The following is a 121,929-nucleotide window of genomic DNA, read 5'->3' on the forward strand; positions in this document are numbered from 1 at the left end:
CACACACATATATAAAATGTTATATATATATTATGAAAACACAAGGTGCCAGATGTGATGGAAAAAGTGTGTTGCATTTATATTAAAATGTATTATTCAGCTGCGGAGTGGTGTGGATGCAGCCCGTGTGGAGCAGCAGCATCACCAGGATACAGGAGCCTCCTCCTCCTCCTCCTCCTCCTCCTCCTCTTCCTCCCTCCTCCTCCCTGGAAACTGGAGGAGCATCTTCTGCCTCTGACGTCATGACAGCAGCATCAGCTGTTAGCTCTGCTTTAAGCCCTTTCGCTGCCGACCGCTGCCTGCACAAAGGAAATATATGAGATCCCCTCTAATCCCTGAAATGGCGACACAGGAGGTACAGCTGAATGAGACCCTGGCCCATCTCAAAACGGAATCGGAGACGCTGAAGTCGAAGCTGGAGGAGGAAAGAGCGAAGCTGCACGATGTCGAGCGTGAGTGCCGCTGAAAATGGAGAGGCCTTGATTCACCCCTGCGTTTACACTGTGACGGGACAAATAACAGCAAATGTATCATTAGAAGAAAAAAAAAGCCGTCTGTATTTCTGTGAGGGGAAAAATATGGCATGTTTCGCAGGGAGATGTGATTTTTGCGGAAAGTGATTGTTGATCGGATCTGGCCTGACGTTACCCCACATTTGACAGGATGTTTGTTTGCCTCCCGATTTTACAGTCCACTGCCTCCATCCGAATTTCCTCTATGTGGTGGTTTTGTCCAATCATGTCTCGGCAATAGGCAAATAGCAGAGATTATAGATAAAATGGTGAAAGATAAGGACAGAATATATGTTGGCTAGTGTATGTATTTAATTTAAGACAGATAATAATACTTTTTCAGTAAAGGCCTATACTGTACTTTAATCCTCATTGCTGAGAGCAATAATCATCCAGGGAGTATACAGTAGAAGGTTTAATGTAATGTACATTATTTGTGTTTGTGTGTGTGTGAATGTGTGTTTGTGTGTGTGCGCAGTACATCAGGTGGCAGAGAAGGTGGAGGGACTGGGTCAGTTTGTCATGAAAACCCGAAGAACTCTGAAGGGACATGGCAACAAAGTTCTGTGTATGGACTGGTGTAAGGACAAGAGGAGGATCGTCAGCTCCTCACAGGTATCACACACACACACACACACACACACACACACACACACACACACACACACACACACACACACACACACACACACACACACGAGCTTTATGCTTTTACAGCTGATTTACTATACCTCACAGTTCACTATAGAGTCGGTTTGTAACTATAATCTACATGTATGGTGTTTTGCTGAATTTACATTGCTGTTATTCTAATCTTTTCGCAGGATGGAAAAGTGATTGTATGGGATGCTTTCACCACCAACAAGGTACATGCTTATATCAATATGCCATATTTTATTATTACGAAATCACATTTTCACATTTGATCCTTTCTCTTATGAGCTTTTTTACAAGCCAGTGTTTTATCCTCTCTTACACCGAACCAACCATCATCTCTTGAGAAGTTACCTACTTTGTTGACAGCTCAAGCTCAAGCTGTCAACAACTAGTATGTCTATATTCCTTATAGTGTGAACACAAGTTGTAAGCAGGTCAACTAGGGTCTTTTTTTCCTTCTCAGATTGTCCTGTTGTCCTGACTTGATTTGAAATTATAGTTATTAGTGTTTAGCATATCCCCCCAAAAATGTGAAAAGGAGCAGAGCTGGAGAAATAAACCACCACTTTTTTAGAAAACTGAAATGAAATTTAATACACAACATTTACTGTAGGACTCTTTGGTTTGGAAACCACACTAAATCCAATCCAACGATTACTCCATAGTATTTACAGTCAAATGTAATGTTAATGTTAGCCATCTTAAACATGAAGAGATGCACCAGAAATAAGACACAGTGAAAGCAAAAACGTCTTAAACAAGGTTAAAATAAATTCTCCTAACAAGCCTATGATTGAGAATATCACTTTCCATAATCATGCAGAAAATCTAATGCATTATTTATCATAGTGAAAAGTGTCACCTTTTTATGATTAAGAACGAAAATACTGATATAGACCAGGACCACCAACCTGTCTAAAAATGTCTAAAAAAAAGGCCCCCATTCATTTTGAACCGATCATTCCACCTCTGATGTGCAACAGCCTGAAGCGTTGCTGCTCTCATTATGCCTGCGTTTGATTCATCCCCCTCCCTCGTCCTGGTGCGGCTCATGCAGCTTTGTTTTTTGATGTTTTTTAGGAGCATGCTGTGACAATGCCTTGCACCTGGGTGATGGCCTGCGCCTATGCCCCATCTGGGTGCGCCGTAGCCTGTGGGTGAGTGTCTTAACCACCATCAATGGTCTAGATGTGGTGTATCATTCATTTGTTTTTCTGTTTTGTGGTGAACTGGGGTTGTTTTCTGTCACAGGGGCCTGGACAACAAATGCTCTGTGTATCCTCTGTCCCTGGACAAGAATGAGAACTTGGCTGCCAAGAAGAAGTCAGTGGCCATGCACACAAACTATCTGTCTGCCTGTAGTTTCACCAACTCTGACATGCAGGTGAGACTTGCCCAATACACACCACACGAACAAATATTTTTTCACAAAAACACAAAAGCAACACAGTAAAATATTCCAAAAATCATAATTGCACATTTCATGTTACACCCACGTTTTACCATCAGTTTAAACATGGCTCCTTCTCTCATTATTAATCAGAAATCACTGTCTCCCATATGAGAGAGAATGGATCCTTCCTGCTGCGTTAATAATTCACAGCAGAAGCAGTGTCCTGGTCACATGACGATTCAGACAGTCCATTTATAGCTGCGTCTTAGCTCACATCAACTTTTCCAAAACTTCAGAACAGCCCTTATTCTTTCACCCCTCATTGTCCCCATGTGCTATAGATCCTGACGTCCAGCGGGGATGGTACTTGTGCATTATGGGATGTTGAAAGTGGGCAGCTGTTGCAGAGTTTCCATGGACACGCAGCAGATGTGCTCTGCTTGGACCTGGCCCCCTCCGAGACCGGAAACACGTTTGTTTCAGGGGTGAGGACGCCTGTTCCTCCGTCTTCATTGCTCCATGTTACTATTGTTTTTTAAACTTAACTGAATTATTGAAAGTATTTTATCATACTCTACATTATTTCATGTGATTTCAGGGGTGTGATAAGAAGGCCAATGTGTGGGACATGCGTTCAGGACAGTGTATTCAATCCTTTGAAACACATGAATCAGACATAAACAGTGTGCGGTAAGTGATTGCCTCTAAATGGTTCTGTCAATTAGCATGGAAAGATGCAGGGATTTTAGAGTCCTGTAACATTTTTACATGTTTATAACCTATTTGAAATTATTCTCATGGCATTTGTTCTTGTTTATAGTCCTACAAGTGAAAGCTTTTTCTTTGCATGTTTTGCTTTTTCACACTACCAACAGTCTGTATGCAGATCCAACATGTAGGGGACAGTTTGTTTCTAACTGTGGTTGTTTTAATTTTTTTCTTTCCATAGATACTATCCCAGTGGAGATGCATTTGCATCTGGCTCAGACGATGCTACAGTATGTATTCAGAAATGATTTACTTGAATTATATGACATTTTGTGGGATCATTATGAAGCCTCTGTTTGCAGCTCACTGGTTTATTTAGGCTAACATGGCTCTGTCTAAATGTCAGAAAATCCACCTACCAGCACCGAGTAATACTGCTAATGGCATTTTCTAAATTATCAAAGTATCCCTTTAATCTGGCACTGGAGAGGTTCCTGTTACTTACTTAACATGCTATTGGTGATATGCTTTAATTTATTTGAAGATCAAACTCTGACTTTTGTTACAGTGCCGCCTGTACGACTTAAGGGCGGACAGAGAAGTGGCTATTTATTCCAAAGAGAGCATCATATTTGGGGTCTCCAGTGTTGATTTCTCTCTTAGTGGTAAGATATTTACACATTTTCACATTTTACACAATTAGATTAAATCCAACACAAGTCCCTAACAATCCAGTTCTAATGTTTAAGTTATTGATTTTACATGATGTGTGTGTGTGTGTGTTATTTTCGCAGGCCGGCTATTGTTTGGCGGCTACAACGACTACACCATAAACGTTTGGGATGTTCTCAAAGGAACGCGGGTTTCTATTCTGTTTGGACATGAGAACCGTGTCAGTACACTGCGAGTCTCTCCTGATGGGACTGCGTTTTGCACAGGCTCCTGGGACCACACTCTTCGGGTATGACATGTCTGTTGCTTCACAACTTTTCTGTCTGAAATGAACTTTGTTGTGATGTGTTTTACCAACGGCTGATGTTTCTTTATTTCCAGATCTGGGCTTAAGAGATGAAGATACAGAGGATTAAATGGTAGACAGACTTGCTGAAGACACACCGATGTTTCTGTTTGCTAGAGTACAATCACAGAGATAGAGACTCAGTCTTGGTTGTACATAAATCATATTAATAGCATTGTATGTACTACAGTCTCATTGCCAGGGTAGATTTACATATTTCAGACAGTAATTAAACCAAATGGCACGCTTGTATTACAATATGGTTGAAAGAAAATTGCACAGAAGTACTCATGGTTAAAATTTAAAAATGTAAAATATATATTGCAGAAAATATAATTGGTAGTGACTAGCATCAGTCTAGGATAGAAGTGACACAATAAAGTGATGTATTGTATGTGCCCACATAAAGGACATTACATTTTTTTTTTTTTTTTGCACAACTAGTCAGTTGAAGAAAGAAAATGGGACACATGGAGAAAAAATGCATCTGCAGGAGAAGCAGTGGGGTTTATGTGAAGGCCTCAGCTTCACTCATTTAGATTTAGTCATGCTGCAGACAGAGAGAGGAACAGAGGGAGGATGGGGATATGTGGCTTCTCTCTAAATTAATAATGGGAAATGATGGATAGAAGTGGGGATTGGGGACTGGGGATTGGGATGGATTGGTTTGAAATGAATCAGTATTAGTCTCCAGTAATTGAAAAATAATAAAACATATGAATGAGCACTGACATAAAATATCATGACCAAAAATACAGTTTTGTAGTTCATAAAAGACAGGAATAGACAGTGAATTCATATGTTTTTAAGTCTATGGCTTCTCAATTCTTGGCAGCAAATCACCTGTCAAGATTATTCTATTGTAAGAAAGCACAGTTACAGAAGGCAAACCTATATATATATATATGATCTTTATTTTCCATCTATTCCTATGATCTTAAGGTTTACCTCTCATCTCTGTTTGTTTCCAGCTGTGGCAGCCACTTACTGTTTGATGTGCACATTCAGACACTGCGATACCCTCAACCTGTGGTCCCCTCACTAGATATCCAAGCACTATATATACATATATATGTTTATATACATATATATATTTCAAGTCCTATGATGTACTCCTTGTCATGCAATTCTCCAATGGCTGTAATTTCACATTTACTGTAATTATTTTATTGTAGTTTAGTGTACAGTTATACAAGGGCCTGTTTATCAAAATATTACCAACATATTAAAATGAGTTTTGAATATTATTACCGTGTGTGTCATTATTGTGGTTATTACTCTTTATTATGTCTTAGCGTTTTATTCTTGTTTATGGATATTTTTCTTGCCAGACTAATATTAGGCTGTCACTCTGCAGCAGACATTGTCTTTGTTTACGGTTGCTAATAAAGTTTCCAAATTGAAACGGAAGTGACGTCGTCAACCAGCTAGTCTGCTGAATCAAAACAATGGCCGACTGGCAGGCTGACACTTTACCTCTCGTGAACCTTTTAAGTATTTAGCCGGCAGCGTTTGTCGTCCGTGTGTTGGAGGGAGTCTCTGGGATGGGTAGGTGATTGAACAAGTGTGGTTTTGAAGAAAGACGCCGGCTGCCAAACCCGCTCTTCGCTGTCAAAATGAGCGACGTGGTGGAGAAGACCCTGACAGCTCTGCCCAGCCTGCTGTCTCTGGACTCTCAGCCTGGAGCTGCCAAACTCTCCTCCACCTCCAAACTGGGAAACCTCATCAGAGGAATCACCGAGCTGACGTCCAAACATGTGAGTGTGTCCTCTGAAGCTGCAGCTCGGGTCAAACAACACGAGCCCCCAGTCAGTGTTTTTTTAATGCTAACAGTTACAACGTTAGCTTGCTAAGATGACTGTGCTAACTCATCAAAAGGTGTGGCTGCGTCTTTAAACTACAGTTTTTACCACATGCTGAGTATCCTCACATTAAAGTGATAGGGTTTTAGATTTACTGCTGTTCCTGCTGTGTTGATACCATGTGGTAATTCAGGTGAAATACACACAGACAGCAGCAGCATGTCCTTGGTGGTGCGTTCAAGTGCTTGTGAGAAGCTCAGAAACTCAAGCCGTTGAGGCAAGCTGTTAACATACTTAACTTCAACTTAATCAACACTGGGAGCTTTAAAAAACCTGCTGCTGTTCATCAACCAACCTTCAATCAATCCCACAAAAGCAAGAACGCAGCAGTCAAACTCTGTTTACAGCTACAACAACAATGTCAAAACTGAGGCATTAAATTTAGCTCATGCTCACTGAAATGAATTGAAGCCAGTCTGTGCCACAAACATACTGTGGTTACCTTACTGAAGACAATGCTTAGAGGTAATGTACAGTGGTTTGATTATCTTCACTGTCCACCAACCTTTGTCAAGGTGCAGACAGTCAGACATTCAATTTGTGATAAAGAAACAGACGACAGGCAATAATAATGATTATAATTATAGTAATAAGAAAATATTCTATATTTCCTTTCAAAAATGAACAATGTTAGATATCCCAGACACCCATAAAAATGACCTGTAATAAATGTCAGTGGTTGTATGAAATCAGTAGTTAAAATGTGAAACATAAAGCAGTGCATTAAAGTACCTGTGGTGCAATGCTTAACCCTTATCCATGAAACAATTTTATAAATCTGTTCCCCAAGCATTTGATCCATCAAGATATACGTTGTTTTATGTACACTGACTCTTTTACTTCAAACCTTTCTTACCTTTAACGCCTGGAATATCCTGATATGTCGATAGGCGGACATAGTATGATGATCAATGAGGACAATCAGAGTATTACCTTATGCCTCTGTTCTTATGGTCTTCACTTGTACGCCTCTCCTGTTCAGGAAGAAGAGAAACTCATTCAGCGTGAACTTGCATCTATCAAAGAGCAGGTGTCCTCCCCCAACACCTCCATGGTACGGTTGCCTCTGATTTTCCTGTTTCATTTTTTTGTTTCATTTCATGCACCAGGAACCAGATTATAAAAATAACTCCAGTGATGCCTGAAACCAATTATGTGTTTGCTTCCTCCTTGTTGCATGATCTGATTCAGAGGCAGATGAAGGAGCTCATGGTGAGAGCGATTTACTGTGAAAGCTTGGGTTATGAAGCTTCCTTCAGCTACATTCATGCCATCAAACTTGCTCAGCAAGGCACAGTTCTGGAGAAGAGAGTCGGTATGTTGTTGTGTAATAATTTGAAAAGCTTTGCATAATCCTCCTTACCCACTGAATCTGCACTGATTTACAGCTGTTTGCTGTCTTGAGTATTTAAACTCAACTGAAACGGCTCCACTGCATTTTCCTACATGACTACAGGCAAAAACAGTTTTCTATAGTTATCCATGTGATTTGCAGGTTACCTTGCTGTGTCCTTGTTTCTGAACGAAAGTCACGAGCTGCTGCTTCTTCTTGTGAACACTGTTTTAAAGGTGAGTGTTGTGTTTTTACAGCATTGGTCATCTTGAGTCATCTTCTATGGGAATAAAGTTGATGTTGATGTATTTTGTGTTTTTAGGATCTTCAGAGCACAAATCTCATTGAAGTCTGCATGGCTCTGACTGTTGTCAGCCAAATGTTCCCCAAAGACATGATACCTGCAATCCTTCCACTGGTGGAGGAGAAGCTCAATCACCCAAAGTAAGAAATGTCTTTCCACTTCAGTTAGTTACCTGTTTATTCATATGGTAAACGAAGAATGATACATTTAGATTGGCTTGAATATTGTGAGTTGTTATGAATGTTTTTCTTTTGGTACATTTGTAGGGAAATCATTCGACGAAAAGCAGTCCTGGCACTGTACAAGTTCTACCTAATAGCACCGAATCAAGTTCAACACATCCACAACAAGTTTCGCAAAGCTCTGTGTGACAAGGATCCTGGTGTGATGACAGCTTCACTACACATTTACTTACAGATGATCCAGGTAATCCAGGTGTTTGTTTTTATTTATTGTTTTATCTTGACTTCACTTTCCTGCATCAACTTAACAAAAAACCATCTTGATTTGATCAACTATGGTACACTCTAGGCAAGGCAACGCATCTTTATTTATATGGGCATTTCATACCAAGGCAACTCAATGTGCTTTACATAAAGACAAAACATTTAAAAAGAACAGCATCAGAATAAAAACAAACAATTTTTTAAAAAAGTTAAACATTAAACATAGAGTTAAAAGCAAAAAGGTAGAGAGAGAAAAGAAAATAGATAAAGTTTAAAGTTCTTAAAAAGAGCTCAGCCATAAGCAAATGAAAAGAGAAATGTTTTTATCCTGGATTTAAAGGTGCTTACAGTTGTTGCTGCTGGTAGTCACCACTGTGACATTTGTTTCTGTTGCAGGAGAATCCAGAAGGTTACAAGGATTTAACAGCGAGTTTCGTCGCCATCCTGAAGCAGGTGGTTGGAGGAAAGTTACCCATGGATTTCAACTATCACAGTGTCCCTGCTCCATGGCTTCAGATCCAGCTTCTTAGAATATTGTCCCTACTTGGAAAAAATGACCAGAGGTAAAAAAAAAAAAAAAAAAAAAGATTGCTTATCTTGTCTCCGGATGAACTGGATGTTTTCTGCCTTTGTGTGTTTGTGCCCTGTTAATGAACTCACAAATAGATTTAATTTGTCTGTTCTGTGGCGACAGTACGAGTGTGATCATGTATGAAGTCCTGGACGAGTCTTTACGAAGAGCAGAGATGAATCACAACATCACCTATGGTATCTCAGAATTCATGTCTCTAATTCTTTTTTTTTTTTTTTATCTTCTAACTAGACCCATTAGACACTTAACATACATCTCTCTTTGTTTCCAGCAATATTATATGAATGTGTAAAATGTATTTACACAATTCATCCCAAATCTGATCTTTTGGAGAAAGCTGCAAAGTGCATCGGCAACTTTGTTCTGTCACCGAAGATAAATCTCAAATATCTAGGTGAGATCCAGAAAAACATGACTGAATGTAAATCGCCTTCAAGATTTTGCATGATTTCATCTAATCTCTCTATATTCGATGTAATTTTAGGCTTGAAAGCCCTCACCTATGTGGTTCAGCAGGATCCTAAACTGGCCCTGCAACATCAGATGACCATCATAGAGTGTCTCGACCACCCAGACCTCATCATCAAGCGCGAGGTGAGGCAGATTGTGACGTAGTTTTGGATTTTGTTCTCACAGACTTTGCAGGTTGACAGGATTTGGTGCATTCCTCGTTCCTCCTTTCAGACGCTGGAGTTGCTCTTTCGGATCACCAACGCCCAGAACGTTGTGGTCATTGTGAAGAAGATGCTGGAATTCCTGCACGTCAGCACGGACGAATACACTACCATTGACCTGGTGGGGAAGGTGGCAGAACTCGCAGAAAAATATCCTTCGATGTGTGACAATGTGCACTCATTTACCTGTGGCGGTCCGTTGCACCTGGAAAACTGGAAACCCTGTCATACACCTGTGCTGATCTGAATAACGGCATAACAGCCATTCACAAACTGCACTGCTTAATAGAGGTTTTTACTGATCCAAGAAGCAAATCATACTTTAATCCCCATCCACTGTATCTCATATGTTTTTCAACTTAAATACTTTTCAACCCTTTCTGATAACAAATTATTATGCTTCTTATAACTGTGCCTCTCTGTTGCACCTTTTCGATGGACTAAAACACAGTTCAAAGGGGCAGTTGTTGGGGTCTTGAAAGACAAAGATAAACGCATAGATTATTGGGTCTGGAATCAAAAATGACACACACAAAACAAGACTGGTAAAATGGGTTTCAGTCCCCTGAAAACTCTCCGGTTGTTCAAGAGCTAAATGATTATCAGTGGTAGACTGTGATTTAGTCCACTGACCAGCTGGATTTCTCAGTTTCCCAATTCAAAAACTTCTGGTAAAGTTAGAGCCTTTGAATTAGTCTTTGGATGAAGAGTCCTCTGATAATATGCTGTTGTATTTCCTCTTTTTTGCGCTGCATTTTCCTATAAACTTTATACGTATGCACCGGACAACGAATGGTTCATTGAGACCATGAACACGGTGTTTTCGGTGGGTGGAGACGTGATGCAGCCTGACATCCCAAACAGTTTCCTTAAGCTGCTGTCTGAGGGTGAGATGACCACAGCTTATTCTAGGGTTGTGGTATTTCAGTTTAGTATTTTGATACTAATATTGATTTGATTCCTGAGGATTAATTTGTGTTTGATGGCCCAGGATTCGACAGTGTGGAAGAGGACAGGAAGTTGAGGCTGTTTGCGGTGGATTCATATGTTTCCCTGCTGCAAGGAGAGCCTGGCAAGCTGCCGCAACGCTTCCTCCAAGTCATCAGCTGGGTGAGTGACATTTACATAATAAGCACCTTGAGCCAGAAGAACGGGAGGAATAATGCGGTATTTGGCTTGAACCATATCCTATTAAGTACCTTAAAATGACTGGCATAAAAGAAAGTACATACATTTAATGTGTGTCAGGAAGCATAACTGCTGGTAATAAAAGGAAGCCCATTGAGAAACAATATCACTAAAGATACGTTGGCAGATTAGTTCAAAGTTTAGAGATGCAGAAGATCAAAGTCATGCTAGAGTCTGGATGTTGAAACAATCTCAGTCTCACAGGGACTGAGGAGGTCTGCAGTTCAGTTAGATGAGTTTGTATAACCTGCAAAAACATAAAGTCAGTGTGATATCCTTGTGGGTCAAAGGTAACACAGTAGACCTGAGGGTCTGGAAGAACAGGATCCACACAAAAACAAATTCCTGCTTCACAAAATTATTATTATTATTTGTTTTAATGGTGATTTAAAAAGGTTTGACTTTTTCCACCACCAGTAGATATACAGGTGGATAAGTATTTGATTCCCCTACTGATTTTTGTAAGTTTGCTCCCCCACAAAGAAATGGATGGTCTCTAGTTTTTATGGTAAGTTTATTTTAACAGAAAGAGACAGAATATCAACAAAACATCCAGAAATAATATCATCATATAAATGTTATAAATTAATTTACATTTGATCAAATGAAATAAAAGCAAAAATCAGCAGGAGATCAAATACTTATTTTCCCCACCGTATGTAGCTGATACCAATGGTCACAGGTATACACTACTTTTTCTAAGGGTTCACAAACAGCAAAGGTTTGACACGTGGCCATGTAGAGGACAGAGTAATGCAGTTATGAGGTCATCATCTTTAAAATCTGTTGCTGATTCAAACTGACATTGCGTCTTTTATCTGTCTCCTCTCTGTCTTGCTCAGGTCCTCGGTGAATACTCTCATTTGAAGGAGGACCTCGAACCGTCTGTCATCCTGAGGCTGCTGGCAAAACTGTTGGACATGAGACAAACCAGCAGTGAAACCAAGAGCTGGGTCCTCATGGCGATGACCAAACTGTGTGAGGGCGGCGCAGGTGCCTCTGTCACTCAGGACGTTTCTGAGACGTACAGCAGCTCGATGGACACGGTGCTGAGGCAGAGGGCTCAGGAGCTGCAGTACCTCAGCCAGGACTCTGAACTACGGTGCAGGGTGCTGCTCCGAGACACCGGCCTGGAGCATCTGGAGGTAACGTACATGGGGGGCTAAGGCTTCAGCTTCCCATACATTATGTATGTGTTGTGCAGCGGAAACGTGCCCTTGCACTCTATGCTTGAGTATGCTGTTCTTGTGCGCTGCGCTCAAGTTGAGCCAGGCTCATATTGGACACTTCGGCGCGTCCAATATGGCGGACTCTCTCAGCTTCCTGGTAGAATCTACAACCAGCGGTCATCATGAAACTGGAAACTGGGACGAGTTGAAACTCTCCCAATTGAGTCCTGAGGATCTCCTGAACCCGCTCCCTTCCTCTCTTTGTGTTTGCTGCTACTCGTCTCCTTCTCAGAAGAAATAATGACGGGATTTTCTTCTGCTTATTTAGCAGATACATACATAGGACATCCATATCCACCACACAAGCATAGGGGAAAAGAAACACTTCCTGATGCCGTTGCTGTCACCCGCCCGTGATTTGCACGCTGTGTCCTACAGTATGTGAAAAGGGCTTAAGTGTGCGACGATAACATGAATCTATTCATTTGAATATTAACTCATGTAGAAACATGTCAATCGGAAACAATTAACTCTCATTTGTCTCATTTAAGCCACAGTAGATTATGTCACTGTTGTTGGTGCTGCTCTCTGACGGCTGGGAAAAGGACGCCTGCACACACTTGCCCTCCATGACACACAGTCAATTAGATGACAGTGTTTACCAAAATAATAGAGATAATGCTTTCATCCGTTATCATCGTAGCTGTTTTAGCTTGTCTGAGGGGTTGGGTTTACCTCAGAGCTACGCTATGCAGCGTCGGTCTCTGTGTGCCGTTTTCCCGCTAATTGTAGGAGACGCGTAAACCTGTAATTATTGTGTTGTTGGTTCCCAGGTGGATTCCTCTCTCTCTTTCCTGGATGGATTTGTGTCGGAGGCGTTGGCCGCTGGCGCTGCTCCATACAAGCCTCCTCATCAACGGCAGGAGGAACTCGCTCAGGCTAAAGGTAAAAAAACAATGTAAAACATTTAGACTCTGACACATTTGGCAGCATTTGCACTGACTTGTTATGATGATGAATGATCCTGACTCTGTGGTCTGCCTCAGCCCTGAGCCTGGAGCCGTACGGCCTGTCCCTGCCCATCAGCATGTCCTCCTGCAGCATCACAGACAGACAGTCTCCCACGCTGTTGTCAATGAGCTCTGGTCTCTCAGGGGACAGCGCCGACCTCTCACACAAAGGAGGGTACGTGGACACGATAGATAAAAATTATATTCTTGTGGATATTTCTTGTTTGTAAATCTTATGTTTTGATCGTGTTTTGTGTGGACCCCAGGAAGAATAGCTGATACTATTACTATACTATGTGTACTGCATCAGCTAAAAGGGATCCTAATAAATCAAATCAAATCAAATCAAATCGTCTTGGTTCTCCATTTTCGTTTCAGTTCTACAACTCTGAAGCTGGACGGTGTGAAGAGGGTGTGGGGGAAGGAGGGCTACCTGGTGCAGAGGGAAGCCGTGGAGGAAGCCGCTCTGGTGGAGGTACCCAGTCCGCTGCGCTCACCCGGCCAGCAGGCGGACGCCGACAGCTCACACAGCCAAACTCCGTCAACGACGACACCAACCCCTGAGCCCGAACAAGAAAAACAGCAGTTGGCTTCTTCTCTGTTTTTCGGCCTCAGCTCCCAAAGCTCTGTGTGTCTGGTGAGCTCACAAACTGTTCTGTATGAGTTTCCTCTTGTCTGTTCAAGGTGGAGCTGCACAGAGTGGAGAGAAAAAAATGCCATATCTAATAGGTTTCCTTAACAATATGAGTTGGAGAGAAAAGCAATGACTCTGCACACTGTACATCACATGAATTCATTGTGTTAACACAACCCAGCTGTCAAAAATTCATAAAATAAGATGAAAATCTGCTATATGACTGGACTGTGTAGATTAATGTGCAAAACTGAGGAGTGGACGTAGTTGAAAACTGATGCTGTAAACAGATAGTTGCAGCTGGTGTTGGACCTTTATCTGTTTTGCCTTCTCTCTGTGCTCACAGACAATATTTCAATACAGCTGAATTTATAATTAAACTTTTCTCATTTACATATTTTTCTGTTTCTGTTGTAAGACAAAATAATAAGTTTGTAGTGAATTAGTGACCGAGGCGCTGCAGTAAATGTATTGTCTCAACTTTAACTGTTTTCTAACAGATGGGAAAGCCAGAGCCGACGCCCCAGAGATTCAGAAGAAAAGCCAAAGGTCAGAGGTCGTCCCCGGGCGCCACTGAACAAATATCCGACTCTCTCGCCACTGCTCAGAGCAACGTGGACAACCTGCTGTGCAACAACCTACTGGACTCCAACATCACCACAGAGGAGGTCGTCTCCCCACCTGAACAGACTTCTGAACTGACTCAGGGCCTCGCCGCTGCAAACGGCCGCTGTGATACAGAAACTGAGCTGACTGACAGTGATATGAAGGGAAATGAGCCCTCTCTCATTGGGGATAATGATTTGGTAGCTGCTGATCCTGCTGCGCATGAAGACCCGGACGGACCTAAAGACTTGTGTCTCATGTCTCATCTGCCCGCGGAGCTGTCTGAACTCTGGCACTCAGACATCGCTCCCCTGTGCACCATCCGAAGCCTGGATCTGTCTGCCTGTCACGTGCAGAAAGACGATTCCTTACTGCTGGTCCTTTTCATCTCCAATTCCTCTGACTCTGCCATCGAACACGTTCTTTTAGATCTTGACTCAGAACAGATAGAGGTAACGCACTGAGCTGAAAGTAACAGATGAAGGCTTATAGTTCCCATCAGACTTTTAAATCACAGTACATTGTTATTTTCAGGTTTCCTGTGTGTCTGACAGTCCAGTGGAGGATTTGACAGGCCACGGTGTAGCAGTGTACCAGTATGCCCTGACTGTGAAGAGGCCTTCAGTTCACGTTGAAGTCCTTGGTACAGTATCGTACCATTTGGCTGTTGAAGGGCCTCAGGAAGGGCAGTTCTCATACAAACTCCCCCTAACCAGCTTCATCAGGTGACTCATTTCTCTGCTTTAATGTGGCTGCGCAGAGAGAAACCATTCATACTTACCGGTTATTTAATGTCACATTTCCCTGCAGGCCGTTGACGGTGTCCACAGAGGAGTACGGCACCATGTGGCTGGCCTTCTCTCATGATACGAAGCAGAATCTGACACTGATCAGTGACGCCCAGGAACCTCTGAGCGCCACGCTGGATGTACTGAAGCAGAAACTGCAGCTTCATGTTGTGGAAATCATAGGTGAGAAGACGTTTGCTCGGTTGTCTTATTGATCTCAGCCTTGTCAACTGGAACGCCACAGTTGATCTGGTATAATAAGAATATCAGGTGGGAGATGATGCTTGATGCTCAAGATGTTTGATCATTTGTGATTGTATTGACATATTACACATTAGATAAGCCTGATTTATTTATCAAGGAGATGTGTTCACCATCCTTGTCCCCAGAAGTTTAACTGGTTAATCTTAACACAAGGTTGACTTACTAACATTTCCACAGCTTCTCTTCTTTTTCAACTTACGTGCTACATCACTAGTTTCTGGCACTCAAATTCTATTCTCATGTACTTTTCTAATGACTTTTATGATGTTAATCAATCAGTTATTTTGGTTTCATGGACCATTAAAAAACATTTGAAGCAAAACAAACGTGGTGGTAGAGAATAAATACCAGCTGAAGGGATCTGTCACCACGCTGCAACTCAAAAGCTTAATGCAATTCAAACTAATTCAATACAAGTTTATTTTAAGGATAGCTGTATGCAAGCAGCCAACCAGCAGAGAAGACAGAAAATACAGTTCATGACAAAACAGAAAAAAATTCTGGCAAGACTAAATGTGGAATTCCTATTAAATACATTAATAAATATTAAAACAATACGAATAAATACTTGTCTTTAAGTGTTAGTGAACAATCTATTAAACATTGATAGACATATTAATGTATTTTACGCTGTTGGTGAGTAACTTGTACCACTTTCCCCACAGGGATGGAGGGTATTTTAGCTTGTCGGCTGCTCCAGGATCAGCCGTGTCTGATGCACTGCCGTGTGCACGCGGGCGTGTTGGCTGCGTGGCTGCGCTCTCCAGTCCCCGACCTGCCCGACTGCCTCATCTACCACTGTCAGAGAGCTTTACAGGAGCACTGAGCCCCGACTGCAACTGCAACACCTCCACTGATACCACTGAAGCAACAGGACGACCCGCCCCTCACTCAGCCACTGGAGAGGGAGGTACACAGAGCTGTAGTGCAGAACACAAGGAGACACATGATGATGTTGTGCATTGTCATCTTTATATTATAGATTTCACATCCTATAATTTATCTCTTCCCCTATTGGTTTACTCAGTAAGATCTGGTTTTAATGTTCACACATTAATAAAATCAATATTTTTTTTAAACAGTGAAATTATCAGAATATAATATAACAGGATTATTAACTCTTGGCTGAAAATAACCTCAGGGCCAATAGACTGTCTGTTTAACTCTGTGTGGGTGTTCAGTGTTTCACAATAACACTAATGTCTTAAACTGATAACAGGGCTCTGAAATGACTTGAAAACTTAGAGAGTTAAAACATTGTTTGTGAATTGATGTGAAACTATGTTGTCATTCAACTATGTTGGTGCGACTGAAACATGATAAAGTTTTTTTTGTCAGCCCCGGATCTGGGTGCTGCATGGTGAGGTGACAGTGAAGCCCATTTAGATTAAAGTAAGACGAAAACATAAAGACTGGGTTTAATTTTACACCTAGATTAGTGTCGTTATTAACTAAACTTTTGGTTCTTTTCATGCTCATTAATTCTGACTGAAGTAATAGTGAGTAAAATGGACAGAATGACACCAATCCCAGGAGTGGGTTAAATGATGGTTTTTCTTGTTTGGGGAAAAACACAGGGAAGATATTAATTATCTTGTACAATTACCCAATTCATTGTTTCCAGTATTGTGTGAGAAATTAAAAAAAACCTCTGTCAGTAAGTTACTCACATTAACAGAGAGCTTCTGTTCAAGGAGGACACCTGTTCCTCTGAAGTTTCCTCGCAGCAAATCATGGTCTCGTCCTTGTTTGTCTAAAAGCCGACACTACGCTGACATTAACCTCCAACTGCAGCAGTTTCACGTCATTCTTACATCTGTGATGCATATTTTGTCTTAAATATAGAGGCGAGGGTCTCAATCTGCGATGTCTGTGTGGTCCCTTCATCATCGTGCCGATGTTTTGCAGATGCTGCCTTCTGTCTGTGTCATTCACTTGTCTATGCACTCATGTTTCTGGTTTGTCCGTTTCAGTGAGAGGTGGATTTTAGTGGTTTTTGATTATTATATTTTTCTATCAATGCAGTATTGAAAACGTATTTATTGGATTTATATTCTTACAGAAAGTATTTTATATTAATTTCATTCAAAGAAAAAAAGAAAACCATTGTGCTTCATGTACTGTTTTGATTGCACTGCACCAGATTTGGTTTTTAGTTTGTGTGGCATGTCTCAACCTGTTTTATTTAATTTGAAGGGAAAGTTTACTTTACTTTGTTTTTTTGCTTGTGTCCTATTCTCAACAACAGAGTGACGCTAACAAAGTAGCGTGACGCTAACAAAGTGTTTCTCTCAACTCGACTTTAACCCAACGCCTTATGTTCTAATGCCAAGCGGGCGTGTTTGATTTGTGCCTGTGGTACAGAGGAAGATCTTTGTTTCTTAGAGTGCCTGTCACTACATTCTGCTAACTTCTGAATAAATTGTACACATGTAAATGAACGTCACTTTGACTCCATGATTGTTCATTCAATATAGGTTATAATGTGCCGACTGTGTGAGAGGCAAAGACAAATATTCAGAAAGTTCCAGGTTCCTGTTGATTTGGTTTTACCTTTAATACAATCAAACTTTGCATGCACAAGAGGAAATAATTAAAGAAGAAGGAAAAAAAATACATCTAGATCTAACACTACTACAGAGAAATGAGAAATACAGTAAATAAGTGATAATAAAAGGCTGGTTTATTAATGCACATGTACCTAATGATTTATTACAAGTGTGTGCTTCAGTTTTAACATGATGTGTATTGGCTCTACTCACTATTATATTGTTACCTTAATTATATTTGTTACAAATAACTCTCTACTGTTTATGGCGCAAACACATATTTGTATGTAAACTATCAGTGTGACATGATTCATCGTTAAAACTTTGTTATTATTAACATATTACAAAATGAAAAATATTCCTTAGAAATTCCTCATGCTAAAGTTGCTTCTGGCATGAAATTATTTTGTGACTTGACAAAACAAACAACCCCAGAAACCAAGTTGACGGTGGTTTCTCATAAGTTGTTGCACGTCTGCTCCGAGGGCTTAAACCTCAGACTTGCTTCAACGTTGACATCTGCTGCTGTGACACACACTCACCCTAACCCCGACCCTCGGCATCACTACTGTTTGTTTCAGAGGTGACTGTGTTGTGTGGCTCGGGGGATGAAGCGCATGGCCAGGCTGCGCTCGTCCTCCACCGGCTGCTGCGACAGGTTGTTGGTCTGCCTGATGCTGCTGATGGTGCAGCCTTGCTGAGGACACACTGTGTACCGGGACAACAGAGTGACTAAGATGGCCTTCATCATCACCATCGCGATGTGTTTGCCCACGCAGGAGCGAGGCCCGCAGCCAAAGGGCTGGAAGAAACGACTGGGCACCTGCCAAACAAACAGAGGAGGTAAAGACTGAACCCAGGTGTTTGCAGAGCCGCAGACAGAGTGCTGCACAGTTTAATCAGCTGACTTACTGTTTTGTCAAAATTCATCAGGCTGAACTCATTTGGTTTGGGGAAAAATTCAGACTTATGCATGAGACCGATGTTGAGAATGATGTTGGTTCCTTTCTTGATCTTAGTGCCTTCGATGCTGTCGTCCTCCAGAGCTTTCCTCATGGTGAAATCGACCACCGGATGAAACCGCAGAGACTCGTTGATGAAACTCTCCAACATGTTCAAGCTTTGATAACAAATGTTTCCCTTTTCAGCTGCAAGTGAAAACACAGCATTCGTGGACTGAGGGAGTAGTTTTACATAATTCAGGTGTTGTCGAGTGAAACTGAGATTAATGCAGCACTCACCCCGGACAGTGTTCATCTCCTCCACTATCTTCAGCTCAACGTCCGGGTTTTGCTTCAGCAGCATCAGCATGAAGAAGAGGCTGATGGACAGCGTGTCCGGTGCTGCGATCACCATTTCCAGAACGCACTGCCGGACGTCGTCAGCTGAGAGCTCGCCGTGGTTCTTACAGACAGAGACATGGAGGTAAATACATCAACAGCCATATCGTAACGCTGTGACACGGTTTGTGTCTACTGACCTGTGCAAAGATGAGCTCTGTGGCGAAGTCAAGGTCATCATCCAACTTCTCTGTTTCATTAATGATTTGTCTTTTAACCTGGAGAAGGCTCTCCATCTCATCCTGCAGCTCCAGGCTGTCGGCACAATAAACAACACGAAAGTGAGGTTGACGAAATGACAAACCGCATGTTGTTTTACAAGTGTGTGTGTGTGTGTGTGTGTATCTTACGCTGCTTTCTTATGCTTGTTGTACAGCCATCCGATCTTGAAGAATATATCAGGCTTTATTAGAACTGTTTGCCAGGTCTCAAAGTATTTGTGGATTTTCAGCAGCAAGTCCTTCTCTGAGTTGGTTAAAAAAAACAGAAAATAGTCAAGAGCTGCAGGCTGGAACGCAAGAATGGGAAGTATTAGTTTAAATATGAAATGCACAGACACAGACATGCGCAGACAGTGAATGTGCAGCTGACCATTGAGCGGCACCCTGAGGAAAAGCCTGTTGGAGATGTCCACCACGATGGCTCTCAGCAGATTGAGAGCGTCCACATGTCCGGAGGAGTCGGTCATCTCCTGCAGGCCGTCCAGGTGTTTGGCAGTGGAGCTCACACAGATGGTCTCCGTCCTCTGGAGCCCGGGGCCCGTCAGAGCTGTGACGGCCAAAAACACAAAGCAACAAGAGAATCAGATTTCATGAAGCACGTTTCCACCATCATCCAGTTTCACTTTTTTTATTTCATTTATTTTTGTCAACTTGTGAAACTCACCTTTAGAGAAGTATGTCCTCACTTTTTTCCAGAGTGGGACATTGCTGTTGAAAATGATACCCCTCCCCTCCATCCCAATACACTGCAGCCCTTTGGTGCTCCCAAATCTGGCCGTGTAGTGGGAACTCCTCAAAACATGATACACCACTGAGGATCTGAAAGTGAAGCAAGGCATTGGCGACACATTTTTTGTATTAACTGTGAGTGAAAAGTGTTTTATTTAAAACAAAAAAACAAACAAACAAACAACTTGCCTGCTCAGAATAAGGGTTTCCTCTCCATTGATCCACACCCGCACAATGCTGCCGTATTTGTTGTTGTAATAGTTGCACGCTGTTCCAATCCCAGTCCAGATGAACCTGCTGTAGGAGAGAATAGGACCGAGTCCTGCCAAGAAAGAAGGACCTGGCAGAAACAAACAGGTGATGACACATGATGATTTCCTGTTGTTAGCAAGCGTCCAGTCTGTTGATGGGATGTCTGAGATGCTGTATTTCTCAGCTGCCAAAAATGAGGATGCCTTTTGTGTGTGCAGAATATCAGGCTTCAGGTTTCCCCAACAGACAGTTATTTGGGCTGAAAATAGTTTGTCCCTGGTACTGTTACTGAATTTATTTTACATTTTAATTCTATTTAAAGAATCTACAAAGAAACAGTTTTTTAATGAATAAGAAACAGATATTTTTCCTGTTTCCTGTGTTATTTTTTATCTGTCTTCACCTGCACCGTGTCAGTAAAGCTCTGTTACCTGGTATGTGTGCCCGGTTGGTTCGGCTCCAGGTGGTGAAGAGCAGCAGCAGCAGGAGAAGGAGCAGCAGAAGCGCTGTGACTTCAGACACAGTGTCAACCACCATGGGTCCGATGGCGAGTGTGTCCAGCGGCAGCATCCCCACGCAGCTGACCAGTCTCACCGTGTCTTCTGTGGGACTGCAGATAAAGTTTGACCAATCCGTTCCCACAGCACCTCTCTGCTTTTTAACCAGCAGACAAACCAAGCTCGCAGCAAAACAACCTCACAGTGTGTACCAGCTTCTCATCTCTTCTAATGCTCCTGTCCTTCAGTGCTCGTATGCAACAAAGCCTTAGCACGCGCTACAGCCAAAATACACCCACACAAAGCTTTAAGATGAGCTGTTTGTGTCCAACATCAGTTTAATGATGTGGCGTAATTACAATCTTATATCCTTTATACTAGTTTGATAGTTTGAACACTGAATTTCTGATTTAATTCCACATTAACATGCCACAGTCTACTATAGTTTACCAAATTCTGATCCCAATTCAACTAAATTCACTTAAATCTTCACCAAGACATGATCTAAATATCAGTAATCCTCTCCTCTGTCCTTTGTCTTCTTCTACCACCGTGCAGTTTCAGTGCAAAAAGAAAGAGAAAAACAACTCACAGGGCTTCATCTGCTGGTTTTAAAGATGATCACAATTCCCCAACCAGATAAATCACAGTGATTCAAGCGTTTATAAATCCTCAGTTAAGCCTTCACTTGACTGGTTGCTTGGAGACATGACCACTTTTGGGTTACAAGTACCAGAACGGTGAACAGGCCAGATAACAGTGCACGTCTAAACCTCAAAGCAGCTTCAAAAGAAACAAAAAAAAAAAAGTAGTTTTTTTTATCCATAAGAAATAAATTAAAAAAAACCTTTTCATGTGTGGGACTCTTCATTGTCTTTTTTTAGATAGGCTTACTTCACATTTTGCTCTTTACAAAAAAAGAAAAAGAAAAAAGAAACCCCACTGTCCAATTCAAGCGAGGAGTCTTTTCAGGGGGGAAATTAATTAGCTGGGTCAGACTGACCTGTGACAAATGGAGCAGGGATTTACTCAGCAGTTCAAATGAGGGGACAGGAGAATGAGAAACTGATGTCTTTATCATGTTAAAGGCTAAAGTCTTGAGAATTTCATGTCAAAAATCTCTTCACGTTACATATTTCTGCAATGTATGAAATCATAGATGCAAAACCTGAGAGGGGAACCAGTGTTCATGCAGAGGCTGTGCTCTTACAATGAGCTGTCCTTCAAGCTCAGTACCACTGAATAGCTGGTATGTTGTTGATCAAGATATTGGCCTCACATTTGGTGGTGGGGGCTTTTATCTCAAATTGGCTGAAAAACATAGTCGAGACTAAACAAGACTGACGAGAACTTTCTTTTTCCTCTCAAATTGTAGAAATTGTGCTTATACACCGAAACAAGTTGAAACATAAGTATGCAATATTGATGATGTATTTTTGAAATGTATATTTAGATAGATAGAAACAGAAATAATCAAAGCCCCGTTCATAAACAGGATTTCTCAATACACACATTCACGCAGACACATGCACACACACTTGCAGCCTTTTACTGAAAGTCTTCTGAAAGCTCTTTTGTAGGTCCAAAGAATGCCCCTTCTGTCCGCAACTTATTTGTTCCACTTCCATGTAATTTGTGTAGGATGGGTTGGTAACAATATTGAGAGGAAGAAGTGCTAGACAGACAAGACGCAGCACACTGCCTGAATTGTATTTCATTCTGGAAATATGGCCGTTAGCTGTTTCTAAATCAAGCAGCCCTTCAGATTTTACTGTAACTGTTTCCCAGATGTTTGTTGTTGCGCAATCCATCACGCGGTTCCCACTGTAGTTACAGACAGATTTTGACATGTTTATTCTTCTCCCACTGCCCCAGCGTAGTTGCCCTGTGACGTCTCATCTGTTGGCAGGTGTTCAGAAATGTGCTGTATGTGCTTGTGAATTTCAGAGCTCGGATCGCAGAGCAGCGGGAAGCAAGGCACGAGCATGAAGGAGGGAAGTGGAGTTTCTTACGCGTGGAGGGCGCTGCTGGTGGGGATGTGCGTGCTGCTGCTGCTGCTGAGCTCTGCAGGTTTGGTGTTTGTGCTGGTCCGGCAGAGAGAGCTGACGCAGGAGCTGTTCAGGCTAGACGCCCAGATGCAGGAGCTGTCACAGAGCTGCAGGCTGCAGGCGGCCGTCCCGTCCACGGACCGTCGTGGAGAGGCTGCAGAGGTGAAGACGCTCCACCGCAGCAGAAGGAACCAGGAGGAAGAGCCAACAACTGGTGAAGAGAAGAAGGATATGCTGATGCTGATGTCATACTCCATGGTCCCTGTAAGACACCAACATCAATGAATATGGGCTCTTTTCTGTCAGATTGTGAATACTACTGCATGCTCATACACACCCACACACACTCATTTGAAAACGTGAGTAGCCTACTGTGATGAGAGAGAACAAGGGAGGAATCACAAGTTTCTTTCTGTCTTTAATACATAGAAACATTGGCTCACTTTTCCCTTTAGAGAAAAGAAACATGTCCATGTAATGCAAAGAATTCAGGAGTCTGTTGCAGTGATCAGGAATGGCTCTGTTTTTCCACTGAGTGTTTCCTGGATAAATTCTTCGAGTAATGGAGCTTGACTGTTGCCTGCTCCTCCCTCCACTCTGCTCACGTCCTTTGGGAGCTGGCATTTCTTCACAGGGTGCTACTGTATATTATTAACGCCACATTTTACCTGAAAAAAAAAAACAGCAGTGCTATTATTAACCTGATCAGTGTGGACTCCACTCACTCAGTAACTTTATACTTAATAATAATAATAATAATAATAATAATAATAATAATAATAATAATAATAATAATAATAATAATAATAATAATAATAATAATAATAATGGGTAGGACTGCAACCTTCTCTTTTCAATCATTTTCTGATTTCTTTGCTTTTTGGATTTTCAGAGCTGAAGCAAAAAGATAAAACTGTTTGCTTTGTCAACTATTGATTACTTTTTGTCATTTTTGTTTCAACAAAATCATATAAACAATTCAAGTCATTTAAATTGTTAATATTCCTGCAGTCACCCAATTGTATCAGCTCTAACAAAAAGAATAATGTGAAGATAACAGCTGTAATCTTTATATGTAAATAAAAGGTGATGTTTGTTTCCATGTGACGAGACGAATGACCAGACTGTGTAACACTGAAAAGTGTCCTGAGTTTTACAGGACAGATTTGCAGCTTTCTTACACTCAACACTTATAGTTTACAGTGTCTCTCTGTGTTTTCTATAATTTCAGGTCAAATCTGTCATGGAACTGTGTAAAAACTCCAAAGGACTTTGTCCAACAGGTGCAGCTCACAGATATTATTCACTCCAGCACTGTGCTGTTTATTGTAACTCGTGCCTTACTGTTCTCACTTTGTGTGATATAATATCTGTTTTCTTTTTCAGGTCCAGCCGGACCTCCAGGTAAAATCAGTCATTTTAATTTGCTGCATTAGTTATTCAAACTTTGCGGAATATGTTGCCACATAACAAAGAACTGTTTCCCATTAGGTTTGCCAGGTAGAGTTGGTTCACCAGGACCACGGGGTGTGCCAGGGCCGGAGGGCAAACGAGGCAGAAAAGGTGGGAGAACTGTTCATTGTTTTTCATACACTAATAATAACACACTATATAGATTAACCATGTGTGCAAATGTGTCTCAGACAACAAAGAGGACTCCACTCTGAGACAGCGGCCAGTGATTTGTTTGCAACAGTCCTCCAATGTGAAACTATGGTCACGTAACAGAAGCGCCCCACTGGCTGTTTACAAGACATTTTGTTTATAGCTGCCAATGAGCTGTTTGCTGGAATGATTACACCATAATTACACCAGATTTTGTGGCAGTTTAAACTGTTTTCAACTTTGTCCAAAGTGTTTTGCCGTTCCTCAGTAACTGGACATTTCTGTCCTCTCCAAAGTCATCACAGATCAGCACAGGTTGTATTTTTCATTTAGAAAAGGTTTTTCATGTGTGATCGCCTGCAGACAGTTTCACAGTCCTATAATTAGCGCATGATTGTTCTGTTGTTAGGTTTTTATTTTTTTAACTAAACCAATCACTATATACTGCAGGGCCACCTGGAGAACCAGGACCTAAAGGAGACCCGGGGTCTGTGCGAGTGACAGGTGAAACCGGCAACGACATTCTCAGTGAAGGTGAGAGACGACCTCACTCTTGAACCTGATATGACCAAAGTGTTGGAAGAGGAGGAGACGTCACATCTCAGACTACAACCACTGTTCTCAATCTGAAAAGATTTCACCCAATTTAACAAAATACTTGTTAGGACAGACCTGACCTGTTGTGGCCCGTTGACAGGCAAATGGTTTCATTTAACATTTTTAATCCACTTGTGGGAAGAAATAAATAAACCACAGCATCTGCGGTTCACTAATGCTCTGTTATTATCATCTATGCCAGCTTTACTCTGACCTGTAGCTATACTATGTCTGTATTCAAAGGCCCTCCTGGTCCTCGGGGTCCACCAGGCCCACCAGGCACACCTGGCCCACCTGGTCCAGCCTGTCCTGCCTGTTATCCAAATAAAGCGAGAAACAAGACCAGGGGACGTGTTAAGGAAACCAACGTGCTGATGGGTAAGAAATCACTACGCTACACTAAAAACCTCTCCAGAGGGGAGAGAATAAAAACGCAGGCTCGTTGGAGCCACCATGTGGTTTTCAAGTTGGTGTCATAAAGAGATCAGAAAGATCCCCAGAAGCTTCTCTGATGAGTCCTGACCACGACACACTCTCCACTGTCTTTTCTTGAACAGCATGGAGTCTTTAATCAATTTTATCAAAATATGATATTAAATAATAGTTTCACCTCAGTCCTATTGCCCTGGGTTACTGCAGCCATAGACTGTGTCATGGTTAGTATTTTAAACAAACTGATATTCTAAGGCCCTTCACACCAAAAAATTAATCAAATCTCTCTTAATCAAGTGTGTTAATAGTCTGATTATCGTATTATTTTGTCTCTTTGTTTATTTAGTTAATTCAGTTGGTCGCAGTTTCTGGAAATTGTATTTCCCAGCATGAAGGTCACACAGCACCCTGCTCTTAAAGATCTTAACCAACAAAGTCCTAGCACCTTCTCAAAGTACTGGCTGAATACATTCAACAGTTAATCACTATTTTTTTTACAGCTGCGGGAGTGTTTGACTTTTGGTCATTTTTAAGCATTAACAAAACACAACGGTTAACTTTCCATTTCATTATCTAGATTCATCTGCCCTTCTCCTGGCCAGGGAGTCCTTCAATGAAACTCACACAGGAAACAACAACAGGACAACTATGAACAAGACTGGTAGGAAATAATCCAGATTTACATAATGCACAACAATGATGTGACATTATGACTTAAGCCTTTAGTTCCTCTTTGTGTTGTTGTGACATCTGTAACACTTATTCAAGATTCATGTTGTATTTCTTTCTGCAGAATCACCAACACCACGTCCAGCTGATGAGGCCAGAAATGTCCTGGACGTTACTGACTCCGAGAAACTTCTAGGCCCCACGATAAGACCTGGTAAAAAACAACAACAAAAAACATTTGAGCATTAGAGACTGAAGACAAACATAAGTCTGACTATATGAGAAAAACACAATAGCCCAACACTGTTTTATTCTCTAGAGTCAGGATCATTTCATCCAGACGACACCTTGAATGACACCAGCACAGGAAAAACCACAGAGGCAGCAAAACTGTCAACAGGTGAGAAATACTGTGTTTTGAATTGTAATTGTAAAATGTTTCATGTTCGTCTCTTGTGTCCCAGTTAGAGGTTCTACATAACAACACCATTAGTGTTAGTAATGTCATGTCTCATTTCTCCCTACAGACCTAATTCACGTAGACTTGAGTGACAACAGTGATGGAAATATCATTGATGCTACAACAACAAGTGGTGAGAAACTGTCATGCTGATCTTTTACACACAAATAAAGTATCTGCGTTATTAAATGGACGGAGGATGTTACTGACAGACGGCTTCACTGATGCGAATTGATTTAATTTCACATTTGTTTTATTACATCCTCAATCTACCTTAGTACCAGAGAGGAATCAGACTGTTGTGTGTGAGCGTACACTACCCAATGTGATTGACCTAATTCGGTTTTATTTTCTTCAGAGTTTGTATCATCTGGTCCAGACAACAGTCATGACACCTGGACTGAAACCAGCACAGAGGCTCCACTCAGATCAATACCAGGTAGGAGATACTGGAACTCATTCATGAAATGTTTGTACACATAGATTTGATCCTAACATAATATGATGCTCCTCTTTCTTTTTGTCTTTCTTGCCAATTTTACCAGTACCAACACATTCAGCTCATGAAGACAGGGATGTAGATATGGACATAAATAAAGAAGCTGGTAACCAAACACTTTTTTTGTCACTCAAGTGGAATTTCACTGGCTTTACACAGGAGATTTAATCTCATATTATACTGAATTCATAGGAAGAGAGATTAAAAATGTAAAAAGTAGCAAATGTTTACATCTACAAACATATTAACCCAAAACTGTTTTATTCTCTAGATTCAGGATCATTTCATCCAGACGACACCTTGAATGACACCAGCACAGGAAAAACCACAGAGGCAGCAAAAGTGTCAACAGGTGAGAAATACTGTGTTTTGAATTGTAATTGTAAAATGTTTCATGTTTTATAGTATCTATACGTCATCCATAGACTGAATTCCAGAAACTGTCATGCTGGATGTCGACTGTGTGTTTAGTGTCACAGATGGACACAAATAAAGATGATGTGATTGACCTAATTCAGTTTTATTTTCTTCAGAGTTTGTATCAGCTGGTCCATACGACAGATATGACACCTGGACTGAAACCAGCACAGAGGATCCAGTCAGCCCCAACTGGAGATTCTGGGAATCATTCATAAACTGTTTGTACACAGATTTAATCTTAATGACATATCAAGATCCTCTTTCTTTTTTCACCAACACCAACACATTCAGCTCATCAACAGAGGGATGTAGATATGAACATAGATAAAGAAGCTGGTAACCAATTACCTGAGCTTTTGTTTTATTTTCACTCAAGTTGATTTTTTCTACATTTACAGAGGAAATTTTATCTCCTATCTTCGCTCGATATTAGAAAAGAATAAAAGAACATAACCAGCATCAAAGCATAAAATAAAATAAAAGTATTCATATCTTATGCTTGAGTAAAAGTACCAATCCTTCACTGAAAGTACAAAAGTATTATCCCATCCAAAGTACAAAATATTGTTTTTGATTACATTCGACGTCTTTTATTTTCTAGACTTTGACTCTTCTACTGAAGACAACGGGCACAGCACCTTGAATGACTCCAACACAGAGAATATTGATGATATCGTTCAAAGTGGTAAGTCAGGTTTCAAATAAAACAGTTTCATTTTCTCTTCTATCACAATACTGTGAATTTATTACCAGTTATAGTATCTTTACGTCATCCATAAACACCCAACAACATGATCGTAACATCACATCATACTCTTCTTTCTGTCTTTCTTTCCAGTTTTACCAACACCAACACATTCAGCTCATGAAGACCAGGATACAGACATTTACATGAATAAAGAAGCAGGTTAGTAATTATTTGTTTATTTTTTCCTTTATCAAGTGGATATTCAGTGCCTTTACAGAGGAGATTTCACCTCATATTTCCTCTTAATATATAGAAAATGTAAAATACAGCCAGTATCATGATGTGATTGACCCAATTATTTTCTTCAGAGTTTGTATCAGCTGGTCCATACGACAGACATGACACCTGGACTGAAACCAGCACAGAGGATCCAGTCAGCCCCAACTGGAGATTCTGGGAATCATTCATAAACTGTTTGTACACAGATTTAATCTTAATGACATATCAAGATCCTCTTTCTTTTTTCTTCTTGCCATTGTTATCAACACCAACACATTCAGCTCATCAACAGAGGTATGTAGATATGAACAGAGATAAAGAAGCTGGTAACAAATTACCTGAGCTTTTGTTTTATTTTCACTCAAGTTGAATTTTTCTACATTTACAGAGGAAATTGAATCTCCTATCTTCTCTCGATATTAGAAAAGAACAAAAGAACATAACCAGCATCAAAGCATAAAATAAAATAATGCATTCAAAATCATCCTTCACTGAAAGTACAAAAGTATTATCCCATCCAAAGTACAAAATATTGTTTTTGATTACATTCGACGTCTTTTATTTTCTAGACTTTGACTCTTCTACTGAAGACAACAGGCACAACACCTTGAATGACTCCAACACAGAGAATATTACAGGGACACAAATATTAACAGGTGAGAAATACGTTTTGAGAGTGAATGTGTGTGTAAGAAATCCCCCCTCTTCATTTCACCCATCGGTGAACAGTTATACATAATATTTAATTTTATGCAACAGAAACGCTTTCCATGGACCAAAGCAGCGATCCTCTCAATGACAGCGAGGCCATTAATGATATAATCATTCAAAGTGGTAAGCCAGGTTTCAAATAAAACAGTTTCATTTTCTCTTCTATCAAACAATACTGTATTGTTTATTACCAGTTATAGTATCTATACGTCATCCATAAACACTCAACAACATGATCGTAACATCACATCATACTCTTCTTTCTGTCTTTCTTTCCAGTTTTACCAACACCAACACATTCAGCTCATGAAGACCAGGATACAGACATTTACATGAATAAAGAAGCAGGTTAGTAATTATTTGTTTTATTTTTTCCTTTATCAAGTGGATATTCAGTGCCTTTACAGAGGAGATTTCACCTCATATTCCCTCTTAATATATAGAAAATGTAAAATACAGCCAGTATCATGATGTGATTGACCCAATTATTTTTTTCAGAGTTTGTATCATCTGGTCCAGACAACAGTCATGACACCTGGACTGAAACCAGCACAGAGGATCCAGTCAGATCAATACCAGGTAGGAGATACTGGAACTCATTCATGAAATGTTTGTACACATAGATTTGATCCTAAAGTCACATGATGCTCTTTCTTTCTTTCTTTCTTTCTTTCTTTCTTTCTTTCTTTCTTTCTTTCTTTCTTTCTTTCTTTCTTTCTTTCTTTCTTTCTTTCTTTCTTTCTTTCCAGTATTATCAACACCAAAACATACAGCTCATGAAGACAGGGATGTAGCTGTGGACATAGTTAAGGAAGCTGGTAAGCACTTATCAAGATTGTCATCTCAGTTCAGTTGTGCAAAGAAGAGATTCTTATTTAAACTGAGAAAAAATCTGGCTTTATATATATATATATATATAATATATAAAAAGAGAGGCTAAACTGTTTTATTCTCTAGAGTCAGGATCATTTCATCCAGACGACACCTTGAATGACACCAGCACAGGAAAAACCACAGAGGCAGCAAAAGTGTCAACAGGTGAGAAATACTGTGTTTTGAATTGTAATTGTAAAATGTTTCATGTTCGTCTCTTGTGTCCCAGTTAGAGGTTCTACATAATTATTATTAATACGTTTATTTGAAAACAGGGACAGTGCACATTAATAACATTACTGTAAATGCGCCAGAATTAGCCAAGAGGCTATTTTTCATCTGTAGTCCCCATTAGTGTTAGTAATGTCATGTCTGATTAAACCCTACAGACCTAATTCACATAGACTTGAGTGACAACAGTGATGGAAATATCATTGATGCTACAACAACAAGTGGTGAGAAACTGTCATGCTGGATGTCGACTGTGTGTTTAGTGTCACAGATGGACACAAATAAAGATGATGTGATTGACCTAATTCAGTTTTATTTTCTTCAGAGTTTGTATCAGCTGGTCCATACGACAGACATGACACCTGGACTGAAACCAGCACAGAGGATCCAGTCAACACCAACTGGAGATTCTGGGAATCATTCATAAAAAGTTTGTACACAGATTTAATCTTAATGTCAAATGAAGCTCCTCTTTGTTTCTTTCTTGCCAGTGTTATCAACACCAACACATTCAGCTCATGAAGACAGGGATGTAGATATGAACATAGATAAAGAAGCTGGTAACCAATCATTGGAGCTTTTATTTAATTTAATTTTTCTACATTAACAGAGGAAATTGAATCCCATACCTTCTCTTAATATTAGTAAAGAACACAAGAATGTGACCAGTATTAAAGCACAAAGTAAAATAAAAGTCTTCAGATCTTATGTTTGAGTAAAAGTAAAAAAAAAAAAAATATTATCCCATCCAAAGTACAAAATATTGTTTTGGATTACACTCACTATCTTTTATTTTCTAGACTTTGACTCTTCTACTGAAGACAACAGGCACAACACCTTGAATGACTCCAACACAGAGAATATTACAGGGACACAAATATTAACAGGTGGGAAATAAGTTTGAGAGTGATTGTTTACATATGCAATCACCCATCCATGAATAGTTATATAAAATATTTCACTGTATGCAACAGATCTACTTTCTACGGACCAAAGCAGCGATCCTCTCAATGGCAGTAGAGCCACGCAAGGTGGTAAGTCAAGTTTCAAAGTATACATTTTTAGTTCCACCTGTTTAAAAAAAAAATACTGTGTATTTCTTTCCAGTTATCGTAGCATCCACATGCCACACATCTAACAAGATGCTATGCTGTGGTTAGTGCATTGTCAAACAGGTATTAGGCAGCAGCTGTGGTTTTAAAGACAACATTAAAGGTGGACACACCACTGACTCTTCAACAAAACTGGCACCTTAAAAGATACCAAAGGAGAGAATAGTACAAAGGATAAAAGATAATTATTAATAGGAATGAAATTGTGTATTTTGGTAATATATATCATATACATGTATCATATAGCATATAGGCTACATGCTGCACTAAAACTCCATCAGAATAAGTCAGCTTTAATGTCTCATTTCACCCACAGGTCCACTTTCTGAAGATCAAATCAGTGATGCCTTCAATGGCACCAGAACCATGATTAAAACACCTGTGACAAATGGTGAGAAACTGTCATGTGATGTAAAATGTATGCATGAAGTCAGTACCAGCTATTTCATATTCATGTTCAAAATTCATTATTCTCTTCCACGTGTGAATTTGAAAGTTCTTTTCATTCCATGGTGAAGTACATCACCACTGTTGTGATGTATAATCACGTTACGCACAAATAGACTGTGGCTGGGGCGGTGCGTGGCGCAGTGGTTAAGGCGGCTGCCCCATGTAGAGGCTACAGTCCTCAAAGCAGGCGTCCCTGGTTTGAATCCCGCGCCGGGCAGACCTTTCCTGCATGTCATTCCCCCTCTCTCTGCTTCCCCCTTTCCTGTCTATCTCTACTATGGCTATCAAATAAAGGCAAAAAAGCCAATATATAATTTATATATATATAAAAAACAAATAGACGGTGGCTCAGTACCCATAGTTTCAGTATTATATGAAAAAATGTGAATTAATGTATTTTCCATTGTTTCTTTAGAATTTCAGGACAATGAGGAAACTTCATCCAGCAACGAGAGAAGGACAGATACTGGTGAGTGAACACTGCAAATTACAGTAGGCTGCCGAGTGTTGTTGACATTGATATTTAATATCTGTACCTTTCTCTCTGCAGAATCACTAACACTACATCCAGATGACAACAGTGGTCTCTTGAATGCCTCTGACTCTAAGAAATTTGCAGACACAAAAACAGAAGCTGGTAAACAACAATTATGAAGAGGCACATCTAACTTTGATTAGAGAAAAAAAACATATTAATCCTATCACTTTTTTTATCGTCTAGAGTCAGTATCATTTCTTCAAGATGTCAGTGATGGCAGTAGCACCTTATTCAATACCACCACAGGAGCACCAAATGAATCATTAACTGGTAGGAAAGACTCTTGAATTATACTTAGAAGTAACAATGACATAAAACCTTGTCTTTTGTATCTGATGCTGCACTATGTGACAAGACACTGTCATGGGTACCACATTACATTTTGTTATTGATTTACACACATTTATATAAGACTCACAATATGTCCATATGATATATGATTACCTTGCACAAAAGATACAGAATAAACACAGAATTTAACACCCACCATGTTTTTAAACCCTTTAGAAAATTATTATTGCTCTTTTTTCCTTCTTGTGTTTATTGTAGAGTCTTCAGATCCGCACCAGACAGATGTGACAGCCAATGAAAAAATGAAGAAATCTGGTTAGGAAAAGTCTAGCTATCTGTATCTATCTGTGTATCTATGTTTTTATCTATGTATCTATCGATCTATCAATCTGTCCATCTGTCATCTAATGAATCGACTTTTACAATAATACATTTATTCATTTAGAGTGCAGTATTAAATCTATTAAATGTTCGGAGAGAGCCACCAACATGATCACTACTTTTGGAGCCTGGATGTCAGACGCGTCGTGGCTGGATGACAGGCGATACTGGATAGCTGACCATTTTTCAGGTGATTCATGCAGCAACTATAACACAGAGTTTTGTGAATGATTGTTTATTTAACATCTTAACTTCTTTCCCAGGTCGAATTTTGTATGAGTACGGGAACATGTCTGCTGTTCAAAGCAGAAACTACAAAGCTGTAGATACTGGGAAGTTCTACCAGGGGTGCGGCCATGTTGTTTACAAGGGGTCGTTTTTCTTCCACCATGCAGGAACGAACCGGCTTGTGAAGTAAGTGTTTGTGTTAAACATATATAACAATTCTTTTGCATAACTCAGCTGTACTGAAGTTTTATGTTGCTATTATGTAACGTGTCCTATTATTTATTTTATTTTCTTCTCACTTATCTGTCATCAATTTTTAATTTTACAGACTAAACCTGAGTTCTCGGAGAATGGACACTCTGACCATGGGCCACAGCAGATATAACCGATTAAATTATCTTTTCAGCAACTCAAAGACGTACTTCAAATTTGCTGTGGATGAAAATGGACTTTGGGTCATTTTTGCATCAAATCCAACTGATATTTTAATGGTTGCAAAGCTCAATGTGGACACATTTTCTGTGGAGTCTGTCATTAACACTGCCTACCCCACAGCAGGCGTAGGAAATGCTTTCATTGTATGCGGGATATTATATTTAACAGATGACGAGGACAGAAAGGTGGTATATTCCTTTGATTTGAAGAAGGAGAGTCGATCTGATGTGAGCTTTGATTTAAGGCCAGCTAATGGCATCTTGGCTATGCTGTCATACTATCCCAACAGAAGGGTTTTGTATATGTGGGACAACAGCAGTGTAAAAACCTGCAAAGTGAAACTGAAACTGACCTAAAGATAACCACACACCTTGTAAAATAAGCATTTTTTTTTCTTGACACATCAGGTTGTTTGCATTATTTTCACAACACAGTGATCCAGGAGGAAGTTGCTGGTGAAGAAATACAATGTTGCACTGCATACCTATTGTTTACATTTAATGTTTGATGGAATAGTAGAATCAAGATTACTGAATGCTGACCATGTGTGTGGATACCAAAACATCACAATGCTGGATTTGACCAACACGACATGTAATGTGAGTTTTGGACATATTTTCACAGTGGAAAACCATTCCCTTGAGTTTGACAGAGCTGCAACAGTTTTCTATTGATTTTTGCAAAGTAATGTGTGACTGTTGACTGTTCATATTAAAGTTTCATGACAAAGTGCTTCACCGAAATTCGTCTCAATATTTATTGTTTAAACAGAACATTCATGGTGAAAGTGGTAGCCTACATGATGCCCTCCCAAATGTGTGGGTAGATGTACAGACAATGGCTCCACCTTGAGGCTTCACATGAAGAGTTCATCACTCTAATGCTTGCTCATCTTATGAAGAGATAGAGGAGCAAACTTTTGTCTGAATATGAACTAGAAAATAGCGTGCCAAGGAGGGATTATGTAGGCTACTGAGCAAAACAGGCCCAGACCCACAGTAGGCCCAAGTGTAACTGTTTGAGTATTGATTTAGGTAATTTGTTGGAGAATGGGCTATGATCTATTATGTCTCTGTTTTATGGAAACATGACACTCAGATGGCAGCAGGAGGGGGTGGTGGTGTACTAATTTGGTATTCAAAAAAACTGATTTAAATAAGTTTAAAATACGTTTGAGCACAGAAATCTAAATAGTTTAAATTTCACTAGATTCAAGTTGCTTAAATTGTGATACTGTAATTTTTTATCACTTAACAAATAAGAGTCACATGACTCGGCTCAATATTCAGAGAGGTTTACCTGCATAGTGTTGCTACTCTTATACTCTCATACATAAGAAAGCGTAATGTTTCTTTTAAAATTGAATCTGATTGTTTTTTTGTTTCTGAATCAGATTCAATTGGTGTTTAAGTGGTATACGGTTGTTACTGTTATTGTTTTTATTGTCACAACAACAACAACAACAACCACTACTACTACTACTATTAGAAATGTACGACGAGTACACGAACGCAGCACACGTTTAGCATAATCGTTGTGAACGGTGGGCAGTACGAGGGTCCGTGAACGCACCATGTCATCCCCGTGTTAGCTCTCCGTGTGGATTAGCAGATCTCAACCTATCTGGGTGGGTGTGCGCTGCCACGGCCGCAGACGGAGCCTCCATACTACTTTAACCCGCTCACACTGGTTTGATCGGGCAGCCGAGCAGCGGCTAACAGGCTAGCGGTCCACCGACCTCGTTCATAACAGCGAGCCTCGGCGTTACATCACTTTGGGTCGGGTCCCACCTGGGAAACAGCGGCCTAAAGAAGCCAGCGCGACCCAATTAATGCAACAGCTACTGTAACATTAGTATGACACACTGACCTGTCCAACTACAACAACAACACCACAGCGAAAAGACGCAGTGACTTTGTGTTTTTTGTTTTGTTTTGTTTTCCGAAGGGGGCAGCGTCAAGACGTGACTGGTTTTTTATATCGTGCCCTGTGAGTAAAAAACTAGCAAAGCTAATCACACGTTACCTCGCTGTAATGTTAGAATAAATTCATATATATGTGGCCTACGGGCTGGGTAAAGCTGTCCGTGTTCAACCTCAGTGTGACACCGACTCCAGTGCGGTGTGTCCGGTCCACGGGCAGCGGGCAGAGCCGCCGCTGGCCCGGGCCTAGCTCCAGGAGCTAACCGTCACCTGTTTACCTAACCTAGCAGCTAGCATGCTGTGTTGATGTTATTTGACGTTTATTGCTGTCGTTAGATGGCAGGCGATGCTTTATCCGTGATGGGGCCTAATCCCCCAGTGTGTTTCAGGTGTATTAAACACATTTCAGCGGTGATATGCGGCAGCACCGGCGAGCACCTTCAATTAACTGACCTGCTTTCGCTGCTAATGCTAACAGTGACGTAGAAGTTATGAAATGTTTTAACCCTCACCGGCCTCTGCTGTCTGTCTGTTAGCCTGCAGCTAATTTAGCCTCCTCCTCCTCCTCCTCCTGCTACTGCCTCTGCCTCTCTCTCTCTCTGTACACCGTGTTAATAACTTTTTGTTCATTTTCAAGGTTTTGAGCCGAAAGAAGAGCCATGTCCTGCCCGTGCACCTCGGCTGCCAGGCTGATCCTGAACACAGCCCACAGAGGTAAGACGGGACACGGCGTGCTGCTGCTCTCCGCCACCTGCCAGCTGGGTAAAGCTGCATGATGACATTGTGTGTTGGTTAAAGTAGGTCTCCAGCAGCTAACCCAGAGCTCGGCTTGTTTTGACAGCCCTGCAGTGTTCACACAGCAGGTGGAAAAGTTACTTAGAGAGCTTTGTTGGTAATGTTGCATCACGCAGCCTTGCATTGCGTTGCATCACACTTGTGCCTTGTTTTTTTGAGGAGTTAACACCTGAGTTGAAAATAGTTCGGTACATGAAATAGCGTTTTGTAGCCACAGCTAGGCTAATTAGTGACATTAACCACCTGTAGAAGCAGTAGCGAGGTTTGACAGCCTCACCTACCTCCAAGGTGCATGGAGATGGGCTGAAGTCTGAAGAGGTAGAAAAACCTGCAGCACTTGTTGAATGAGTATTACGTTTGTAGTAAATGTAAATAAGTAGACTAGAAAGTCACTCTTTGAGCTACTGTACTGAAGTTTGTATTTCAGCCTGCCAGAGACCATTTGTCTTGTTACTTAATCTTTAAAGTGGACTAATAACAGTTAATAGGAAATACAAAATGTGTAATACCAACTATATTTGTAGTATAATACTGTAAATAATGTTACTATAATGATTAACCTTTGCTGTTGGTGCATCTTAGTTTACTCAGCTGATACTGATTAGGAGCAGTTGTCTTGGGTTTATGACTCATCTGTTGTGTTGTGAACTAAATAACAGTCTCTTCCCCAATGACACACACAAGACTGAAAGCAACAGTTATTTTATTGATGAATTAAGTGAATTTCATGATTCTGAGGGGAATACTACTGGCAAATTGAGCATTGTATTGTAGTTTCTCACATCCCAGTGAGTTTGCTTTGCAATGTTCCTAAAAACAAGCATGAAATGATTGACTGCTAAGAAATGTCTTTTTTTTTTAATTTTTATAGTATTTGGTTAGTCACCTGCTCACTTCATCTGTAGTTACATGACAAATGGAAACACTTTTGAATGTTTTGTGTTACGTTGTTGTTACAGGATTTTCCTGCTCCAGGATCCAGTTCTTTTCTCTGAGCCGTCAGGGGTCTCGGGAAACTCACTTACCCACCCGGGTACGGGTGAGGTCATTTTCAGAGACTGCTGTCTGTTACGGCTCTAAAGATGGAACCACCAAGGACAGCGGGAGTGACGGTGGAAAGGTAATATTCTTGGAAAGTAAATCTTATTTGTCGCCTTCTTCCACTGTAGAACACACACCACTTTGTACGCGGAAGAGATGGTAATAACGTAATTTAATATGTGCTGACGCAGTCGTGTTTACACAGAAAAGCATCAGTGAGGGGAAGAGACTTTCTGGCTCTGGAGGATCAGGCAAGGGGGGAAACCAACTCCGCTGCCCAAAGTGTGGAGATCCCTGCACACATGTAGAGACCTTTGTATGTGAGTACACTTCTAAGTATTGGGTAACCGTGTGTCAGAAAAAGGGTTAGATGTACATTTTAGGTGCATTTATGCATGTAGAACCTTTAGAAACAATGAGGTGGTACCGAGGTGGTAGAAATGAATATATTAGTTCCTCAATGTAGATGACGGAGAATGAGCGCAGTTCTTGTGCAAAATATGAAGACCCTGTGTCATTGACAAATCAGTATTATAACTGTGAAAAGAAATATGGTTAACAGTGTTGGATGACATGGATGAAGAGGAGAAAAAACTCAATTGATGGTTTGTTCTTTGACTGAATAAACAAAATGAAAAGAGTGGCATAATATACAGTAGCACATTTTCTGAGCAAATAATCATTTTCATTCACGATTCTGTGCTAAAACATTTGTTGTTGTTTTTATCGTTATATTTTTGCCTTTAAAGCATCACATACGTAAACATTCCTCTCTAGTACAAACCCTAAGGGGTGGACAGAAAGAATTATAAACACAGTAGTGTAAATACACAGTACCATAATAGTGCACTTCATCTACCTAAGTTGTCAAAATAAACATGTTCAAGTGATGTTGGTTTTTGTTGTTTGCTCATTGGCATTTTCAGATTTGTGTTATTACATCAGTTGTGTAAGTTTTTAAGCAGCTGTTTGCCTCAAATCAGAAGTGTTGTTTGGGTTGTCAGATGGCGTAAGAAAACTCTTAATCAGCCAGATTAGCCATTTCTGCACTGGTTTGTTTTTGAAACTTCCCAGACTGTGACACAGTTTGTGTCATTTATTGACCAGTGATGCATCGAGTGTACATGTTCACTCTGCAGCCACTCAGCAAGGAAAAGTCATTGTATACCCCCAGTGGCGTAACACCACTCACCACTTTTTTAGACTCTGTTTACTTGCACAATTTTATAATGGGGGAAAAAAAAAACCTCAGTCAAGAGACCACTTGTGGTCATCATATGTTGTACAGTCAGAGGAGATGAGATGGAAGTGGATGTAAAGTGAATATATGAACATTGATCAATAAAGGGGCTAGCAGTAGCCTTTGTGTTTTGTTTTTTTAATCGGCTTATGCACAGACAATCTGTGAAGTCTTTTTTTGGCTTCATCATAGAACAAAGCAGCAATCTATCATCATCTGATGGTGATCAAATACCCTCTCACAGTGATTGTTATAATTCATTCATGAAAGGAACAAAATGTACAAGATGGAGGACATCATACCAGCATTTCATTATGTATGTTAATTACCTTGAGTTCAACAACAGTCTTTCTGCAACAGAAGCACACATCAGTGGACTCTTGAACTCATAATACTGAGAGCATCCCTGTCACATTACACTGTTATAGATTGTGAAATGTTTCAGCACTGACTGTGGTGTGTTTATCTTTTGTAGCATCAACACGATTTGTCAAATGCGAGAAATGCCATCACTTTTTCGTGGTCCTGTCTGAAACAGACTCTAAGAAGGGGCTAAACAAAGAGCCTGAGTCTGCTGCAGAGGCAGTGAAACTCGCATTTGCACAGAAACCACCTCCTCCCCCCAAGAAGGTAAGAAATCAAAGTGGCTAAAATATAGTTTTAAATGACTTTCATGAAGGTGATGCCTATTCTATTATAATAGTGATGTTATTATACTTACTAATACTGCATTAATGTGGTAACTATTCTTCTTTCCAGATATTTGCTTATCTCGACAAGTATGTTGTTGGCCAATCCTATGCAAAAAAGGTGTTAGCGGTGGCAGTATACAATCACTACAAGCGCATCTACAACAACATCCCTGCTGGGAGTCGACAGCAGGTGGAGGTGGAGAAACAGCCCTCCCTTACACCTCGTGGTCAGTATCAACTGTTCTGTGTAGACAGATCCTTCTGGTCACGTTTCATTTCTCAAAACCAAAATCACACATCTGAAAAAAACAAAACAAATCAAAATCTCGAATGATCCCGAAGAAAGAGTGTTTATTAAATCAAGTAGTGTGAGAAAATGTTCATCTTCTGTGTCTCCTGTGTTTCAGTGAGACCTATAATAGTCCAAAATTAAGTGCTAAATATGTGAATAATTCATGGGGCAAAAGAGACACAAGAAAAGTAAAAATCTATATAAAATAAATGAATTATTTCCTGCTGTAGGAGGTTGTGAGGATGCTGGAATATATCCGAAAGTAAAAACATAATCTGAAGACTGTAGGAGATTTAGTATATGCAAGATTTTGTCTGACAACAAAGATTAGTAAAATGTGTATCTAAATGTATATTTTAAAAGTTTACAGTATGAAGACTTGCTGTTAAAAAATCTATACAAACACTATTTGTGTGTTTGTGTGTGTAATCCTAATCTGTATTATTTGGCATTTGTTCAATAATTACATAACTGCATAAAGGATTTTGCAGGATTGCGTTGATAATGTCATAATGGTAATGATTAATAATAATATTGATTTGAGTACTTTCATCCTCTTCCTGTAGAGCTAGAGATGAGAAGACGAGAGGATGAATACAGATTCACAAGTAAGTGACTGGTCCTCCTCCCTGTTACGTTACCTCTGCCGGTGGTGACTGTAGAAGTCACAACACATTATAGCTTTTTTCTGTTTTTATTTTTTCGAGTTGTACAAATGCCAAACTGTACAGACCTCTGTGGATACTCCAGTTGTTGTGTTGCTTTTTTTAGCGATGTTTCTTGTAACTTATTTATAGTCTTGGTCAACCTGAAGAATTCATTATAAAATGATAAACCAGGATCATGTAGGTGATGCAATGCAGCTCCAGCTCCGGAGCAGTGGCTGATTAGTATGTGTTTAATTTCCCATTTCTGGCAGGTACAGATGAGTTATGAAAGCATTAAGATGAAAATGGTTAATCTTTGACTGACCCCACATTAAGATTAGATAGCCCAGTGACCTACATTCACATCTGTACTTTTGCTATGTTCAGTCCAGCCCTCCTCACTTAGTAACTCCACACGGACATGGACCAGACGGGTATATTTTTAGCCTGTACATAGAAACTATTAATATGCGCAGGTTGTCACATATACTATCAGTGAATGAATGTTGTGTTGAAATAGCACAGCAGTTTTTAAATTGAAAGCACCGCAGTCCTCTGGTGTGTAGGGCTTCGGTATGTAGAGCCTGTATACTGTATGGTGATACAGTATGCAGGTCGAACCTGCCCTAGACAGGTTCCTGTTTCCCAGGCATGAAGTGAACCCTGTGGCCTTTTTGTTGTTGCAGAGCTGCTGCAGATCGCAGGGATCAGCCCTCATGGAAATGCCCTGGGTGCGTCCATGCAGCAGCAGGCAAGTCAGCAGGCACCTCAGGAGAAGAGAGGCGGGGAAGTCCTGGACTCGACGCACACTGACATTAAACTGGAGAAGAGTAACATCATACTTCTAGGCCCAACTGGCTCAGGTTGGTGTTGTGTCAACATTGTCCTCAGTTGTCAAATTTCACTTTGATACCCGCCAGATCATTTGTGCCACTAAATATGCGCTTTATGTATCGGTATGAATCTGCCAAAAGAAATTTGATCGTGATTCCTCTAAATCTGTGCAGGAAAAACATTGTTGGCACAGACGCTGGCTCGCTGTCTGGATGTTCCCTTTGCAATTTGTGATTGCACCACACTAACTCAAGCTGGATATGTCGGAGAGGACATCGAGTCAGTCATTGCCAAACTGCTGCAAGATGCCAACTACTCAGTGGATAAAGCACAGCAAGGTGGGTAGACAGACTAAGTTTAACAGCACTACCGTTTCCCTTGCAAAACGTTTTAGTTATTAACTAATTGCAAAAACATATCACAGAACTCCTTCAACATGCCATATTTTCTAACATCAACACCCAGTCAAGGATGGTAAAAGTGGATCACTTACATGTTTGCAGTTATTTCTCACATTAGATTTGCAAGCACACAGTGCTTAGAATTAAAATGAAAGTGACAAAATTGTACTGAGGTGTAAGTTAAATAGAGTGGGCAGATAAAACAAATGAGGCAGTTGTAAATAAAAGGCATACATTGAAGTTATGAGACCAGCCATGAACATTGCATCCACTTACAGTACAGGATAGTAACAATACAAGATTAATTAATTAATTAATAAACACACTGGAGTCCATGTTTGCAAGTCTTACACATTGATTTAATGTGGACTGTTTTTAGGCACACACTTGTTTATCAGCACAGGGTCTGACTCGTGAAATGGGAGGAAGTCAAACTTACATCACTGTGGCCCTGCTCCTCTACTTCACAGGTATTGTGTTTCTGGACGAGGTTGATAAGATTGGCAGTGTGCCTGGAATCCATCAGCTGAGAGATGTCGGTGGAGAGGGAGTCCAGCAGGTCAGTTACATTAAATATAACCTTTGTGCAGACATGTCTTCACAACACATCAAACACCTATCCAAATGTATTTTAACAGTGTTGCAAGTGAAATGTAAAACACAGACTTTACTCTTGTATCTATTGACTTAGACTAGTGTTACTGACTCTCTCCGTCCTGTCAGGGTTTGCTTAAACTCTTGGAGGGAACTATCGTCAATGTTCCTGAGAAAAACTCCAGGAAACTGAGAGGAGAAACGGTGCAAGTGGACACAACAAACATCCTGTTTGTTGCATCCGGTGCCTTCAATGGACTCGACAGAATCATTAGCAGAAGAAAGAATGAAAAGGTAAATTTAACACAGCTCAGATGTAGCCAGCTAAGATTCCTGTCATTCCTGCTCCTAACCTGATCCTCATGTTTGTTGTTTCTAAGTATTTGGGTTTTGGGACTCCCTCCAACCTGGGGAAAGGGCGGCGTGCAGCGGCCGCAGCAGACCTGGCCAACACCAGCGGCGAGACGGACACGGTGGCAGAGATCGAGGAGAAGGACAGGCTGCTGAAGCACGTGGAGGCCAGAGACCTGATCGAGTTCGGAATGATCCCAGAGTTCGTTGGTCGACTCCCTGTGGTCGTTCCTCTGCACAGCTTGGATGAAGAAACGCTAGTCCGAATCTTGACTGAACCACGCAACGCTGTAGTGCCCCAGTACCAGGCTCTGTTCAGCATGGACAAAGTAAGGGCTCTAGCAATGTGGTGGTCACGCTACAGTGTTAGTGTTAGTGTAGTCTAGAAGGAGTTCCAGCACAGAGGCCTCCAAAAACAAAAATGTTGGATCATCTTTCAACAAAGAGTAAATAATGTCCTAGTACAATGCATTGTCAGTCAGATGCCTGCAAGATCACATTCTTTGTAGATTACTCCTTTAATAACTTTCCAGCATTACTATAAAAACACATTGCAGTGGTTATTGTAACTTCAGACTCAATCTGGCTGTTCAAAACTTCTCTGGATCAAAGTTTGCACAGAAAGTACAAAATGTGTCTGTTACTTGAAACGACACCCCAGCAATGCAACCCTTTTTTCCTTCTGTAAGATCCAGAGGAAAATGCCTGAATGGCAAGACAGTTGTCACTGGTATCTGTTTATTTATTCCTGAACAGCTGTATTTGTGGAATTGAAATGAACCTGCAATGTGTGTGTTTTTTTTTCCAGTGTGACCTCAATGTGACTAATGATGCCCTGAGAGCCATAGCCAGGATGGCCCTGGAGAGAAAAACTGGAGCTCGTGGACTCAGATCCATCATGGTATGTCAAAATTACTAAGGATATCACTCTTTTTTTTTAAAATTATATTTTGGGGCTTTTTTGCCTTTTATTGGATAGTATAGTTGAGAGAGACAGGAAATGGAGAGGCAGAGAGAGGGGGAATGACATGCAGTGAAGGGCCGCCCGATGCCAGACTGACTGCAGCGAGGACTGTAGCCTCTGCTCAATCCAATGTGCCACACGGCGCTCCTTTTTTTTTTTGTAGCTTTGTATGTTAGTGTCACACAATAACCAAACATCTTCCCTTCAACAGGAAAAACTCCTTCTGGAGCCCATGTTTGAGGTACCACACTCTGACATCATGGCTGTTGAGCTGGACAAAGATGTTGTCCAAGGGAAATCCCAACCCAGATACGTCAGGTCAGTATCTCTGGGCTCACAGGAGGGGTCCACATGTTTGTGTCATGTCAGCGTGCTGAGGTCTCTGAGGTCTCTGAGGTCTCTGAGGTCTGAAACCTGAACTGGGGTTTCCATTTGAATTTCAGGACTCCAGCCAAGGAGTCGGCGGAGGAGGAGTACGACTCGGGCATTGAGGAGGAGAACTGGCCCCGACAGGCGGATGCTGCTAACAACTGAACCACATGTCACTCATTTCAGCTAAAGACAATGAAATGTCTGAAATAATTAGATTACTATGAGCCCTCGGATACCAACTCTGGGTATTATTATAGCCCCTGACAAACAAGCTGTGGAACGTTGAAGTAGGTAACGAACGCTGCTGGTTCTCAGTGAGGAGTGTTTTAATGATGAACAAGTTGAGAGAGTGTAACAACCTTTTGTCCTGTGCATCAGACGTTAATTATCTAGTGGTGCACTCACACGATGGATCTTTATAAAATATTTCAATCTCTGGGGATTGTTAACATTTTATCTATATAAAGATAATGCAATTTTATTAATGAAAGGATGTGTAGCTAGTTATTCGTTTTCTCTTTCTGTGGTGATGGGCTGTAATGGCAAGGGAAGCAAATGGGAACTATGGGATCATACTGTACACTTGACAACGTGGGGTGCGAGAAAGTGTAGATGTAATGTTACCATGTCCAGTAATGCCTTATATCATAAGGGCATAATATTCCATGAGCACATCAATATTTTGATGTTTTCTTCTTTACCACCATTGTAATAATGGTGCTCACAGTGAAATCAGGCTGTAAATGTTGAGCTACACTGCTTAGGTAGCATTTGTAAGCAGTTTGTATGACATGACCTCTAATTAGGAGAACATATTGTAAAGTGTTAAAGCACCAGCACACTAAACACAGCAGGTGACACATAATGGTGACCTTTTAAACAGCCAGAATGGTTATTTTTCAGTGTTTGCTTCCTCTACTAGCCCACCCTGTAGGGAATGTATACGTGTTAACTTACAGACCTATGTTTTCACAGGACTACACCAGAAAGCTGTTTCACATAGCAGGGTTAGCAGGTTATCTTAGAAACTTTAGTGCCAGTGAAATATCCCTTTTGTTTTGTAATAGTTAGTTATCCTGGACTCACGACTGAAATACACCCTTCAACCAGATATTCACACCGTATTTCCCGTTTTCCGTATCAGATAGATCATTTCTCTCTCAGTTAGCTGCCTGCCACTCTGAACCTGCGTTGTCAAACACCTCTCACAGCAGCAAGTATTTTTACTTTCTTTATATGTGCCCCAGCGTTGGAGAACCGCCTCACCTGTAGTGACGCAATACCCTGTTACTAAATGGTACCACAATTCACATCACGTCTGTAATAAAGCCTCTACCTAAATGCTCTCTGAAGCACCACGCTGCTGTACTCTTTAACATGCTGTTTGTGCTACAAAATGAGATTAAACTAGATCTGTTCTCCTTCTGCTTTAAGTTTCCTTTTCTCTCCGTCAGGTTTCGATGCTTGCTTTTTGTTTTCCAAGGTCTGTTACAGAACTTTAACCCTTCCCTTCCCCCACCACAACTTTGTGACTCCTAAATTTATTGTGATTGTTTAAAATATATAAATAAAATGTTTATCTCTGTACAAAATCCTATGTTTTGTTTTTAACCGTTAAACACGTCTCCACCTGATGTGAAGTCAGTGGTGAAACGGGACATGAATGAGTGACATCACATTGTTGTGCTACAATGTTTCCACTCTCACCTTTATGTAATCGGCTAATCTCTGGAAAGTATCTTGGTTTCCCAATACCTCAGCAGTCCCCTAATCCTCCTGCATGTCCACATGAAAGAGTCAGACAGTCTGAACCGAGGACGAGGAAGCTGCGACTAGACATGTGTAAAAATAATTATAAAACAAATGGATTATAAATAATAAAATCTTATGACAATCGTATCTTAAATTGCAAATGCACAGGTTTTAAATGTAAAACATAAAAATTAAACATTAATTCAATGAGTTTTATTCTGACATTTTAAACTTTTGTTTAGTATTATTCTGTTAGATATTTATATACTATAATATATTTTTGAGTTGTGCATTGTTTGTGCTGTACCTGCTCAGGTAGAACAACATGTGCCTGGGGGTATTATTGGTAAACAACTCCTCAGACGATGATGATGTCAAGAGGCTTAGAGATGAAGAGGTTTATTGTGCATGATTATGCATGATGTCAGTTGGTCAATCCTCTACCTCACGCAACCTGAGAAAGCTCCAGAGCGCCGTGGGCCACAGACAAAACACCAGACACAGGTAAGACATGACAGGAACACAGTAATCATTTGGTTGGTTTTTAGCTGAAAACCTCAGTGACTCTGTGGTTCCCCTGACGCAGGCTATTTCTCCTGACGATGAACCCCATGGAGGATGTGCCGCTGCAGACCCTACTCGGTCCCCTGCAGGAGGAGGTGGAGATGGTGGAGGCTCCAGATATCACCATACCAAACTGCCAGCAGACACTGGAAGAAACTCAGGTGGAACATCCGAGTGAAGAGTCACATGTTTTCTGTTTTTAATGACTTTCATCAGCAGTGTTCAGTCATGGCTTTTAGATTAAATCAAGGTATTTACTAATTATGTTACATAGGAGAAATCAGTATTTTCTGTGCTCATTTTAATGTGTTCATATTGTAAATATTGTAAAAGCTTTTCACTGTGTAAGATTAGACATAATTCAGAACACTTTCTCAAAAAACAATCTGCATGTCAGTCTTTGGTTAATTGTTGTCATGAGTGATTTATGAGCATGTTGAACAGTCAACATACTAGAAAGGTTGACAAGTATTTTGAGGTTGCATTATTTTGTGATAAAACCATCCAATCATTCCTTTATTTTTATGGTGTTTTTCCACTGAAGACATTTTTGACTGATTATTGTGCAGTTGAAAAACATGTTTGGTTTGTGTTTCTCTGCAGTATGGATTCGACATGGAGAAGTACATTGTATTTGGGCAGCAGCCAGCCAACCTGGTCCCGTCCTGTCCCCCTTACTGGCTGATGTTCAGCAGCCCCCAGCCTGCGGGCCGCAGGAGCAGTCTGAAGAACAGCAGCCCAGGGTCCCCGAGCCCTCGGCCCCGCAGCCACAGTCTGAACTCTGCAGACACCAACAGGCTACGCCATCGCACTGTCAGGTTCCTCGAGTCTGATTCAGAAGATGAGGACGGGTACTTCGAGGACAACGAAGGCTCCTCCACTGAAGATGCACGTCGCCCCGTCAAGAGCAGAGATCGGCCCAGGAGTGCTGCTCCCAAAGACCCCGTCTCCAGATTCAAAGACATACACTTTGGTCCATCCACCACCTGTAAACCTGACTCACCTCAGAGCCTCCGAGGCCACAGAGGCACCGCCTCCCTCCAGGACTGCAAACAACCTCTGCGAGCAGCGGAGCAGCACAGGCCACAGCAGGCCAGCCCCCTCCTCCACGGGCACAAGAACAGCAAGAAGCGACAGCGCCAACAGGGGTCAGTGGGGAGGAGGTACTCTCTGAACAGCCACAGCCCACCTGCTGCTGCTGCTGCTGCTTCCCCACCCAGACTGCTGCAGCAGAGACCCTCCTCCGCCGGGCCTGCTGTCAAAAACCGCAGACAGAAGGTTGAGTTTCCCTAGTGTTTGTGTCTCAATGTTGAATATCCACACATTGATCACTTTTATCTTAACTTATCTTTCATAACTCACAAGGCTTCTCTGTCCTTCCCTCGTCACCGCCAGGCCCCGAGGACCGGTGGCTCGAGGGGGGTTTTCTTTGACTCAGCAGCAGAGTTGATGTCAGCGCTCAGCCAGGAGGAGAGGGAGCTGCTGGAGACCGTCACAGAGAACGGCTACACTTTACGCACAGCCATCCTGGCGCTGCAGAAGACCGGCTACAGCAGCCCGGAGAAGGTAGGGACCTCTTGGGTTCAGGTTTTAGATAGATGTTCATCAATACCTATTAAATGATTTATAAACCTTCATTATCAGTGGGGAAAGTAACTAAGTGCTTTTGATCAAATATCTTTTCTTGTGTATTTCTGTTTTGGGCTGCTTAATACTTCATTTCTGCTACATTCATCAAATAATGTACCCTACGTTTATTCCATTGCATTTATTATTCAGCTCAATAATGTACCCCCACCTTCACCAGCTGCAACTGAGATTGAATAAAAAATGCTAAGAATGTTGCTTACATTGAATAAAAACTATTACATGCCAACAAGTTCAAGGTTTATATAAATATAAATATATTTTGATGTCAAAAATCTGTACTTGAGTAAAATGTTAACTGTAGGACTTGTGATCAAGTCATTCTTCATTGTAACATTGCTACTGTTACTTATATATTTATTTAAAAAGAAAACATTGGTACCTGAGTGACAATTTAGTAAATAGGAGAATGCATTAAAGCAGATGGCTAATTGTAAAACAAGAACATGCACAATGAGCCACATCATGTGCATCTAAAGAAGTCTGTCAGTGATAAATGCTTCAGTTCCAACAGTCAAAGGGAGTGGTCTTTTCTGTCCATTGACTGAAAAGATAAAGAAAGGTGGGAGACAAACTACAACAATATCAATGTGGTTTGTTTAAATGTGGACTCACAACCTGGCAACCCAGTCGTATTTATGTAATTACAACAGCTTCTTGGGATTTTTAAGTAATGTGAAGGTATTTTGTTACAATTTACCATGGAAACTAATTGTGTGCTTTGTTCAGCACCAGTGAGACAATCTTGTCACTACTTGTCTTTTTATCAACAGATACTGAAGTACCTGGTTGCCAGTGACCGTCTGTGTGAACTGGGATATGACGAAGCACAGGTAGAGGAGGCCTTGGAGATGTTTCAGAACTGCGAGAGCAAGGTGAATGAGACACTAAAGCAGAACAACAGCTACACCCCCTCCTTTGGTCAACCATCATCATGTCCATTAACGTGTTTGTACTTTTATTTTAGGCTGCTGAGTTCCTGCGCCTCCTGACTCAGTTTAATGAGATGGGCTTCCAGCAAAGTGCAATCAAAGAAGTGCTGCTTGTTCATGAAAATCACCGTGAGAGGGCTCTCGAAGAACTCATGACACGCATGGCTTAAACAGACTGTCTTCTTAAAGGATTATATTCACGTCTACAGCATGTGATCAACATTAACTATCCGATAGATTCTGCCTTCTGACTTGTCCCAGAGCTCACAAACAACCTGGTCAAGTCAATAATAGGAGCGAGGATGAAAACATTTAGGTCTAAATAAGTAAAGGTTATGGTGAAGTAAGTAGTCAGGACAATAAATAGTTACACTTAGTAGGGATGAACGTTTTTTTAAAACGTTTATTTTCAGCTTGATTTTAAAAAAGCATTTAGGCTTTGAGGAACAGATTTAGCTGTCATTCCAGCTGGAGGAAGACAATCAATGTGCACTGGCTAACTGATACAGTACTAATATAGTGCTCTAGATGTGGTTTATAACATTTGATTTAAAAAGTAACCCTAAAGAAAAAAAAAAGCCATGGTACACATCATTTAACTGCCACAAAAAACATACAGCAGAGAAGACTGCTCCAGCAGCAACTCTGAAATAAAATACACGAAGAAAGAATCGACAGATCAATATTTACATTTTTTGGAAGAAGTTTACAATAAAAGTTCCCTGTTGTCCACTATGAAAAAAAAAAAAAAAAAAAACACCCCCCGAAACTACCGCTGAGCTGGATGACTCCCGGTGGCTGAGCAGCTCATCTTGACAGTCACTGATGATGACTGACGGTGGAGTTCAGCAGTCCTGACTTCACGTTCGATTTAGACGCCTTCGTGAGGTCTCTCTGTGAACAAAGACGGACAGTGAGTGTCTGTGCTCATGTCAAAGAATATAATATACAAGGAGGAAGTGTGTCAGCATGTGATTGAGCAAAATGTAATATAGTTTGTATAATATCAATTTGGGGGAAAATGTTTCGTTAATGTTTAACGGTGGTAAAAACTGTGGCCCAATGAACTGGAAATTATTGAGTCTCTGTACGTTAGGAATCATTCAGAGGAATTACAGTGAATTATTTTTGTATAATTTCTCTTGATCTACTGCACTTCTCTGAGTAAGAAGAAACTGGTATGTGTCTTCACTGTATTATGCATCATCCATCTCTGAAGTTTGTTGCATGTGATGAGCTTCTATACAATTTTTATAGTTAAATAAATACAGTGCATTATGCCGCCTTGGCAAAGGTTTTCCTGGTTGCTTTTTAGTTGCATCCAATTAGCTACATTTTTTAGTGTGCCTTCAAAACATAATTTAAATCAATTATATACGGAATATCAATCATTTGTTGAGTTTAAAACTTACATGGTCCCTTATGAGTAAAATATAAAACTATAGTGTCTATAAGAAACATGCCAGTTTAAAATAATTTTACACATTTTTTGCATGTACAAGTCTCAATTTTGATGCTAAATGATATTAATATACAAAGGACCTGAATGATACTATCACTATCCGAGAAACTTTTCTGTTTTAATTTAGGGGGGTTTTTTGGGGTAAGGACTAAACAAATGTAAAACCGCATTTACCGCAAATTCCGAATAGGAGCCAGCAACAGAGTTAAAGGTGATGGTGTGATCTTGAGTATCCTGAGACCTTAGTGTGCCACTTGGAGTATTTCTAAGATGGGAGATGTTTTCCTTGTTTCGGTCTAGTGCACGTGGAGTCTTTCCATGTCCAGGGGTTCGCAGGCCAAGACCCTACAACAAGACCAACTAGAATGATGATGTGTTTTTTTGCAAACTCATCCTAATTTTGGGCTATGCCCATGAGGTGTGGAAAAAAGAATACACACCCCATCAGAAACACATACACTTTTACACTTCAGCACAGCTGCCATAACAAAGATCAGGGTTCCTACACATTTGAAATGTCCAGATTCCATACTTTTTCCAGACCCTAATTTCCAGACTTCTCGGTAAAAAAAAATCAAATTATTTGTGATATTTGAGTAAATAGATGTGGATAATATAAAAAAAAAAAGCAATAGTAATTTCCTGGAGATTGTAGCTAGGTATAATAGCACATACAAAATAATTAACCCAAATAACTTCAGATAAGACCAAACCCAGATAAATGTTAAGATAAATATATTTCCATACAATAGTTTCCATTTTCCATACTTTTCCAGACCTGGAAATGTATAAAATCAAATTCCAAACTTTTTCATACTTTCCATACATGCGTAGGAACCCTGAAAGATTAACATGTCCAGCTTTTCCTAGAGTTTTCCAATGTTTTAGGTTAATATAATTTAATTTACAGATTCTCTCATATTGACAAACTGACCGGCATGATCTGATAGCTCATCAATATACAAGTTAAAGTAAAATGGAGGCGATACCTTGCTGGCAGACAGAGGCGGTTTCTGGATTGATGACTGGCACATGGTCCCACTGAGGCCTGAACTGAGAAAGCTGTTGGGAGTGGAGATGGTCGTGGTGCCGTTGAGCTGAGTGAGCACAGGCAGAGAGAGGTCGGTCAGCTTTTTTAGTCACTCACGCAGTGTCGCTGCACATTCAAGTCACACAGTAAAATCTGACAAAACAACACAGCAGCTTCTTACCTTTCTCACTTTTCCGGGTGTGGGAGTCCCCGCTACCCGCCTTTTGGACGGCGTTCTCACTGCTGTTCCGTACAACATATCCTCCTGAGTCTGTTTCGTCTTCTTCATTTGCTATTTCAAAGAAAAACAATGTGGTCACATTTACAACACTCTCACTAGAGGAAAATGTTAAGACTTGGTGTAGTATGTAAAGCGTTGACGCACCCGTTCCAGTTTCTCCTTCTCCTTTTCAGTGTGGTGCTCACTCCACTGTTCCTGTACGTAGTCAAGAAACTTCTGTCCATTTACCAGGAACTCTTTGCTGTGCTCCTGCTCCCAAGCATCAATTTGGGTCTTCAGAGTCTTTTCCAGCTGAGAAAAAAACACAGTTGCCATGTTAACAGAAGACAGCAATCAAAACCAAATGCCCACAACTACAAACTAAGTTAATTTATGTTTTAATATCCCCATCTGCTGGTCAAAGCTGGTAATGCACCCAGCGCCTCAGCTGTTGCCACTCTTCAGGTATATGGAGCTCATTTGTTTTACTGTCAATTAATCTAATTTGACAAGTTTCCCCTTTGATACTTTTCAGCTTCTCTTAAAATTAAGAAACAGCTAACAATAGCAATTCTGTTTTTGTATTTACAGACACACTGAACAATACAAGAAAATAAATAAATCAGTTTGAAACATGTCCTCACCTTAGGCAGACTTTTTTGCAGGTCGGTTCTCTGCTTCTCCTCTTTCAGAAGGTTCCCACCTCTGTTGTTGAACCTTGAAGGGTCGTTCGCCTTTTTCTGAGACGAGAACCACACAGATCCAGAGACGTTACCACACTAAGTTCATTTCAAACACTTCCCCAGTACATTAATTTTGCACAACACTCACGTCAAGCTCCATGAACAATATCCAGTTCCCCTGCCATTTTGTGACTCCCTCAAAGAGCTCCCTGTGGTCCTCGTAGTACTTCTTCAGGGTCCGGACCTCGTCCTCGTGCAGGTTGAGAAGCTCCTCGGTGAAGTCATCTGTGGTGAGAAAACATGCACTGACTCCCTGCACATGTTCGGTGTAACAGATTTCTGATTAAACAACAGCTACTCACCATCGACATAAGGAACAAAAGCCTGCTGCTGTTCTTGGCTGTAGAAGCATCTCTCCCAGAAAAGGGCGATCTCCGCTCTGACAGCCTCGATGACACTCTTCATGCTCTGCATCTTCAGCACCTGCAGACGCTGCACCTCAACCTGGAGCTGGAGACACAAAATATGAATTACTACAAGTTGCTTTGGAAGTGTTAGTGGGGCTTTATCAAAAAACTACATTGTTTGAATTCATAAATCAAATGATTTCTTACTGCCTCAATGTTTTTCTTCTTTGACATGACCATATGCTCTGACAGTGCTTCCCTCTCCTCCTGGGGGATCTGAAGTCTTTCCCACAGCTCCTGGATCTTAGTGCGGAGATCTGAACAGTGGCGCTCATTCTCAGCCTTGCGTTCTTGTAACTGGAAAAGAAATCATTCATCACTTATCACTTATAATATCATCCAATGTCTGATTCTTGGATGTTAAATCGTGGCATCAAATTACCAAACATCTAGATGAAAATAGTTTACCTGACTGAGAAGAAGTTTAAGAGCAGCAATGTTGTCATTTGACAGGCAAAACGCCTCCTCGTCTTCACACATCAAATCCACCTCAAAACTGGTCTCTGGGCTCTGCTCCAGATCATCCATGCATACAATAATCTCCTTCTTTATGCTCACAAATTCATTGTGACGATGATCCTGATAACGACAGTTCAAAGTAAGACATGGCACGCCCATTTTTAAGTCGGTAATCAAGACGGAAGAAGGAAACAGGGTTAGTAAAAACCTTCTCTTTGGTCAAATCATCGAGGTAGGCATGATATGCTTCAAGCTGCTTCAGAGACGGGATGGAGTCGTGGTCAATGCAAAAAGGCGTGGTGCACATGATATCACACAGCTCGCTGTCTTTGACAACGAGGCCTTTTAGCTCCTCCATTCTTTGCTTCTTGTGCTCCTTCATCACCTCCAGACGGGTGCGGGTGTTCTTCTCCATCTGCAACATTGAGCAGCCATCCTCCTCCTTTAGAGAAATCCAGAGTTAGTCTCAAGGGGTCAGCAATTTTCCCAGCGGAAAGACAGAAACATTTACTGGAAAGAGACTGTACCTCAAAGGGGGGCAGCTGGAGTTCAGCGCATAAAGTGTTGAGCTCCTTGCGACAGGAATCAATGCTTTTCACCAGTCTCTTCTTGAGCTCTTCCTCCTCCGCGATCATTAGGTCCAGTAAACCCTGCAGAACAGAGGAAATTAAATATGCGTCGTCGGTATGTAGGTTCTGTGAAGTCACCACAAAGACTTTGTTAGTTTAAACTGTTGGGGGTCTCACTTTAATGTGCTTGTGGACATCGTTGGTTCTCTGTAAGCGCTGCTCCTCAGGGATCCCGATCTCTTCCCAGATATCCTGCAGCCTGACCAGGGCTCTGTTCAGGTAGGCAACCGACTCTGCCGCGTGGACCTCACTGGAAGACAAAACAAGGGTTTGGGTGAGTGGTTCAACCACTTTTCACCAGTGAAACCAGTCCGGCAATGACGGTGACGAGGGTTTTTACGAGCGGGCAGCAGGTCTGTTGTTAAGTTAGCCCAGTGCTGCTAACATCAGCTAGCTGCCGATGCTGTGGTAACGTTATGTAAGTTATGGACTCAACTATAAAGTTAAATAACACAACCTTGCCAGAAACATTACATTAACAACAACAAACACTAAATTAAGTTACCGTTCAGTATGGCTCATTGTCGCAGGCACAGACGGCTAATCCGCCCCGCGCACGCAACGAGCTGTGTGCGTTAGCTTTATTTGAAACCAACTGGCTAATCAGGAAACACGTCCGCAGCCTGATGTAAATAACACCGTTAACCCATTAAGGTTAATTATTAACCGGTTAATTAAACTGTTAAGTACTAACCTCACTCTCATGTTACCACCGCGGACAGCTACACTTTCTCCCCCAAATGGTTTTCTTTGAGGAGGACGCGACTTGTCGACGGTTGTCCAGCTGACGGTTCGTTAGTCGCCTCGACTGCGTTTGAATTTTGCAACGAAACAACGTCCGCGCTCCGATTGGCTGGTTCAGCTGACGTCACACGGGGGCGGGCCTTATTCTTGTGGAACAAAAAACAAATAAAATGGAGAATAAATTAGAAAAAAATGTTTTGTTTTTTTACCCAAGCCAGCAAGGAAGTAACAGTATTTATTTCCTGTTTTTGGAGAAACTTGTATGGATGTATTATAGTTTTTGTTCTTTCCTTTTTCTTTCTTCTTCATCTCGGTCACACAGTAAGTAGGGTGGGACCATAGACTGTGGGTGGGACCTATGGGTGGGACACCACTGTACTTGAGTCGGAGTGTTTGGTATGACTTCAAAAAACTTTGACTTTGAAACAAAAAAGTAGAGCTCATCTCAAATTCAAAAGTGATTTTATTTATTTATTTATTTTTTAGATTTTATTTTTATTCATTTTTTTTAACCAAGTGAAGTGTCTGTCAAGAAGATTTATCTCCACATAAATTCAAGCAAATTAAAAAATGTCATGTTCCCATGTAAAATCTTAAATGCAGCTAGTCTTGTGTGATTATCTTGATCTGTGATTTATTCTTTTATTTCTGCTATTTAGCTGTTCTATTTCTACAGGCCTATTATCATCTGTGTATGTTCAGTACAGTTGATGATGTGGTAAACTTGCTGTGCCCAAATGACATTTTAAAAAGTTTTTTAAAAAATCTATGTAAACAAGCCTGATTACTCATCCTTCAGGGAAACACCTGGTTGAAAATTCTAAAAGGCTCCGAGTAACATTTTTCCACCGTCACACTGAGGTATTTTTCTTATTTTGAATAAGCCAATACAGGATTTTGTGAGGTAGCCTAAACTGAATGTTTAAAAAACATACAGTAGACACAGACTATTGGGTGAACATAACTAATGACTACTTCATCTGCTATTTCAGAATTAGCCACTAGTGGGAAACCTTTCCATCAGTCTGGAAACCTCTATTAAAATGGCTGTTTCAAAAATAGGATCAGTCCGTCTGTCAGTTGAAAACAGTTTCAAATGTTCTTTAGTCTCAGGTTCAAGTCCAGTCAAATGGGGTGTGTCATGATCAATGGACCCAGGTCCAGACCCTCTGTATGAAGTGCCTGTAAGAATTTGTTGTTTGAAAGTTAAAAGGCTCAGTTAAAAGACACAAAATGATCACACACAGATCAAACCGATCCCAAAAAGCTGTGAACCGCCCATCAAAAGTCATAAAACTACAAAGGCACACAGAAGACCAAAAAGAGACACAAAACTACAAAAACAAATGGCACAATTGCAGTGTCTGGAAAGAGATGAAAATGTACGAGGACGGTGGGTGGGGCTATTTATCTGTCTGTACAGGAACCTGTTTTTTCATGTGTGCATATCTATCCAGCTATCTGTCTTTTTCATAGCATCTGTCACTTTCAATCTTCATCCTCAGTGTTTGTGCTGTAGTTGTTCATATCTGGTTTTGCATCAGGTGTGATCTGTGATATTATATTGTGTTTCTCCTCTCCCGCTGTGTGGATGATGGCCTTGATGTGTATCTGCAGTCTATTTTCCTTCCAGGCCTCCATGGATACATCGTTTCATATACAGATTCACTCCACATCTGTTTGTAATAGCAGTTCAAGTGACTGAGCAATGAATACTGCGCATGACTCCAGTTTCTTTGTAGTTGTGTTAATTTGCAGAGCTGGGCAATATCTTGAAACTCCTTTATTTTTATTGATCAGCTGAATGCATCAATGCTATTTTGTCTGTCTTGGTTGATTGTTGTACTTCTGTCTGTGTCTGCCTTGTAATCTTACTATTTTTGTCGAATAGGACTAAAAAAAAAAGAGAGATATTAATTTATTGCCATACTGCCGTTAAATTTGAAATAGGACTCAGTTTTTAACAAAAGAATACAACATAACATTTATTTACACACATTCATGACAAAAAGTTCATATATGAATATTTGAATTGTGCATTTTTTTTTAAATTATTAGGGTCCGGGCAGCGCAGCTGACAGGACACTATTGTATTCCTAGGAATTCTTCTTCTTCTTCTTCTTTCTTTCTTTCTTCTTCCAAGGAAGTCATACTTCCCATGGGCGAAAACTCACCAAACTTTGCACAAAGGTTCAGTCCCATGCCAGATTCACTCAACTCCAAGGACATGTGCCCCCCCCTCCTAGGGGGGGCACAATAAGCGTTTCAATTTAAAAACTTTAAAAATTCCTACCAAACCAACGGTAGATGCTACAGTGTTGAAACTTCACCACAATGTAGCCTCAATACTGCTGAAACTTTTGTCCACTTAAACTTATTACAAATTATGAAGTCCATCACTCTGTTTTTTTCAATAACTGTAAAACTTTTAAAATGTATCTCCTCCCACAATTTTTGCTCAATTGACACCAAACTTGCTACAGAGCATCTCCAGACTGTCCTCCACAAAACTTGTTTCTCGGATTTTTGATTAAGCAAAAATTGAGCCTACAGTGCATGAAAACGTTTGACTGTAAACACTACTGTAAACATATACCATCAAATTCTTGATAAATACATTTTCAATCTTCCTGAAAAAAAATGACAATATTCTGGAGTCATGGTTGATGAAGTTTGGCAAATATCAGAATTTTAACTCAAAAACTGAATTTTTGAGAACATTTTGAATTCTGCTCTCATGGGAACAACTGCAGTCAATGTGAGAGTGGAATTTATAAACATCATATTTTCTCTTATGAAGCAAAACACTTATCATTAAAAACAAATCACCAACATTTCCATGCTGTCAAGATGCAATTTATGTATTATCAGATTTTTGTTTAGATGACTGAATTATTGACATTTTGACCATTTCATCACAACAGCTGCCCGGGCACTGGCTCACCTGAGTGGATAAATGAAGCTACACAGCAGGTCTCACTACCAGCCAATTAGCTCAGTGAGTTAGGAGCTGGTTCTTGGTGTCAGAGATTGTGAGTTCGAGACCCAGCAAGGGTGATGATGATGATGATGATGATGATGATGATGACGGATCAAAATGTCCCATGTCCTTAAGCTGTTTTGCTGTCTAAATGCAATTTATGTATTAACAGATTTTTGTTTAGATAATAGAATTTCTGACTTTCTGAAATCTGCCTTGACAACAGCTGCCTGGGCACTGACTCCCTGAGTGGATAAATGAAGCTACACAGCAGGTCTCACTACCAGCCACTTAGCTCAGCGAGTTAGGAGCTGGTTCTTGGTGTCAGAGGTTGTGAGTTCGAGACCCAGCAAGGGTGATGGTGATGATAACAGATCAAAATGTCAGTTGACCTCAATATGAAACACAAGACAATTGTCCTAATGGTGGCATCACAGCAAGCCTCTAAATTAAAAAAAAAAAAAATAGCTTGGACTGGTCCATGCGCGAAGGCTCCTAACATCTTAGACTCATAGTAGATGTTTGACAAATATCATTATTTTACCTCAAAAACTGATTTTTCTTTTTACTGTGGTTTCAAATCTGCCTACACGACAGTGAATGGCTTACTCAATTTGTGAAGCCACTGTTGATCTGCCACTTGTCAATTAGCTCAGTGCGATAGACAACGGTCTTTGGTTCCCGAGGTTGTGGGTTCAATCCTCAACTGATGCAAATTGAACATTATAAGGTCAACTGTCCTGTCTTCCTATTCTCCTGTTTGTTGCTCAGAATTGCCTGAATTTGCCCAAAAGTAGCCCGGACCCGACCCATCGCTGCGCAGCAGCTATAATTATTATTTTTTTTTCATAGCTGTCCCTGATGTTAAATCATTGCTTTGTACATCCTTGTACAAAGTGACATCATTTGAGTAATTAAGGAAATTAGCAAACGTTATAGAGGAAGTGCAATGGCACTACAAATAAATAAGTGAGAAAACTTGGTAGAAAAACTAAGTCAAATTGCAAATGTACAGGCAAAATGAATCTTGGCAACTTTAGTGATTTTAGCATGACAGACAGCGTTTGTTCCCTCATCAGTGAGAATACTGACGTAAATAGAGGTTCCTCAGCACTTCCTCACTGAACTGGTAGGTTAGCTTCTTCTTCACTTTTTTAATCTCTCCAGTTTTACCATAGTTCCTCAGCGCACGAGCCATTTTTTGGTAGGTCATTTTTTTGCGGTTTCCTTTCTGAATGCCCCAGTGGCTGGCCAGAGCCTCTTTGTGTTTTGTGGAGAACTGGAAGATGCCCTTGTCCTGGTCCACCCACCAGATACTGTCACTCATGTCACCATTTTTTAGCAAGTCCAGGAGGAACTGGTACAGGCGGATTTTCTTCTTGTTGCCTGGGATGGAAAAACATGAGACTGATTAAAACTATTTTGTGTATTTGGCACTTTTTCCAGGCTGCAATGTGACTTTCTGTATGCTGGGATGTCAGAAGAAACGTTGCAAAGGAAATACTCACTAATGTCTTTCCTGAAGGAGGAGTGGTTGTGGTCGTCAAATTCATCTTCCCCTTCCGATACTTCAAGTGGGGGGCTGATTTCTCTCTGTTCCTCCTCAGAGTAATAATGGCCAGGCGAGACAGAGGGCTGGTACGAGTAGCACAGGGACTGGGTGTAGTACGGGATCTACAGGAGACATTTAAATTGTGTCACGGTTCAAGATTACACAGAGACGGGACAGAGCTGCAGCTCTTATGTTTTGCAATCACTCACTGTTGGACATTTTTGTTTAAACACCGTCATTGTGTAAAAGGGGAAGTAGCTCTGCCAAAATAGAATTCAAAGCTCAGCACAACCACGTGGTGCAGATGACATTTCTGTGAAAATATCCCCAACTGTCCACATCATGTACTGTGCTTGTGAAGATGAGACAAAAATACACACTGTTCATTTTTTAACTATTCACTGCTGGAGCATGTACATCCAAACATGTTTTTATATTAGTGTTGGTGCTGAAATGATTAGCTGATTAATCAGTTAATCAGCAGAATGATAGTAATTGTGTAATTTAAGGAAAAAAATGCCAAAATTCTTTGGTTTTAGCTATTGTGAATTTTACTTGACTTTCATTGTCTTAAGCTGCTTGAGCATCCACCTGAACAAGTTATAGTTTTTAATGATGTACCAGACAGCAAAGGACAGTTCCCTTTACAGTATAAATTCTGCTCTATCTATGACCAATGATGCAACTCGTATTTAGATATTGTTTTCAAAAGATAATTCGTCTGAACTAAACAATCATCATTATGTAGACTCTGTTTTGAGGAAGAGGAAGAAAGTTGCATTTGTTTTGCTATTGTTTTTCTGTTGCAATGCTGTGGACCAATATTTAAGATTGGCTAAGATTACTTAACATTTATTTCAAATATCCACCTTTAAAGATCACGTGTGAGGTTCTGCATGAAAATTGCTTTATATTTTGCCTCCTGTTATATATGTCTAGCAAAATAGTAAGGCTCAGTCAATCTTTTTTTCCATTTGTTTTGGAAAGCATCACTGCTACCAAGCGACTACAGAGCGTGAGGCATGAGAGGGCTGACCTTTAAAGTACTGAAGGGATCTCACAAACTGTTTTATTCTTCTTCGTTTTTTTTTTTTGCAATGTCATCCTGTCAAGTCACTACATTATCACTTGTGTTGTACTTTTTACAGTTACATAAATAATCATTTGTGGCTGCCCTGGTTTTGATTTTAATTTCAAATGAAATGAAATGGAATCAACTAGCTTTATAATTTTCATTTTAAAATAGAAAAAAAGGCCTAAATTAGTACCACTGTATCTAAATAGAATTGAAATAATAAACAAAACCCTTAAATTTATGCTTTAGGTTTTGACACGTGTAGAGATTTGACTGCAACCAGTAAATGTTTCCTCTCAGGGGGAAAAATAGTGAGTAATCTGACTTAAAATTAGAAATACTTGATATACACATTTTTCATCAGTGCTAATAATTGTATACTATATACTGATATACTGTATACTATAATAGTCAAGTCACAATGTATTTACAGTATAAAGCAGAATTTAAAACAACCTCAGTCGACCATAGTGCTGTACAATTGCAAATATACTGATCTTGCATTATATAAGGACTGTTCTCCTGCTCTGGAGTGGTCACAATAATTATACACACTCATTATCCATGTATGCATACTAATATATTAAATAGCATGTGGAGATGCCGGTGCCATTATTAACCTCTACATGTGAACTTACTTGTGGGGACACGGAGAGAGGTGCAAGTGGAGGGTCCAGGTGAAGGGGCAGGGACTCACTGTATCGGTACGGCTGTATGAGCTGCTGAGGAGACACAGCCTGAAGCTCCGTCAGGTGATTCACTGGTGAATTCTCAAAGTCTGCCGGCGGGACACGCTCGGAGTGGAAGGTCCATCTGTGGTCTGAAAAGAGCCGGAAGTTCAAGCTCTCAGCCTTGTGCTGATAACTGGTTCTTCGTCTTTTAAAAACAGTTAAAAGAAGTTTTCTCACCTTCATAAATCTCCCCTACATTAGTGAGGTATGGGTACAGCTCTGCAGGGGGTCGATAAGTCTCTGGCTCATTTGGAATAACATCCTCTGAGGCCTTAGAAGGGAAAAAATATATTTTGTCTTTGAGAAAGTAGAACGTACACTTGATAGAACACAATTTTGATAGAACATAAAGACAGAAAAATAAAAAGACTTACAATATTATAAATAAATCGTGTATCAGGCCAGGTCACCATAGTCACATATACAGTAGGTTCATAATAAGGGTGGGTTTACTCCCAATTTCCACAGAGAAAGTAAACATGCATTTCATTACAGATAGCTTAAAATGCAAAAACAAGTCCTCCTTGTCTTCTATTTGTGTCGTTTATCAATAAATGACATGAATCAATAGACTTATACAAAAGGCACATTAACTTCATCTCATTCAAGAGTTAAAACCGCCAAAGCAACACACAGAAGTGATAACTGCCACTGTTGCGCCATGTGACGAGGGACTGACATTCTCTTTGTTCAGCGAAAAGTCAAAGATGAAACAATAAAGCAGCAGCACTTACAGGTGAGATGACATAGGCGTCCATCATGTAAACAAGGCAGCATGAGAGTCTTAGTTCTTGAAGCTGGAGATGATTGTCAACTTTGTCTAATTGCTTCACTGACAAACACGCAATGTTGCTGAGCACAGACTTCAGCCAACAAATGGGAACTGAAAGTGAGAAATAAGTTGGACCTATAGTCCGCCTTCATCCAATTATCAAATTCGTATGATCAGCTACTTCCTGATGGCGAAGTGTCAAGCACATGAGCCAGTCATACTTACACCCATTTCTCACATGTAACAGGTTCAGTTGGACAATTAAAGGGTAGATTACATACAATTAGCATGTATCTAATCTGCTTCTATACTTTTTTTCATTGTGGTCCAGAAAAAAATGTAATAGGAACTGTTTGAAAGCTATTCTTCACCAAACCATATGGGAATTGTATTAGTGTCCACTTTGTGTGGCACTTTGAGACATGTCTAGGCCTACACCATGTGAAAAACATTTGAGAGAGAAGTCACACTATTAGACATAATTTGTTATCTCACATATTCTGTGGTGCTCCCCTGAATGTTTCAACTTCCCCTCTCCTCAGCTCAGACCAAACTAACATGTTCTTGTTATGTAATCCAACATGGCATCGACAAATAGAGAGATCAGGCTTTCGTGAACATTATGTAGGTGCAGGTAAATATGATACTTGTTTTCTTAAAATCAATCACAACCAAATTCCCTGTATGATTTATTCATGTAGGAATTTTTTTAAGAGTTGCTGCACACAGGAGCCGAAACCAAAAGTGAAGTTTGGAATTGGGCTTGTTCCTCTTTTAGTTTGGCATTATGGTTTCAATTGAGGAAGTTTTGAGCATGAGAATGAAACCAGCGAAAACAAATGTCTGGAGCCACAGCCCCTGTAACTTAGTTCTTTTGTTGTGTATGTGGAATATAACCCATAGATCTGCTTTGGTCATACAGTACATCCTGCACATGGAGCCAACACTTAAATCCTACATGATGCAGTTTGGGTTGTGGTGACACAGGCGCCTCTTCACATGAGTCAAAACAGTATCACGCTTTAGCTTGACCCTGTTGGGATGGAAAGTTACCAGAGGCAATCTGGTGGATGTGATGAAACCGTTTCCTGCACACCACAAGGAGCGGATCAAGACTTTTATAGTGAAGTTTAGTCTGGTTTGTCTTTCAGAACTAAACACTTAAGAGCCCATCAGCTGTGTTGATACAGGACATGGTCTATTTAGAAAAAAAGAAGAAAAAAACCGAGGGAGTTTACTTCCTCTGTTAGTACTTAAGCTGTCAAACTTTGGCAATCTTTCCCTACAGATCCAAATCTATACAGCACGGTGAGAGCAGCAGGCCTGGGGCTTGTTGTGCTCTCAAATATTTACTCTGTCTCCATCTACTGGAAGAGAAATGTTGGACTGGCCAGTATCTAGGCTAGACTGAGTTCAGAGGCAGAGAGGAGACATCCAAAATAGCTCATCGAGGCCCAAATTTATTTATCCTCTGCCTCGGAATTTGGCTCTTTTCAGCGATGGGTGACAAATCAAAGAAATGAGGGCTTTGGGGGTTTATCTGCCTTTCAGATTCCCTCGTATTGCTGAATTTCCTCCCCACGTCAGACACTGACAACAGCAGCAGCAGCAGCAGCAGCAGCAGCAGCCAGGAGCGGGGTCCTGCTGTCCCGTGGAATTAACACGGCACCGAGGCGAGATACGCATGGAACATGGCTGCTATGAGGACTTTAACCGTGGCAGGTCTCTTTCTGGCTTTTTGCGCTTTGGGGCTCATAGCAGTCGCGATCAGCACCGACAACTGGTACGAGACCGACGCGAGGAGGCACCGGGAACGCTGCAAGAATTATTCAAACAAAAGAAACCCCGACCCCGGCTACATCTACATCTCCAACAACAACCTCCCGCTCCGCATGCTGCCGAAGGAGCAGACCGTGGAGAGGACGGGCTCCGGTGTCAGCGGCCAAATGCTGCTGCTGCGGGCCAAGCGGCACTTCTTGCCTCCTGCCCCGGCCATGGAGTCCCTCTGCAGTCGGCAATTCAACTCCACCGTCACCGGACTGTGGAGAAAGTGCCACCGAGAGGGCTTTGACTTGGAGACAGAGGATTTGATCTTTAAAGGTTTGGGGAAAATTTTTTTGTGAGGGGAAATTGTCCTAATTGTGTTATGATGTGTTTATTTTTGACATTTGTGTTGTTGTGCGAGGCGCTGTCTGTAAATACTTTGTGCGCGAATGCGCTATCCAAGGTGCTGATGCTGCGCACAGACCCTCAAGGCCTACGCAGCACACCGCGGAGTACAGTTACAATACGATCGACGCGCGGTGTTATTTCCCAGCACAAAGGGGCAAGCTGTAGTAACAGAAGCCTCAAGATGCGTACAATAAGCTACTCTACATGGTGTGGGTGGATGGGTGGGTGGTGGTGGACGGGGTGGGGGGGGTGGGGAGGGGGTAGGTGCTGTTTTTGGGAGGGGGGTGGGGGTGGCAGCAGAGAGCCTTGTGATATCCTCTTCATCTGATCTCGGTGCTTATGTGACACCCTCTTTGCGTTGTTTACATCCACAGGATTGGTTCCGCGCTGCACACCAATAAAATACTACTACTCATCATCAGTGCTCCCCAGAAATCTGCCAATCAATCTGACGAAGACAATAAGGCAGGATGAGTGGCACGCGCTCCGTGAGTCCCCCTCCCCATCACCATCACCATCGCCTTTATCAAAATCTGATGAATTAATACAGAGAAACTTGGCTTCACCCCCCTCCAACCATCACTGTCACTTGTGCTGTGTGCCGCTTTGCAGACCTGCAGAGGATGACGGCCAGCTTCATAGGCATGGCCATCTCCATCATCCTGTTCGGCTGGATCATAGGAGTGCTGGGCTGCTGTAAGGAGCATGATCTGATGCAGTACGTCGCTGGACTTCTCTTCCTCATGGGAGGTGAGATGTACTTTACATAAAGAGCGCTACCCTGAATCGCCACAGAGGGGCAGTAAAGTCTTTATCAATGAAAAAGCTGGTGAAATGATGCATCAGAGGAGATGAAATTGGGTTGCTGTGATGTTTGACTGCTGGCTTTTCTCTTCCCCGCTCTCTCCCTCTTCCTCTCTCTCTGTGTTTTGGCAGGGACATGCTGCATAATCTCCCTCTGCACATGTGTGGCCGGGATCAACTTTGAACTGTCCCGCTATCCTCGCTACATGTTTGGCATACCCGAGGACATCAGTCACGGTTATGGTTGGTCCATGTTTTGTGCATGGGGTGGACTGGGCCTTACGTTGCTGGCTGGTTTCCTGTGCACGCTCGCCCCTTCCCTGTACCCTCCACACAGCCCCGTGGTGCACAAGCCCAGGCAGGAGAACGGCTGTGTCTGACAGGCTGCCGCACATCTAACAGACACCTGTCTCATCCTGAAACAGTGATGAGCCCTGTTCCAGAGACAGTTTCACCCAGGGACTCAGAGCAGAGAGAGCCTTCACACGGCTCGGCACAGAGAAAGCACAGGACACTGGCTCTGGTTCACATGAAAATGAAAAAAGAGGTGACGTTTGACTGAAGATGATTTCAGTTCCTCTGGTGCTTTTTTCTGTCCCTCTTTATGAATGAACTGTTCAGTGTTATTGCTTGCTCTTCAAGAAGAGAATAGTTATACAAATTTTCTTCCTGTAAAATCTGCTAGTTTGAGAAGAAAAAAAGAGAAAAAGAAACACTGGCAGAAAACCCATAGCACAACTTTGAAATCTATATTGACGATCAATCTATGGATGTGTACTGTCACATTTCAAAAGGGCAACTGTGTATCATTATGTACCCATTCAAAACAAGATATGTACATGTACTTTTTAAAAAATTGTATGTATGCAGATGCATCTGTGTTTATCCAAGGAAAAATATGAGCATCAAGACCAAACTGTGTTTGAGGGAAATGTTTTGTTGTTCTTGAGGTCTTACCCCCATCAAAATATTTTTGAGAAATAAAACAGCCATGCAAAACTGAACAGTTTCCTGTGTAACACACTTAGCAGACACTGTATAAATGTCTTTGTGGTTGTCCTTCCTCTTGCGTTATGACATGAGTTTATTGGTATGTCAGCAGGCGGAGAGGCTGCTAATGGGGTCAAAACCTTTACTGCTCCGCTTTTAAAGCAGCAGAGCTGTCGGTGTTATAGGCGACTGTTAAATGCAGCCACTGAACCTTTAAATGTGAAAATGTAGGAGGCCAAAGCTTGAGTCAGTGACCAAAACTGGACAAAAAAAAAAAAAATCCAAATAAAACAGGACAGAAAAAAGTGAATTAACTGTTTGCTGTGCGTTACAGTGCAATACAATATCCTTTATAAACATAACCGATCCGTGAAAAAAGGAAACCCAGATAATGACATCAAAAACTCTTGGATGGCATCCTTCACAAACAGAAACACACTGACAACTGAACAAATTTTACACTTCTTCTGTGATTGATCTAATAAACTGTTTTCCATTGACGGAGCAGCCTCTGGGAGCTGGAATTACTTTCCCACAACTCTTATGAGAAATGAAAACCTTTCTGACATCTGATTCAAACGCTGGCTTCACTCGTTTCCTGAGGTTCCTCTGCTCCTCAGCATCTTCTCTTCACTGTTGCTTTACTCAGATTATACTGAATATCTTCCTCGAGCTGTTATTATACACAGCTGCAGCCTTGAATGAAACCCTTCTTGCTAAACCGCGCTGACCACTGGAGCAATTATAAGGTCATGATGTAATAAATGGTAAGCAGAATATTGTAAACTCAGAATATAAGATCATCTGCTCTTTCAGACAGGATGGGAGATGAGCAGCTTTGACCGTTATTTTGTTTCAGAGCAGCAGTAATCCACTCTCGCCTCTCGAGCTGAACAATCTGCAGAAGGGAAGAAGTAATTCTCGAGTGCAGTTAAACGGTCAAATTCATTAAAAACCCATTGGGTTCTCTCACAGTGTTGCATTGTTGTTGCATTGAACTGAACTCTCTCTGGTAACAGACGACCTGCAGCACGAGTTTAATGAGCAGAAAATCCTACACGTCCTATATTATGTGCTCACGGCATTAATTACTCGTCGAGTTATTGTACAACACGTCTAATTTCATGATGTCAGAGTATGTTTTGAATTTAAACCCGACACTGCAGGAGAGAGATGTGGTGAACTAAAAAGTAGCTACGTAATTACCCCTGGAAAAGTGAGTGGCCAGCGCTGAACACTGAGGTTAACATGAGTGCAGAATCTGAGTGAATGCAGACTGAGCGCTCACGGAAAGTTATTAAGCACATATTTTCCACTGCTCTCTGTCAAATTATTGTTATAATATGTAATCAATGGATACATTATGATGTATAATGATAGATTTATTAACAATTATAATCCAGCAGGAGTGCCTGGTGGTTGAGTGGTTAAGAGCACGTCCATAAAGAAGTTATTGCCGGATTGATTCCCAACTGTCTTCACTGCATCTCATCCCCCCAGTATCTCTCCACAACTTCCTGTCAAATAAAAAGGCAAAAATACCCAAAGAAATTACTTTAAATCTATATATAATCTAGCTTTATATAGCCAATACATTATTCTTAAAGGAGTCACTCTGGATTCTGGATAATGAGTTATTTGGGGGAGTTTCAGTAGATTCAAATATGTATTTCGTATATTTTTCGAATTGAGTTCCTTTACTTTTATAAACTGTCTTTCTCAACTGCCGTACGTTGTTTCTACTATTACGGACACTTCTCAGCCATTGTATCTCACTGTCAGACTGATTATCTTTTGTTCTATCAGAAACATTTTTGAAAGATTTATTCTAAATTCTGCAAATTGACTTAACTCAAGCTCCACTCGCATGCTTTTTCTAAAGCTCTCGAGCTCATCTCATGGTCTTCATCAGAGGATGTTGGCCCCACTGATGAAGACTGGGAATCCTCCTGAAAAGCCCCAGGATAAAGCGGTTAAAATGATTTTGTCAGGCTCATGCTGTTCTCATTAAAGTGTGAACAAAGAGCAGCCTCATGTCTTTTCCCAAAACAAGGACTGTGAAATATAAACAGTTTCATTGGTAGATGAAGCTGAAGGAGGGTCAAGTTGTCAGTAGTGCTGATAGGTGGTAGTCGTTAGCATGCCCTGCAGAGGTGATTATGGTAGGACCAGTAGTTTCCAAATCACTCTCATCTTTCTAATAATAACCCAACAGCAGCATGTGGTTTTGGGGCTTTGTGCTCTGCACGGAGAAGGATCACTCTGTTCTCAGGTCAACTGTGGTCTGCATTCCTGACCTCTCTTTGTTTGTCCTTAATAAATGTCAGAGGAGAAGGCGTTCTTCGAGCAGCAGGCTCAACGCTCACCGCTTCCTGCCGCAAAGCATCAGGGACGTGAAACTAATCTAAAGAGAAAATATTTTTCTAAAAGGTGGGATTAATGATTTAGGCCAAAAAAGACAAAAATTAAGTATGATGGGTGGGTTGTTGGGAGCCTCTGTGCCTTCGTGCCTCGCTCTACCTTTATTTACACAGTGGAAAATTCAACCAAATCTTTTAATCAGATCTTCTGGGCCCTGTGCAGTGCCCCTGGAAACTGAGAGCCATACAGACATATAGGGTTTCCCTGCACATGGAGCTCCCGCAGCTCGACGCTCTGCCGAGCTACAGAGAGCTGTTTTTAAAAAGGGGTCCTCCAGGGGAAGCTGGACTGTGAGGAAAACCAGACAGAGGAAATCACACCCAGTTGCGCCCATGGCCGCCCATCTGGCTCACTCACATCTGCAGAGACATTATCTCTGTAAAAAGCTGGCATGCTGATGGCAGTTACTTTGTGGCTGACGCAGGCGTTGGTTAGAAGACGAACACTAGTAAAAGGCAGAAAATAAACAAATGATGACAAAGGTATTCTAAGTATTAAAATAGCCTAAAGGCTCTGCAAATACCAGTAGATCATTGTGTGTGAGAGATCCCGGAGGACAAAGTTAATGTCTTTCAGGAATTCAAAACTACTTTCCTCCCATAAACACTTTGTCTGAAATGAAGTGATCTATGTCAACACCACACCAGAGCGTTTGGACAGAGATTTTAACAAGCTCTGCACCTTTTTATACATCTATTTTTTGGAAAAATACAAAAAACATTTCATATCAACCGCAAAACTCAAACAAAAGAATAGATGATAATGACGTTGGCCTTCGGACAAACATATTTCATACTTGAGGAGATGATTTCCAGATGGAAGTGGGAGGCCACTGACAGACTTCAGACGCCAATTAACCAGGGCAACTTAAGGGGACGGTAAAATCCGCCACTTGCAGCGACAAAAAAAACAGACATTGTGGTATAAAGACATGACAGAGGAGGAGGGTCGCTCTCTGCTGCTCTAGATCAAACGTTCAGATTTCAAAAGCTTTTGTGTTTATGCAAACCTCAAGCTTCAAAGGATGGAGGTGGTGTTTACATCACAACGTTGTGCGACTGTTGAAGGCTACACACCTCGGGACAAAAACATGAATTTCACACGAAAGGAAAAATTAGCTTGAAAGCAAAAAAAAAGGGGCAAAGTTGGAACATGTGATGAAAATTAAGTATTTATTTGCTTAGTCATGATAACCTTAAAATTGTAAACATCTTTAAACCATACACACAGAGGGCTGGCCAGTTTATTGATCCAGAAGGGAACAGATCCAGCTATTATTTTTATAACCTACTTATAGTGAATAAAACTCTTCCTCAGAAGTGGCACAGAGGGTTCCTGGCAGACATAATTTATGTTCACATTTCCTTTTTCCCCCCTGACTCAGAGGAATGTGTTGATGTTTTAGTTCGAGCTCCCTTAAATGGCACAAGATCCAAGGAAATGGGAATAACCACAAGGTCAGAGATATTTAAATACTTGGGAAGGGTATTCATAAGCCACGGTGTATACTTTCCAGTTGTTTGTTGAACTGGAGGGTCCTCTCTAGCTATCTGTCTCTCACAAACCAAACACACACGCACACAGTTTCACACACACAATCATGAAGCTGCCTTATCCCCGTTACGAGCCAAAGTTAAGATACTCGGTCTTGAGGCGGCTCAGTCTGGTGCCGTGACTGCGGATAATGAGCGCGAGCAGCTCGTGTCTATCTTTCAGTCCCAGAGAGATGTCCGTGGTTCCCCTCAGCGCGTCGCGGATGTCGCCCACTTGCTTCACCACGGAGCCGTTCAGCTGCTGCTCCTCTCTCAGCTCCGTGTCCTGGCTCTGTTTGAACTTCACCTCCAGCTCCACCAGAGACTTGTCCACGCTGGAGAACGCCTCGCTGATCTGAGACACCTCCCGCGTCAGGAACTTGCCGTAGCTGTCCTCTCCGTCCAGGTCGTGGGCCACGGTGCGGCCGATGCCCTCCAGCAGCCGCGCCGCGTCCTCCGCCTGCAGCTTGGCGATGACGTAGTCCTCGCGCACCACGGCGTCGCGCTCCTCGTTGGCCGCGCACGGGGACACGTCCGAGAACTTAAACAGCATCTGGCACTGCTCCGGGTCCTCGGTCTCGTCGTAGTCCCCGTCCGGGACGAAGAAGTGGTGGAAGGTGCCGTTGGAGATCTCGGGCTGTAGGGGCCCGTCGTAGACCGCCGAGGCCGCCGGCAGCGACGATGCGACGATGCTGAGCAGCAGCAGCAGCGGGACGGGATCCATCATGCACCTCCTCTCTCTCCCTGGGACGGCCGGCATCTGTTCTGGCAGCCGCGATCCAGCGCGCAGTTTTCATCCCGACTCATGTTACACATCCCCGTCAGCACCTAAAAGGCACAGACCCGCCTGCTCGAGCAGACAGGGGCCCCGGTGGCCCCCCGGTGGCCCCCGGGCCCCAGCTACACTGGGGCAGTGCACAGCCAACAACAGTCAACAAGGAACAATAAAATAAAGTTTATACTGGCACACTAGGCCCATCTATTATAAGCCGATATCATTTATAGGCCTATAAAGGTTATATACATTGGCATTGGTTATTGACTATTACCAATACTATTGCAGTTGAGGCTGTTTTATTCCAATGAGTTGTGTTTGTCTGTGACTTTAGCCCCCCCCCCCCCCCCCCCCCCCTCTCTCTCACACACACACACACAAACTGATTTCTACATAAGACCTGTAGCAATAATCAAATAAATAATCTCTGCCTGTCTAACACTTGTCAGGTCTACAGGTCTGACTAATCCAGAAAAAAATTCCTAATGGTGAAATAAAACTATTAGACTAATAAACATTTCCAGAATGTGTCAACATTTTCACTGTCAAAGAAGGAAAAAAAAGACTGAATTGATTATTTTCGTTTCCCACAAATCTTTCCAAAGACTGTAGGCTACATGCTGTCAAAGCAGAGGCCGGCTCTATAGGAGGTTTGTATATGGAGCTGCAGATCCAGTGACTGTTACAGCAGCACAGTATAATGGATGCAGCGCGATTGCATTCCCAGACTGAGAGTTGGGGTAGTGTAGTTAGAGCTCACGGTGAAGACTTCAGTCAGGTGATTACATTACTACACTGACGGAGGGTCTCCTGGGATATGAGCCCCTCCGCTGCACATCCTGCCTCGGATAACTACATCATCACTAGGTGGTCCGAGATACGGCTCTCAGCATGTCAGCGCTCACCCAAACTGGAAACATATGGCAGGCTGTAAACACGGAGCTGGAAACTGCAAGTTTTGTTTGATGATCCATCCATCCATATCCTATATCTGCAGGAGGTTTGAGGTTTTGTTGCTGAAGAAGACAGTGGGGATAAGAAACTGCATGCCATATATTGTTTTTATATAGAAAATAATAATATAGCCTATGACAGACATGCTTATTTGCCAAAAGATGGACAAATTGTAAATGCATAGTGTCTGCTGGAGTTGCTGTTTATGTTCCTGCCCTCACTTCGTTCGATTGTGAGTAAGGGGATCAAAGCAGGGTTTACTTTATCAAGTGGAGGGGTGCAGTCTGCAGCAGGGGTAAACAAAACCAGGAGAGTTCAAGTTGGCAGTCAAAGATATATTAAAAAACATGAGCTGAGATCAGAGAATCAAAACACAGAAAGAAAAGTTATAACAAGAATTTTAAATCAAGTCCAGTTGTCCTCGAATCAATCAACTCCTGAAAGATATTAGGCCCAGTATGAAAATATGCCCCTCTATATTCACTAGTTGCTACTTTCGTCCGTCTCCTGTTTGGGAGCAGACATAGAGGCAACACTGACTGATTATTAGAGCTTGTGTCTAAGACAGCTGTCAGACTGAACCAAAACAATGAAGCTGAAAGACGTTAAAACGCCCTGAGAGCTGCGAGGATCTGTAGAGTTTGTCACTGTGAAAAACGTCTTTCACAGATTAATTGATCATTTCAGGTTAAAAAACGTTTTTTTTTCAGTTTTATTGAACAAAACCGTTATAATGCAGAAGCTGTTTTTCTCTCTGCTGACGAAGTTAAACTATTTTGAGTCTTTCTGTCAACACACTTGACACTTTCATAACTCAACACACGCTCATGGAAGATTTTGAAAGTGTCTTCAACGGGTCAGCACACAAAAACAAAAAGTCCGTGTCATGGCATCTGTAGCGTAGCACAATAGTACAGTTGTAACATTCAGTATGAAGCTATGGAAATATTTAACAATTGTACTTCAGAGCGACAGTGGTAAACCAAGTAAATGCATGTGTTTTCTATTTACTCATAACGGTGGATTGTCAGAGAAGAGTCTTTTAGGAAGAAAAAAAAAGTTGTTTGTTTGAAAACTACTGTTGCACTGTTGAATGAACAATTACAAGCAAAGCCAGTTTGAGGTTTCCCAGCAAGCAGTCTTTGTCCGTTCCTTCATAAGTCTCACACCTGAATAAATACAGTGTCTCTCAACATAAACACTGATAGAGTAAACTGACCAAGGCAGAGCGGGTTACTGCAAGGCAAAGCTGTGTGAAGGCAGATGTAGCAACAGATGCAACAACAAATATAATTTAGTGGAGTTGCGAGGGATGTTCTTGTTGATCCTCTACTGTACACTGGCAGTGTGCGTGTGTGTGTGTCTGTGTGTGCGTGCGGAGGACTGAGGGCTGTAGTTTGGACAGATGCCTTTCAGATTGTGGTGATAGGTTTCCTCTCAGTGCTGATCTGAGGGAGCAAGAGGGTTCAGCGCCTGCAGGCAGCGTGGGAGGCTGACTCACAGTGAATCTCAATGACCTCCTGCTCATCACAACCAGAGGAATTATTTAGGTCTAATAAATTTCATGCGAGAGGTTTTGGCCACTTATCAGCAGTGAATCTGGGTTAATTCATGTAGCCCTTCATTACAAAAAAAAACATGTCCATAAAGTTAATCAACAGCTACATTTTCAACCTTTCACCATGTTTCTATGATACAAGTCAAATCAGCAGTCAACGCCATGACTGTGTATTTACACCTTGGAGACGCAGTGACGCCGGTCTCATAAAAATAGATAGATAAATAGAAATTCAAGGTTTCATATGTCACACATAAGGAATGAAATGAATCCTGTCAACCAGACAAAATAAACCTGAAACCTTGTCAGTACAGAGAGCCACAGTTTGCATTAGCACAACCGCTAACACTGTGTCAACCACTGCTAGAGAAAGAAAGAAAGAAAGAAAGAAAGAAAGAAAGAAAGAAAGAAAGAAAGAAAGAAAGAAAGAAAGAAAGAAAGAAAGGATGCTAACAGTTTTATTGTGTCAGCTAGCCTCTGACTTTGCTAGCCTCTGCCACATACAAGCTAACAAACAGCATAAACAAACAGCTACCTCACCTTTCTGATGAGTCCTTCAGTCGCTGATTTTCGTCACAACAACAAACTCCTCTCTCCTAAACCGACTCCTGAGTCTGGGTGTGACTGAGGCTCAAACATGTGGCCGACTTTCTTCCTGTCTCCACTGCTAAACATCTTGGTACACGCAGCTGTATCACCTGTATCACCTGTCGCCAGCAGCAGCGGTGGTGGGCGGGGCCTGCGGTTTGACCGCGATACCTCAACGCGGAAGTGAGTGTAGATGTAGCCTACTTCCGGTGACCATAGCTAGACATGATTATCTCCCATTATCTCCCCACATATAAAAAGATTATTCTTTTTATTTATTATTGGAAAAACGATGTTAAAAAATTATTAGAGTAGAGTGGAGAATATTTTAGGCTGGTTAAAACATATCTAGGCAGGACCTATGTAGCTACACTGCACATTCCTCTGGAAAATATAGCCTACCAAATACTTAAGTAATTTCTGACAGAGAGGCAATGCAATTAAAAGTGCATTTATGAAGAAATTCAGTGATTTGGGGGGAATAACCTAAATATTCCACATTAGAGACCAAACAGACTGTAATGCAATACTGCAAGACATATAGGACTATAGCTAATTCAGTGCTTTTAAACACTGTTTAAAATAATGTTAAACATCTTGAAGAAAATCCAAGCATTAAATCCACAGGAATCAAACCACTGAAGGTAACAAACTGGAAATTCCCATAATGCCTCTGTCAGTGTTATCAAAGTGAACAGTGTAGACGATGACCTCTGCCCTCAGCTCTAACACCGTTCTCCGGACGCCTCAACACATCCATGGTTTGTTTTAGTCAGCCCAGCCCAGAAAATATAGTGTTTGGTAAAACAATTACTTCTATTGTTCAGCCTCTTGTCTAAGCTCATCATTACGTTGTGTGTTCTCATGATGTCTTCTTCCCGTGCGTGCAACCTTTGTGCAACCTTTTCAGCCCCCGAGCAAGTATTTTGACATCGCAAGAAATTTTTGTTGCTGTTTAACTAATGATTTCCAGTTCCCTGTCTCATCAGATCCCGATGCTCCGAGGCTTTTCTCTCATTGTAGTTTTCACTGAATCTCCACACAATTCATCGTTTAAACTGAGGATACTGATGACCACGCACCACCTATTAATTATTCATCATCAGGACAACAGACCATTTCATTTCGATATTAATACTGTACGTGCTGCAGGCCACAAACAAGCAGGATCATGTCACATTTTATAGTGTGAGTACAATTATGCTAAATGTTGGATCAGGGAGCAGGCATCTGGATAGATAGGCCGCATATAGAGGAAAAATAGGTATGTTTATCAAAGTTTTCATATTGAACGTGCAGAATGAATCAAACTGACCCTGAGTTCAGGTGTCACCTCTCTTGTCCATCTCCAGCTGTAAAGTAATTTGAGACTGCAGCGTCTCAGGGCAGGATGCTTTACTCGGGTCAACTCATGTGTCACTGCTGTCACCCACGTGTCATATCGGGATCTCACTCCTCTTTCATGCCTGCTGTGCTGCTATCTTCACCAACTGTACGTATTCAAGCTTTCCAACATATTAATTTCACACGTGATAGATAGATAGATAGATAGATAGATAGATAGATAGATAGATAGATAGATAGATAGATAGATAGATAGATAGATAGATAGATAGATAGATAGATAGATAGATAGATAGATCGATCTGCACAGTCAGTGGTGTTGTGGGTTAAATAATGTCAGCAAGCAAACATGCTCAGTCACAATTATGATGCTTACATGCTGACGTTCAGCAGGAATAGTGTTTATGTAGAGAAAAAGCAGATCTGCATCATAAATCAACAGGACTCAACTGGGGACCATGAATGTCTGTAAAGAAACATTATGACAGTCGGCTGAATATTTGTTGAAACGTTTTCAACCAACGAACTGACAGCGCTATCCTTGGTTGAAAAATAACTACTAATTAAATCAGTGGAAAGTGTTTTTATGAAACTCATTTTGTCTACACAAACAGTTATTTTATATGAGAAATCCCACTGAATGCCCTTTATAGGATAGTAAAGACCGTGTGGTGCAATGCTAGAGACAGTCTCTGGTTCTCCGAGTGATCCGATGATTTGTGGGTGTCAGTGCTGCCTCCTTTGGCCCCTGCTGGTCATCCTTGGCTCCTTGTCATGTTTGCACCTCAGCACCGTTGGATTTGTGGCTACAGTCTCATTGGGTCTATGATTACCTTCCTAACCCCTACTGTAAATCTGTGCTGCATTAACATCAGTCACCTGGAGGTCCTTGGAGAGAGCAGCAACTAATGTCTGCAGGCTGGCTGCACGAGAGGGAGAGTGGTTAAGACCTCTGATATATGAGGCCAGGCAGGGGTTGTGTCGGCTTTGGAAAACTGCTCGTCGCAACATGTGAATGATGTGGTTGCTGTTTTATTGGTGGACAGAGCCACAGGTTTCACCTCGGTGCCTCATACAAAAACATTAAACCAGCTGAAACCAGAGCATCTTTCTTTTTCCTTTTCTTTTTTGTTGGAAAAAGGCGTTTTCCATCCTTTTTCACCACACACTGCCGCCTAACATTAACACTAGATTGAGTGTGTTTGTGTGTGTGGTTGGCTAAGATCATCTGCTCAATCAATGATAGTAAAAACAGGTGTGTATCATTACTTCCTAGCCATGATTGACTGATGGCGGAGCGAGGATGGTAAAACTGTTCTGCAGTCCTGTCTGCTGAACCCGAACAGAGAAATCAGTGTGTCGCTGTGGGTTCCTGCCATGTTTCTGTGGGTTGTTGGCTTTTCCACCCTCTAAATTTCCCATAAAGAGGTAAAATTATGTTGTCAGACAGAGAAATTATATACAGTATAGTGTGTAGATTGCTTTGTATGCATTTTGCCGATAGCAATGTACCTTAACTGAAGACAGATTTTGAATGAAGGAACTTTTACTTCAGGGAGTGTTTAGATATTGTTGTTTTACCGCTTTTATTTGAGTAAAGAAACATTTCTCCTTCTCCCGTCCTCTTTTTTTGTTTGGCCTATGAATACGTCTTCTTTAATATTCCATTAAAAGCTTTCCAATGCCACATAACACCCACCATCCTTTATATGCAGTGGCAGCACCACAAGATAAAGGGGAATAGATCGCTTTCTGCCCTGCTGTGAAACCACTGTGCTTTAAGCCACTGAGGAACGTCTGCGGGTCAAAGAGGTGAAAGGAAATATCTGGGTGTGGGCGTCCAACAGTACGACAGAATGCTGGAAATAATAAAAGTATTAAGCATCTGTCATTAGAGCTCAAAACAAACCGTTTCTTATGGAGTGTTTAGATTTCACAGTAAGAAAATGAAGCCTGGTGCAAACCGACATGACATGAGCGGAAAAGCAGTTGAGACGAGGGCTGAGGAGCGGTGGCAGTAAACAGTCATAACGTAGTGGGAAAATCCTACAAAACTCAAATAGTTGGTTCGTCATTGAAACACAATCTCTTTAACAATATGTTATGTGAAGACTCTCTGGCAAGAAGATTTGTGGTTTGTGATAATAGTGAGGAGGGGAAAAAAAGAAAACAATCTCTGCACTTTGCTGTGCTCTGGTTTGTTCCATAAGCAGATTAAACTCATGATGATGATATCAGCGAGGTCCTGAGGCTGCTTGTTCACCATTTTTACACTGTAACAGGAACAAAAACGAAGAGACCAGGTTTGATTTAAAAGATACAATCCATGATTTATTACAGAAAAGAGTGATATCCAAATTGGTTTATGTTATACTATTTTTATACATCTCGGTATGTTTTTTTTTCTTTTCTTTTTTACATGTAAACAGGAACGAAGTAAACAATGTTATTGATACACTTCACTTCATGATACCATCCTAATGTACAGGTAAATCTATGGTCTAGCATCGCTGTGCTTCCACGTCAAGTACGTCACTTGCTCAAGCACAATCCTATTAGGAGGCATAGCATACAACAGAAAGCTTAATCCCCTCACGACTGCTATGTTTTCTGAGATGTGCAAGGTCATGCCATTATTACTTATTATTCAGTACCCATATTGTGCTATTGCCAACAGCAGAAGGCATGAGACACACCTTTCCACCACTGTGCAGCATTTGTATTAGTGAGAAGGTGAGCTAATGCTCTTAGAGAGGAGGAGATAACAAGAAAGAGACGATTAGTAGCTGGGCAAGTCAAACATCCAAGGTCATGTTGTTATTCATAGAGTTACCCCCATTCATAGGTTAGACACTTCAGCTCTCAGAGGGTAAACATAATTCTAACTCCCAGCTGAATGCTCAAACAAAACAGGTCTGCGTTTTGTTTTTATCAGACTCTTCTTGGTATTCAGACCTGGACAGATTGTATGACTCAGTCTGGAGTCTGGTGTAGAAAATACTCTTACGGTATAAAATTCTGCCACATCGAGAAACATATGTCTTATCCCAACCTCCAGAAAATAATTAACACTGAAAAAGGGAGGTGATATGTTTAAGACGCCGTTAACAACTTTACAGAAGTTCGCACTGCTCAAAGCAGGTGTTAGGTCATGCATACTCTACAGTACAAATGTACCAGTACATTTACATCTGCATCTGTTCAAAGGAAATGTAGCACTCGAGGATAACAACATGCATAGATTTTCAATGTTCACATAGCAGGGAAGATATTCTGAAAACCTGGAGTAGTTTCCGCTAACATTGGAAGATTTAAAAACAAGTATCTCTCTCTTGTGAATGAAATGATAATGAACGTCTGGGTTGCACACGATGACCTGAAAGCATCATTATGTTTTTAGCCAACAACCTGCATCATAAATCTCCATTTATAACTTTATGATTATATTCCATGATTTCCACTCTGCTCCAATAAACTCACTGGGATTGGGCTAAAAGAAAATCAATCATGCTCTAAATTGTGAGTGTGCATTATAGTCATGCAATGCACTGCAGTGCAAAAATATATATTTAAAAAAGCAGGATAACTTTGATTGCATCTTAGAAAATATGGTAAAAAGTTGATCATCTGCAAACATTCAGAGGACACCTGAGAAATGTGGACGTTACTTTGTCTATCTGAGGGTGAATACAGGTGAACTCAGACTCATACTGGTAACACAAAATAAATAGTATAAAAACATTACGTACATCATAAAATGTATATACATAGAACTGCAAAATAATCAAATGAACAAATCCAAATAATGTACAACTCTTGTAAAATGAGGGAATACGTTTCTCAGTGTTGTGTGGTGCATTCAGGGTAGTGATATTCTTTACCTTCAGACGTTACATTAGTATAACCCTCAGTGATTCTCTGCATATCTTAACCATCATTTATGATCTATTTCACCACCACATGATCAACATGATCTGTGCTGGGTCAAGGTTTGGGCTCGTGTATATAAGTTTCCATCGCCTCCCAAATTTAGCTCGATCATTAACGCTTCACTTCACATACTCCATAAGTTTCCATCTCAACATGAATGATGCAGGAAATGATTATGATTCTGACTCAGCCTCACAGATAGATGTGTCGCTCACACTGCCTGTGTTCCTGAGTTCTCGCTGGGCAAAAAAACACGCCGCTCGAATCCATGACATCAGAACTCCCCACAGTAAAAGGCAGTGTCACGACTCCGCATTTAACAAAATCCAATTTCTCAGTCTCCCATCGATAAAGGCCAGAGATCAGTTGAAACCGCATCTGACCGTGTGCTTAATAAAAGACTGGAAGTGAAGTATGTCGGTGGGCCTTGTGAGGGAACAACAGTGGATGGATGTTCTTTGCAAACTGAACCTCTAAGCCACAGGTATGCCTAAGTGATCCAAGTTTCAACCACGCTTCAGGGTTTCCAACAGCAAATGAAAAACAGGCTGCGAGCGCAGGACGGAAGAGCAGATTTGTAGCTCCTGCATGCGAGTGTATACGTTGCTCATGATGGGAGTCGGTGCGTTTCAGAGCCATTAGCGGAGACCCGAGTAGGTACCGTGGTGCGACTCCCATCCGACACAAATCCTCACAGCAGGGTTCAGAGAGTTTACAGCAGATCAGACAACAGAACAAGGAGAGAGAATTTTTCTTGCACTTGAAAAAAGCACGTGCAGCACAAACAGGCACACGTGATGTTGGTGACACAATTGTGGTGCGCACAACCGTAGGCACAATCTAATTGCACAAAGTTCACATTTCCTCAACTCAAGACAGTCAAGCTCAGCAGTTGCACAGACAGAGATTAGCACACAGCTCACACTGAGTACAGACACATATGAACCAGGCATCAAGACAAGGACTCGATCTATCAAAAGGTACAAAACAATATCACCATGCACTTTATACGACTTCATGGAGTTCTTTGTCGAATGTACTGAATGGACGGTAACAGCATCAAGGATGAGTGCTTTTGTTTTTCTGTTTTTCTTTGCAGTTTATGCAACGGCAGCAAATATTAATCAGCATGCTTCAAGGGCAATTTACAGTCGCTTTGCAAAGAACAGTGTCTGTTTTGTTTGGTAGCCACATCACCAGAAACACTTTTGCAACAAGAAGAACGCTGAGCGCCGCAGTAGCTCTCTGCTGACGCTCATGGAGAAGTAGGCGGCCATGCTGCTGGCTGGCCGCACCGGACTGGAGAGTCAAAGCGAAGTGCTAGCTGCCACACAGAGAGGAGTGCAGGATGGATGCCAGAAAGTGAACAGTGGTGATCTGCAGCCCTTGATCTGCATAGTAAACATTACAATTACACAGGTCTTCCCAGTGAAGCCATGACACAGCACAGACCCCGGGGCAACCTGCCGGATGAAGCCAAGTCGGGGTGGGGGGTGGAGGTGGAGGTGGAGGTGGGTCGGAGCCAGAAACCAAGAGCAGCGCCAACAGTGGACGTGGAGCAGATGGCGAGGGTGGGGTCAGGGCCGAGGGCCAAACAGGTTTGGGGATCTGGATCTGGTCACTGAAGAGGGGTGTCTTTGGTGTACAGAATCAGCTGAGTGAAGCTAGACTCTAAAAGCTAAGAGACACAAACAAGCAGGCTGGGGGAGGTTGTGCCTGTGAGGTGAGGGCTGTGCGGCGTGTGGTGGAGACGTAGGGGTTGTTAAGCTAAGGCCACTCGTGGTGATAACGCCGTCCGTTCTTCTTTCTCTCCTTCTGCAGGTGCTCCAGTTCTGCTTCGTACATCATCTCCTGCATCAGGTACTTTTCCCTCCTCATGCGATCGCAAAGGTCCTTCGGCATGTCCGGAATGAGGTACGCTATGAAGGACTTGATGCCAAACACCAGGTGCTGCGGAAAGGATTAATAATTGATGAGTTACCTTCCACAGAACTAACAAACTGTCTCCAGCATTTGCTGCATAATTGATAGAGCAGTGCAGGTAAACACAGTGTGGACCAAGATAAAGAGCTGTGTAAGGCTGATAATGCTTTATATGTGCAGATTATGACAGTTTTTCTTCTTCAGAATGGAAACTCAACTTTTCATAGTGTGTGTGTTTTTTTTTTTTAGATGAATTTGCCAAAATGTTGAACTATTTCAGATTTATTTATTCTTTTAATGAACATTGACATGGAAACATGTGGGATTGTAGCCAAATGACTAATTTCCATCCCCTTTAAAGTATAAAATCACCTAAACTGTACTTGCAAGGTTTTCATTTAATGGTGATAACACCTAAATTAATAAATGTTAAAAAAAAAGAATAAATTCGGCAAAAAGTAAATCTGCAGTTAGACAGACTTGAGCAGACATGAGGGGATTTAATTTTAGCTGTGTGTCTTGCTGGTAAACAGACAAAAAAGAAAGAAAGAGAGAGTGCTGACAGACCTCAAAGACGATGATAAAGGCCAGCCTGGCAGCCAGGACGTGCCAAAACTGCAGGGTGAATTCGTACGGCACGGAGCTCCAGGGCGGTGCTCTGTAGTCTCTGTACCTGCAGTATCTGGGCTGGCTGCTGTTCTTCAGCTCGCTCATGTCAAACACAGACAGGCTGCTGTTCATGTACCCTTGCAAGCACCTGAGACGGAGAAGGAGACGCTATCAGACCAAAACAGAAGCTGCTCTGCCAGATATATTCGCTGCTTCACACATTATTCTGAGCGCTTACTCGTCCCCGTGGTGGTGGGACTTGTCCATGCAGGGGCCGTATTTGAAGGCGTAAACAAAGCGGGGGATGTAGTCTGAGGTGATGGCAATGACAAAGGCATTGGTGATGACTGCCAGCACGCCGATACCCTCGAGAATCCCATGCCAGATACCTGACAGCAAAAACAGAGGAGAATTTATGTTTTTCAATATTGTTTCCAGCACAAAGAAAACCACTTATATCTATACAGTGATCTGTGTGTCAAGGTGAGAAATTAATAAATCATAACCGAAAAGGAGGATCATATGTTTTTCATCCCTTTTTTCATGAAGTCTTGATATACTCACTTTCCATTAATAATAAACAAGAGTGAGATTCAAAGGCTTCCAGAGAAGATGCGAGGACAGAACTGTTTCCAATAGACGTGCAGGTATGCCACTGAATAATTTGTTACTTAAAATACAACATGTTCCTTTGGTGGCGCTGCAATTAAGTCTATTAAAGCCACTGTCAGTGGAGAAACATCTTCTATCTGCCTTTCCTGCGTTAGATTTGCCTCGGTAAATGTCAGCTTAAGCCTACACAGGAGCTTTGCTCTTTGATTCTGTGTCACTGACACATAATGCGTTCATTACAGCCGAGGCATTTCTAAATGTTTCAGGGTGAATTCTTTCTTTAATTACAGGGCAACTTGCCACAAGAAGCCTTCAGCCATATATGGAAAATATTTGGTCCCCACAAAATTTTAACTGTTGAGAAAAAGGGGCTCAGATCCAAAAATAGGAACTTCTGTGTGAGAGACACTGAGGAAGTGAAGTGCGAGGACAGTCAGAGATCGCACTGACCTATGTCAGTGGCCCGGGCAGGCATCGGCCTCCTCCACTGAGTGACAAACTTGTAGGCGTCGAGACGAATCTCAATGATGTTGTTGAGCAGAGCCAGGAGAGGAGCCAGCGGGAACGCCGCTACGAAGATGGTGGTGAAGCCAAACTGGAGAACTACAGAGGAAAGAAGCGTTTGGATGAGCTTCACAGGATCTCTGTCTCAACACTGGCAAAAGCAGCGTTAAATATTGACTAATGGCCACAATTTGCATGAATTCCTTCCATCTCCAGACAAAGTCAAATCTAACACTTCAAAGGACTGAAATGTTTTACCCATTTCAAGGTACTCATCCACCAGTCCATGAGCGTTCATCGGCTGCAGAGTCCAGTCTTTGTCCCACTGTGGAAGCTGGGCTTTGTTCTCCATGTTCTGCCCTATCCCACCTCCTTTCTTTATCTTTCTACGAGACCACCAGTTCTGCAGCAGACTGAGAACATGGCAAGTAGCGAACTGTCAACTCAAAGCAATTACTTCTGACAATGTATCGAGTGCTGCAGGAGCCCTTTCACTAAACCTCGCACAAGAGGATTTGATGTGTTTCCGCAGGAGAAAAGCCTTTTCATATGTTAATGGCCTCAAGGACAAAAACTACAGACATTACATAAGGTGTGTAAAATGCCAATCACGTGAATCTGCAGCATTAAATAGGATTAAATATGACATTTGTAAGGCACATGATCATAATAACATACTACTTACGGATAACCGAGCTCCATGAAGTTATTCCAGATCTGTTTGAAGAACATGATGACTCCCATTTGCAGGCACAGATCAATCAAACAACCGCTTGGGTGACACTGAGAAAATAAACAAATAAATAAATAAAAAACTGTGACATCCATATTTCATGCCTGATAATTCAAAGCTGCGGGTGAATCCTGGGACACACTTCATCCGGTTCAGTTTTTTTCTTTCTTCTTTTTTTTTTTTTGGATCATTTGAATTGAAAATCTCAGTAATCATGGGGGAGATTAATTGTTCACATAGTAACATACAGATGGATCATTAAAAAGGTGAATTACTTGAAAACTCTAAATATATCCTGGAATAATCACCCACTTAGGGTGACGCCTAATTGCACTCACCTCCTCCAGCCTCCATCGATTAAAGAGTTTATTGTATTTTCCAGGCCTGCCAGCAAACCTGAACAGAGTGAGATTGGCAACATTAGCTGCAAAATTAAATCAGAGAAAAAAGAAGAGGAGGGGGAAAAAAAGACACTTAAAGCTGCCATTATGTTTGATAAACCACAGCTTAGTCCCATTTCTAGCCAGTGCAGTATTTTGTAACCATACAGTGAGGAGGGGAAAGGGGAGGGAGACTTGGCAGGAGTCATGACATGGGAGTTTGAAAGAAAACATCTTTGCACAGTCACTCATTATATTCACTGTAAACAGGAACTGTAGGGTCTAATGGCAGCCAGCCTACCTTCCAAGAAAGAAAGCGATGTAAAATGTGGAGCTGTTCAAATTTACAAACTGGAACAGGAACATCTTGAGAGCAAAGCTGTTCTCCCACTCAGACTCGGTCCGTGGGTGCTCTACAGCGGGAGGAAACAGAGGGAGTTGTGGGGTGGACATGGGGAGAAAATAAGTGATATTCCACCATCTGGGAAGTGAGAGATAATTGAGGTGTAAATGCTTGCAGCATGTGGACAATGCTCACCTAAATTAGTCAGCAGATAGGCTACCTTTTCATACACCTGACGAGATAATAGTACTTATTAGCATAAACAGGAAAAGGGTTCGAGGGAGAAATGAGAAACAGAGGGAAATACCGAACAAAGCAAACCAACTACAAAAAACAAAAACAAAATCTTTCAGGCTGTGAATATCACAGCTCCTGGAACAAAGTTGTAAATAAATGTTTCATGAAACATTTAAATGTGCCAGATGATGCTTGTCCAGACACCCACCACGTTGAGAGACATGATGATCATAAAGTTGATGCAGACTCCGGTGCCAGAGGTGGCAAACTGCCAGTTCTTCTTCACAAACTTCCAGTTGAAGGAAGCGAACTTCTCCATCACAATGAGACGGAAAACCACCACAGCGAACACGGCTGTCAGAACGAGGGAAATCTGAGCAGAGACGATGGAGAGAGGGAAACAGAGAAGAGTGGATGAGGAATGAGGGTTTTTTTTTTCTCCTTTGAGACAGAAGAACACTTTTCTGTTTCTGTTTGGGATGAGGAGGTTTTGTTTTATCTTTTCATGAAGAATTGTGTACAAAAAAGAAAAAAAACCTACAATAAACAATAAATAACTATTCAGATAAACACAAAAATCATCATTCATTTGGAAACGGTAAACATCCACAATGAGGCCGTTACAAAGACTAAATCCAACATTTCCTCTAAATACACTCTTCGTCCAGCAGGGGGAGATGTTACACCACTACATGCACATCCCACTGCTCCAAAGGCAAACACAGTATATCGGTGAGCTCATTTTAAACCTGAATCCCAAAAGGGCAGATTATTCAAAGATCAAAGGATTTACCATGAAGAATATTCCGGACACAGACACCATGAGCCGACTGAGTTTGTCTGAGAAGGGCTGGAAAGGCTCAGGCTTGCCAGAGATGGGGTTGACTCTCTCCATCCTGGAGTATTTGGCCTCGAACTGGGGCCTCAGCTCCTCCTGATTAGCAACACATATCACAGCATGAACTATTGAACTGTAGCTGTGTCTCCACAGTGCAGCAATAATTCCTCTTTTAGTGTCATGTAAGTATAAATTTAGAAGATGAAAGTACGGTGCGAACACATGGTGCAATCACGAGATCATCAAACGATATCTGATCTATTTGAGGATATTGCTGACATACCTCTTCCTCCTCCCAATCAATGAGATCCCAGTCATAAGTCAGCTCTGCCCGCCTCCTTTTCCAGAACTCCAGGAATACTGTGGCTGCAGAGGGGATCAGGATTATTATCAGGAGTATTATTGGTTACGTTTGATATGTGAGACACAGTAAGATTGATAATCATATGGGCAATTCACTATGGAGACGCTGCGAAACACAGGCTGCAGTGACGTGCATGGCCCATTATGCTAAATGATTGCGGCCATTAGTTCACACACAGCTTCGCTTTGCGGTGAATTTAAGAAAAAGTGGCACCAGAAAATGGGCTTTGCTCGCTCAGTGATTCACCCCCAAATCACATCTTTGTCAGACGAGATCCATTCGATCTCGAAAGACTTTCAAATGTTAAGTCTCTGTGGGTAGAGCTCAGTCTGGAGGACTCTATTGTCGGCAGAGAAGACATTATGCACATAATCTTTTCTGTTGAGATTTTTCATGTATTCGGGTGCATCACTGATTCATGACACCAGAAAACAAGGGTTTCTTAAAAGCTTCCTGCCATGCACTTTTCAGAGTAAATGTGGAAGAATTGTCATTAGTACAAAAGACAGGCACAAATGGAGTTGGGAGACAGTGGAAAAGTGGAGCGCAGTCATGCGTGATCTATGATGGACAGTTCACTGTAACACTGTAGTACTGATTCAGCTCATTAGTCAGTTTTCATTAGAAACACATACTGTAAAATACACGTGTAAAACTGTAGCAGAGGGACGGACTTCTAATGAAACCTGACATGAGGATTTGATGAATGCTGTGCAGCTTTCACACAGCTCTCATTTGTCCATTATGACGAATAAGACCATGACATCTGAACATATTACAGCAGCATAAGTCAAGCTTAGGGGAATAATCAATTAGTCAATTAATCAACACGTCCAAGGTAAAGCTGCTGTTACAAGATTTGGCTGCTTTTCTTTACCACATTTCACAGTAAACTGAATAATATTTATTTATTTTTTTTCAAATTTTGAGACAACAAGAAGTCCTGTGACCTGACATAGGCTTTTAGCAATTGTGATGGGTATTTTTTTGGGGGGGGCTTTTTTGAGTGAAAGATTAAGAAAATAATCCTTACTAGCAGGCCTAGATGTTTTTGTTTGTAGCTACGTTTATAGCAAAACAAAACTCTGATGATAAAGAGACACAGAGGGATTGCGTCCTTAAAAAGCACCAGAACAAGAATCCTCAGTCGGAGCCACTTTAACCGCTGTTAAAAATGTTGAAGTTTAATATAACTTGACCCACTTTTGTTAAAAGAAAGAGAGAAGCAGACTATTCAGATGCTTACATTTGGTCCCTTGGGCTAACCAATTTTTCATTTCTATCTTGCACATACTCGCTCAGACACTAGACCTGGAGTGTACTCACTCAGCAGTGCACTGCTGCTACTTTGGTCCACATTGCCAAAAGCCTTCATGCAGGACTCAGAGCAACAGACCTCAGTCAGTCAGGCTGGCCTGACCTCCCTCGGCTCTCCGCCTCCCCTTGGCCTTTATTTAGCCCAAACACAGAACACAATGTGCCAAGTGTTTCCTCTGAGCCCAGGTGATTATTTACCACAATGGCAGATAAATGGATCTGAGCCAGATGATGCACAGCAACATTCACACTCTACATTACAAAGATATTATAGCTGAGCACCATTGCTGCAATATATGGCTATCGCGGTGCAATTCCACAACCCTGACAGCCAAATGATACCATCTCCCTCTGGAGAAATGTTTAATTATCTGACTAATTACATCAGAACAGCACTGCAAGTGTAAGGGCAGTCAGAGAAACCTGACCGTGATTCATTGTCAGACAAATATATAACACGGAGATGATGTCCTGTATTTGCACTGCAGAGTTTTCATATATTGAATTCTCTGTCGAAAAGCTTAATGTGTTTGGAGGAGTTGAGTGGAGAGTGAAAGTATGAGCACTGACACTATTGTATAAATAGATTGTATTCCAGCAGGGTTTCTATCAAGCCGAGAGCACACAGTTGTAATACAAGAGTTCTCCAAATGGGGAGAGTGGACAAACAAAAACAGACTCCACCTACCCCAGATAGCCATGAAGATGGCAAAGAACACGGTGCCGCCATTGTCAAACAGATGGGTCACCTAGAAACACAAGCACATGAGGGTCTGCTGTGAAAAGAAGAGGAGGGCTTCCTGAAATCAGAGATTTACCCATGAAACATAAACAGTGTCCTTGATATATTGACAGTCTCAATGTCAAGGTCTGTGGCTTTGTGACAATATACACTTTATTATCCTTGAGTTAGGGATTTAAATTGACATTTGTTAAAGGAATAGTTGACATTTTAGAAAACAATATAATTGCTCTCCTCAAGAGACTCAAATGAGTGATACCATTCACATGTCTGTCGGGTAAATGTGAGGTGACAACCAGCAGTCTGCCCTAGCTAAGCTATGTTAACAAGCTGCTGCTGTCACATCATATAAAAGAGACATATAAGAGAGGGGTGTTGATCTTCTCATTTAAGTCTGGATAATAAGGGCATAGTATTTCCAAAGATGTCAAACATAACCCTTAAAACTGATTTTTGTTTAAATAGCTTCAACAGAACCTGAATCTCAGATAATTTTCAGTTCCTTCAATGTGAAAATGAAATCAACATACACTTAAATTTGAGTGGCAACTTGACAACTCTCTTCTTTGTGGGGTCAGGAGGAGCTAACTTTAAACTTAAAACAGTTGTAAACTCTAACCTGCCGAAATGACTGTGATGAAGGTGAGAACTGCACTGACCTTTGCGTAGACACAACTGTCACTCAGCGTCCACGGGTCACAGGTGTCCTCACACATGGGACACATGATGGTAGTGTTGGCTTCACATATCTCTTTGCTGGTGAGACAATGAAAGAAAGACAGAAAGTCAAAACTATACATGTTTTAAATTGATTTACACGTGTGGACTCTATGGCAACAGAGTATGAAGAGCATCCAAGATGGTTTTGTGGGTTGTGTGAACTGGACTGATCTGAACTGACCTGACTTGGCTGGAGTCCATAGTGAAGAGACCGTAGAGGAAGACAAAAACGCCAACCAGGGCAGCAGGGATCAACATGCCGGTGTACCAGCCCAGCCACGCAAAATAAAGGCCGATTTTCTCACCAAAGTAGCGCCTGGAAAAGAGAAAATTACAAATAACCTGGCTGTGTTCATTTAAGGTGCAGTTGTGGTTGTGGATAGTGTACTGTCTGTGTGATAGTTGTGGTGGTGGCCCAGTGGGCAGGGAGACACCTGGGTTGAAAAGTCACACAACAGCCGTGGACGTTAATCAATAACTGCATCTGTTTCCCAAACCACAGATGTTAAGGTGCCCTTGCGCACGACACTTCCAGAAAAGCAGCCCGGTGCCAACACAACTTCCCCCAGTGTATTTACATGTGTAGGACAATATCCCTTGGATGGTTCTTTTTGTTCCTCATATGCTGTAAGTTTCTATGGAATAAACTTTTTTTTTAATCATAATATATGTAAATATAATTCTGTTACCATTACCATACAGTATGTTGATGTGAGAGTACATTTCCCAAACAACTCAAGTGAGTGATCATTTCCACACAAAATAGCTGGATGGGAACGTTTGTTTTTGTCAAATACAGTTAATTAAATACCAGAAAGTTCTAACATAGTAGCCTACATCATCAGATTGATGCAAAAACATATGTGATAACACAAATCCAATAATGCCATGGCACAGTTCTGCCTGTTGATTTGCAACATCATCTCCACGCAGTGATAGAAATAGATACATCTGTACCAGAGTGTGAGTTTTAATTACAAACACCTTCATCGTTTTTGAGAAACAGGCTGACTTGCTTTCTTGTGAGAGTTAAATGAGGAGATTGTTGCTGCTCCCATTTCTGTGCTTTCAGAGCTGAGTTTTAGCTTAAGGAAAATTGCTTATCTTAGCATGAAGCTAGTCTTCAAGCATGAGTAAAGTCTAAGTCTGTCCAAAGTAAAACAAATGTGTCCACTAGCACCTCTACAACTTTCCAATTTACACATGTCTCAGTTGTTTAATCCTGACATAGCCAGAAACATAAAATCTACTTAGGCTATGCGATGTAACTGCATGCACCCGCTTCCAGTCTTCATGCTAAGCTAAGCTTATTGCCCATAAGATGCAGCTCTCTTTCCAATATGAGGGTCGTATTCATCTTCTTATCTAAATTTAGGCAAGAGAGTGAATGTATTTCCCAAAATGTCAAACTATTTCTTTTTACTTTACTTCTTCACTTGGTGTAAGATGTAAAATGGAAAAGATTGAAGTGAGTTCATCCTCGGCTGTCACAACAGCTCCATCTGTTTAGACATATCAGACGTACTGTGATGTAGGAGACAGTGATAAACAAGCCCGGTCATCAGAAACTGGTATAACTTAATAATTACGCAACAAGACAAATAACTGGGTTACTTCTGTTCTATTTAAACCACACATCAATATGATCAGAGACAAGATGAGTTTCGTAACCCAGGGCACCGGAGCTCAGATAAATGACCAAACGCAGCTCATGGCGCTGTGTCATCTGCCTCAAAGCTCATTACCTGATGAGGTCCAGAGGCTGGTATTTGTACCAGATGCCCCAGCGAGCCCAGCGCTCATAGAGAAGGTGCCTGTGATTCTGGGCACCGTGTGTCTTGATAGGATGTCTGCTCTTGTATCCACCCTGATGAGACGAAGAGGAAGGGAAACAACATTACAGGAGGAACTTCACAGTTTGACCATCTGTGAATCTCTTCTGTAAAAACAAAAGCTGTCTTACCTCATGAGGAGGAAATGCAGCCTCATATGTGTTGTTGCCCAAGAGCCGGTTGATACCTACATAAATAATAAAGCATATGTCATAGGATGTACAGATAACAGCTAGAACAGCACAAAGACACCACATAAAAAATTCAGCACCAGGCATAATAGAGAGAGGGGTCCAGTGAGAGATCCATTTAAATCTGCTCTTCCACAGGCACAACAATTTACTCCATTATGCAACAGGCAAGCTGCACAAGCACATTTCAATCAGGACAGACTAATAAGAATAAAAGATTAATATTGTTGTGCACAAAATAAACGTTGGCGCTTAGACCCGGGGAAGTAGATCGGCTTAGTACACAGATCAATGGATGTGAAGCTTGCATCTGACACCCATAACGTCCAGTCAGACTTTAGGAAACAGCTGTTAGGCTTATCATATACTTGATAACCATGTAAACAAAAACAATAATGTAAAGCTATGTAGTAGCATAAATAATATTTAACCAAAGTATAATAATAATCTAATTTAATAATAATCAACACTTGACCCAGTTCTCCATTTCTACCATTTATTTATCCCTTTGCAACTTGCTGGGACATGTCTCTGAGATCTCTGATATCTGCTGGCTGTATGTTTTCTGGATGAAAATATAACAGCTACTGAGCTCACAGATTCACAGATGAACTCAGCTGCAACTGTGCAAACTATTTGTTGATGATGACTGTGTAATGTTGCTGACAGTGCTGTGAACCGGTGTACAAGTCAGTGAGAGAAGACATTTCAACAAAGCTCGGAGGAGATTACCACCTGTGAGATGAAGCTTCACTGACTGAATCATACAATATTTCACCGATACAAGTTACCCTAAGGTAAGGTGGTGATTTTAAATTACAATTTCAAGATTTATGGAGCAGAGCCTATAACTATACAGCCTACGGTTCAAATGTGCTGCCACAGTAAACTCACACTTGATCACTAATTTGCACCACTGCTTCTGAAAGTATTGATTTGTCTTATGTGAGAGAGTAATTCACCTCTGTGTTTTTAATACACGTGTGTGAGTCATGAAAATGTGTTGCAACTATCAGACGAATGTTCACCACGGGAGATGAAACCATGGAGTCATTTTACTAATTAATTTTCCTAAGGTGATAGTTTTAGACCTATAAATACCTTTAAAATGTGATTTGTTTTAAAGGATGAACTTTGTGAATTTTATTGTGTATATTTATACATTTTATTTTAAATTGAAAATTAGCCGGGTCTAGGCTTTGAGTGGTGATTTTGTAACAGTAGTTCATGATCTACAAAGTCAAATGCTGTTAAAAAAGTGATGTGATAGTATTAAAAAAGCTATGGTATAATCTTACTTCTGATTAACATTCACTGATAATGTTATTGTAATATGTTGTTCATTAACAGGGGATTCAAATACTTTTAACCACAACACACAGTCTGGGAATGGATCAGTAATTATTTGGGATACCAATGGATATAAAGGGAGAAACATAGATGATGTGGTGGTGGATGTGGTATTGGAGTATGAACGGACATATTAAATGATAAATGCAAAAACATTCTGTGTTTCTCTTAATGTAATTGTAAAATGTAACTCAGGATTTTAGGTAGTAAACAAATTCTAACTAAATCATGAAACCATCAAAACATCAATTCATCCATTTTCTTCAGATACACTGATGATTATTAATTCTAGTCTCTAAGTGCAAAAGCTTTTGAATGCATGTGGTTAATTATTTTCTGTTTATATCATCATGATCAATTTAAGTCGGTGAAAGTGATAGGTGAAAGAGAGAAGGTGGCAGATTGATTGGATGAAATAAAGTGATGAGAGTAAAAGTGTAGCGGGAAAATTAGTTGGTGACTGAGCATGCTCAGAGAGATAGTCTGAACTTTCGCTGAGCTTCATTAGAGGCTTAAAACACTCAGATTAGTTTTCAAATAGCTGCAAGCACTTCAAAACAACCTTTTGCGTTTCTGCTGAACCATAAGCACTCGGTATCCATCCCATCATTGATGCAGGTTGTAACATATTGTTCCAATCACAGTAAACTGACCGAATAGTGTCCAACATGGCCGTGGGAAATGAATGAAATGTTATTCTAATAGCGCAATAGTGCGATCATTCGTATTGTCCTCCCCTGGCTGAAACTGTAGATAGTGAGAGCAGGAGCAGGAAGGGCAGATTTAAGAAGGATTTTCCACTGTTGTGACAGAGCTGATCTTATTTATTGAAAACTAGAGAGGTCACCAGCATTAAAATATTAACGTTAAATCTGTTTCCAGCCCCTCAAGGCCAAACTTTAATCAGTGAAACATGTCGGCAGCAGTCAGACAAGACAGTGGAGTGGGAGTCGACGGACAGCTTCGCAACTGCCGCTACTAAAATAACAAACAGCCAGAAGGAGAGGAGGGATCAGCCACAAGTGGGACAAGAGCAGCAGCTCAGCAGCAGCCCACATTTTAATCATCCCACAGCAAAACAGCAAACAAAAGCATAATTCCCTCCACTACCACACTCTCAAGTCAAATTACCAGCAAAGTCTGAGGCTCCTGATGGTTTTTATTAGAAACAATAACACCACAAATTAACATGTGGCTCCCAACTCAGCCAGGATTAAAACATTTACCAGTTCATGTGATGGATTCTCTCTAAAGAAAGTGACTTTACTCCAATTATTAGTTATAAATGTATAAATTGTGGCCCTCTGAGCTAAATTTTATAATTTCACCAGTCACTTATTTCTCACTGAATTGGATAGAAATTTGTACTGAACAACTACAATTCCTGAAGGATCATTCACAACGTGTATTCATGTGAAAAGCTGTTGCTGAATTTTTCCAGTAATCAAATAAATGTAAAAACCATTTTCTGTCTGTTCAGAAGTTATTTGGTCCTACATAAAATAAAATAAAAATAGTGCCACAGATCTTGAAGCTATGTTTTTTAACTGTCATTGCTAGATACATGTCATACTCACTGCAGATATATCAAAATCAACTAAATCAAATATGTTATATCACTCCATCATACACATTTGATGAAATTGTATTCTTCTCACTGGCTATAATATTAGAGTCAGTTGTTTTATCTGATAGGTAGATTGTTGACTTGGAGGTTTTCTCCCTGTGGGTGATTCCTATTGAGCCTGTTTCCCAGTGGGTTCAGTTACAGCCTGGAGTTGTTTGGTTTGCTGCACACTGGATGATGCCTTCCTATTGTGTGCATCTGGACAAGATATTAATCTTGGTCCCTTAGCTCAGTGGCGAGTATAAGTAACTGAGCATGGGATGCTTCAAACACAGTTCAGTATGTGACAAGCCAGAGGAGAAAGAAACAAATGCAGCATCTTACCCATCTTTGACTTTCCGTCCTCGTACTTGGTGCGCTGCAAGACATGATGGACTATTCTGCTCCTGGTGGAATTGGAGAAGAAGGTCCCTCTGTTGTTGATAGTGAAGCTGGGAGGAAAATAACAATATGCACTCCTGTAGATATTCATCACGTAAGAGTGCATCTATATCATCCAGTCAAAATCCGTAATGAAGGCTGAGCCATCAACGACGGCATGCCCATTAAAGCTCAATATGTGCTGTAAAGTTTTTGTTTATTGCAACATCATTAATTCCCCCCAAAAAACGTTTAAGCTGACAAGCAAAAGAAAAAGTGGAAATGATTCACTGCCAAATGAGATTAGAGGATGCCTTTCATCAAACAAATGCTCGGAAGATAAAAAATATAAAAAATAAAAACAGGGAGGAATGGATGTGAAATCAAATCAATTCATGGACATCTGCTGCTGTATTTCAATGTCTTATTCATGGCCAACTTGTTCTGGCTTCTGAGTTCATATGCTCAGAGCTTTCAAATGTACAAGACTTCATGATGCAAATTTCATCTCCTGGTTTCCAAATTCAACATCGAGGGCTCAGGACATGACTGGATGTGAAGGATCAGAGAGAAACTGGGGCCACGGAGCAGGATAAATTTCAGACTAACACTACTGATACAGACACTGCTATTATGTGACACTTTGATCATGAGTGTGAGTTTATATGGTGACGTGCATGTACGCCAGAACATGCACATGTCCTACTTACTGATGCATGCGTGCTCTGCTGAAGGGGGCTGTGTAGCAGTCGGTTTCCTCCAGGTCGGGCAAGGCCTCTTTGTCAAGCTTCATGGGATTTCTAGGAAGCCAGCTTTTTAACTGACGACATCTCATGTGAAATCTGCTGAGCAGGGAAACAGTATTAAACAGTACTGAACAATACTGAACAGCATTAATGGCTCAGATTGACATGGAGATTGTTTTCTTTGGTGTGGAACTGTGGCTCTAACGGACCTGTCTCCTTAATGTAACCCTGACAACCTTGCAGGCTCGCACCACCTCATCCTGACATGTTTACACACACAATCACAACCATTTTCTATTTTCACTTTGCTTATGACTCATTCAAGCAGGGAGTCAGAGATCCTGGATAACAGATTGCTGAATCAAACTCAAAAGATAATTCTAGTTTTTCATATTACAGACATGATACTGTACTGTATGTAGACCAGACATGCAATAAGTTCCTAGTTTTATGCAAAATTAACTCATTAAACAGAAACAAGAGCCTGCCTGTACAGAAATGATGTACATGTTTGGTATGTGTGACCAGATATATTCATGACAGTAATGAACTCATACAAGCACATTTTTTACTCATATACATGAATATATATATATTTGATAAATATCAAGTAATTGTTCATTTTCAAACATGTCTGTCTTCACATTCTGTGAATGTGGTCTCAGACTTGTGGCAGCCACTGTATAAAATACATATATAAAAAACATACATAATTGTATTGGCTAAACATATATGCAAATATTGAAAATGTAAAGGTTTCATAAATGACTATAACATATTAGTTTTTATATTATACATATAAAATGAAATGTCTGTGCATATATTACCTTTGCATATGGGTGGCACCCTATTACTGTAGCAGCTCTAGGAGTGTGTTTAACAGCTGGAGCAAAAGCTAACAGGCAGGTGTTTACCATGATCACAATCATACCTTAGCATATACGCTAAAATTAAACATGTGTAAAAGCTGAGGTGGATGGAAATGTACAGGAATTAATTTGCAGGTATTTGAACATAAACCAGCATACTGGATGTGAGGATGGTGCTACATGGTAAGTTAAAGGATGACCAAAGTTACAACAAGTCATCATCCTGAGGGTATCAAGCCTGTCTGTACAAAATGTTCAGGCTATATATCCAAGGCTTTTTGAGAAATCTCAGTCTGGACCGAAGTGTTGGACCGACCCACAGTCTGTCACCGTGCCTGCTCGTGTGGCTGAAAATCAATCGGCTTGGTGATTTTTCACTCCAGATTTGCTGGAGAGGTCTTTGACTAATGCGTGAGTCTGCTGCTCTGATATGGATTGAATGAATATAAATGGGGATACTGAGTGGAGAACACAGCTTTTATGAATGTTGGTGTTAAGAGGACAGGTACTGTATAGAAAGTAATGATATCAGAGCAGCGGGCTGTCACCACCTGCACACGGCCCATTTGTTCAGCTTCACGGAGTCACGAGTTAGTGAAAGACCATTAGTACACACATAAAAGCTTATTTACTCCTCCAGTAGATTTTTCTTAGAAGAACAACAGCTTAGTGAAAGACTGCAGCAGCTTGGAGGAACAGATAATGATCCTCATTCCTCACAGTGACTAGGATCACTCTCAAGATTTAAAATTACTTTGTTCCCAGTGGGCGAGTGATGTTTGTCCGTTGCTCTGTGTGTGTCGGTATGTGCATGTGTGACCACTAATACGAACAAATTATGTAAATGTGAAATAATAAACCTTCAAAATTGTTGCCTGCATCTCTGCTATAAATTGAGTTCAACATATGAGTACTAATAATTTGTTCATTTGTCTTTTTAATATTTTTTGACATCAGTTGCCAATGTGAAGTATCATAAACGCTAAAATGAGCACATTAATTATAGTTAGTCTGTCAGGTTGCACCTTTCCCGACTGACTATGTAGATGAGCTCTGTTCAGAACGAAGCCAGAGGTTGAAAGCAACATAAGTCACACCGTGTTTGCAGTTTAATGGATAAAAACCGGCAGTAATAACACACTTCACTTCACTACTGCATATTCAGGGCTTTACAAGGGCTCATTCAAAGCTCCAACATAAACCTGTCATCTTTGTTTTAGACGTAATGGTTGGTGGTTGTTGCGTGAATGGCCGTGTGCTGAGATTTATGAACATCAGCTTGAAAAAATTTCACTACAGTATTAGAATTGATGACTAGAAAAAATGTAAACATAGTTGGATTCTGAGTGAATACAATACTCAACTAAACTCAGCTCTATGGCGTACTTTCATATTCTTTGATTATTAGTGGACAAGTGTCATAAAAACACTCCTGTCATCATTTGGATTCAAATGCTGCTAAATCCTAATTGGTGCATTAAAATACATGACATCACATTTTCCTGTCCCTGTATGCAAAACCACATGTAATATAAAAATAACTTTGATCCAAAAAGTTGAACTCATGTTTAATTGTCATTATTTAAGTGTTTTAAGCACTTTAAACCATTGGATGGTGTGTGGACCAGAAGCAGCTGCTGTTGCGCTGTTGCTGTTTGCATTGAGATGAAGAGATTGAATATTTGGAGTCTTGTGAGGAGCTTTGACAACACTTGAACATCACATCAAAGTGCAAGTGCATCTCTCTAAAAATAGTATGCTAATAAGCTGGTGCAGCTCCAGTTGTTAGACTGAAAAATTACAAGTATTTCATAGAAATACTATGCCAGGGCTGTGCCTTTTCTAGAGGTTGGAAAGTTTAATTACACGTTTATTTTAGCAACAATGCTTGCATTTGCAAACCCTGGCAAAATAAAGTGCTGCATTTAATCGCTGATTAATGCAAACCTTCCCTAACAAACATTTCATTTTCTGCTGCGGCCACACTGTGAACAGTTTAATTTAAAATTTGAATCCTAGACGTTGTAAATACTAAACACAGCCAGTGGTGATATAGACAGATTTATTCTGGGCTCATTAACAGTCACTACATGAGTCTGAGTCAAACTTTCTCTCTTGCACTGAGGTGAACTTCATTCTTAAAACACAGCTCACACTTGTGCTTAAGCTTCGCCGCTGTGCAGCCCATGAAATTCAGCAGGGACACTGAAGCAATCTGCTTTCTGTGTCGACACAGCAACAGAAATAAACTATCCAGTACCTTAAATCTACTGACCTGCCCAAGGTTTTGCTCCTCCAGTCTTTAAAGTAACATCTCTTCCTTAAAAAGAAAAAAAGATGAGTTAGAGAAAATGACAGAAAGAAAATGACCTTCGTGTGGCAGAGTTACAGATTCAGGTCTTTTTCTGCACAGCTACCTGCAAGGCATCCGGATGTTCATCTGCTCTGCGTATTTGCAAAGTGTATCCCAAGGAGCATGGATCTTCACAAACATGATGTCGTTGTTCGTCAGGGAGGGCTTTGGAGTTCAAAAAGAAATACAGATGTGAGAAGTGTAAATATTATTAGTCAGTAGTAGATTTTACATTATGTTCCCATTTCTTTTGACTATCAACTGCTTTAACTTCGGTTCAACAGATATGACTCTTTCTGTACCTCTTTCTCCAGCATCAGACCCTCAGCACGCAAATTCTTCTCAAACGTGCACCTCTTCTCCACCTGTGGACTGGACTTCTTGTAAACCAGGATGTAATCAATACGCTTCTTCCCATCTCGGAAAAAGAGTCCAGAGGAAGCAGCTGGATTCTTCCCCTGTGGCAAACAATGCCAGACACGGAGCTGCTGACTTTGTTCAGTGACAAAACAACAGCAGTGCAACAGTGTGAAGATTGATGGCAGTAGCTGTGGATGACTGGGAACACAGTACCTGAAGTGAGTTTGTGCGGGCCTCTAATTTAGCCCGAGTGGCAGGTTTCTGTAGCAGAAATGACTCGTCCGCCCTCGTCTCACACGTCGTCACCTCCGACTCCTCCATAAAATGATCCTTGCCATCCTCTGCTGCACCCAGACACAGCACAATCAATGAGACGGTTATTGAACTGCTGAGGAACTAAATATTGTATCTCATCTGCCTAAGTCTTTTTTTGTTAGTCCATATGTTCCTTAATCTGCAAACATTGAAATTAGATCTGAGCTAAAAAAAAAAAAAAAGACAAAGATATTTAAACGTGGGAACCATCTTGAGCGCAACACCTTGATGCAATTAAACAGATCCTTGCAGCGATGTTGAGACAACGCCAATCGTGTTTCCTTCCTTCCCAAGTCTTAACTCATCCCACTGATGCGCACAAACAAATTAACATGTGGTTAAACCCACACGTTGAGGCACGGTAAACAAAGCAGAGTCATTTTCTAACAGCCCTGAAGCTCAGTGTTTTGAATATTTATCTTATCTGTCATCACCTTCTTTTCCTTACACAAGTTTTATATTTTGAAACACATACAAAATTGTTTTAGGGGAAAAGAAAAAAGACTGATTTAGGAATGAACAAAAAAAAAAGACTCACTCTAAAGCACTTCACTTAAATCATCATTTTAATCAGATTAGAGTCTCTGGCTAACAATGTGTCGTGGTGCATTAGCTTGTTATTGAAGCATGAAAGTGAGGAAAGAATTTAGTCTTTATGCAAAATCACAAGATGTGACAATTTTTTCTGCATTTCTTTGGTTTTAATTTAATCATCATCCTCCCTGATCCCATGTGGGGTTGTAGAGAACACTGTTTTATCTTCTATTCATTTAAAGACCACAACTGTGATAACAACGCACTCACTCTATCGCTAAAGAATAGTGAAATGGTATAGCAATATGCTGCTTGCTATTGATTTATGTAGAGTAATAAAGTAGAGGAAAATACCCATTACACCACAACCACCACAACAACAAGGAGCTGAAAAACTGATTGCCATGATGTTGTCTTTCTTCTTCATTTTCTGTTATGAATTGCCTTCACACTGAAAGCCAAGACAGCCCATTTGGATTTAACTGTGCAGAAAAATGACTGGGCAACATGGGGTGCTGACAAGAATCCAAAAGCACAGACTGAATTCATTCTGTTTCATGCTGTATTCCCAAAGATACACATATGAAGAATAAACAAATGAAATTAAAGAGAGAAATCATGCAGCCCGGAGGAAAAAAAACAAAATAGAATAAACGAACTGATACGAACTGATATTAGACATTAAAAAGCGGAGCTAAACAAACTATACAGTCTTTTGGAGGCCTCCAACATTTAACTGTGAGGGTAGTTACCTTCTATATTACATCAGTGTGGGAAATACTGTATACTGGAGTTAGAAAAAGAGACTGAAGTCAGAGTCTATGTGACGTGAATGAATGAATAGCTTGTTATGTTGTAACAAGGACTTTTTGTCAATAGAGTCGGCCTAATTAGATATTGAATATGCCATACATAAGCTTTCCTTGTCATCAAATGTGGTTTCTTGCCAGGAGACTCTAAGCAGCACTACTGGAGACTACAGTGATTCACTATTGGATGAACTGGTTAGTATGCTGACTTCAATAGACAAAGTTTAATGCTACTAAAATAAATGCCAATTGAAGCAATAGCGAAAACTAACATATAGCTCCTTTAATCAACCAGTGTCTTCTCAGTTTAAGGTGCAGCTCAGAGATGCTCAGAGATGATCATCAAACAATACAATAAATAAACAATAAAATCATTATATTGTATTGTTTGACGATGACGATGGTGATGATGATGATGATGATCGTCAGACAATACCATAAATACAACAATAAAGTCATTTTATTGAATTGTTTGACGATCATCTCTTGTTTTTTTGTGCATAAATCACATCATGTGCAGTTACTGACTGCTGTTGACTCCAATTAAATTGACATTGTAAATCATCAACATGTGTTTCATCCAGCTTTACTGTGGTGAAAACATCTGTCACTGTCCACAGGTGGGAAGCTGGCGATGTCCTTGTCTCTCAACCTCTGCTGCTTATTCTGTTTTCGCTCTCTCCTCCTGTCTACACCCCAAACCTGCTCCCTGGATGTCTATTCTCAGCACATCGTCAAAGAGAGACCGCTCTCACCAAAATAGCAACAGCTCACCTTGCGCTGGCTCATCTGCATGTACCTCCCATTTCTCCTCCCACGTCTTCGACCACTGTGCTCAGCATCATAATACCAGTGGGTTGAGCCAAGGACATTTCAAGGTCAGGAAAATACCAACATGCTGAAGTGGTGCTTGTTTTTGACTGTCAATGGCCTCTGAATGTATTATTAAGACTAAATAATATTCCTCACCACAACAGGCAATTTTCATATTTTACCAGTCCATACAATGATGCATTGTTTTCCTTCCAGCAGCCTATTCCTGCACTATCTCACCCCCTGTGAAAGTGCACCAGACACACGTGACTGTTTTCTACATTCTCCCGCAGCGTTGACGCAATCTGCACAAATGTATCATGCACACACTTTAAATGTCACCAGCCTGATGAACACTGAGAAGAAACCAACTCTGTTCCTACAAAAACAAATATATAGAAAGAAATATAACTGTACTAGAAACACATGATCTGAATCAACGCACTGAAATGATCACATGGATGCATACAAAGCTGCGTCTTGTTATGTTCAGTGCTATAAAAATCCTTGTTTTCATGAAGCCTTTGTACTTTGTTAGATCACAGATACCTAACCTAAGCTTAACTTTGAAATCAGCACATCAGCGGTGTCACTCTCTGATGACTTGAGTGTCACATCCACTGGTGGGTTTTTAGGAAAAGGTCTGTACGCTCCTCTCAGGGGACTGACCTGTCTGTGGGGGGAGGAGGCTGCAGGAGGTGCTGATGCTCTGAGTCAGACCATCGACTTCTGGTTTGGGCTCCGGGCTCAGAGGCACGGACAGGAAGTGGTTGAGGTTGACTGGATGAGTCTGACTCTGGGCCAGGCAGGGCAGGCTGCGGCGAGACGGCTTCAGGCTCTTTTCCTTCAGGATCTCGCTGATGCTGGTGTGCATGCCTGAGGATGAGAGGGATAGAGGAAGAGTGGAAACTTTTTACATTTAATTTCTCCATGCATACACACTTGACAAATGAAAACATAGATTCGTCAGAGACACTTTCGGAGACAGAGACAGACACACACATACTTCATCTTAATATTAAGGTTGTAGGAAGAACAGAGTAGTAGTAATGTAAAATGCTTCCTTTGATTGTTTCATTTTGTTATTTTGTTTGTCACATGTTTCTTATCTATATCATATCTTATCTTCAAGAATATAACGACAGACAAACATCACTGCCCTGCATACTTGTCTAATGACAAAAGCACACAAAATCCAAAAGGGAGAAAAAAAAGTGAGATGCAAGAAAACCTATCTATAGTACTTTACAGATCTAGTGCACTGTCTGAAATAAAGTGGAAAAAAAGGGGGGGGAGAAACCACTTCAGCCATCAGCTGAGTCCATCTCTTTATGGGCTACAGTGGTGCTGATAATGTCTGTCCTTCATAGAGTGCATTAAAACCATCAGCACTCCCCCTCCATCAAATCACACAGGTCAATATCTCAAGACAAGCCTCGTGATGCTGCACCACAAAACTGAACATGCACACTCTATGCCCGTCAATCCTGCAACTGGTTCAGCAAAGACATGGGGTAACAATGCAGAAATGTGCCGCCTGCTACACACGGCAGCTTTCCCATTGGCATGATATTGTTTAACAGTAGAGGTCATTTTTCAGGGTTATTCCAGCTGTTAAAGAGGAAGAGTGCAGTGATAGTTGGGCTGACAAGATGGTTGAATTAGTGTTTGCGGCCAATAAATTGTAAATGAAATGATGAATTGTAAAGAGAAAGTCAGAGGTTAATAACAATAATGAATGTCCACCAATGGAGTCGGGACATTGTACTCGACCTTCACAGCAGGCAGCTGTTTCAGCGACGAAATTTATTCATGAAACGAAGGCGCTCACTCCACTGAAATGAGAATGTGACTTGCTTTTACCTCCGGTGAGGAACTCTCTCAGCGACCTTCCTGAAACGTTCAGATGCCTTGATAATTCACTCTGCACCCTGAGGGCCGTGCACTAGCTCATTCTCATGACACGGCTCTCAGTGGGATTTCCCAGTGCTGGTGGATGAGAATGGAGCCAGTTAAAGATGAGGACCCACGGGAAGCAGCAATCAGGCTGCTGATTTCTTGTGCAGCCCCTCAGATATGAAATGAATGGAAGCGGTGCCGCTCCAGATGGAAATTTCACTCAGCTGAGGAAAATTATTTTCAAAAACAGTTTCAAATTCATCATTTCAAATTTTAAACATGAAATCAAAACTTCTCAGTGCAAAACGAGGCATGAGTAGACTGCAAATGAATCTATTTGTTCATGTCGGAAAGTTATCTTGCCTTCAGGCTGATGATTGACTGATTTCCCAGTGCAGAACTTCAACTATTTCTACAGGGTACACAAGCTCATCATATCTTTTTCATACTCCAGTTCCATTAAACTCAATATTTTAAATCACAATTGAGCTGTAGGTTGTTCAGCTATTGTTCTGTAAAGAGTCATATTGTACCAATTACATCTGCAGTGACATTTTAGAAAGCAAAGACTTTTTTGGTCCAGTGAGCAGAAGGTTTTGTTTCTCTCAGCAACAAATGCAGCAACGACATGCTTTATGACTGGACTGTAAAATGGTGTGAGTGGTGAGCCACTCAAGAGGCCAGGAGCCTAAAGTGCCATCATCTCCCAGTCTCTGTGGATCGACTGGAAGAGTGGATGCATCCTTACTTCATCTAACTGTCCAGGTAGAAGACCCTGCCTCTTCTGTCTCCATTACGCCGATACACAAACAAGGATTACAGTGTAGAAGCCAGATATGTGTAGCCAAAAGGTGCGTTAACTGGACTCCAGGCGGTTTAGGTAATCCCAACAGACATTGGCAAGGCTCAACATGTCTGAGATGATACATCAGAGTACAGAGAGAACTAATGGGTCCATAGTGGGGAGGCTCGGTGGTCCCGAAGGACCCTTAAAGTTTAAAATAGATCCACAAATTGGACGGGGCTGCTGTTGTGTGAAATTGCTTCCATGGAAATTTCAGAGCACGTGTAGATGGAAAATAAAATTCACTGGTCAAATCTCCGAGTTTCTGTGGATATTAGGGATGTAATATTGTTATCTGACAATCAGTGCCCAGTTCAAAGCTTTGGCTTCATTTTCTCAGGGCGGCAGACTGCGAACTCTGTCCCACTAGCAGCACACTCTGAAGGCAGTGCATTGTGTAAGTCTATATAAATATATAAAGGGTTCATCTAATGTGAAATCCTGTGTTTAATCTCGCTGTGTGCTGGCTAAAACTGGTTTATCGGGAGGAAGTTAATCCTGTGTGTATGTGTGTGTGCATGGACCGTACGTGCATGTGCATGGGAGTCTGTGGGCTGTAGCTGAGTGTCTGAGTCCTGCACATGGAGGTGGGACGAAGTGACGACAGAAGAGCGGTGAATAAAAAAGATAGAGGCCTACGGACTGGACGATCGCAGTGAGGTGATACGGGGGTAAAAAAAACACATCTCTGAATTTATCTCCGTATCAGCACGACACAGGACCTTGACAATCATCCTGTGTGCGCTCTCACAAACACCCACTCAGGCTGAGCCGAGGGGAAGCTGGACCAGCTTCAGGGAAGGTCCTGATCCGGGATTTGGATCCCTCCTGTTCAGCGTGTCCATGACAGTCTTGTGATGTGAGATTAAAAGGATTTCTTTTGGTCTGTGCATGTGTGTGGGCATGATATTTCATATACAATACCCCATTGTTTACCTTGTACAGTTTGTACTGTGTAACTCTCTACAAATGTTTGTGACAAACATAAAAATCTGAAATGTTGGTCGTGTTTATCGGTTTCGCTTTGCTCCTCTTGATTGTCTCTGTCATTAGAGTGAGCATATCGCTGGCAGTGCCACAGCGCTATTCCTCTGTGCATCTGCAGCCAATCTACTCTGAGCCAGCTGGAGGAATTTAATTTGAAAAACGTCAAGGATTTTATGATCAATATTAATCTGTCAGATTGCAGGAGAAGCAAAAACAATACTGAGAAAATTAGGGGAGGCTGTCCAACATGTGTACAAACACACATCTCTTTAGCTTTAAGTCACGATTTTGCAATGATCATTGTGAGAGACCTGAGCAGCATCCATTATCACATTATCTCCAAGGATGTTGCACAAAGTACCAAACAGAGAATTCAGGTCAGTGGGCTGTTTCCCATCATGCCTTGGTTTCCTTATTCTATATCTTTAATTATTCATCCATGTTCCCCCCAGCATCAGCATCACAACTGGGGAACATTCTGTATCAGGATTTTTTTTTTAATCACAACTCACATCATCACTGTTTTCCCCCTCACAGGAACACGTGTCAGGGGATCCCTGCTTTACCACACTGGGGCAAAATAAGTAAATACATGACACACACACGCTCACAAAAAGCAGGACCCAACGCTGCGGCGGGTATTTAAAAAGTGATCACGTGGAAACAGGACTGAGGCAAACGTCCCCTACAGAAACGTTCCCAGAGAGCAATTAGAGAGTGTTTCATCCTCCGCCTGGCACCATATCAAAGGACACATAGACTTAGGATTTACACTGGTATCATTATCAGCCCTTGAATATTCAGCTCTTATCTTAAGCAGCATAGTTAGTACTCAAAACACACAGACAGTTCTAGCTGACCAAGGGCAACCGTGAGTACCAAATGATGATCTAGGTTTGGATTTCACTGAATATTTTTGCATTTTCAATGCAATTCTTGCAAGAAGTGTGAAAATAAAACATAAAGTAGTAACATTTAAGCTCCTCAGTGTATTTGCTGTTCACAGCTGGAAAATTTAACTTGACTGGTTGAAACAGAAAATGTATATATTCAGCATCATATCAGTTTTTTGGTTTATAATAACTGCCGCACTGTTATTTTAAGATTGCATCAAGCATATAAAAATAAATAAATTCTTTACAGCAGGGAAAAACAAGTCTCTTCTTCCTTAAATGTTGGATGAAGGAATGTAATATCCAGTATAAGGCTACGTTCAAAATATGAAGATCTGTCACTTGTGCATGTATGTGCAGTGGTAATGTCAAAAAAGATCTACATCGTTTGTAGAAAAGTGACAAAAGAAAATAAGACAAATAAAAATTGTGCCATCAAAATAAAAGCATTACGTCCTCCAGCTGCCAAACAGTTTTTGTTTCAGGATTTCAGGATGTGTAAGTGGAATAACAAATGTGAAGTCTCTTGAATGATTTTATAATTAATTCAGTCAAGTACAAATAACTTGTATAAGTAATCAATGGTTACTCATCCATTCATGGGATATTATGGTTATTATTCAAATGTGATATAGATTATTGTCTTATTGACCAAATCAACTATAATGACATTACAGCTTAACCCTTTATAGGGCACTCATTTAAATACTTTGAATTTTGAAAATGTAAACATATATATTTACACACATATATATATATATATATATATATATATATATATATATATATATATATATATATATATATATATATATATATATATATATATATATATATAGAGAGAGAGAGAGAGAGAGAGAGAGAGAGAGAGAGAGAGAGAGAGAGAGAGAGAGAAAGAGAGACATATGTACTGTATATATATAATATATACAGTCTTTTATATTATTATAAAATCACTTACATTCACTATTCATAGCTTCAAAATGTCTAGAAATTGACACTGACACTGTGCGGAAGTGATCAAAAACAGTTGCGGTTGCTGTCCCATGTTCGTCACTGCAGGCGGCCTCGGTATTGCCCACTGAGAAACCAGATCTCGGTTCGAATCCGCATTGGGCAGCCCTTTCCTGCATGTCTTTCCCCCTCTCTGCCTCCCCATTTCCTGTCTCTCTCTTGACTGTGCTATCAATTAAAGGCAATAAAAAGCCCCAAAAATATACTTAAAAAAAAAAAAAATGTTGCCGTATTGCCCACTGAGAAACCAGATCACTGACTTGATTTGAAATTAGTGTGAAGCATCTACAGTGAACAGGTGCTGGTTTTCAAACACCAGTTTTGACTGATTTGCATTGGTTATGATTAGAACTTTTGGCCCCTAACCCCTTGTCAATCCGACGGCCCGCCGGCGGGCCCCCGGGGGGGGTTTTAATCAGGGAGGTGTCATAGAGGATGTCACCAGTCACTTGAAATAGTCATGCCACATATCGTTGGAAAGCTAAAACTCTTGTGATTAAAGATATGCCGACCATTCCTAAATATAATCATCACAGCAACACTCGAATCAGACTATAAACATGCTAACAAAGTTCGTAAAAAGCCGATATAACTCACGATTTGTGTCAGGGCAGGCTCAGGATCACAGGGTTTCCCCACAAACTTGGTGTCGTTACATTCAGAAAGTCCAGTAAATCCAATCCAGTAAAGTATTTAGTCCAAAACACACGGTTGTACCGGTAGATAACCTCATCCCGCTGCTGCATCTTATGAAATTACGCATTGTATATCCAGTAAATCCGTTTATTTCTCCTCATAGTCCGGCGCTTACATGAAAACAATGTTTATTTCACTTTTCAAAATGGCGCTGCCCTCTGACCTTTCGATTGACAGCTCACTCGACCAATCACAAGCTCCCTGTCCCCGGCTGCCGCCTGCAATAGCGAATGAGTGGCTGTGTCTCGTGAGGAACATCCCCCCCGACAGCTCTGAATGGCTTCAGCCACGAGGAACCGACCCCCATGGCAACTGTAGCATTGAATAGCCAATGAGATTACGAAACGAACGATGTGCTGCATTCACGGTCCCTGGGAAAAGGCAGCACTGCCATTTTCATGCGTAACTTTGCAAAAGCTGCACTTTGGCGCATGTATTGTTTCTCAATGGCAACTTTAGGAAAACGCCTAGATATACACTTAGAAAAACATGTGTAAAATACTCATTTTTAGCAGGATTGTTATCAAATTTGAACTGGGGCCAGGTAAGGCTTCATGCTGTAGTCCCATTGTGTTTTCCAGCTAAAATTCTCAGCCACACTCATCTTCAGGCATCTGATTGCAACAAAAAAATTCAGGCGAGAATAAAAACATTCTAATTCAGTGTGCTCCCACTTAGATTACTCAATGATAGTAGCACTTATAGTGATTATTTCAGTTTGGGGGAAAAACTTCAGAGTGATACCTTTCAAAAGAGACCAAGCCCATCCATATTCTCCAAACAGTTCAAGAACAGCATTCAATTTACTTTGGGTACGCCTTGGAAAGGCGAATATTACAGAATTTATAGGAGTGACAAGAGGCTAAACAGCATACAAAAAAACAAGTGAAGTTAAAAATACATTATACTAAAAAAGTTTAAATAAATTATTGCTAAATTTAGTATTTTACTTGTACGTTATCAGTAACAAATAGGCCTACAATGGTTTTGTTTAAGGGTCACAAAAATGCATGGGGAAGAAAAGGAGCTAAATTAACCATAAGAGATGTGAGGAGAATTAAATGGGATATCACAGAACTGCAGATCCTATGGAGTGAACAGAAGTACAAAGTTGTCAGGTGCTTAGAGACTTGGCCAGGGTAAAGACTACTGACCCACAAGCACCACTGGGTAGGATTCACAAGTTGTAGAGTCAAGATTGGAAGAAATACCAGAGGACAGATTTGTTAAAGTTATTTGGAGGGATGGAATGAAAGTGACTCTCGCTGGACCAGATGGATTAGCCTATGGCTTGATCTCTAATGGACACAAGGCTCCACTTCCAGTCAGGCATCAGCAATGTCTAGGGGGGTTACTCGCAACCCCAAACCTGCTGCCAGGCTGTGGAAGATACTTTCAGGCAGTGGTATAGGAGGATGTCATAGTGTTTTTGTTTTTAGAATAATGCTTCATTACATGCATCCATGTGTTTCACAGCTTGACTAGCAAACAGAGGCTTCAACGATGACCGAATGATGACTGGCACCTCTTCCTGAGAGCATGTTAACAGTTAAGGAAGGCTGTGTTTGCTGCTTGTGGCTTAAAACGATCAGAGAAAGAACAGAGTCATGGCAATTATATTATATATTCTCTGAAAAATTATTAACAAACAGTTGGAGAAAAAAAATATTTTTGTGATTTAGTTGCCTAATAATAATGCACACATATATAGTATGTGTACAGAAACCCACATTTATTGTGTTATACATTCACATTTGGGGTTGACATAGATTCTGAACACTCTTTAATTTGAATTTATTCAATAATTATAATTAACCCTGATGCTTGCAGTTAGCCTAATAACGTCAATGTCCTTTGTCATCTATCTGTCACGTGCAGCTCAGCACATCAGTCCGACAGTGGACACACCTCAGAGCAGATGGCACTTTTTACTCACAGTATAAACTGTCTGGGGCCAGTTATACAATCCTGGCACAACCTCTGGGCTGCATCATTTGAGCAGATTAAACATCTTCCTTCTCTCTCAATCTCTATATTTCCCCCCTCTTTTAATGTCACACTATCTTCTTATGCCCTCTGATTGCTTGTGATGACTACGTCACAGGATTTTCTGCAAAGCTGCTGTTGTGTCCATGGGTACACACCTCGTCAGGGGACTGCACTGTCCTCAGTAAACAAAATCAAGCATGAAGTTCACAGAAGACCATTTTAGTTCCATAATGCCACCATTATGTGATTAAAAACCATACAGGAACTTCACTGCAGCCAAACGTCTGCCTGTAATGTTCTTATAACCTAGCAACAAAACAGCCGCCGACTATTTAAAGACCATCAAAGTGTTAACGCTGCAAATGCAGGACAAAACAGCCTCTTTGTTTCAAACCGTTTGTCTGGTAATTTGACAAAAAGCAATTTTTACAAGCCGTGTTACACAAAACAAATGTTTGCCTAATAGTCTTCAGTAGCCTGTTTAAATCACCGTTTGTATGTCGTCTCCCCAAATCTGTCCTGAATTTATTGTCTGGATCTATAAAACCATCTGTCTGCTTGCATAAGAGGACAGGTGGCCTGCTTAGGACTGTGCAACCAAAAGGTTTGCACATGCACACACACACACGCACATACAAAGTTAAAAAGGGGACAATCCATAAACATAATATAGTCAACAAACAATTTCCATAAGGAAAAGCAGGGTATTGCCTTACTGTACAGTATATCTAATATTGATTGCTAAGTACCTTTAAGAGAAGTTTGTTGCGCTAGAAACAATGTTAATGATACACTGTAATTACAAAATATTGACATTAACAATTAATCTGATAATTACTTTCTCCATTGATTAATTGTTTGCTCTATAAAATATTTTTTTAAAAAGAAGGGAAAATGCCGTCTCAATATCCAGCAGCACAAGGTGACCTCAATTCTCTGATCAACAGTCCAACACACAAAATCAGTCAGTTCACTATTATATTTTATTTGACTTGGACTAATTAGCTCATTGATTGCAGTGTGAACAAGGAAGTGGTTAACATCTTGATGAGCTGAAAGCAAACACTTAATGTCAGATACTGAGTGTTTAGTTTGTCAATAAGTTGGACCAACATATGGCTCACTTTTGTAATGAATGTGTCTGTCTTCGACCAAAACTGTCTTCTAACCTATAGCTCAGCTGCGAACTTCTTAAGGCGAACTGAGAGACTGATTTATATCGGTGTGCTGTTGATTTTAGAATCAATTTCCAGATTTTATTGATCGACTATAAAGCAGTTACAGCTTAGTCTCCTGGCTACACTAAGAAATATTTCCACCTCAAACACAACACAGCTCTGTCCAGCTTTTCCAATGGTGAGCAAGCATTATCAGCCTGAGGCGTTTTATGCTCTCATATAGTGTTGATGACTGTTGGTGAAAGTGCAGCCTGTGAATTTTTGCTTAGCAAGAGTTTGTGCGCCAACATTTACCCCGTTTGCCTTCAATTTAATGGTGCACTTAGCAGTCACTGACATATTGAGTGGGCCCTCAAGCCTGTAGCCAGATTTTTACATAAATCTGATACCATCCTGTGCTACATGCGTCCTGCTGGTTGGACTCACGCCAGGAAGTGGCTCTCTTTGTGATATATAATGAAATAAGACATGGTTTTCTCTTGCCGCATCGCTGCATGGAACATCATTCATAAAACAAAATGATAACTATAATAAAAAAACAAAGGTCTATTTGTATTATAAAAGGACAAACAAGCTCTAACCCAGGTTGTACAGTCTACAGGGTGCATGTGGGTCATGGTGGAGGATGAAAGATTGAAGAAATACACTTCTCGTGTCAGTGTAAATATTCTACTCTTTTTTTTCCCACTCTGTAATATCTGCTGTTTTCACACTCAAAGCCAGCGAAGGGAGCTGGAGCAGATAAGCTAACACCCTCTTCAGCAGGGCATCCCTCACTCATGAGATTTCTAACTGCCCAGCTCAGCATCCTCTCATCACACGCCAGGGGATAGACCCTTACCTCCTCCTCAGCCAGGTGCATAAACGCTAAGAGGTCTCATTTATGAGGCCGCGTCAGCATGAAAACAAGAACTTTCCTCACCATTTATCTAAATTTAGACAGCCAGCTCATGTGTAATTAACTGAAAGTGTTAAGGAACCGCTCCTGTTCCCAAAGAGCCTTCAAATCAATACTGGTGGATGAGTAGGGCTATAATCCAGCTGAAAAGGAGGGTGCAGATCAACAGATCAATGACTTGATAGTCATTTATGTATAGATTTGAAGGAATGTACTCCATTGTGTGGAGACCAATTACATATCTTCCTTTCACTGTACATTCTGTTATATGATCCATGTTAAGTTATTTTTGAATGCAAAAATACCAAATGTCCTCTCCCATGAGCTGGAGCCTGGTGTCTCATATTGCTTCGTCAATAACCTGCTGAGTGGAAATGTATTTTCCATGTCACTGCACTACATCAACTTTTAGCAGACTCAAATCTTTTTTTTTTTTTGTATTACTTTCAAAACCACAAAGTCTGAGTGCAGCTATTCGTGACAAGTGTGTGTGACACAAGAGCGGCTCTACTTTCAGCATAAACTATTCTGCAGGCTCCTGAACGGATTTGTGTGGAACAGTTATTTCCCCAGTATACAATGTTGTCACTGTTTATTCAGGCTGTGAATATTTGAATGACATTCAGACACGACTGTGAGTGCAGCTAAAATCTCTAAAATTAAAAAAAGAAACATCTGCATTGCTGGAATAATGTGGAAAGGTCATATTTTTCTCCCTGCACAGCATCATAACTGCAACCATCCACAGCATCATCACACAAATGTGCTTTGAACTGCTTGGTGCTCTGATCAGCTCACTCATATGTGAAGTGTTACTCTGACACATCTGACCTCTGTAGCCTAACTCCTTCACAAACAGTGTAGCCTATAACACCAAGAAGTGGGTAAAATATCAAAACGGTGGAGAAACAGGCTTCATCCCCAGGGGGAGGCTCGAGCAAGAAGACCTCCAACTCTGCGTCACTCTCACAGCTAAGTACAGAGTCCGACGCCTCTGAGTAACATTTCACACCGCAAAACTATTCAACTAGGAGGGAAAAGTCACGGCGCGTACATCACGCTCAAATAAATATCTGTCACACCAGCGACCAACCTTTCTGCTGCTTGAAGGACTGGATGGAGCCCGAGTGGTGCACCATTGCGACGTTCAGTTGGTTTCCAGCGCTGATCAACAAATTCCGTATTACGAAGAGCAAAATTGCGGGATGAGAAACTATGGAGAGGAGGCGTAGGTGTCGACTCTGCTCCCATGCTGCCGAGGCGATCTCACAGGCGCTGCGCAAACCCTCAGCAACACCTGTCTCAGCTCCGCATGCTCAGCCTCCCCTCCTCTCCCCCCTCCCCTCCTCAACCCACCCCGCTCTCCCCATCCACCACCACCACAAACCACCACCATCATCCACGGCTGTTGTCATGGTGACGGGCGGTAGGGGAGGTCCTGAGATGGACACGCCCCCTCCTCCTCCTCCGTCCTGATTTACTGACTCCAAATAAGCTGCGGGAAATTACCAGGGGCAGCAGATCTCAAATGGACTGACAAGGACGTGTATCGATTCGATCATCAATCATTCTGTTTTAGCTGAAAGCTGCGTGGATCCTCAGGGATCATAATGTGAGGACGATAGGTACAAAAAAAAAAGAAAGATAGGCTACAGGATGAGTGAAATATCGGTGCAGTGCAAACAAAGAGGCAAATGCAAATATCACACCTTTAATTGGCCTATCCATAGTCATTTCATTTAGGGCCACCATTATTTCAAAATTAAGGCATGATAATACTGTTGGGATCTTCATATTGTCACATGAAATGATACTTCACTGACAGAGAAGTCAGTCTAAATATAGGACAGCCTTTTGAGACAGACTGTGATGTATTACTGCAGGAAAGTCAGATAGGATTCCACATGCACAAAGACCATCAGAGTGGCTAAACTCACCGACCAGCGTGTAATGCTCAACATAAATCACAGATGACAATGTGTTGTCACTGTCAGACTTCATTGTAACTTATTTAGTCTAAGAACAATTGACCAAAATAAAAAGGAATATGGACCAGCTGACTTTCTTTTTCTTCTTTTTTTAGGCTGAAGAGTTTGCTTTGGCAGACATTTACGACTGAGAGGTGTGAGAAAAACTCTAAACAATCAATACTATAGCTTACAACTACAGGGCTCACAGATCAGCTGTGCAGACACACTGCTGCTGCTGCTGCTGCTGCTGAGGGAGGGGATCCCTTCTCAGAGGGAAAATACAATATCAGCCATGAAAACTGAGCAGGATGGTTAAAATGACTGCAGTATAATTTGATAGCCTCGTACTAAAACTGAGGGCATTTTTGATGGAGCATTTGGTAAAAATTTAAAGACGTTGTACTGAAGTTAAGTGTTTTCTAATGGGGCTATATTAAAAATACATTTAGTTTATTTAAAATAAAATAAAATAAAAACAATTAATAATAAGATAGTATAAAACAGGGTTTTTTTTAATTTATTTTTTTACAGCTTCTACACATGAAATGAAAAATTGAAACAGAGGAATTATTGATCACAGTCAATTTATGTGACAGTAAAACCTGCATTGTAAGATTATAAAGACAAACCACACAATATTGTCTCCATCACTTTGCCTCAATCTTATTGTGGCGTATCTGCAAGGTCAGTGGTCTTATCTCAATGTCAGCCACACTGAGCCGCAGACCAGTGGACCTCCAATCAGCATCCGATCCCCCTGAGTGTGTGTGTGTGGAGGGGGGGCATATTCTTCATGTTGTTTCTATGTGAACTGCTGCTGTGATGTGGTCAGTCTTTAACACAGGCTGCAGTTTGGTCTGTGGTCCCACTTTTCTCTCACTCTCTGTGCTGGTATTCTGTGGAGTAGTCTGGCATCTGTCATAGATGCAAATACCATCTGTTTTCTTGCAGCTCAGCACGCCTCTCCTCCTCCCACTGTTCTGATGTTTATTAAGCACTGGTGGCAAGAGCTGTGTGTGACAACCCATATAGCATGTCACTGCACCACCAGGCAAATGCATTTCTTCCGCTGGGCCAATGAATAAATAAATAAGCAACTTTTTATAGGGTCATTGCCATTTAAAATTTCATCTCTTCCATTCCTGCCAGTTAGTTTAGAGATGTAGGTCAGATGACAGGCTGCAGAGGGAGCAGGCTTTTAGATAAATAAAATACTGCCACCCTGTGGTTTAAAAGATGACTAACAGAGCTGTCAGCTTTCATTCCAAACCACAATGGGTTTTTGCATTATTCACTTCAGCCTATGCATGTAAATACAGAACCACAGATTGTTTCTCACATAGAGCACCAGCCAACTGTCACATCATCATCATCATCATCATCTAAAGCATCTAAAGCAAAGCAATCATTTTTACAGTTAAAAGATATGATATCACCAAGTAGTCAGAGCTTACAGTATATAATAAAAATAATCAATAGGTTTATTAAAGGTGACACTTAAATTAGCAATTAAATATTCCACTCAAAAACATAAATGTTACGAATGAAAATTCATCACATCTCTGTGTTTGCATGCTGTTCAAATAATCAGAGAAATCCCCACTTACTCTCACTCAAGAGGCTCCTGAGTGACTGTAACATCTCACATCAAGACATTCTGCTAAGTTACTACCTCTGGCAGCGCTGAGGCTTAGCAGCCAAAGATCTGCTAATTAAGCTGCTCTAAGATCAGAGCAAGGTGCAGACAGTGTAAACACAGCCGATCATTGTTGTGCTGTTGACCTGCTGAGTGCATCCGGTGTCCAGTGGCCCACAGCACGAAGACGCCAATGGTCAACAACCTCATGAACTATCTATCAATGATAGAATAAGCAGCAAGATGCACAACGGGTAAGACACGTCCTTATTTGTTGTTGGCAAACTCACCGGAGAGTTGGTCTGGCTCCGTGACCCCAGAGTGGAGGCTGTTGGTGAGCGAGGAGCTCCACGACGCTGAGTGGCTGATGGTACGATTGATAGCAGCATGCCTGTCTCCTCCAGAGGAGCTGGAGGCCTGACTGTCCAGCAGGGGCACAAACATGCAGTTGTCCTGTCGACATGATCCTGCAAATCACACACAAAACACAGCAATCAGAGTGTGTTCCTAAACTATTATTATTGTTGCTTTGATCTTGAAGGGTGCCTTATCGGGTGGTTGACATATAAGCCGAAAAAAATATTTTTTTTAAAACTTCAAATATTATCCCTGAAAATTACTTTTTTGTGTTGTCGTGACTCTTAACTTTACACATATATATGTGTTCTTGAAGATTTTGCATCAAAATTAGCATTTTTTCATCAATTTGCTGTATCAGTGCCTTAAATTGTCATACGGTGTGACATGAAAGCTATGTTATATAAAATGAAAATGGGGTACTTTTTTCTTTTCTAACTGACTGCATCGTACATTTTAATCATGACTGATTTGATATTTAACATTTCCTTGTGAAAATGTATTATATTTTGGATTATTTTTCAAAATTATCATACAAAGGATGACATCGCTCCTCAATCTTTCAAGATATTTTAGAATAATTCTGTTAAACCTTGTAATAATTCTAACACAATGCTTGAGACTCTTGGTAGTTCTATTTTCCTTGTGGTCTATGGATATTTTCACAATTTATCACTAACAAAGCTGTTTTCTTGTCACAATTGTGAGCGTCACACCAAATGACATGAGTGTCACACCACATGACAAATTGCACCAAAAATGCAAAAAAGTGTATTTTATGTATTTGACATTCAAACAAAAACAATTGAGGACATATCTTGTAATAAAAAACTGATTTTGGGCACAGGTTACACGGGAATTCCAATTGCTGAACTAAAGTCATAGAACAATAACATCATCCACAAAACCATGGTCCAATATAGACACATTACATTACACTATGTACTCAGCATGAATTAGCATTTAAAATCTACTTATGAGTTAATGTGAATATTTTATGATGAAATGTTAACATTTCTACATTAGGACAAAAAATTATCAACAAAGTTTTGAAAAAAACATCAAACATTTAACATTATTTCCCAGTCGGGGGTGCTCAGTGGTCAAGTCGTTAGACAATATGTCCCATGTTGGCATACGACTGAAGCCCTGATTGCCACTTCGACTCCTGACAGAGACGATCCTTTCCACATGTCATTTCACCAGTCTCCTTAAATTTATTTTTAAATAGGATCTGTTAATATGCACAGCATGGCAAATGGTAAAATATGGTTACATGAAATATAAAATTGGAATGTGAAATATTATTTGTATAGATAAAAAAAAATCTAACATCAAACTTCTTAAATTTGTGTGTTTTGTATATTTATTTATATTAATATTAATGCAAAATAAAGTGAATGTCATATGGTGTGACAGATATGTCATATGGTGTGACTTAGAAAAACTGTCACACCGTTATGACAAAGTGTCACACCACATGACATTCTGCTCAGTTAAGTTAATATATTAGCCAACTAAAAACAGCTAGCCTATAGTTATCATGTTATTCACCACATGGCAGCAATACTTTTTAAGCATTAATAAGTAATATTTGTGAAAAATAGTTATTTTTCATGCAAATAATGTCACACCATAAGACACAAAACATTGACCACTATTGATTATGTCAGATATATTGCTTTTTAAATAAAAATCTAAAAGGCAGAACTCATCTCTTGACCTGGCATACCACTCCAGAGATGTTACTGTAACTTCCTGGTTGAGTGTGGTCCTCTTTATCATTAAGATGTCCAAATTATTGCCCATTCAAAATATACAAAATAGTGTCACACCGTATGACGCCCATTTTGCGGACAAAATGTATTTGGTCAAAACTTGTTTGGACATTATGCACAGACATCAAATCTTTCTGTGGGCTTTAAAAACAACTCATTATTTTATATGCATTGTACAACTATCAAATATTTATAATTTATTTGGAAATATGCTCTTATTATTAAGGTCACACATATGCCGGACAGTCACACCGTATGACATTTTTGATGTTTGGATCAAAATTCTGAGTAGAAATCTTAATACACCACCAACAACTTTGGTATTATTGTACTATATCTTGTCAGAGGAACAACATTTACATATATATTCTTAAAAAATATAATTTTTTATCAGTATGTGACACCCGGACAGTCAGAATTGTGTTATTCGTCAACCACGGACCATTATTACTGTATCTGCTTAAGTCATTGGTGGCAGAATGTAATAGCTTGTGTGATCGGATCAGTAGAGTTAGCAGGTGATCACAGTGGTGCAGCTCCCGACTTGTCCCTCTCATGTTGCTATGCTCATACATTTTTAACAATTCTTTTAAATTCCTTTTACCCTCTGACACTCGACACTAATGGGGAGCGAAAAGGGCCTCTCAATAAAACCAGCTGTGTAACTCACATGATCAGGTTAGACTGTCAATTAAAACCAGTAAAACAAGTTTTAACTTACACTGTTTGGGCATAGATGATTTCCAGATTAAACATTTTTCTGACTTTGTTACTATGTTTTGTTTGAAAGAATAACTGTGAAATATTTTCTTTTTCTTTTTAGCAAAAGGAAAATAATAAAAGTTGGCATAAAGACTTCACTGACCCAATGTACAAAAAAGGTCTAAATATAAAGGCCTGCATTATTGTGTAATGTTATTCTTTTCAACTGTGCATTTAGGATGTGAATTCATGTTCAGAACTGTGCTAATAAACTGTTCTTTCCTAAATCCTTCTGCACACATGACAAACTACCATAACACACTGTATTACGTTTAGAGAGAGAATAATAAGCACAGTTAGACTAAAAATGGATAGATGCACATTATGAATTCATGTTGACCCTTTTTGCATATAGCCACTGAGCCTTTATTTTGTAGTGATAATGCCTTATTATTACATAATGTCGAGGGGCGACCATTCTGAATCCTAAACAGTTCACTGCTAAGGTCAACCAAATTAGCATACAATAATGCATTTTAATTTGTTTACAATGGGAAAATAAGATCTGCTGTCAGAGATATCCATTCAGTGTGTGCCGATGTGTGCTCTCTCCCTCGTGTGTGCATTCAGCTTCATTAAAACCAACAGGAAGAGCCGTGGGGATGCACTCAGAGTCCAAACAGTATGACTCACCAACATTCAGACGTACTTTGCATCTCAGAAATGAGTCTCTACAAGTTCAATAGCGACATCTCCCTTCAGCATCTCTTCTCCATGAGGCCAACAGGAAAACAACACATGGCTGCCAGATATGCTGGTATGTATAGTATGTTACTGAAATGGTAAATATTAAATATACATAGTTTTGCACGTGACAGCGGTGATAATTGCTACTGCAGGGCTTTTTATAAGAGGGCTGCAATAGTGGAGGGCAGTGTAATAGTGTTGAAAATGCAGGAGTCTGAGTAGATTTAAGGGAATAGTGCAATTTGCCATTTCCCAGTGGTGCCTCACCGGCAAAGATAGAGATTTCTGCACAGGAAGGGAAGATCAAATTAATAAGACTAAGAGGAAAACTGCTGCTGCAGGTCACAAGAGAGCTGGACAACTGGTCACTTTCCAATATGTACTTTGTCCATTACAGTTGTTTAGTCTAAGTGGGTTAATACACTGTCTTGAAAATTTCAAAAGTAAGGAGACATTAGGTAGATCGATTGATGACCCCGTACTTCCTGTGTAAACTTCCTGGCATATTATTTATTTAAACAGATACATCTCAAAAGCTACAGGTCACTTATTTCCACTTCACACTTAAGTATGAAGGGATAATCAGGTATAGTTTATCATAACATACGCATCCAGGTGGTCTGGTAAATACTATTATTATGACTAAATTACTGCTTTGCAATAAATGTCACAAACACATCTTGGGGCTTATTGATAAGCTTAGGGCACTGCATAACATAATAAGCGTGTGTGCACAAACACTTTATAACATGGAAATGTCAGCAACTGATAAAACTAATTTAATTTAGTTGGAGTGCAGACATCCTCCCCAGCAACTTGTTAAGTGAATAAAAGTGGCATCAGTGTTTATACTGTATCTGTAATACCTATAAGCTAAAGAGCCCGGAGGCAATTTGCACAGCAGTATTTCCATTATATGATGGATACTCCAACCTGGCTCGTGCTTATGTCTCTTCAAGAGCTCTGATTAGTCAGCATTGATCAGTTAAGGGAACATAATGTTTCCATAAAACTATAACACCCCATATTTTCCATTGTGTGCAAATGTGATGATGGCCTGCATTCAGAAAAAAAAACAGTTTGTAAACACTGTGTTAAACAGTGAGCATGGTTGGAAAAACTTTGTTTTAAATTAGAAAAAATATGACTATTGGGAACTTGACTTTGAGTTGAGTGAAGCAGATTCTTCTGGACTTGAATTCTTCAAACCCCAGAGAGAGTTCAGGTTTATACGGGCGTGGAGGGAAAAGGGGACCTGACTACCCACGGCCCGAGTAGGGAGAGGGCCCATGAAAATCCTGAAATCATTATTTTTTTGTGTGATGTTTTTATCTCTAATGAATTGGGCCCTCCAATTAATTAGTGTCGTAAATTAATTTCAAATATATTGATAACAGAATGGACTCTGTCACAGGGGGTCCCCCTCTTGGAGGTGCAAAATGGTGTAGTCTGCCCAAAAACAGCGGCCAGCGACGGGTGCGACATCAGTGAGCCCAGATTGAATGACCTGGAGGCTAGCTGTCATCAATGCAGCCCAAAAAACATAAATCGGGATATCAGAAAAAGGAGGAGCGGAAAGAAAAAGAAAGAAGGCAGAATTAGATTAGGGGAAGCAACTGTTAAAGGGATATTTCAACATTTTTGCAAATTGGCCCAATGCCATAATCCCTATAGTTTTAGGAGTAGGGCAGTGCAAGCTGTTTTTAGATCGGCAGGGAAGAGATACGAGCTGTTCAGCTACCAGAGGCTAATGGGATTTCTTGGTTTCCCTCATCAAACTCATCAAATACACAATCCAACAACTCCAAAACACTCTGGTGGACAAGTTGTGACCTGCACATTCACCATGCTATGAGATAATAATGGAACGTTACGAAACGGAGTTGTTTTCAAGGTAAATGCAAAGCCAGTATTGTGTCGAAAAACTGCCCCCAACGGAAACGCGCATCGGGGGCTTTGTATAAATTTACCTAGAAAACAACTGATAGGGGCCCACTGACATTAGGAGTGTATAGGGCCCAGAATTTGGTGCTACGCCCCTGGGTTTATACACATAAAAAAGGTGATCTATGACATACATTTTTGAAAGAAGTCAGCAGCTAATACAAACTTTTATATTACAGTTTTAATATTTTTCATTATCTGCCATTACCACCAGACAGTAATGATATAAATATTTTGCAACTTGCCTCACATGCAAGGCTGATGATTTTTTTTTTTCTATTATTAGATGAGGGGGCACACAGACAGGGAGTGTCAAATGCTTGATGATTTATATTGGCAAACACTTCACCCAGCTTCCAGCAGAGCCACCACGTCACAGTTTGCCCCCACGACCCCCTCAGAGTCAGAGTCTCTGCACACCACTGACCATTATCCACATGGCTCAACACAGATGAAAACACTGTCCCATTAGCTATCACGACATATAGCCAAGAGTTTTGCCATTTTCATCTTTGCCTGGGGCAATGATGATTTAGAATAACTAATAAAAGCCACAGCATTCATGCATTGGATAGCTCATTAAACTGGATATTTCCCTAGAAAATAGTCACGCTCTCCTCTCTCCAGACTGGCTGACCATGGATGTTTCACCACAAGATTACACTGAGCTTTCCTGAGTGCTGTGCAAACATGTCAGACATAAAAAAAAGAACATCTTATGACAGAAAGACACATAATGTGGTCTGCATAATTATTGTTCTATTTAATGCAGCCTACAGAAATGACCACCCAATCTATTTCTCATTTATGAAAATTGAGATGAAGGCAGCCTCCATGTGCGCTCTTCTTAGAAAACTATCATTGGCTAATGTCCCGTCACTAACTTCCCAGTTCATGAATAAATCAGTCCTACAGGATCAGTTTGTATCAAATAGATTAACAGCATGTTTTATATTTGCTGAATTCATCTGTACTCATCGCTATATGGTATAGTGGTTTGCCACAGTTTTTAAATAACATATGATGTCCAGCTGGTAAACACGTGCATACTTTTACTCAAGGTTTGTCAGTAAAAACACATAATAAGAAAGAACACACTATTAATCCTATGTATCTGGTTAGTTAAAAAAAAATCAAATTCAGATATCAATTTAGTTTTATAGCCAACATCCCTTGTGCCTCCTTCAGAGGTGAGTTAAACCTACCTGAGGAGATGCCAAGAGCCTGTGAGACGTTGACTTCCATTGCATGTACTTGTGCCAGTGTAAATCCCCCCTCCATATTTTTCTGAATGACAACTTTTACAACTGCAGAAGCTGTGCAGCCTCATGGACCATCCATTTCCACAGTGCAGTAGCCTATACCTTTGAGCTGTGAAACAGCCTGGGCAGTGCAGCGAGGATGGATGGGTGGAGTTTAAAATGTTGCTGGCTGGCTCCTTTAACTCCAAGGCTACGGATAGTAGAGTATTGATTGGACGGAACTGATATGATCATTCACTTTACAAAGCAGGGCTTTCTCATTGGCTTATGTGATTGACAGAAAACTTTAACAAGAGAAAAGCCACTCTCTTAAGGGTAAGTTTTACATGTAGGCAACTAACATTTGACCTATGTAAGTGACACAAATGTTTGGTTAGTCGGGATCTCCGCTTTCTCACTCAATACTCTTAACACATAAAAATTCATATAGGCTATCATACTGACAAATGATTAGCATCATCATAAGGTCCCTCTAGTCATTTGCCCTCATGTAAAATTATAGGCTGCAGACATTTTGCCTTGACTATTTCAGGTGTTATCTCACTGTTATGTTTAGCCTAATAAAATTTAGGTGATAAAAAATCAGTCGTAAACAAAACACATGAGGGTTTGGAGCCTTTCTGTTATGATATTATTCATCCATAATCTTTAAAAAGATAAACCAAATCAGACATTTGGTGGAAAGAAGACAGTCTGTCTTTTGGGATAAACATCATCACTGCAAAACAATTGCTCGTGAAACAGGTAGAAGGAAAATGATGGTCCAAGGTTGCTGGTCTAAGGCTGCTGCTCCCAAGGTGCAAAAACAACTCAGTTCATATTAAGACCTGAATCCTAATCTGTGACAAATCCCAGTTTTGTAATGTGTTTCTTTGAGGCCCACTGCCAATTCAGTCAATACCGAAGGTGAAGAATAAAGCCAATTCAGTCAATAGCCTACAAAAGATGAAGAATCAAAGTCATAAACTCTTGGCCCCGGATTTTGGTCACACTATCTCTGAAATGCCACCAAAATTTGATTGTAGCCTAGTCTTTTATCAGGTTTTCAG

The 121,929-nt window shown here is 40.8% G+C and overlaps 11 protein-coding genes across 19 annotated transcripts; 6 read left to right on the forward strand and 5 right to left on the reverse strand.

Annotated features, from left to right (window-relative positions):
• Nucleotides 1-275: 275 nt before the first annotated feature.
• On the forward strand, nt 276-4,237 carry gnb5a (guanine nucleotide binding protein (G protein), beta 5a; the record flags this gene model as incomplete). Its single annotated transcript, XM_083972963.1, has 10 exons — nt 276-452; nt 991-1,127; nt 1,337-1,378; nt 2,250-2,326; nt 2,421-2,553; nt 2,904-3,047; nt 3,161-3,252; nt 3,512-3,560; nt 3,839-3,935; nt 4,065-4,237. The coding sequence occupies exons 1-10, from the start codon at nt 317-319 to the stop codon at nt 4,235-4,237; spliced, it is 1,080 nt and encodes a 359-aa protein (XP_083829089.1). The 5' UTR covers nt 276-316.
• Nucleotides 4,238-5,728: 1,491 nt separating this feature from the next.
• ap4e1 (adaptor related protein complex 4 subunit epsilon 1) lies at nt 5,729-17,670 on the forward strand. The gene is made up of 21 exons (XM_083973267.1): nt 5,729-6,045; nt 7,133-7,204; nt 7,342-7,465; nt 7,646-7,719; nt 7,806-7,927; nt 8,054-8,213; nt 8,630-8,796; nt 8,928-9,001; nt 9,097-9,219; nt 9,310-9,419; nt 9,510-9,649; nt 10,274-10,386; nt 10,491-10,609; nt 11,530-11,832; nt 12,690-12,801; nt 12,903-13,041; nt 13,245-13,503; nt 14,001-14,558; nt 14,641-14,831; nt 14,917-15,077; nt 15,824-17,670. The coding sequence occupies exons 1-21, from the start codon at nt 5,905-5,907 to the stop codon at nt 15,982-15,984; spliced, it is 3,423 nt and encodes a 1,140-aa protein (XP_083829393.1). The 5' UTR covers nt 5,729-5,904; the 3' UTR covers nt 15,985-17,670.
• Nucleotides 17,671-18,284: 614 nt separating this feature from the next.
• cyp19a1b (cytochrome P450, family 19, subfamily A, polypeptide 1b) lies at nt 18,285-20,846 on the reverse strand (the record flags this gene model as incomplete). The annotated part of the gene is made up of 9 exons (XM_083973508.1): nt 20,681-20,846; nt 20,187-20,337; nt 19,933-20,087; nt 19,639-19,815; nt 19,398-19,512; nt 19,188-19,302; nt 18,949-19,111; nt 18,620-18,855; nt 18,285-18,530 (listed from the first exon to the last, which is right to left on the reverse strand). Exons 1-9 carry the CDS (start codon nt 20,817-20,819, stop codon nt 18,285-18,287), a joined length of 1,497 nt encoding a protein of 498 aa, XP_083829634.1. The 5' UTR covers nt 20,820-20,846.
• A 1,728-nt stretch (nt 20,847-22,574) lies between these two features.
• On the forward strand, nt 22,575-34,408 carry LOC310987130 (uncharacterized protein). Of its 6 annotated transcripts, XM_083973301.1 has the most exons (32): nt 22,575-23,058; nt 24,026-24,077; nt 24,181-24,198; nt 24,286-24,357; nt 24,850-24,933; nt 25,240-25,374; nt 26,006-26,089; nt 26,222-26,311; nt 26,417-26,497; nt 26,625-26,690; nt 27,590-27,694; nt 28,078-28,161; nt 28,315-28,383; nt 28,533-28,637; nt 29,013-29,099; nt 29,203-29,277; nt 29,434-29,502; nt 29,653-29,733; nt 29,904-29,972; nt 30,112-30,192; nt 30,417-30,482; nt 30,584-30,688; nt 31,059-31,145; nt 31,233-31,292; nt 31,687-31,761; nt 32,236-32,289; nt 32,371-32,457; nt 32,542-32,628; nt 32,908-32,964; nt 33,095-33,220; nt 33,294-33,444; nt 33,587-34,408. In XM_083973301.1, the coding sequence occupies exons 1-32, from the start codon at nt 22,732-22,734 to the stop codon at nt 34,047-34,049; spliced, it is 3,252 nt and encodes a 1,083-aa protein (XP_083829427.1). In that variant the 5' UTR covers nt 22,575-22,731; the 3' UTR covers nt 34,050-34,408. The 6 variants fall into 6 exon arrangements, with proteins under 6 accessions (XP_083829427.1, XP_083829430.1, XP_083829428.1 ...); XM_083973304.1 differs by lacking the exons at nt 27,590-27,694; nt 28,078-28,161 and adding an exon at nt 26,916-26,996; XM_083973302.1 differs by lacking the exon at nt 30,112-30,192.
• Nucleotides 34,409-35,331: 923 nt separating this feature from the next.
• clpxb (caseinolytic mitochondrial matrix peptidase chaperone subunit Xb) lies at nt 35,332-45,261 on the forward strand. 2 transcript variants are annotated; one of them, XM_083973073.1, is made up of 15 exons: nt 35,335-35,682; nt 36,253-36,329; nt 37,370-37,530; nt 37,657-37,771; nt 39,167-39,321; nt 39,451-39,610; nt 40,242-40,283; nt 41,009-41,185; nt 41,330-41,494; nt 42,028-42,116; nt 42,281-42,445; nt 42,532-42,831; nt 43,311-43,403; nt 43,678-43,784; nt 43,910-45,261. In XM_083973073.1, the coding sequence occupies exons 2-15, from the start codon at nt 36,275-36,277 to the stop codon at nt 43,998-44,000; spliced, it is 1,875 nt and encodes a 624-aa protein (XP_083829199.1). In that variant the 5' UTR covers nt 35,335-35,682; nt 36,253-36,274; the 3' UTR covers nt 44,001-45,261. The 2 variants fall into 2 exon arrangements, with proteins under 2 accessions (XP_083829200.1, XP_083829199.1); XM_083973074.1 differs by lacking the exon at nt 40,242-40,283 and having other exon boundaries at nt 35,332-35,682.
• Nucleotides 45,262-46,192: 931 nt separating this feature from the next.
• On the forward strand, nt 46,193-48,903 carry LOC310987312 (uncharacterized protein; the record flags this gene model as incomplete). The annotated part of the gene is made up of 5 exons (XM_083973509.1): nt 46,193-46,315; nt 46,758-47,432; nt 47,550-47,720; nt 48,575-48,676; nt 48,769-48,903. The coding sequence occupies 5 exons, from the start codon at nt 46,193-46,195 to the stop codon at nt 48,901-48,903; spliced, it is 1,206 nt and encodes a 401-aa protein (XP_083829635.1).
• A 593-nt stretch (nt 48,904-49,496) lies between these two features.
• Nucleotides 49,497-54,485, reverse strand: LOC310986890 (protein regulator of cytokinesis 1-like). Its single transcript, XM_083972996.1, has 14 exons — nt 54,378-54,485; nt 53,801-53,933; nt 53,582-53,704; nt 53,263-53,496; nt 53,004-53,174; nt 52,743-52,892; nt 52,491-52,638; nt 52,277-52,413; nt 52,090-52,185; nt 51,611-51,757; nt 51,407-51,517; nt 51,185-51,292; nt 50,370-50,540; nt 49,497-49,627 (listed from the first exon to the last, which is right to left on the reverse strand). The coding sequence occupies exons 1-14, from the start codon at nt 54,386-54,388 to the stop codon at nt 49,553-49,555; spliced, it is 1,815 nt and encodes a 604-aa protein (XP_083829122.1). The 5' UTR covers nt 54,389-54,485; the 3' UTR covers nt 49,497-49,552.
• Nucleotides 54,486-58,234: 3,749 nt separating this feature from the next.
• spi1a (Spi-1 proto-oncogene a) lies at nt 58,235-61,695 on the reverse strand. Its single transcript, XM_083972834.1, has 5 exons — nt 61,500-61,695; nt 60,943-61,036; nt 60,673-60,854; nt 58,916-59,081; nt 58,235-58,793 (listed from the first exon to the last, which is right to left on the reverse strand). Exons 1-5 carry the CDS (start codon nt 61,524-61,526, stop codon nt 58,483-58,485), a joined length of 780 nt encoding a protein of 259 aa, XP_083828960.1. The 5' UTR covers nt 61,527-61,695; the 3' UTR covers nt 58,235-58,482.
• A 1,533-nt stretch (nt 61,696-63,228) lies between these two features.
• Nucleotides 63,229-64,893, forward strand: tmem276a (transmembrane protein 276a; the record flags this gene model as incomplete). Its single annotated transcript, XM_083973027.1, has 4 exons — nt 63,229-63,637; nt 64,084-64,197; nt 64,322-64,459; nt 64,646-64,893. 4 exons carry the CDS (start codon nt 63,229-63,231, stop codon nt 64,891-64,893), a joined length of 909 nt encoding a protein of 302 aa, XP_083829153.1.
• Nucleotides 64,894-69,322: 4,429 nt separating this feature from the next.
• fibina (fin bud initiation factor a) lies at nt 69,323-70,183 on the reverse strand (the record flags this gene model as incomplete). Its single annotated transcript, XM_083973288.1, has 1 exon — nt 69,323-70,183. The coding sequence occupies one exon, from the start codon at nt 70,181-70,183 to the stop codon at nt 69,545-69,547; it is 639 nt and encodes a 212-aa protein (XP_083829414.1). The 3' UTR covers nt 69,323-69,544.
• A 10,189-nt stretch (nt 70,184-80,372) lies between these two features.
• ano3 (anoctamin 3) lies at nt 80,373-114,534 on the reverse strand (the record flags this gene model as incomplete). 3 transcript variants are annotated; one of them, XM_083974451.1, is made up of 25 exons in its annotated part: nt 80,373-80,555; nt 81,096-81,285; nt 81,376-81,526; nt 82,200-82,352; nt 82,512-82,666; nt 82,939-83,036; nt 83,325-83,382; nt 83,668-83,779; nt 83,905-83,941; nt 84,155-84,319; nt 84,740-84,880; nt 85,068-85,150; nt 87,154-87,214; nt 87,867-87,963; nt 88,109-88,243; nt 89,673-89,794; nt 89,891-89,946; nt 93,252-93,358; nt 93,998-94,132; nt 97,178-97,222; nt 97,320-97,420; nt 97,558-97,713; nt 97,829-97,959; nt 100,756-100,962; nt 114,381-114,534. In XM_083974451.1, 25 exons carry the CDS (start codon nt 114,532-114,534, stop codon nt 80,373-80,375), a joined length of 3,033 nt encoding a protein of 1,010 aa, XP_083830577.1. The 3 variants fall into 3 exon arrangements, with proteins under 3 accessions (XP_083830577.1, XP_083830579.1, XP_083830578.1); XM_083974453.1 differs by lacking the exon at nt 114,381-114,534 and adding an exon at nt 111,578-111,623 and having other exon boundaries at nt 97,829-97,956; XM_083974452.1 differs by lacking the exon at nt 114,381-114,534 and adding an exon at nt 111,578-111,623.
• Nucleotides 114,535-121,929: the final 7,395 nt, after the last annotated feature.

The sequence above is a fragment of the Trachurus trachurus genome, assembly GCF_905171665.1.
Source record: "Trachurus trachurus genome assembly, chromosome: 6".
Lineage (NCBI taxonomy): Eukaryota > Metazoa > Chordata > Actinopteri > Carangiformes > Carangidae > Trachurus > Trachurus trachurus.

What these genes read in the sequence shown, in the direction of transcription:
- ap4e1 (XM_083973267.1), top strand. Translation starts at nt 5,905, where the DNA reads ATGAGCGACGTGGTGGAGAAGACCCTGACAGCTCTGCCCAGCCTGCTG. An exon ending in CTTGGAAAAAATGACCAGAG is followed by an intron (nt 8,797 to 8,927) that starts GTAAAAAAAAAA and finishes CTGTGGCGACAG; the next exon opens with TACGAGTGTGATCATGTATG. An exon ending in CCCCTAACCAGCTTCATCAG is followed by an intron (nt 14,832 to 14,916) that starts GTGACTCATTTC and finishes ATTTCCCTGCAG; the next exon opens with GCCGTTGACGGTGTCCACAG.
- LOC310987130 (XM_083973301.1), top strand. Translation starts at nt 22,732, where the DNA reads ATGAAGGAGGGAAGTGGAGTTTCTTACGCGTGGAGGGCGCTGCTGGTG. An exon ending in TAAAACACCTGTGACAAATG is followed by an intron (nt 31,762 to 32,235) that starts GTGAGAAACTGT and finishes TTGTTTCTTTAG; the next exon opens with AATTTCAGGACAATGAGGAA. An exon ending in AGACACAAAAACAGAAGCTG is followed by an intron (nt 32,458 to 32,541) that starts GTAAACAACAAT and finishes TTTATCGTCTAG; the next exon opens with AGTCAGTATCATTTCTTCAA.
- clpxb (XM_083973073.1), top strand. Translation starts at nt 36,275, where the DNA reads ATGTCCTGCCCGTGCACCTCGGCTGCCAGGCTGATCCTGAACACAGCC. An exon ending in CCTGAACACAGCCCACAGAG is followed by an intron (nt 36,330 to 37,369) that starts GTAAGACGGGAC and finishes TTGTTGTTACAG; the next exon opens with GATTTTCCTGCTCCAGGATC. An exon ending in GCCCTCCCTTACACCTCGTG is followed by an intron (nt 39,611 to 40,241) that starts GTCAGTATCAAC and finishes CTCTTCCTGTAG; the next exon opens with AGCTAGAGATGAGAAGACGA.
- LOC310986890 (XM_083972996.1), bottom strand. An exon ending in TTTTGTTCCTTATGTCGATG is followed by an intron (nt 52,414 to 52,490) that starts GTGAGTAGCTGT and finishes TTCTCACCACAG; the next exon opens with ATGACTTCACCGAGGAGCTT. An exon ending in CGCCTCTGTCTGCCAGCAAG is followed by an intron (nt 50,541 to 51,184) that starts GTATCGCCTCCA and finishes GTCTTGTTGTAG; the next exon opens with GGTCTTGGCCTGCGAACCCC.
- spi1a (XM_083972834.1), bottom strand. Translation starts at nt 61,526, where the DNA reads ATGATGGACGCCTATGTCATCTCACCT. An exon ending in ACGCCTATGTCATCTCACCT is followed by an intron (nt 61,037 to 61,499) that starts GTAAGTGCTGCT and finishes TTCCCTTCTAAG; the next exon opens with GCCTCAGAGGATGTTATTCC. An exon ending in CTCCTTCAGGAAAGACATTA is followed by an intron (nt 58,794 to 58,915) that starts GTGAGTATTTCC and finishes TTTCCATCCCAG; the next exon opens with GCAACAAGAAGAAAATCCGC.